Source organism: Pezoporus occidentalis, unplaced genomic scaffold (genome assembly GCF_034315485.1).
Source record: "Pezoporus occidentalis ecotype Australia unplaced genomic scaffold, CSIRO_AGI_Poc_V1 ctg98, whole genome shotgun sequence".
NCBI lineage: Eukaryota > Metazoa > Chordata > Aves > Psittaciformes > Psittacidae > Pezoporus > Pezoporus occidentalis.
The window spans coordinates 3,087,337-3,209,232 of NW_026916347.1; the positions used below are offsets into that span (position 1 = coordinate 3,087,337).

The 121,896-nt window shown below is 41.2% G+C and overlaps 4 protein-coding genes across 18 annotated transcripts; 1 reads left to right on the plus strand and 3 right to left on the minus strand.

Annotated features, from left to right (window-relative positions):
• Nucleotides 1-54,246: 54,246 nt before the first annotated feature.
• CH25H (cholesterol 25-hydroxylase) lies at nucleotides 54,247-57,488 on the minus strand. Its single transcript, XM_062606828.1, has one exon. It carries the CDS (start codon nucleotides 55,635-55,637, stop codon nucleotides 54,810-54,812), a length of 828 nt encoding a protein of 275 aa, XP_062462812.1. The 5' UTR covers nucleotides 55,638-57,488; the 3' UTR covers nucleotides 54,247-54,809.
• A 4,343-nt stretch (nucleotides 57,489-61,831) lies between these two features.
• LOC134157656 (putative lysosomal acid lipase/cholesteryl ester hydrolase) lies at nucleotides 61,832-75,770 on the minus strand. The gene is made up of 9 exons (XM_062606854.1): nucleotides 75,380-75,770; nucleotides 73,455-73,575; nucleotides 69,461-69,659; nucleotides 68,989-69,098; nucleotides 68,251-68,387; nucleotides 66,661-66,807; nucleotides 65,489-65,560; nucleotides 64,390-64,461; nucleotides 61,832-63,804 (listed from the first exon to the last, which is right to left on the minus strand). The coding sequence occupies exons 1-9, from the start codon at nucleotides 75,482-75,484 to the stop codon at nucleotides 63,571-63,573; spliced, it is 1,197 nt and encodes a 398-aa protein (XP_062462838.1). The 5' UTR covers nucleotides 75,485-75,770; the 3' UTR covers nucleotides 61,832-63,570.
• A 2,655-nt stretch (nucleotides 75,771-78,425) lies between these two features.
• Nucleotides 78,426-83,032, plus strand: LOC134157637 (interferon-induced protein with tetratricopeptide repeats 5-like). The gene is made up of 2 exons (XM_062606812.1): nucleotides 78,426-78,581; nucleotides 80,978-83,032. The coding sequence occupies exons 1-2, from the start codon at nucleotides 78,577-78,579 to the stop codon at nucleotides 82,413-82,415; spliced, it is 1,443 nt and encodes a 480-aa protein (XP_062462796.1). The 5' UTR covers nucleotides 78,426-78,576; the 3' UTR covers nucleotides 82,416-83,032.
• A 2,277-nt stretch (nucleotides 83,033-85,309) lies between these two features.
• On the minus strand, nucleotides 85,310-119,580 carry SLC16A12 (solute carrier family 16 member 12). 15 transcript variants are annotated; one of them, XM_062606800.1, is made up of 8 exons: nucleotides 119,253-119,391; nucleotides 105,599-105,750; nucleotides 97,741-97,961; nucleotides 95,562-95,665; nucleotides 94,223-94,366; nucleotides 91,221-91,812; nucleotides 89,786-90,045; nucleotides 85,310-88,695 (listed from the first exon to the last, which is right to left on the minus strand). In XM_062606800.1, exons 3-8 carry the CDS (start codon nucleotides 97,848-97,850, stop codon nucleotides 88,433-88,435), a joined length of 1,473 nt encoding a protein of 490 aa, XP_062462784.1. In that variant the 5' UTR covers nucleotides 97,851-97,961; nucleotides 105,599-105,750; nucleotides 119,253-119,391; the 3' UTR covers nucleotides 85,310-88,432. The 15 variants fall into 15 exon arrangements, with proteins under 15 accessions (XP_062462784.1, XP_062462785.1, XP_062462782.1 ...); XM_062606801.1 differs by lacking the exon at nucleotides 119,253-119,391 and adding an exon at nucleotides 117,287-117,440; XM_062606798.1 differs by lacking the exon at nucleotides 119,253-119,391 and adding an exon at nucleotides 112,216-112,333.
• Nucleotides 119,581-121,896: the final 2,316 nt, after the last annotated feature.

Below are 121,896 nucleotides of genomic sequence, written 5' to 3' on the forward strand. Positions count from 1 at the left end.
TCAGAAAGTCATTACAGTGATTCAGAAAGAGTTGCAACCACAAAAAAACATAAGAGTTATGTTGAAATTAAATCTTAAAGAGTGGGACTGTGAGAATGAAGACCTTGCGCCCACTGTAGGAGAGGATCAGGTTCGAGACCATCTTAAGAACTTGAACATACACAAGTCCATGCGACCGGATGAAATCCATCCGTGTATCCTGAAGAAGCTGGCAAATGAAGTTGCTAAGCCGCTGGCCATCATATTTGAGAAATCATGGCAATCAGGTGAAGTTCCCGATGACTGGAAAAAGGGAAATATAACCCCCATTTTCAAGAAGGGAAAAATCGATGACCCGGGGAATTACAGACCAGTCAGTCTCACCTCTGTGCCTGGCAAAATCTTGGAGCAGATTCTCCTGGAAGGCATGCTAAGGCACATGAAAAACAACAAGGTGCTTGGTCACAGCCAGCATGGCTTCACTAAGGGGAAATCCTGACTGACCAATTTGGTGACCTTCTGTGATGGGGCTACAGAACTGATGGACAGGGGTAGAGCAGTTGATGTCATCTACCTGGACTTGTGCAAAGCGTTCGACACTGTCCCACATGGCATCCTTGTCTCTAAATTGGAGGGACATCAATTTGATGGATGGACCACTCGGTGGATAAAGAATTGGCTGGATGGCCACACGCAAAGAGTTGTGGTCAATAGCTCAGGAATGGCATCCAGAGGGACCCTGACACACTTGTGAGGTGGGCTGAAGACAGGCTGAGAAAGTTGGGGCTGTTCAGCCTGGAGTAGAGAGGACTGCATGGAGACCTCATAGCAGCCTCCCAGTATCTGAAGGGAGCCTACAAGGATGCTGGAGTGGGACTCTTCATTAGGGACTGTAGTGATAGGACAAGGGGTAATGGGTTAAAACTTAAACAGGGGAAGTTTAGATTGGATATAAGGAAGAAATTCTTTCCTGTTAGGGTGGTGAGGCACTGGAATAGGTTGCTCAGGGAAGCTGTGAATGCTCCATCCCTGGCAGTGTTCAAGGCCAGGTTGAACAAGGCCTTGGGTGAGACGGTTTAGTGTGAGGTGTCCCTGGCCATGGCATGGGGGTTGGAACTAGATGATCTTGAGGTCCTTTCCAACCCTAACTATTCTATGATTCTAAATCCTTATACTTGCCTTGTGGAAGATACTAGTAGTAGACTTTCCCAGAAGAGGTAGAACAGCTGTTGTCTGGCTTTGATGTTAAGGCAAATTTGGGTAATGTCCACAAATGAATCTGGGGTGCTGGACTGCGGTAGGGTTATAGTGTGATGCCTCATTTCTTTGAGCATTTTTTTGTTTGGGTCTTTATAACTAAGTAACAGATTTTAGCATCACAAGGGCTTGTTCAAAAGTGCACTGGGTAAGTACCTGGATCATTGCTGTAACTCCAGCTATCATTAGCTTCTATTACTCTGCAATAAGGTAGACTTTTCGGAGTCCTAATCATGGCAGCAGTACACACACCAGTACTACACTTTAGTATGTCGCAGAGGCTCCACATGGAGTGCCAAGAGGATGAAGAGGAGTAGTTAGCCTGCCAGGAAGAGTTAGAGACAAGCAGGTCATCTGGATAGCAAAACAGGTCTGGGATCAGAGCCTGTCAGCTGTCAGATGTGGCAGAAAATCACAGATATTGCTGGAGGCTCCATGGGATGCTACCTAACCCATGGGAATATGGAAGCTGTATGAGGAGAGAAGCATAGGTAAGTAGGTAAATTATTTTAAAAAAAGAAAACTGTAAATTAAAAGAAGGGATGTTTCTCAAGTACAAAACAACATAGGTCTTATGGCTGCCTCTATGTTTATTTGACATTTTTTCTGCCCTGACATGGCCAATGTCAATTTCAGGCATTTACCTTGCCATTGCTGTAGGTAGTGCTGCTAAACACAGTTAAGTTCGGATATCTAGCTATAGTCAAAGAAGGTGCTTCGTTGTTTATAATAAGCTCTAAATCAAGCTTAAATTATTAGAAGAAAAGTCCCTTGGAAAATAATAGATTGAATTTTTTTCACATTTAGATGGCTGGTCTAACTAATTTATTTCAACAGAACTACTTTTAATTTCTACCAATGTCAGTTAGAGTGGAATTGTAATAAATCGATGTTGCCTTCTCACAGGACTCAAACTAGATCTTCCAGACAGCTGGTAGCACCTAATGGCTGCCTGCAGCATCATGCAATGGCTGCAGAAACTTTCAGTTCAACCCATGTATGGAAAGAATAAAAATAGAGAACTGAAATATACTCTGGTTTTGAGATGTGTAGGAAAAAAACCCAAACCAAGGGCTACAGTGTGTTACATCATGGTTAATCACGGAAGAGAACTTCCTATTACCTAAAATAGAAGGAGAACGGAAAAGGAAATACAATACATACATGTTTGATACTTACTGAGATGCTGACCCAAAATAATTTCAGGGCCTAAATTTAAATAGAAAAGTATATTTGGGGTTTGTTTCTATTAATTGGATAAATGTCTGTATTCTGTTTTCTCAGTTTTTAAGTTCAAAAAAAATTAATGAAACGGCATAGACCTTTAACTGTCTTTCAGAAAGCTGGGCTGTTTAAACAGCTGCAGGCATACCACTTCAAGTGGAAGATAAAACTTGCATGACAAACAATGTGACAGTGGCCCCACATAGGCTACAGCTGCAAAAATTTGGTTTTCCTTCACCACTGTTAAATGAAGATGTCAAAAATAAAAGTTAAACTGCATATATGCTCACACATCTTTCTCACTTTCCTTCACTTATCTATTCTTAAAGTTCAGGCTATCTCTTTTCTTAGGCTGTACTTAAATTTCTGTCTTGACCTCTAGCACCTGCAGTGTTGAGGATAGAAATACACCAGAACTTCTAAGCTATTTCTTTCCTGCTGCTACTTAAGGGTCATAAAGTCAGTGTACCCTAAATGCCACAATATCCTATGCTATAGGCTTGTGCATTTTCCCCAAGATACAGGTGTCTAGCTCTCAGTTTTTTCCTGGGGGAGCAGGACCAGTGGCCGTGTACATCACTGCACAGCATGGCAGTGCACAGCTGATTCCCTTAGCCCCCTCCAGTAAGCCATGTACACAGCTCTCCTTTGTCACACAACTGCATCAGCTGCACTTGGAATAGCACAGCTTATTTCTGCAAGAACAGCACACCTGGTGCTGTTGAAGAAAACTGGATTTGTTACATACACATAGACTGGATGTGCAATGCACACAGGGTAGACGTTATGCTCCTTGAAAGCAATGGAGCTGCTGTTCAGGCCTGAGGCAGCCAGCAAAGTGTTTGTGTGCTCAGGGAGGACACCAGCAAGGAACAAGCTACCAGTGCCAGAATAATTGGTGCAAGCTACTGCTAGCCACCTTCCTCAGGAGTAACCTGAGAACACACAGGATCTGAGCCAAAGAATTGTTCTGGCAACAGAAATAGCTTGAACCTGGCTACCTTGAACTCCTCAGCCCCTCCTATCCAATATATGCCCATCTTTCTCTGTCTTGGAAACCACCATGAGCAGTTCAGGATTGCAGAGAAGGAGACAGTTCCCAGCTTTGTTCCCACAACCTGCTAATATATACCTGGGGCAAACATGAAAAAGAATATTAGATGCTTTGCCTTGTCTTGAAAGCATCTGCTTCTGTCATGGTTTAAGCCCAGCCACGCAGCCTCTCTCAATTCCCCCCTTTATCCCCCCTGCTCCCGGAGGGATGGGGAGGAGAATCAAAAGAATGTAATTCCCATGGGTTGAGACAAGAAAGTCCAGTAACTAAGGTATAACACAAATCACTACTGCTACCACCAATAATAATAGTGATAAGGGAAATAACAAGGGAAGAGAATACAACCGCTCACCACTCACCGACTGATACCCCACCTGACCCAAGCAGTGATCTAGCTCTTCCCGGTAACTGCCCCCAGTTTATATAGTGGGCATGATGTGCTGTGGTATGGAATATCTCTTTGGTTAGTTTGGGTCAGGTATCCTGTCTCTGTTTACTCCCAGCTTCCCCTCCTTCCCTGGCAGAGCATGAGACTCAGAAAGTCTTTGGTCAGAGTAAACAGTACTGAGCAACAACTAAAAACATCGGTGTTATCAGTGCTGTTCCCAGGCCAAAAGTCAAAAACACAGCACTGCACCAGCTACTAAGAAGGAGAAAAATGACTGCTACTACTGAAACCAGGACAGCTTCTCACCTGGCAGTAGTGCATCCTTGCCAAGAATCCTGTTCTGCACAGAAACTTTCCACTGTTCCTGTGAGACTTCCCCTAGAAGAAGAAGGGGCATTTTTATCAGCCTTTCTTTGAGGTTCTTAATTTTCTTTCCTCTGTCACAGGTATATTCTAGCACAGTAACTGGTAGAAAATATACTTCTATCAAGCCCACATCTTTTCTATCCTGGTTAGCAGAAGGAATCAGAAGTCCTGACTTTCAGGACACATTGCCTCCAGCGCTTGGTTCCTCCCATACCATCCACCCTTACCGACATAAATAGCCCAGATTTCAAGAACCTTTGTGGAGCATTTCTAGATGGTTGCTTTTCCTCTGTGACAGCCTAGTGTGACTCTTTGCCCACTCCCCCAGGGAAAGGCAGTGACTCCCTGTGTCTGGCAAATTTGCTATGACATACAATGCATCTCCCAGAGAGCACTCCACAAAAAGAGCTTATTCCCAGCACTACTGGCCAGAGGGAATTTTCTGGAGAAGAAACAAAAGGCTGTTTCCACGGTGTCATAACTATCTTTTTTCCTGCCTTCTCAATAAAGCAGTCTTAAGAGGTCGGCACTAACTGGGAGCAACAAGGCTAACAACAGTGAGTTGAAATAGAAGACAGGATATGTCTGTGGAGCAGATGAAGATGGCATCAGCCGAGACAGGGACAAAGCAAGCATGCTGGAAACAGAGGTGGGGAGAAAATGAATTGAGTAAACAGCAAAAGGTGGTGACTGATTTTGTCACGTGTCTGCGGCAGTAGTGAACAGAGATGCCGTAAAAATGGATACACCACTGCAAAAAGGAGGATCAGCTACACCCCTTGACTGGGGCAATTCTAGAATATGTAGGCTGCTCTGCCATCCTGAAAAAAAAACCTCTGGGATGCGATGTGTTCTCGTTTTTTCAACAAGATGCAGTATTCACCCATGAAGCAGCAACATCAGGCATGTTTATCCTGCTTCCATCCTTATTTCATGACAATGGAAGATATGGATCTCAGACCAAGCTGCTCCACTGCTATCTGATCCAGCACACCTTCCTCTTCCTTAAAAATATGCAAGAAGGATCTCTCCCTCTGCCCCTTAAAAACTCCTTAAAAATCTGGTCACTATAACCAGAGCTAGGTAAATCACACAACTTCTCACTTCCCCTCCAGAGAAGGGTTTTATAGTCATCTCTGTGTTCCACAGCACTGGTGGTACAGGCTCTTCTGCCTCCAGATATTCCACTTGATGTGGCCAAAAAGGAAAGAGAAGTCAGTCATCACACATGGAATCAGTATGTGAAGGTCTTGTGTGCTGCCTCCTCCTCTGAACTTAGCATGACATTCTGGCCGCAGTTTCCAGGGTGTTTACATGGAAGTGGTTTGGTTTTGTCTGACTGCTTGCTTGTCCTTTGCTTGCTGTATTTGTCTATTTTCTCTGCTCTAAATTCCCATCCTAAGCAAAAGTTTTATTGCAGTGGTATGCAGATCTTTTTCTGATCACCATGCACACGCTGTACCCTTTTCCTCCCTAATCTGAGCTCTCTTAAAGCCAGGCACAAATATAAACATTAACGTACTGCAGTACAGTGTCATGTCAGCATTACAGGAAATCATTTCTTTTTCTTTTGGATTTGATTTTTTTAATTTATTTTATTTTATTTGGTTGAGGGGAGGGTGTTGGTTTTTTTTTTTTCAACTGACATTACGTAAGGCTCTTAAAAATCAGGGAACAGTTGCTTTGTTTCCTCCTACCACACAGCAGGCAAGACTTCTTCTTTAATATTCTTGCAGGGTGTCCCAGCTTCCTGCCCCTGGAGGCTGCGCACCCAGCAATGCTGCTAGAGGCCCTGACGCGGCAAGACCTGCACAAGGCTGCTCACCACAGAGGCACTGTGCACTGGCCTGGCACTGCTGCACCCTCCACTCAGCAAAGAGCTCCCAACAAAATCCCACACCACAGACTGTTTCCACCAAGTCCCTCTAGCTTTCCTTGCACTTCAGGTTGGAGTTGCCCTCTCACCAGAAACTGCAGTACCAAGACCACCTTAGGACCACAGGCATGCCTGAAAGTACAGCCTTTCCCCTCACTGACCCACAGGGTCTGTGGCTGCCAACAGGGCAGTGGACCTACATCTGTACATACAGAATGTGGAAGACCAAACTATGTGGACATCACTGAAAACAAAAATCCCAAACATACTTAGCAATTACAAAAATATATGCAAATTTTGCTCTCATCTGTAGTATGAGCTCACTGTGAAATCACTAAGACTTTCCCAGCAATCAAGAGTAGACATAAGTCCCAAAACAATTGTCAGAATTCAAAAGAATCAAAATCCCCAGCTGGTTAAATAGGAGAAGCTCTCCTGAATTCAATACATCCACACTGAAGCTCAACAAAACTTGCTGCCCACATTGCTTAAACCTGTAGGCTGGCACCTACCTAAATCATCAAAGTCTAAATATAAATTCTCTGTCCAGCTACTGTTGAAAACATTCTAGTTCTTAACACCACAATAAACAGATTGGTCCCAATAATCCCTACAAAAGCTGCAGTGAGCAATCACGGGGGCATGGATCTTCATGCTGTAGAGATGTTTTCTTATCTCAGAGACGCTCTTAAGAACAATTTTTGAGGATGCATTAGTGTGATGATTTTTCTTTGTTGATGTAGCCATTCATCTGATGTGCTAGTTTTTGCCCTCATATGAACCTAATATACAGTAAGCATAGTCCCGGGGGGGGGTCAAAAATAAATCAAACAACAAAAATCCCAAACATCACCCTTGCAGCAAAGTAAGTACCATCTGAAATTCTGTGTCTGCTTACTGTTAATAGGGAAACTATTAGAACATTTGGTCAAAGGTCAGGAAGCAGCAAAGGCTGCTTAGGAAGTTTGCCATAGCAAATTCATCGGTCCAAATGGAAATGTGACTGGAAAATATGTTTTGTATCCTAAATAAAATCACCTGACGAGGAAGTCTCGTCAGAAACAAAAGTATTCTGCACTCTGAAACAAACAGCCAGGCAAGTCTGATCTTGTATGCACTGAATTCAATGGGAATAATCCCAGTAGGTTGCCTGGAAGTAGAAATAGATCAAAAATATCCTGACTAATTATAATCAAAAATAAAACCTTTTTAGTGAAGAATCGTTGTTTTAACAGAATACCTTAAATTTTACTAATTTTCACAAAGCATTCACAGCCTGTGGAAGAGAAATTTTCATCTCCCCTATCTTGCGAAAAGGCAAAAAAAAAAAAAAAATCCCAGTTTTGTATTGTTGAGGATTGCTATACCATTTACTTCTTGGAGAACAGTCATGGGGTAGGGAAGTCCATTTGCGCAGCATTCAAGACAATTAAGTGCCCACGTTGTATTCTCAACCATAAATCAGCCACCTCCTACACAAATGCCAAATTCTACCGAACTACAGGTTAGGTCTCTTCCCATTCCCAGATGAACATGAATGGGGTTTACGCAGCCCACACCTCATTGAGCCTAAAGTTTTGTATTGCATACCTGAGGGGCACAGCCCAGACCTTTATCTTTAGACCTTCCTGAAGCTATTGTGCCACCAGGATCATGCAAGAGTATGCAAATGCTAGCACAGGTAACAGGATGCCCATAGTTCGCAGTCTTCTTAATTTTTAATCCTTCATACTTTTCTTTCCAAAATCTTGTCTCAGCAAGTTGCTCTGGGCATACTATTTAAATTAGAAAGAGATCCACAAGTATTTTCCATCAAAGATGCCCCTAATGTTGCCTAATTTAGCTGACAACAGCATCAATAATGTTACGTAAGGGTGATACAGCTGCCTATTTGCCAGCAGAAATACATTAAGTATTAGCTATTATTGTGACACTAAATGGTGAAACCTCTCAATTTCTATTCAGCCTTTCTGAAAAGAAAGTGCCTGGGGTCTTGGCAGGTGCAGTATATGCTATTCCTGGTCCTTGGAAATCTCCATGAATCTGCTGTGCATATAAATGCACATTTATAAGACAAGGAGCTCATATGGCAGAGAAGCAAACAGATACCAAGAAAAAGTACTCAAAAACATTTGTGGAATAGGAAATAATTTCTACACATCACAATGCCTTTTTAGTTACCACCATCAGAAAGCTTTTAACCATTTTATTTTCATTAATCTCACATACATACAATAAGGAACACAGAGGAATGGAACCAGTTGTGAAGAGAAGCCAGCAGAATGCCTATGGATTCAGAGTTTTCCCCAGGGCTAGGCTAGAGTTATGTAAAAGGATGATGTCTGGCTTCTTCCAGTCTACCCAAATTAAACCCAGCCAAATAGGCTTTTTAAGCTCAAAGGAAAACATCAAGAGATAAGAGAGACCAGACCTTCAGAATGACTGTGCTTATGCTGCACACAAAGGGATCAATCTTGCAGCTGCAGTCCCAAGGCAAGGTCTTCTGGGGATGAAGAAATTCTGTAGAATGACCTTTAGCTTCTTAATTCCTGGAAAGAAACAGAGGGGAAAGTCAGCAGACACCAATGTTGCCTCCTCTTTACAGCAACAAAGATTTAAGGATTTCTGCTCTCCTGAAGATGAGAATTCCTCAGTACTTGGGGGCCGCCCCAGAAGCAGGAAGGCAGAGTACCCTGTGTCACTTGCATGGCCAGGACAGCTGCTCCTGCAGCCCATAGCTGCAACCTACCCAAGAGGTTTATGGTAAGGACTACTTTGCCATAGCCTCAGATAGGCAGCTCACAAATGCCGGTGGAAGCTATTCAAACCTGGTTTTGCACTGACTGGACAATTTGACTGCATCACTTCCTCCACTGCACTCTGCCTCCCTTTCCTCCCATCACAGGGCAGTAAAACTGTCATGTTCAACACAAAGGTTTATATAATCACTCTGCTGGGGTATGTCTCTTTGTCTGTCTTTGATGCTGTTGCCTCCTTTTCCTAGGGGCTTTACACTCTGACCAATTTCAAGCAAATCTAACAATAGGATACCAGCCAAAGAAAAGACGTTCTCCAGGTTGCAGAGAACTAGATGAGGAGAAGGGATATTTTATAATGAAGAAAGGTTGTAGAGGGGATGCTATTTAGATTACACATTGGGAAATCTGGGCACAAGCCATGATTCTGCAAGACTGGCATACCATTAATTCTGCTCCTTGTGCAACACTTTGACAGTCATGCCTGCAGGAGCATTCAGTCCTTCAGTTACTTACCTAGGGAAAGTGGGTACGTCATCAGACAGGAAGTCAAAACCAGTTATTAAGTGCATGGTGTTTTCACGCCTGGAGAAACTCGCTGTCTTTAAGATTATTATGCTATCATCAGATTTGCTTGAAAGTGGCCAAAAGCTGGATAGGAACCTGCTGGAAAAGGGAATGAGTAGATAGCAGATTACTGTACTAGTGACTAACATCATTCTGCTTAGACAAAGCTTACTAAAATATAACAAAAGTGTTTGGCAGAAAGTAAAGCTACTTCTAAAAGTGTTTACTTATGAAGCAGCCTCCGTAAAAACAAAGCTTTCTCAGAACCTGAATATAATGGCAGTGCAAGTTTCTTACGCAAGCAGAAGATCGCTCGAGAGTTCTCTGTTTTAAAGATGACAACATTAGGGAAAAGTCATACATTGTATGATGAATCTTGGACAGTACTCCTCAGAAAACTTCTCTCTGTCAGGCTCCTGTCTTCTACAGTTTCTACTCTGCCATTCAGTAATTAATCAAACACATCATCAGCTCTTTTCTGCCTGTAAGGAAGTCTATGTGAAGAAGAAAGGATATTAAAATGATTTAGTAAAAATAGAGAAGCAATATAATTATCTACCACCACATCATGGTCATTCCATTGTCTGTAGGAAAATCCATATTATGGTTTTGTAACTCAAAAAGTAGTAGCAACAGTGCCTTAAAGTAGTCCTGCTCATTTACTCCTTACTCATTTACCCATTTAGTCAGCCATTTACCCCTAGCATACTACCCCCTGACACCATGTCAGACCATATCAATGAACAGATTTGACTTAAAAAACAAAAAAACCCTAAAGATGACCCTTTTTTTTTCTTTTCCCCACAGCTGTTTTGCCAGACCAGCTCAGCGTTTTGAGGCAGCTTGCAGGATAGCTGGGCAAACACTTGGACTGGTGCTCCTGAAAGAGCAGCAACGTGCCACAGGTGCCTGGGTTTGGAGACGGAGCAAGGAGGAAGAAATCCCTTACAGGTAAAGACAGGGCTTTGATGGGTCAGAATAACCTCAGTTCCACTGTAAGTCTAGGATGAAGGGCACTGTAAGCTTCTATTTGGCTATTAAACAACTTGTCCCTCACACTTATTTATGTTTCTCATTACTTTCTAGCTTTATGGAGTGCTCCTGCTCCTCCCTCCTAGCTTGCTCTGGCCTTAGCCTCTTTGCCTCTGTCTCTGGAGAGGTGCCACATCCTCCCATGACAACTCCCAGCCTGACCTCGCAACACTCTCTGGTCCCAGGTTTAATTTCTTCCCCACCCCTGGAGCAGGTCCCAGAGCCATATCTGTCACCATGCCTTCCCAGTCAGCAGCCTTCCTTCCTGCTGCACAAGCTCCTCCAGTTGCATGCTACTGGGTTCCACTGCCAGTTGGATTACCTTCTTTTGTTGGAAGAGATGCAGACACAACACAGATACAGGCCCAGCAATAGCTTACTGAGCAGCAGTTTTGACAAGGGTGCAGTAGGAAAGCAGGCATCCTCATTAACCCTCTGGGGACATTTTTCACTGTTCACATGTCCTGGACCCATCTGCTCTTGTCTTGGACAAGTCCTAACAATGGTGTGTGTCATATTAAGATAGCCTGCAAAAAGATACCTCTGGAACCACTGCTCTCCATTGCTTCTGACTCCCCTGCTCCTTAGATCTCATTCTATCAGTAGATCCTGCTCACACAAGAGGTCCAGGCCAAGGACCACAGTACTGCAGTGAAACCATGTGTGTTCCAGAAAAGCAGAATTCACTTTTCCCCAGATACACTCTGCAGAGGATCAGCACTACTCAGGACTGTTTACTAAGTGACAACCACCTCAAAAGATGGCCCAAGCAGAGAACTGGAGCACCTTGAGCAAATTAGTACAGCGAAGAACTGGTGAAGAGAAAATGACAGGTTTTCTCAGGTCAGAAGAAAATCTTCAGCCAAAGCTGGATGACCATGAGTGGCTAATCTACAGCCACAGAGCCCAGGCACAGAGAATTGACTGGAAGCCATCCTCTTAGACCAGGATGTGGATTGAATCATCCTGTGGTTGCAATGAATCAGAACCATATGACGAGTGCCCTGAGGCCTTGCAAGCATCAAATGGAAGGAGTATGTGTCAAGACAATGTTGAAGCCTGTCTGAGATGTAGCACAGTGATAATAAATCTCCTGGAGCAGTCACCTCTTCACCTCTCCAAAACTTGCACTTACCTCTGCCCCATGGGCCTGAACGCTCCAGCACAAACTCTGACACAACAGGATCCATGATCTGGTGGACCAACTGCAGCCTGCAAGATACACCTCTTGGCCTGAGCCCATCTGCTTTTGTCTTAGGAAAGTTGTGACAGTGGTGGGTGCTGTATTAAGCTATCCTGAAAAAAAATATCTCTGGAACCATTGTTCTCCATTGCTCTATCCGTGCAAGATTCTTTCTGTGATTTAATCCAGCACTGCTGCTCTGCAGTCTCTGTATATTGCATACAGCCTAACAGTGAAGTAATTCAACGGCCAGCAACATACCTCACTGTTCAGAGGCTGACAGAAGCTTAGCCAAGCCACAGTCCATGCTGCAAGGGTTGCTGCAGCATTCCTTGGTAGTTCTTGGTAGGAGGCTAAAGGGGAAAACTACTTTCACAATGACAAGATGCAAATAACGACTATCTCTGACATCGCTTAGAAAAGCTACTTCCAGAGACAATAACTGATCTGAGAAACAGAAGGCCGAACTTTCAAGAAAACTGGCCCCAAACCCCCACAAAGGAACAGACTATACACCAGGAAATCTATGATGCCACACACCCCTAACTCACGACAGCACAAAGGCATCAATTTAATATGATCTTACTACGCGAAAAGGAGTCAGATCCAACCGCAACCACACCTTAAACTGTCTTAAAATTTTTCAAGTGGCAGATCTGCCATGCACACACATTGTAAGTGCTCGTAGGAACATATCCTCATGGGTCTCTAGACTTCCACATGGTATGCAAATCCTCTCACATCTTTTTCCAGCTACCCTTTCTCAACTTTGGCAAGCCTATCTGTCATTCAGTGAATATTTTGCTTATCCCTCCAGGAACTAAGTTGCAGATCAGATCTTGGTTATTTTATGATAATTCCACCAGCATTATCAGGCAGAAATTCCAAAAGGGAATGCTGCCTGGGTTTGCCAGCAATGCTGCTGCCACAGGCATTAGAACAGTTGTCCACCTTCTACTGTGACACTTCCTCCCCTCACATGTACCTCTCAAAGCCACAGAACCTCACAACCAGGATATACCTGGTTGGTGTCCTCCTTTGGTCAAGTAGAAAGGTTTGCTCTACTTCAGCCAGTTTTGGAAAGGTATTTGTATTGTTTCAATTCTCTGATAGCACAACAAAACATATGGATGACTGCATCCAGGGTGTTTAATTAACTAATTGGTCAGTATATCTCCTAAAGTTGTTACTGGAGCATTACAAAGCATCTTCACCTGTCCTCTGCCATAGTCCCATTTTGCAATGCAGAGGATGGTGACTTGTGGTAGTTACCACAGAATGTATCTTTTATGTTTCTATCTAATTCTGGGGCAAAGAAAAGATCTAGGTAGGGAGCAGAGATAGTGAAAATGTATTCTGCTTATTATGCTTCACTTTCACATTCAAGCGCCAAGTCCACAGAGATATTTGTATAGACACCAAATTACTGTTTAGCTACCAGACATCTAAGAGGCTTCAGCGATGGTCTGTGTGCTTAAATTCCTCTGTGTGCCCCAGTTAAGCTTTCTGAGATAAACCAAACTTATTATTTTACAAAAAAAAAAATAAAAGAATAAAGCTACAAAATTATGTGCTGGGGAGAAGAAGAAGGAAAGGCAAGAGCAGAAAGGAGGTAAAATTTGTAACTATTCCTACTGAAGCAAAAAGAGATGACTTAGAATATGACACATGGATCTAAAAGAAATATTGGGATTGTTAAGTCAAGAACTTAAAAGTTCAGAAACTGTCAGTCTGACCCATCTGCATGTGGGCAATGGCTAGAGCTTTGCAATCCTTGCTGTTCAAGCATACACACCAGCACTGAACTGCCTGCTGCGGAGTTTCCACGATATCCCAGGCCACCAGTTATCCACAAGGCTAACAAGAGTGTTCCACTTATCCTTTGGGTAAGCCAGAGAATGCACTAGAGGCAGCAAGGTAGTTGTTGATAGCAAGATGCTAGTAGAGACAGCAAGCTGTGTTGTGACAGCTGCCATGTCCCAGCTGTTCCCCAAACGGATGAGGAAAGTCTCACTGTTGGATAAACCTTAAACACCTACTCACCTTAAACCAACACTGAACTCAGGTCAGCCTAAAGACAAAATGTAGATAAAAGAGCATTTGTTCATCACATTTTTTTTTTACAGGTTTTACAGGAATTACTGAGGGAATCAGAAAATTCTTATTCGGATATCCAGATGATCTGTTTTTTTTTTAATGGGATTAAAGTATATTGCCCTTGACTGAGACCAGATGTGACCAACCAGCTCAGGATGATCATTAGTTTTGGGTGACTGTTCCCCATGATCTTTAAAACATGCTGCACCACACTCTGTGTTTAATGGCATAAGCTCCACACCATACTTTTCACAGACCAATTGAAGATATCCAGGCTCTTTCTCCCAGGCACTGAGATGCGTTTCTGAGGCAGAGAAGGCTAGAAAGTGAAAAAGGCAGGCATGTTTTCTCTTTGTCTTACTCCTGTGTCTTTTCCCTCCCACCATCTAGTCTGGCTGTTGACTCCTGAGCATTCAAATCAAGTGCAGGGAACTGGCTTGCAGTCACTTGCCTGTATGAGTCAGAAAGGAGTGAGCATGCTCAGCCACAAGAGACCTTTAGAAAATGTTGATCTTCTATTTTAAAAAGCCAGTGCTGGGCTACTTGTTGGTGGCCTGAATGTTGGACATTTTCCATTAGCAAAACATCACAGTTGTTACAGATTCAAAGGTCACACTCTGCTGATAGCTGAGGCCCTGGTCCGATGCACATGGGCAAGAGATCACCTGAAAGGAGGTTTCATCAGAATAGTTTTAGCATTGGAAAAAAACTTCATTCTCCAAACTTAATGTAAACCTTTTGTTTGTCTATTATGGGACTTAATCCACTGTCTTTAGTCTCAGTTTTATCCTCTTAATCTTGAGGAACAATTGACATCACTAAAGTATTTGGAGTAGATCTTGCGCAATGACTTTCATGAGGGACTGGCTCAGGATTTTTACTTCTTAAGGTTTATGCCAAAAGCAAAGCTGCACATTTTGCAGCACTGCATCGTTTGGCAAAAGATCATGTATCCCATGTAAAGCTATGTGCAAAGTGGACAGATTGTGGATGTCATTTCTGATCAGGCTTTTCATGTGTTTAGTTAACAGTGTGTCATGCATGTTTGCACAGGTATGTGTATATTCTATGTATATATTCTTGCTGAAGTACAACTGCTTTTGGTGTGTGGTCTGCAGAGATGAACTACTGAAGTTTGGCCTCAGTGCAAGCTGTAAAAGCTTCGTGTCACACAGTAACTGTGACAGTAAACGGTCAACTACACAGTCCTTTTTAACATCAAAGTGTAGAAACTCTAATAATTTTCTCAAAAGCAATCTGAAGACATTTTCAGCTTTCAGCAGCAGAAACAGTTTACGGTATTTAAATAAGAGGAAGGTCAGACAGACTACACTTGACACTGCTGGGAAATGGCAGATGGTTTTGAGAAAAAACAAAAAAGGTCACTTAAAAAAAGCAGCCAAAAGATTCCCATTTCTTTACTACATTGGTAGTTAAAAGAGGTTTCAGAAACAGTCACAAAAGAGTACAGGGAATTTCCTGAGATGTTACAACTTCTTGTCCCTCTCTGTCCCTGCTCATAGCTAAAAGTAAATGCACATTATGTAACAGAAGGAAGACCATTATATATCATTACCCAGCAGTGCATTTCCAGTAATTGAGCAAGAGATTATAAAGACAAAGAAATAACACAAGAAACTGCAAAATCTAGCTAGTAGAGAAAGTAACTTATATTCACAAGAGACCATTGTTTCAACCTTTCCATGTTATATCAATTCTATTTGCCTAGATCACATTAGCACTCGAGTAACACAGTTGGGCTGTCTTGCAAAGCACTTCAGCTTTCCTTATCTGAAATGGAATTACTAACTTTCCTTCTTTACTAGTAATTCTATTAATAGTTTACACGTTTTCCTTTTACATAGAGGCATAGAATGAGTGGTTCACTAGGAACTGAGCTGAAAGTGCCCAGAGAATAAAAGGAGGGGTAAACACATGACACAGTAAGGAGTGGGATCTCAAGAACACACTAACAGTGGAGGTTAACAGTGAGCTGCTGACAGAAAGATACTCCATGCAACATACAACAGACCTGTGCCACTGGCCCCAGCCAGCCACGAGCTTCTGTTTTTTCCCGAGACTGTACAGAATTGAGCAAGAGGAGACCCTTGTTAACATATATCTGTTAACACTCCCTGTTCTAGGGCAGAATCACAAATCTGTATGGATGCTAACAGATGTCTGTGAACTGCTCTTTCTGATGGTGATAACTGAAAACCCTCCTGAGATTCATCTTTCAGCCTTTCGTGATCCCTCATGAATTTTTCTAATATATTATGTTTTCCCCATGTCTAAGCAAATCTTCCTTTACTGCAGTTAAAACTCACTATTTCTATCCTACTTGCAGTAGGTATAGAGAAAAAAAGACACTATCGCTTCTATCTTTAATTCAGCCCATTATGCATTTGAAGACCAGTACTGTGCCTGTTTTTTCCCTGTGCCTGTTTTTTTCTATCTTTCTTCAAAGATCATGTACCTTCAAAGATTCCATATTGCTGTTGCTCTTGGAATTGTCTCCAATCTGTCTATATGCTTCTAAAGACATACTGCTCCAACTAGACATAGTGCTGCAGCTAACATTTAAGTAATGTCAAAGTGGAAAATCTTGATGCATCCTAAACAGCTAAGCTCTTTGTTTGTATGATCCCAGGAATTATCATCTGCAGAGTAGCAGCACTGTTGATGCATTTTCACGCTTTCAACCACTCGGTCCTTTTTCTGCAACTTAACTACTTGTTCCCAACCAAAACCTGTGACTGACTGCTCGATTTGTTTTAAAATCACATCCTATTTTTGTCAAATCAGTCTTCAATTTGTCAAGATGATTTTGAATTCTACTGTCCTTCAATTTACTGAAAATATTGTTGGACACAAGACATGTCCATGAAGCACCTGATTGCTTATCTGAACAGCATCAAAAGCCTCAGTAAAATCACAAACATCTGAAACCTACTTCTTCGTCCACGCTCACAAGGCCAGTTATGCCAAGTCCTAGAAGGCAGACAGACTGATCAGCTTAGAAATAATTTCACAGTTTATTATGACTTAAATTTAATCTATGTTGATGAGTCTTACTGTTCAATTCTTCTTTCCTACTTCCCTTTTCACTGATGTGGAGAAAACACAAAAACAGGGTTTGGGCAGTAGATACAAGTGTGTATTCAGCTCATGAGAATTTTGCAGATAAAGTTGCTGAAGTTAGCCGTATACAAGGAGATGCCAGAAAAAAATATTTATAGAATTAAACATAACACTATGTTCAGTTTACTGTAGTAATGCAGGATCTACTGGAAGGTCAGAGACTTTACAAGTAGCAGTAAAGAGCTAGTGTTCAGAAGGAAACAGAAAGTGTCATCAGAAGTGCATAAAAATTGTTAGGGCAAAGTGAAGAAAATGTTTCTAAACTGTAGACTAGAGGTAAATTTAGCAAATGGAGGACATCCTATCCTTTCCAGGGAAAGAGAAAAGACTACTTTATCTGGTTTACATATTCCTGGCACAAAAAAATTAAATCTTATCTCCAAATTTGTTTTTAATTCAAATAGACTGAAAATTCTGAGTAGATACTCCAAAGAAGTGCAGGAGCAAGGCCTTGCTTAAACAAGAAACTTACTGGCTCATTATGCTTGTTCTGAAAAGTTATTCTTAATAGGCTGAATAATATTTCTTTCAACTGACTATGAAAGTGCTTCAGTCATTACAGTTAAGTATGCTGATGACAGGGTGTTTTTCTCCACATAGACAACCCTTCTGTAGCTTTCTACTATTATGACAATGGAATATTTCCATTTTCATCCATTAGATCTCATGGAACCATTGAAATTAACCCGTTAATGTGTGGGTACAATCAGTGAAGTTAGGACATCTAGAAGTCACCAGCTTCAATGTGAGATCAAGTTGCTCAGGGCCTTGTCTAGTCAAGTTCAGGAAATCTTTGGTTAATATTATTATTTCAGCATTTATCCATCACTAAAGCCTTTCCTGAGGAACGCTGCTGCAATTTGCCATGTCAGTTGGCTTTACCACACATTTTGCATGTGGTACAGCCTTGGCCCTCTCACACCAGATGAAGCCAAAGTCTATGACTGCAGCATCAGCACTCTCTTTATCATGCACTTATTACATTTTATTCAGATAGGCACTCCTACAAGAAGTGCTTCTGGCATATATGACATGAACTGTAATGGTTAAGTAGCAACCAATTAATCTGTAGTTTCTTTTCTTGTAATATCTTTGCGCTTGGAGAATCACCTATAAAAGCCTTCCAAACAGTATTAGACCACAGATTCCACACATATTTTTGGTACTATTTAGTGAAGAAAGAAACCTTTTGGGCACTAATGTAAAATGAGGAAGGTGGGATTTGGCATCAGCAAGATATTTAAAAATTATTACACAATGTTTCATAATGAGAAAGGAGAATTTGTCTGCCAAATAACCATGCTGCATGGAGCTATGCCAAGTGCTCTAGGGGAGCACGGGCAAGTTCACCCCACTGGTGAAATGGAAAGTATGAATGTACCTGAATGCTAACAAAAGTACATGTAGGAGTGCAAATCACTTAATGAGAGTCCACAGGCCTACTGTAGTTTAGGCCACCTCATGTCAGCTAATAGAAACAAGTCTTAACACAGGCAGGTCTTCCAGTCATGGAAGAGAGAAACATGGGTAGATACCTATTTTCATCAGAAAAATTTCCATTCAGCTGTTCAGCTTCAAGAAATGGGAATCCCTTTAAACTAAGAAGAATACTCTCCCATTCTTGCCTATGTGTTAGGGTATGCAAGGTTGGCACAAGGCTCAGAACTTTAAAACTGATTTAATTTATTTACATCATCTCTTCTGCATTGATCCCTGTGCAGGAGGGAGAATCTGACACATGAGGAAAGCCTTCAAGTAAGATAAAATAATAAAAAAGAAAAAAAATAAAAATTGCAGAACCAATTCCAACATTCAAAAATCATTATTTTAATTTAGATTACTTTGAGAAACAATCCTATTCTTAATATACTTCATCCCTGTTTGAGTCTTTTACCACTTTATATGTTTAAAAACAAACACCCTGAAAATAAAACGTGATGTGCCACAAAGTAAATAGTCTGATGGAAGTGTTTCCTGGGAGAAAAAGAAGAGTTACAGCCTGCTCCAGCTAGTCCAATCCCCACGTTCAGCCATGCTGATTTCTCTTTTTATATCCAAATAGTCAATATATTCTCACCACTGAACATCCCTATCATTACTGAAACCAAAAATGTATCTATTCAATGCAGTGAAGCACCCAGATAGGTTTACCAGGGCCCAGCTTCCTCTAAAGAATAAAATGATACAGGCAACCCTGCTTCCAGCCATCTGTCTGTATTTTCTCTCGCTCTTCCCAGAACCTACAGTTGAATGGATGCGCACTGGGACCCTTGAACTGAGTTTTCCCCCTTGTTCCCAGGGCATTGACAAAATATCCCTTCTTTCCACAATCATAGTATAATCCTTACCAGCGTTGCAACCATGTTACTCCTCAGTTTGTTTTTGCAGAGAGGCAGATCCTGCAGATGCTTTCAGCCTTAGGGTTCCCTCCATACCATAGGGCATAAGGAAGGACATGGGAAGATTGCTTTCCATTTAGAAAGGATTACCATTTATTAAAGCTCAGTGGGAGACTGGTACTGTCCTGGTGCCATATTTTCACTGCTATCATGTAGCAAAGTAATATTTCCTTTCTGAAACAGCAGCACTGCCACTTTCTGTAATGTCAAAGTGCTGTTTCAAGGTGGTAGATGGACACTCCACCCATGGAATTATATCATAATCCACTCCCAACTATTTTGCCAGACATTGGTTCACAGTGAATGCTGTGGGCAATCATGCAATCATACACAAATACAAGAACTACCAAAGCCTAGCTCAGAGTGACAGATATGCTCATGCTCTGTGACAGTTATGCTCATGTCCTGTGACCTGAGGCTAGCTTTAGGACAATTCAGTTTTCCCCAAAAGATTTTGTGTAACTACATCAGGTGGTCTGGTTTGGACCCCATTTTTCTCATCTACTATTAAAGCCATGTTATGTGACTGACATGAAAGAAGGGATTTCAGGATCATTCCTACAAATTTCCTATACACGCCCAAGCACTGCCTGTCATGGATACATATTTTGCAACATGAATAACGGGGCTTGGTGCAAACTACCTACAGGAGCAATATGGAAATGAAGCATCAGTCTCAAGATCACCTAAGGTTTTGGCTGCTCTGGGCCTGGCCAGATCAGGTAGAACACAGACATGGGCAGAAAGTCTCTGACCATTTGGACCTACCCAAACTGAATGAAGATGCCCGCAGGGATCACCTAAGGAATGGAGAAATCCTGTTCATCTGGGAAACTCTTCTGAAGAGAAGGGTGGAAGAGGAGTTAAAGCAAATCAAGGGAAGAAAATAATCTTAGTTTATTGGACAAACTTGTGAAGATTATGTGAATTTTAGCTGTAGATGTTGAAGGAATAGAAAAAGATCTAAAGGCTTAATGCTAGGCACAAAATCAGATGCCCAGGTAGTGAATACTTCAAATAAGGAAATGCTAAATAGCTAATGCTTCACATGAGGAAACATCTCATTAATAACCTTACGAGAATAAACACTTGCTCTCACTTCAAAAGATAACTCTCCTCTGTACATTCCAGTCACTCAGTTCCCACCAAAAAGGAAACCTTTAATAGTTTAACAAAGGCTTGAACACTGAAAGAGAACTTAATGACTCACCAAACATGTTGAGATCCCAAAGAGAAGGGCATGTCTCTAGAGGAAACATCTGGAGAGATCAAGAGCTTTTTACCTTGTTTGATTCTGGAAAACATAATCTTTGAAGCCTAGCTTCTTCTCATAAGTAGACAAAAGTATTCCTAGTAGAAGACTAATTTTCACAAGAAGAATTAACTTAGTTATATTTGGGGAAGAAAATAAATACACATATTGCAATATGTAAGTGATATGGAGAATCTGTCAGAGATAAACATATCCCAGGGAAGCGTCTTTATTTTTCTTCATCATGATAATTACTTAATCTTAAAAACAACGGGTGTTAGGTTTTGTGCAATGAGAGCTAAAACGAAATTAATCTAATTTTCTAACTCTCAAGACTTATTTGCCCAAAGGCTCTGTCTCAGCTTGGATTTGGTAACATTTAATAAGTGGTGGAAGAAACAGCAGAGAGCATGCTGAATCTTTGAAGACTACAAAAAAAGCAAATGCACACAAAGTTCTCTTCATAGCATTCACTTAAATGAAATTTAATTTGGCATTGACTTACAGCTGTCCCCAAATGTTGTTTATACTAGGCTGAGCACTCTGCAAGTATTTTCTGTGATTAGATCCCACTTATTTTGCTGTTTCTCACAAAAGAACCCTAATATTTTGGCTGTCCCTGCTGACATGGACCACCAGATGTCATCCACTGCTGTCAGAGTTGAACTGATTGGCACATCAGGAGAGCACACTCACTACCTTCTGGATCATATCAGTGAATAAAACACTGGAAAAAAAACTTAATTCTTACTCTCAGCTTGCTTGATAAATGGCACCATGGACTTTCAGCACACTGTAATGAACATCTGACAATTTTCAGATTTCCCTGCTATCTAATACAAATACAGACCAAATATTCTCTTCAAGTACCTCCTTGGTTCTCCCTTCTCACTCCTTACTTTATCCTGTAACTTGCTTTGAGAGGGAGTGTAATGACTCAAAAGCCCACTTCAAACTTGAAACTGATAATCTCTACTGTATACAGTGGATAGGCATGCATTCAGATGAGTAGGAGAAAGTTTGGAAATTAAGCAACTGCTCTAATAGGCTTATTAATATGGGTTATTGAACTGTATAATAATTTCTAAAAGAGCAACTTTGAAATGCATTGTTGGAGTTCATATGTGGCATTGGCTACAACTCGCCAAGTACTTGCTCTGCTTTGGGGAAAGCATCATAGAAACAGGAACTTACATGGTATTTAATAAGTTAAAACATTTAGTTACAACATAGGTCACTGTTTCACATAGAACTCACTCAAAAATATAATGTTCATTTACAGTCCATCTATTTTATAATTTAAATAAAGGCCTGCAATTTGTCAGTAAACATTGCCTTTATAGGAAAATACAATAAAGTTTATCTTTTCCCATATTTACATAACAGTCTGTCCACTGAGACTCGTCGTTATTGGCTTGCCTGAAGCCATTAATAGCATAGATCATCTCCTACTTAAAAGTCATGTATTACTCTTGAATACACTCATCATTCTTACAATGACACTATTACCAGGGAGCCGACATAAAGAAAATGAGCTCCCAAAATGGGTCTGCAAGAACCCTAGGAAAATTAATACAAGATTTTGTATCATCAAATAAAAGCAAGTAACATTGTAGTGACCTTTGTTAATCAGACAACATTATGGACCAGCACAACACTTTTCTGAGAAAAAGTAGCGTGCGACATCAATGATGCAAAGGGAAAGCAAATGGAAGAAAGAATGCTACTGAGATACTCTTGAGACCATAAGCCTGGATACAAAACTATAGGTCTTGTATATATGCTAAATGTCAGCAGCCCTGGAATGTCCCTAAGAAATAGAATAGGGAACTAGAACTCTGACAAAGCATGCTTTTTTGATCATATCTAGAATGTCACCTGGAAGTCAAATAAAGATATCAGCCTTGCCATCTGAAGCTAGGAGATTCTTCAATGGAATGCCATCAATAGCGAAAGCTTTGATGTTGCTAAAACAGCAAAGCTAGGACAAAATAAGGCATCCTAAAATGTTAAGAAGAAATATGTTCTATTAGTACTTACACTTTTAGTTTTCTTCACGACTTACTCTTGCCATTCCGATGGCTGCCAATGCAGTCTGCAGAGTCCTTATGCAATGAGTTAACTTGTTTAAGGGTAGAGGAGATTCTAGAGGAAGCAAATACACATGATTATTTTAAACATATGAATACAATGTCTTCAGGAAGTGATTGCTAATAAAATAGTGATAGCAATAGTAGTGACACATTCATCACTAGGAAATCACAAACCTAAGGAACAGCTTACTATATAGGATGATTTTCTAATAAACTGTACTCTGCACAGGTGATTATTTTGAAGGAAATTGCTACTCCACAAGCAAAAATGGTAAAAGCTTGCTGCCCTCACTACACCTTGCCTTTCCTTTCAAAGGAATATATTAACAAAACATTGTTCACCCTTCATTTCATAAAACTGCACAATTTGAATAGCCTTTTGAATAGCTCCCAAAGTAGTAAACTTTTATGGCAGTAGGGTGTTGAGAACATCTGTTACACTTCTTTCAAAGCCAAGAATAAAGACATTAAAAATGCAGGAACTGATCTGTATGACATAGTGCCAAACATAATCGTAGTGTAAGTCAATAGTATTGTCCTGTCTTTTATCCCCAGCTTGTGTGGGTTACTTTAAAACAGTCATGAAAAACAGAAAGATCTACCATGTCACTGAACCCATGCTTTTTCCCTCAGAAGCAGAAATAACTTTTACATTCAAACCCATCCATTTTCCACTGCATGCTTGGCACAAGCTGAAGGCAAGGGTGAGTTCCCAAAGCCATTTGGTCCATTACTGTTACACCTAAATGAAGAAAGAGTCAGCATATGAGCCCTAGCTGAGAGGCAACAGACACCACATCCACCAAGAGGCTAAGGTAAAACCGGCACCCAGCTACAGAAGTGCTTCTTCATTATCTTAGGAATAAGCAACACTGGGAAACTTAATCCATGCCTGGCTTGAACTAACATGCTTGCTCCTGCTTGGGAACAGAGAAGAGCACTTAAAGAGTCAGCTCTACTGGATGTTAATTGCTATAGTTTCCATTGCCCATGTCAGAAGAAGCTTAAAATACCCTAAATCAGTGCCTGTCCTCTCACATGTTGCTTCCAGTTAGCTTTCAGAATAGAAACATGTGGCCAAAGAAGATACCAAGAGATGGACCAGAGAGATTAATTGCTTAAATGATTTACAACTCAGCTCAGCAGCTCTGGCCTGATGGCTCTTCCTAATGTTTAGAAAACAAACAAAAACCCCAAACACCACCATCCCAGCACCCCCCAACAAAAGCCACCACTAACACCAAAAAATCCCAACACTTGGCTTACCTAATTATTCTCTGTAGAATAGTTGCTATGTATTCTACAGCTGAAAAACAAACTTCCATTAAAGTCAATGAGTATTTTACTATGTGACTGCAGCTGGAACAGAGCATTGCCCAAAGAGATTTTTGGAAGTGGCCTTATCTATTTTAAGGGCCATTTGTGTGGCATATCTAATGATCAATTAAATTTCATGAAGTCTCAGGAAATGCTTGAAATTTTTAACTCAGGTTAGCTGTGGTCTTTCTACAAGAGCAGGCAACCTAATTCCCTCATTTTGTCCTCAGAAAGACTTTGGAGGCTGAGTGTATTTTCTGAAGAAAGCCTCGAGTTCTCCTTCTGGGAAACTGAAACATTTCCAAGATATACACTTGCTGTTCAGAGATTGCTTGGAAGTAAAGCTTTCCATAAAAATCTAGTTTAGTTCAACAAACACTGTCTTCTGTGAAGGAAGTACTCACCTGTTACTAGTGGCACAAATTCTGACACAGTAGATTAAATAATTTCCAGCTCTGGAAATCAAGTCAACAGATCCCTATAGTTAGACGGCCACCTTCCTTGCCAGGACATGCTCGGGCAGAAGTTGTACAGACCTATGCTGACAGTATGAACAGATCAGGTTTCAGGTAGCACACAGTAAAGTCCCCATCTTCCTCTTCCAAAAGGTACATATTTAGTCTCTAATAGATTCAAAGAAACTTGTTCCTCTTCCGTTTTTTTTACTAGCCTCCTAAACAGTCAGAGAATACTTAGATGGATGTAGAGATTCAGAACTTTAAGAAGAGAGAAAAGTACTTAACATATAGCTTGTATCAGGCAGCCCAGCTGCCACATACAGATAAGTCTACACTCACTGTTTTGGGTGAACACAGTTCTGACAATACATTCTCAAAACACACCATCTTCACCTTCTCTGGAGTATCTTCCAGCTCTGCTGTTACTGCACTTGCCTGAACACACTTCCGTGTAACTCTGTCTCTGCTTAGGGAAGAGACCCATGTAATACAAAGGCACTATGTTAAATAAGGAATTGAAAGTATGTGTACAGAAAGAGATTTATATTCTGGGTTTCTCTGAGTTATAGCTGGTTTCAGGATGACCAGCAATGTACAAGACCAGCTTTATTAAAAACTTGTCAGTAGCCCAAGTCTAAAGCCTGAATCAAAGCTGAAGGTGACTATCCCATTTGCTCCAGAGCTAAAATGTTCCTTTTGCCTGCTTGCTTTCTTTTGTCCTAAACAAACAAAAGGTCATCAACGTTTTACTTGTGAATTTCATGGTGAGAAGACGATTCATTTTCATGTCATCCTGTGCCCTTCTCAGTATGGGAAGTGATCCAGGACTTGAATCCCAATTATTTTGATCCCCGACTGCTTGAGGTGTTTGTTCTTGTTAAAGACATTGAGTTCATTAGGCCACACAATCTGACCTGCTATGTATCACAGTCCATACATTTTACTCAGATTGGTGATGACCAAGAACATCAGTCCTCTAAAACAACTCTTAAAATAGGTGCATAGAACAGGAGAAATCAAGTGTGGTCACTGCTACTTGGAATGGAGGTGGCATTAGGCAATTTCAGGGGCTAGACAGGTTTATGGGTGCTTGGTGGCAGCAGGGGGATCTCAAGGCACAGGGGAAACCGCATGAGAGGAGAAAAAAGTGAGAGAGAGGAAAAACAGACAATGTCTTCATCCAAAATTGACTCTACTATTAACTCTTTATCTCATTCTCAGAGCCCCCTTCCAATGCCCTTTTCCTTTCTCAGCTACTTGTTTATTTCACCCCAAACACCAGTTCCCTGATCCCAGCCTTCCTTCCCCTTTTCCTCTTCTGGTGACTTTCTTTTCGCTACTGCTAGAAAATAAATTTGGAAGCCTCTGGCTTTCTCTGCATAGGGAAATTCAAATTAGCCTCACCCACTAAAAAGATTTTGCCTACTTCTGTCAGCCAGGAGTTTCCCAGCATATAAAGACCTGATTAATGTGAGGGTGTTCTTCTCAGTGAGGGTGACGGAACACTGGAACAGGCTGCCCAGGGAGGTTGTGGAGTCTCCTTCCCTGGAGGCATTCAAAACCCGCCTGGACGCATTCCTGTGTAACCTTATCTAGGTGTTCCTGCTCCGGCAGGGGGATTGGACTAGATGATCTTTCGAGGTCCCTTCCAATCTCTAGCATACTGTGATACTGTGAGATTTGAAATTCGAGTATCATTCATACCTATATTTTCAAAATAGATCTAAAAATACTAACAGAAGTTATTATTATGCTTCCACAGCAGAAACATTCCCTAATTTCCTATAATTACAGCTAAGCCTCATGCAGAAAGGGTATAATCAGAGTAATAAAACTGTTTGTTAGAGCATTCATTTGGTAAGACTAAAATTGCAGTTTTAAGCAAGTTGCTTGTGCTTTCTCAAAAACTCCAAGCATCAATTCTTTTAACATGGATATGGCATGAAAATAATTTTCATATAATAATATCAAGTCAGTTCTATATTAAAAATTAACATTTTCTGGAATGCAGAAAGAAGGGACGTTGCTGCTCAGCCTATTCCCTGTTAACATCAACAAAGACTCAACCTTACTTCAGGCAAAGCTCATACAAACTCTACAACAGAAAAAAAAAACATTGATAAAAGGAGGCTCCTCTTTAACCTGTGCAGAAATGCTTTAATTTATGCTTTACTGTGTGAACTGGAAAAAGATGAATTTTGCAAATTAATTTGTAACCTGATGCATGCCTTCTCATACATGATTAACCACTGCCCTTATTATTCAAAGACACAAATCACATATTTAAGAATGAATTTGAAATTAGAGAAAGATTCTGCCATATATCTAGCTAGGCTGGTTCTCATTTTCATTCAAATAATTTCATATTATTCCTGAAAATACTCAAAATTCCTGTAAAATTCCTTGGAGCCCCACTTCAACATCAGAAATGCTGTTTGTCCAATGTGGAAGTAAATACGTGTTTTAGATCTTCCTCTAATGATCTTGGCTGTGGAGATTACAATGATAAATCTCATCCTCACCTATAAATTGCACAAATTAGGGAACTACCTTTGTGATGGAAGAATTCAGCAGGACATGCTGAATGACAGCATGCCAGCTGACATGCATGCCAGCATACACTGACAACCTCTTGATTCCCTCCCACACAGGAATACACTCATCGGATTAGTCTGCCACCTACATAGCTCCTTCTACAAGTGAAAAAATATTCCTACTACCCCATGGATGCTCTTTATGTTGGTGAAATTGTGATGTCCAAGAAATGGCAAGGCCAATAGAGAGCAAACATTATAGTAAGAAAAAGCTAGAGCTTAAAATCTTCAGGAAAAAAAAAAAACACCAAAAATGCACATTGATAATCACAGAAGTGAGTTATGGACATCAAGAAAACTCAGTCCAGCTGTATAAGGTAAGGGAACTCTATACTCCATAGTTAACTAAGGCAGTGAGGTCGACCTTCATGTATGAAGCAAATTGGTCTGACCTGTGTTTAAACATCAGTCACAGTTCTATCACAAGTTATCCAGACCCTCCAGAAACTCCTGGAGATCTAGGGACATTGAGAGCTCAGAAGAAAATAGTCACATTAGGGGCATGCAATTAAAAAGGAATGACCAGCTATCAGCTCAACAAAATCCACAAGGTTAACAGATCCTCGAAAACCCTACCCTTATGCCTCATACAGCTATACCCACAGTCACTGAAATATGTCAGACAACACTGGCTCTCATCTCTGTCTCTGCAGACGCTACTATTTCTAACAGTTAATACCATCTTCCAGGTTCTGCTTTCTTGTAGCCTACTTCTAAGCCAAACCTAGCCCTTCTTCAGCAGGCCCTGAATTCAATATAATCTTTACTAGCCATAGAAGCTGTCTCTTGCTGCATTACCACAAACAATTCATGATGAAACAGCAAGCCCCTTTTCTAGACTTTGTTTTCTACAGCTAAAGGAGGTACCATATGGTGCTAAATCTCCCTTGAGTTTTGGGACTGGAATTAGCATTTAAGAAAGCCATGAGAGCCATTTGCTTTCAGAGATTCTATTTTTTCTTTTATTTTCACAGATTTTAAAGGGTCCATATAAACTTTGCTTTCCCAGCCCTACTTTCTCAAATATTGACCCTGAACTCAGCTTAATATACATACAGCAGATATTTCAGTGTGTCCAAGGTGCTTAGGACCTGGGTTTCTTCAAACATCTCTCTAATCACAACCCTAATTTACCCACCACTGTAACCAGAGATCAACCTCTTCAGTCATTACCAGACCTAAACAAAATACTTTCTATTTAGTAGATGATGGGGAAGTAAACATTCCCCACCATCTACAGCTGCCTCCAACACTAAACTAATACCAAACAACACATTCTCCCTGTGTGTAACCTAGGTATCACAGCTGGCCACTGAACACAGAGTAAACCATTCTTTCCCATTGGTACAAATTCAAAGCCTGCCTCTACAGGCAGTGCAGGTTTCCTCCTCATGTGAACAAAATAGGCTTGAGGGAGGAAAGCTATACCAGGATGAACTGGGAAGAATCTTCTAGGAACATATATATATAATGGCAGCAGATCCAACTTGCAAGCATGCACTTTGAGATAGAAGAGATGGGACAGGAAAGGGGATCGCTCACATGATGATGTCAGTGTTAACTTTAGGGGAATGATATAAGCTCAGTGTCCTGTTCATGGAAAATGGAGAAAGAAATGCTACTCAAAATTTGTATGACAATAATTTCACTTCCTCATTAAGGTTCACATTTCTGATTATGTTTTGCCATTATATTTGCTGAGCCAAGCTTTTGTACTGCACTTGAAAGAAAATGATTGAATGAAAGAACATGCATGCTAGGAAACACCCTGTCAAGTCATTAATGAAAAAGAAAATGCCAATATTATTGCTTAGAGTTTTTTCTTTTTTTAAGGGAGTTTGTACTGTTTTCTGTTTCTTTACCTATCATAGCTGGGACAGCAACAACAATTATATAAATCTCTCATGTTTTTCAGGAGTTGAGCTGTAAAACACCCATGTGATGTTTTCTGCTCTTATTAAATTTAGCTGCCAGTAAGCTAATTCTCAGTACGTTAACAACTACATTAAAATAAATCTAAATATTAATATTATAAAGTACAACACCAATCTTCACTACCACTATAACTATTCCTATTAATACAATTTCTGGTTTTATTATTAATCCTTATACTATATTATAGGTTAAATATTGTAAACAATATTGTAGAATTAAAAATAAATTAAATTAAAAAAATAAATCTGACTGAAACCCATCCTATGCCTGATCTAAAAATGTCACAAAGGTGCCTTTGCTTCTTATATTTTGGAACACGAACACTTTGACTTATCTATAGTTCCAGATCTAAAAATAAAGCCCTCAAATTGCATTTTTGTGACAACTGAAACCAATAACCAAAGACATGAACATTTTCAACCAAAGAAGATAATCAGAAACAATGCTTTCTGGAAGTCAACAAAATGCTGCTGAGAATCCCAAAGCTATTAAAAAGCAAGCAAAAGCTTGGGTTCTTGGATTTATTTTGATATCAAAGTTAACTGTTACTCTAAAGCAATGTTTATTTCTATGCTTGAAAGAAAAAAACCTTTTTTCATATAAAACCCACGTTACATATTTGAGTTTTGAACATGCTACAAGATTGAAAAAGCTATTACGTTATGTAATATATTTTATTAGGCAATTCAATATTGCTGAAAAAAAAAACAAACCCAACCAGATTTTAGGTGTGTTATTTTCCAAGAACATTGTCTGGTCTAGCAAAAGATAATACAACTTCCTACAAACTCTGTTATTCATTTTCATAGCAGTTAAATTAATCTGTAGTCTGCTTGGCTTCCTTCCCTTCATCCTTGCTAAATTTAGCTGTTCATGCCTCAATCCATCACCTTCATCCTTCCTGAAACCAGTAGTAGAAGCAAGTTTGGTTTTTAGTTCTCCTCTTTCATTTTGAAGTCTATTTTTTCATTCTGTTTGAAATGTCAGGATTGGGTCAGCCTAAGCTAAATTGTTCAAGAAGTTTCAAATATAATGTGAATCTCTCCCATAAAACTATGTATTCTTGCTTCTATATTCAGACATGGTTTAAAGCATGCAGTGATTTTTTTTTTCCTGAGGATACAATGAGTAATTTTGGAAAGTATTTGTGAACTGTGATGAGCTACCTCACAAGGTTGCTTTCACAGATTCCTCTGAAGAGGCTCATTCAGAGCAGGAGCCTTGCAGGTAATCTAAAGTATCTCCTTAGGAACCATGTCCCCTTGGCTGTAACAGGAGTACTGGAAAACTAACGCCTATGTGTAGAAACTAGTCTTTTCAACTAACCCCACAGCTGGATTCCTGTGAAAGTAACAGGTAAGAGTCTTTTTTTGCAGAAGTGTGTTTAAGATATCTGGGTTGCATACAAAACAACTGCTTTTGGGAAGTTCTAACTGTTGAACTCAGGTAAGTTGACCCACACAAATCTATGTACTTACATTCACAACTACAAATTTTAATTAGTATTCTAGGACATAAAGCCCTCTGGTTTTACATGCAAAAGAATGAGCCATCAAAGTTCCTCATCCAGTCTCTCCCTCTACTTACTTTGCTTGCTCCTGTCGTTCCCTTCTGAGAGCATCCCCTGATCTGTTTCATGCATAGTCATGTCACTTCCATTTCATCCTAATTATTTCTGGATATTTCTTCTAAAGACTCAACACGCCTTCAATTCTCCAGTATCAAAAATATCCAAGCATGTTGCTGGCTTCCTTCTGCCTTTCACCATCAAATTCTTGAGCATATTCTGTGCAACCACAGCCTGGAAGCAGCTTCTTCCCTTGCCATCCTACTTCAAACCTGGCACTTAAAAGAAGCTCCTCTGAGCTATAAGCAACCTGAGAACCAGTATTTAATCCTTTCCCCTCTTGATTGCCAGGTGTTTTCCAAACCATTGTATATAAATATACAATCCTTCCCACTTCTCCATTTATACCTTATCACTGGTAAATTGTAAGATTTACAACTCAGCTTCCATCTCTAGTCTGACAGTTTACAGATCTACCACTGAACACTAAGTACTTTTGTCCCAACAAAACCTTTCTTCCACGTATCAAGTATCTTCTTATAGATGTTGAGATGACATCTAAAGCTCAGCAGAATCTAAAAAGTTCTCATAATTCCCTTCCAAATATCAGCCATCCTTCTTCTCAGGGACAACGGATAAGATGCATTCCATCACTAAAATATTCATGATGCTATTTCTAACATTGGCTTGTTCTTAAGTCCTCATATAGAGGCTATGCCTAAGTCTTGCCAAGTAATTTTCAACACCACCAACCACCAAGACATCCTTCCTTAATCTTTTTTATTAGATTAACAATTTTTATTAGAGTCTTCATTGGCACAGGATGTTTACAGAATAAAAGCATATAAAGCTTTTCTAGCTTTATCTAGCTAGAAGAACACATACAGAGCTTGCTGACAGCAAATGCCTTTGTTGACTTAAAAGTTGACCCTCACAATGTTAAATCACCTTCCCTTGAAAGAAGTAGCATTTGATATGGGAAGTGGGCTCTGGCATTTTCAGTTTTTGGATTGCCAACGGCCCCCCATTCATGGTCCCTCACCCCTCTGTTGCCATCAGTGAGGGGAAGAGCAGCTGGGAAGGGCCTGAGCCCTCTCCCATCACAACCAACACAGGTGACCTGATGAAAACCCATTCAGCCTATGGTAGTTCCTACAAAAGGAAGGGGATGTTGCTTGGAAGAAGCAGGCATAGGGTGAGCTGGAGCAAAGTGGGACAAGTGAGGAACAAAGGAGAGTTGGACAGTTTTGACTTCTAATCTCTAGGGATAACTTCCTTTATGCAATGCTCTACTTGACTCCTCTCATCAATGGTCCACTGCATGCCAGTGGCCTAAGACCAGAAAGGCATCAGGAGATGCCAAGTACTGGTAATTTCTCCAAAATATACCCCTGTCTTCCATAATGGAGCCTTTATTTTCAGACAAGTGTGTGGCAATTTTGGACAATGCAAGACAAAAAGGAAACTTTCAGTAAACACATCAGGACTAAAATACATGTAAGTCAAGATTAAATCTCAGTCCTTTGCTGGTGATTCATTCAAACCCATTTCCAAATAACTGCACTGATCTTGAGATCTCAGGAGCTACCAGGGGCCTTCCAAGACCTGTCCACGTTAACTCTGTACATAGAGACACAGAGCTAAGGCCACTCTGGCTGCTTGTCTGAGATTGCAAAGTTCACTCCCACATGTTAAAATCACTACAGATCCACCACAGCACTGTCGTCATAGCAAAGGCAATTCTTACCTCCCCTCCCACACCCTACTAACACTATACTAACCTATTAAACAATAAATCCCAAACTTACTAACACTAAAAAAAATAACACCAAAATAAAGGGGGAAAATTGAGCTCATTTCATACACTATATTTACCAAGATGCTCTGATGCCAAAGCACAAACACAAACCACTCAGGGCTGTGCTTGTCACAGAGGAGTACCAAGTTGTGAAATTCTGCTTATGGAATTGCTGAATCGCTGGCTTATACTGTATTTTCTATCTGCATGGGTAGGCCAGAATAATTTTTTGACACAAACTTATAATTGGGAAATTTTTGTTAAAAAAACCCTCCTACACCTTGTGCACTGAAAACTGTAGCAGGAAACGTAACATAAAAGCAGCACAGTCAGTAAGTATTCTAGTCAGGGTAAAACCGAAAGAGAAGGGCTTAGATGCAGTTTTATGTGCTGTACCTGCCAAAGTTCCCACATCAGGTTGCATGGGTTTAGGTTCATATTTTCCTTTAAAAGGTATTTTGTCCTTTCACTGTAAATGGAGCTACACTGTCAGCAGAGGAAGCTAACCAGACGGAGTACTTTATAGTCAAGCTCACCATGAAGTCAAACTGAAAGAAAAAAGACACTGGTAATTTGGCTCTGTAATTTCTCCCATTCAGCTTTTAACAAAAACAGGTAATGCAAAACTTTGCTGTTCCTTGTGGTTGCTGAGCAGATAAAGGTTGGAGTTTCTACCTGGGAATTTGCCAATCTCTATAGCAAAGGGCTTTACCTGGTTTGCATGAATTCTTCAGATATCAGTGTTAAACATAACTAAATACGTCTAAACATGTACTGTGATTTCTTTTTTAATACTTTAACATTAGGCTTTACCATTGTGAGCTGCTTCTCATTTTTATTTTTAATTTTCTAGCTTTTCATTCCTGTGTATTTTTCTGAATGGGAACTGAACCCTCTCAAAATTCTGATTCAATAAAAATTCAACTTTTGTTATGTGTTTTGCACTTAATGTCATCTTGTCATCATTAAGCAAAAAAAAAATTATACATTCTGGGTCTAATTCTGATCAGTAAAATATTTCCAACTGTGAAATCAGGTTCAGTCTCAGAAAGTTAAATGAAACTGGATCCACCAGCTGTAGGAACGGGATCCATCCCTCCCTACTTACCAGCCACTCAGGGCAGGCAAGGGGAATCGCCCAAGGGACTACCTAAAGTGTGCTCATATCATTGCCCTGATGAGCACAGGAAAGGAGGAAATACGTTGCCTTATTTAATTCCCTCATGTCGTTATCTTTCCTTGTATTGTGACTGGACTAACGCACATGTCATCCAGAGATGGGAGCCACCTCCTGTGGCTGCTGAATTCAGGGCCATGAGGAATTAATTGTCTGCCTCATCTGTGTGCCAGATGAGGGGAGAAAAAAGTGTTTTAACTCACCTGTGGCTAAGTAAATGTTTTCGGCTTCATCCCACTACAACTTGTGTGCTGCTAGCTCATGAGCTGATCCACCCATGACACCAGCACATGCTTCACTTGCCAGATTTCTCATAGGGCATAGAAAGGATTTTCTCATATGGGAGAATTTGCAGACTGCAGTATAAACATCCCAGCAGCTCAGGCCTCTGGTTACACTTCCATCTGTTACAACTTTAGAAGTTTCTAATGCATCTGGCAAACAAACAAACAAACTTACAAATCCATTAGGAAAGTGAAGAACACTTGGAAGGCTACGAGACCTACTTCTATGCTTTCACCAAACTAAACTTTCTTAAAATATAAAACTTATGTTCTAAAACACTGAGGAAAAAAAAAAGTTACCTCTAAATGAAAACCAGGGATTGAGGCATTCCCCTCTGCTTAGGTGGTGGAGATGATGCTGGGTATTCCAACATGTGAGGTGCAGACAGTCTGCTTAATGCAAGAGAATTCCCTCCAAGCTTCCTGTACAACAGACAGTTTCCTGTAACAGTACGTTTATCTGTGAGAAGTATTATCTACTCAGAGTGTGTCTTGCTAAGGAGAAATTGAGCCCCACTAGGAAAATAGTGAGAGGGTCATTGCATCATTCAGCACTGATTCGTCTAAGTTTTGACTGGTATCTATCTGATAAGCTACAAATAACTAAGGTACTTTTTAACACTAATCACTTTCACTCTTATTTGTCCAGATCAAACAAAATGTGATAAAACAAATCCATAAAAAAACCCACCTTCTTTAGGCTTGCCAGTGATACCTCAGCACTGAAAACTAACACCATATCTCCTTTTTCAGAATTGTGGGGGTATGCAAAAGTACATTTATTTTTGGGCTAGTCCATTACTGGGGAACAGATGCTTCAGTGTGGTTCAGAACACTCTCTCTCTCTGACTTACGACTTGCATTGCTTTCTCTAAACTCTCATCTCACACTCCATGATCTCCACTTCTCTCTCTCCCCTGCTTTTTACTTCTTCCCCAGTAAAAAACATGAAACAATTGTAACAAAATTAGCCCGTACAACCCACCTATATACTAAGTCCTTGTCATTTTCTATGTTCCTATGAGTCAATGTTTTAACCACAGTCTATTTTCAGCAGATCTGACCTTTTGGATACCTTCCTTCCATCCCTCACTCCTTTTCCTTTAGCACACCTTGATAGCCAGTCCCTATCTTCTACCTCTAAGTGTTGTCATCTGACTTCAATTTTACCAGACAACTTAGATAGGTAGCAGAAGTTTGTTGACAAGCTGCAATCTCATGTACATAAAACTGGAGAGGGAGTAATGTATAATGGAAATGAGTTAAAAGGCAAGCTCCTAATAAAACCCCTTAAGAATGTGCCATGCTAGAGTGGCAATGAACTGCAATGCAGACCGTGGGCAAGACTAAGAGCTATAAAAACCTCCTGTAAAATAAGAGCTGCAATTCAACTGTTTACTTTTATCCAGACATGCATAACTTTTAATCTAAATCAATCCTCTATTTTTCCCGAGTACTTTTCAGAGCTAGCAAACACTTCCCCAGCTAACCCCATGTAAATACTCCAACTCATCAGTCATACAACACTACATGTCACAGAAAGTGTTTACACCCACACTACAAACTAACAGCTTCAGTAAAACTAGCTAGAACAAGTATATTAACTAATGGACTTCTGTTTTTGACAATAAAGAGAAGAAGCCTTCACTAAGTAGCTCACCAAATGGCTGATTTAGGCTCAAAACTAATGAAGGGGCCACTGTGAAAAGAAAAATGAAGTTCAGATGTCTGTTCCCAAAAAGGCAAAAAGAATATTACTATATTTCATCCTCAACAAAGTTTTTAATGCCTCTTATTCTCCTGTCTCCTCACTTGAAGCTATGCTTTTTGTCTACCCAAAACCAAGAGGTTCAGCCCACAACTAAATCACTGCAGTTTTTCCCAAGAAATTTCCTACCCCAGCCAGCCAAAAATCCTGGGTTTGGATTTTTGGGTGGAACGATCTCCCCACTCTTTGTATCCAGAAGGCATCTCTTGCTAAAACTCACACTTGTAAGGAACTCCCATTAAACAAAAGCAAATGCATTTTGCTATGCTTTTCCAAGGATACACAGTCCCTTTTGCCATGGTACACAGATGAGAGTGGTTATCAAAATTACCTCCCTGTCTCCTTCCAACTGCTCAGATCTTCAAGTTATCCCATGCTTTACACTCCATGAATACACTGTATTGCAGGGAGTGTGAGAAGAGGAAGGGAGGATGTTGTACATACCATATGTTTACACAGTTCCAGTCACAACAGAGGTCTTCATCCATAAGCAGAGTTCCTAGACACTGTGATAATAAACAAAGAGTAACAGCATGCCTGGAAGAGACAGGCATGTCAATCCAGGCTGTGAGCACTGAATCCCTCTCCAGCACAGCGCAGATTTCACATACAATTGGTAGCTGCTCTCATCTCAGCTCAGTTTCCCTAAAGAGGCTACTCCTAGTGTCCCCAGCACTCAGACCTTCTCCCGTCCATGGCATGGGAGCAGCCAAACTGGTGACAAAGCTCCCTGGGCAGCCAGGTACTTGGAGCAGACCCTTGCACTGGCACATCCCGGCTGCTGGCAGGGCCCCTTCCCAGCTGAGCCACTGTCAGAAGCTCCAGAGCTCACAGTGAAGAAGGGAAAGCATGTCAGCAATCCCGCAAGGTGACTCAAAGTGATTCACAGCTCCCCACTAAGCACTTTCCTATTGAAATGACTGTGCTCCCTGACCTACACATGCTCTGCTGACAGGCTGCAAACAAGTTCACATGGTCAGCAACCCTGCAGCAGATGCTGAGGGAAGGCAACCAGCAGAACCACCTTCAGCTACATCATAGAATCATAGAATAGTTAGGGTTGGAAAAGACCTTAAGGTCATCTAGTTCCAACCCCCCTGCCATAGGCAGGGACACCTCAAACTAAACCATCTCACCCCAGGCTCTGTCCAACCTGGCCTTGAACACTGCCAGGGATGGAGCATTCACAACTTCCCTGGGCAACCCATTCCAGTGCCTCACCACCCTTACAGGAAAGAATTTCCTTCTTATATCCAGCCTAAACTTCCCCTGTTTAAGTTTTAACCCATTACCCCTTGTCCTGTCACTACATAAGAGTCTCTCCCCAGCATCCCTATAGGTCCCCTTCAGATACTGGAAGGCTGCTATGAGGTCTCCATGCAGCCTTCTCTACTCCAGGCTGAACAGCCCCAACTTTCTCAGCCTATCCTCATACAGGAGGTGCTCCAGTCCCCTGATCATCCTTGTGGCCCTCCTCTGGACTTGTTCCAACAGTTCCATGTCCTATTTATGTTGAGGACACCAGAACTGCACACAATACTGATGTTGAACAAGACCGGTCCCAACACCGATCCCTGAGGGACACCACTCGTTACTGGTCTCCAGCTGGACATTGGGCCATTGACCACAACTCTTTGTGTGTGGCCATCCAGCCACCGAGTGGCCCATCCATCAAATTGACATCTCTCCAATTTAGAGACAAGGATGTCGTGTGGGACAGTGTCGAATGCTTTGCACAAGTCCAGGTAGATGACATCAACTGCTCTACCCCGTCCATCAATTCTGTAGCCCCATCACAGAAGGCCACCAAATTGGTCAGGCAGGATTTCCCCTTAGTGAAGCCATGCTGGCTGTCACCAAGCACCTTGTTGTTTTTCATGTGCCTTAGCATGCCTTCCAGGAGAATCTGCTCCAAGATTTTGCCAGACACAGAGGTGAGACTGACTGGTCTGTAATTCCCTGGGTCATCCATTTTCCCCTTCTTCAAAATGGGGGTTATATTTCCCTTTTTCCAGTTGTGGGGAACTTCACCTGACTGCCATGATTTCTCAAATAAGATGGCCAGTGGCTTAGCAACTTCATTTGCCGGCTCCTTCAGGACCCGTGGATGGATCTCATCAGGACCCATGGACTTGTGCATGTTCAGGTTCTTAAGACGGTCTCGGACCCAATCCTCTCCTACAGTGGGCCTAGGGTTTTCATTCTCACAGTCCCTGCGTCTGTCTTCCAAGACTTGGGTGGTGTGGTCAGAGCCTTTGCCAGTGAAGACCGAGGCAAAGAAGTCATTCAGAACCTCAGCCTTCTCCAAATGCAGGGTTGCCGGTTCTCCTGATAGCTTCTGGAGAGGGCCCATGTTGTCCCTGGTCTGTCTTCTATTTGCAATGTACCTATAGAATCCCTTCCTGTTATCTTTCAGATCACTTAAAAAGAAGAAAAGTGGTTCCACAGCATCACTTCACAGCAGGAGCAGAGAGAAGAGTGTCAGGACTCCCCTCAGGGAGCATCACTGGCCAGTTTCATAAGTCCATGGACAACATTGTCAAGGTTAAAAAAAAATAAAATTAATCCTTCAGTAATGTAGAAGTCTCTGCACTTGAGAGGGGTTCCTGCTGGTGTTCATTGCTCCTCTTCCAACTGTGCAGGCTGAGTACTGGTAAGGGTGAGAAACACTGAGGGTGCACAGAAGAGAACCAGAGAAAACTCAGGAGGCACTGATCTCCCACAGGGAATGGCAATGCCTGGCACAGACCAGCACCAAGGTGGCTGGTTCATGCCCATCTGGCAACAGAGGAAACCATCTATTTGTGGAGGCTGGCAGGGGCTTCTGGAGATCACCTAGGCCAACTTCTCACAGCAGGGATAGCTTCAAACAGCACCCATACTCCTCAGTTTGCTCTTGTCTCTGTCCTGGCCTTGGAGAGCTCATGGGTTTCAAGGCCTGAGTTGAAGTCAAATGCAGATGGTGGTAGTAACAGAAATAGAAGGTGGCTTAAACCAGGCTGAACATACCATGTGAATGCACATAGTGCCCTAATTAAAAGGACTAGGGATACTTCCACCATATACACATATTTGTTCCTTCACCCTCCTGTTCTCTCTGCATTGCTGCCCAGATGCAGTTCACTATCTGCTGGAAAGCCAAGCAGTCTCCTCATCTGTGTGCAAAATAAAAGGAAAAAGAGCCAAGAGTCACTTTCACAATGAAGATATTGTGTCACAGACTTCCTTATTACCCGTGCTGCTCGTGAGGGAGCTGGGGGTGGGGAGGACATCAAAACCCTTGGTATGGGAAGCATTTGAGTTGACATTCAAGTACAAACAGCTTTGCTCTATTAGACTTTATGCCACCAGAAGTGATTACATCAGTTGAAATTTGAATGCACTCTGACCTGGATTTTCAGGAGCTCGTAGAGTAGATGGTTGTCTCAATCCAGCTTCACAGATGTATTGATTCACATAGGGTTTGCTGTTCTATTTGTTGAAAAATAAAATAAATCAATGCATAGAGACAGTGGGTTGATGGATTTTGAGTAAGGACACAAATGACGGGGTCAGAGAATGGGAGCAGTAGGATTTTTTTTCCCCAGAAAAATCTGGGAATTTTCTATCATGTATTACTTTTGGGGTATCAGCAGGAATGTTGTAAGCAGATTGATCTGAGAAAGTCAGTTAATTTCCTGATCCTACTACTATGTTTGCTGTTAATCTGTCAACTGATACTTGGACAATGAGTTGTCTCATTACCAGCAATATGTCATTTTTCCTTGTCAGCATTTCTAAAGTAGCTTGGAAAATAGAGCATACTGGGAACCTTAGAGGAATCTTCTGCTGCTTTTTTTGGGAAGTTACCTCACAGCCCTAGGCCTTGTGCTAATTACCATAAAAGATCTGCTGTTGTCTTACAGTGATTTATGTAATAATATATTAGTAAGGAGCCACAAAGAGCCATATTTTTCTCATCACATGAAGATTGCAACCTATCAAAAGTTTTCTCCAAGACATATTAAGTCAGTTTTATGGTGGCAAGGAACTCTAACAATTTTAGCAGGGCGGACAAGTGAGATGAGGGTGCTGATCAATTTTCCTTGACAGTTGTTAGTATTGTTTTTAAAGTTTTTAGTATATGAGGAATGTTTCTAGTTAAACTGAGTTGATTTGGAACACATCTCTAATGTCCAAGTGACAAAATGATTCCGTGATCACTCAAAAGTTAGTCACTGTTGCAGTCTACTTTCATTTTCCTTCTTGTGAGTGCCCATGTCATAACAAGCTACCTTAGGCAATTTAGCAGTGATTGTTACCAACCGTTACAAGCCTCCTCCTAAGCCTCGCTGGTGATTCAGCCGTTCACCTTAAGCTGTCTTCCTTCTCCATAAATCACCTCCTTCAGACCTGCTATTCCAACCTTCTTTCTTTTTGCACCATGCTTAGTTCCACTCCCTGCTCATGATTTCCTTTGGCTCCACATTCCCCTTGGCACAGCTGCTTTCTCAATCAAAATAATCCATCAAGATTTTGTCTCCCTCCTCCCTAAGGGAAATGGTAGCATCTAAAGCTACTAAATCTTGCTCCACAGAACCTTGCTTTTAAAAAAACTCATTTTTATTTTGTGAGGGTTTTGTTTATGAAGGAAATAAAAGACAACGATACCAGGACACACTGCCCTCCTTCAGTCTCACTTTCAAAATGTCTCCAAAAGTTGCAGAGCATCATTAGGGATCTCAGCTGTGATTCTGACCACGGTTTTTTTTTGCAGAAAAAGTGTCCAAGGCTGCTGAACTCTATGTGACTTCTAAGCTCTTTGAAACACAGGCCACCCTCCCCTTCAGCCCATTTCTAATAGGCTGAGGCTCTGAGAGTTTCTTTGCTCAGTCTCACCCTCATTCGTGCGATACACAGAGATAACACTGGCATTCAGAAAAGAACAGATTTCAACAAAAGAGCTTTGTAGGCCAAACTCACGCAAGCTCTAGTGATCTCTTCAGTAAAGAACTAATGATTAGTTTCAATTCTGAATTATATGTGATATTTTCTATGTGACCTAGCACCTACGGTTATGACTCCTGTCAAGTTAGAAGACATGTAATCAGAACAGATTAAACAAGCAGGAATGAAATTGCTTTTTATGTGGCAAAATAATTCATGGTTACAAGAAAACCACAGCAATTAGTGTAAAAAAAAAACAAAACAAACTCAGAGTGTATGTAAAATAAACACACAGGGATGATTCAGCTGCAAAATGCAGAATGACCAACTGCCTTTAAGAGTGGTGGGGTGGAGGCTTTTGCTGTCACCATTAGAAAACAGAAGCAGCATTTACAGGCTTTGCTTCCAGATAACCCCCAAGTCTCCCAAAAAGTCTCAAGTAAAATGAGACCCCAGTGGTAGGAATACCATTATTTTCAGCATCTGTGTACATTTAATGTACCAACTGTGCACAGCACCTTCAAAACAGACCACATTTCTCATTCCCTTTTGACTTCAAATCATCCATTCAAATAAATTAGAGGATTAAAATACCTAATGCACCATAATACACATGGTCAGTATCCAACTAGGAAGAGCTTTTCATTAATGAAGTTATTAGATTAAATATACATAATAACATGCAGAAAAAGATGCCTTGTGTGCATTCCTGGTTGCTATACAATACCAAAAAGATAAGCCCAAGTAAAGCAATGTAAAGAAAGGAAAAATCACTGGCTTTTGATGTCAGTGTTGAAACATGAGAACATATCCTCCCAAGAGGATGTCATGGATTGAATTTGTACATAGCAGCTAACGCATTGTTTTTCATAATAAAACTAAACTTTGTTTGCAGAAAAGATGCATATTTGGATGATTAAAATCAACTAGGAAATTGATTATTTTTATTAGAGCTAAAAATCCATCTTTTAAAGTAACACATTGTTATGATTCATTTCCATACTTCAAAATTAAAAGCATTTAGTTTTGTTTCCAAATCAAGCTAATAAGTTTGGATTAATAGAAAACTTTAAAATATCAAGAAATAGATAATGTGACTTTCCTTCTAAAAATGGGAAGAAAAACACCTCATTTGGTTTGATTCCAAATGATTGCTTTTCCAAATGAAGCAGTTAAAGTCACAGAAAGCTCCAGTTTTTCTCTGATGCGCGCAGCTGTTTCTAGACACCTCTGCACATCTGTGTACCCCTTCCCGTGTGGCCCTGGAGGAGGGAGACCAAGGCTTTGCCCCTGCAGGGGCAGCTGGGGACACCAGAGCACTGTGCCCTGTCCCAGCCTTGAACCTGTCCCACTTGCAAGCTCCTCTTGCGCTTTCAAGCTGTCTCCTGCAAAGCCGTCATGAGTTACAGCTACATTATGCTGTGAGTTCTGGGAGGGCTCAGGAGCTTTTTGTTAGAAACAGCAGATGCTAAGTAAAGAATAAGAGTTTGAGGGTAGAGGAGTGAGAGTCTGTGGAACTGGAACTGGTCATGAGGGGCAATGTGGAGATGGTTACAGGAAAACTGTATGGCATGGAGTAAGGTGAAATGAAGAGATGAAGGAAAAAACAAACCTTTTTAGCTAGTACTTCTGAAATGAAGTGCCAGAGCACTTCTAACTGTTGATCTCTCACTTTTCATTCCCCTAAAAGGAGGCTCAGTAGTAAAGTTGACCAAGATCCAGAAAGCTTTTGGAGGCAAATCTAGCACTGAAGAGTAATATGGCATCACAAAAAAAGGTGGGGGGCAGGAGGGAAAACACCCAGAGAAAGAGGGGATGAAAGAGAACTATAAGTAGAAAAATACCACTATTCAACAGAGAAATTCTCCTTGCTGCAGAGATAGTTAAAATTAGCCAATGTTTAGACCAATTTCCACATATTTTGTTCTACTACCTTCACAATGCTGCTTGAGGTCTAACCCAGGATTTCAAGTGGACAGGAAACTCCCCCTTTACCACATGAAAATTCCACTCACTCTGTCCTAAAGAAGCGTTATTCCCCTTTTGTGTTACAAAGTTGAGAAACCCCCAAAAAACATTTCATATCCTTATACTTTTGAGTAAGCTTTTTTCCCACCCATCCAAAATCAGATATTAATTTCGGTTCAAAGCACTGCTGAAGTCTGCATCAGCACTTCCTTTTTATTTGGAAGGGAGGTTTAATTCCCATCTTGACATGCTGCAGGTTAAAACCGAGCTTCCACCTGGGAGAAAGGATTAAGGCCCACTCAGGGTTTGGGTTTTTTTTTTTCATTCCTTCTATTCCAGGTGCAAATCAGCTTACATCAGCTGGGATGACACCACTCAGACCAATGCAGTACCTGCAGGTGAGGGTGAATGCTCTCAGAGTATTGCTCAAAGTCTTAACCAATCTCCAAAAGAGGAAGCAGTTCTGGAATCAGTAACACAATGTTTTAGCCAGCTGTCACTTGCTCAAGCTGACAGCAACATGCTAAAGAGAAACTAAAATAAGGAAAAGAAAAAAACAAAAGCTGGAGTGTTTCCATTTAGTAAAGTTTGAAGTTAAAGTTTTTCAGGGAATGCCAGGTAAACTATCACTAATCTCTACAGTCATCTTATTCCTTGGTGCGGTTTCAGAAGCAGAGCATCCCTCAGCATGCTGTTTCTCCTCTTCTCATTATTATTATTTTTCTTTCTTATTCTTCTTTTTTTTTCCCCTTTAATTTTATTTTTTTCCTCTCCCATTTTCTTCTATCAACTCCATATTTGTTATTAAGCCTCCAAGGTTGAGCTTCTTTTTGGCAGAATATTCTTACTGTGAATACATCAGCCTTTCTGAAGACCAACAGAAAATATGTGAAATAATTCAAGGGTACTATATCTATAATATATTACACTATTTAAGTTAGCTAATTCAAATAGGTTAGCATGCAGTAAGAGTCAAAATAAGAAACATAGCAGTACAGTTTTATCAACTGCCAGTCCTCTTGTTGCAATGAAAGCTAAATATAAGAAGATATTATCCCACCATAAAATACTGCTGGTACTATAACAAAGACTTCCAGAAATAAGTACAAATAGGTGTTTAGTGTGTGCAGAATGTCATATGAATTCCTCCTAGAACTCACTCCGTGCTTCCCACTATGTTTTTCCATGTCGTCAGTCTGCCACCATTCCCTTCCCTACAGCACCTCTTGCAAAGACTGCTCTCCCTTTTGGCAAGTAGGGGTCACAGCTCTGGAGTTCACATTCTTGTGAATAACTGTGACAGTGCTGAGTTCATTGTCAGGTCTATTCTGCAGATCTGACAAAGTGATTACAAATAGACCTGGTCCAAACAGAACTGATCTGCTTGGATCACAAGTTGGCTCCCTATTTTGTCACATTTATATTCACCCTTTTTTTACCATGGAAAAGAAAGAGGGCCATACTTCAAATCAAAGAAACAGCTTGCAAGCTGTGAATCCTTGTTTCCTGTGAATTATTGTCTTTATGAGTTACACACTACAACCACAAAAACCACAGAACTTCTGCCAGGTCCTCCCTGACGCAGCAGTATCTCCAGCTACCTCCAGGTTTTCTGTACTGTCCCACAAAATCCTCCGTCCTCTTCAATGTTCCCAAAGGTCATCTCCCCTCCCACACACACTGCAACATCACACATGTGTCTCATTTGGTTTTTAGCTAAAGAACAGACAGCACAGGCTCCAATCAGTGCAGAGCTGCGCATTTGTGCTGGGGCCAGCAGACGGCTTTCACACACTGCAAACCAGGGTCGGTTCCTCCCTGCCCCTCTGTAAATGCATAAATAAACTGGTGTAAATATATTTCACGTCTTCCCAGCCAGTGACTGGTTTTCATAAAATGTGAGAACATGTACTATCTTGGGACCCCTCCTGCTCTGTCTGATTCTGATGAGTTGTGTAGCAAGTCCACAAATTACTGGAAAAGCCTGATGGATGCTGGGGTTGCATAACTGTCATTTCTGGCTGAAACAGGGCGAAAAATGATACTATCGCCACCACGCAAGTTACAGCTGTCTTGGAATCATGGACTGATAGATCAGTTAGGGTTGGAAAGGACTTTAAGGTCATCTAGTTCCAGCCCTCCTGCCACAGGCAGGGACACCTTCCACTAGACGAGGTTGCTCAAAGCCCTGTCTAAACTGGCCTTGAATACTTCCATGAACAGGGCACCCAGAACTTACCTGGACAACCTGTTCCAGTGCCTCACTACCCTCACAGTGAAGAATTTCTTCCTAATGTCCAACCTACATCTAGCCTCTGTTAGTTTAAAGCCATTCCTGCTTGTGCTGTTACTGAGGTATTTAATGCTGTCTTTGCCTCAGTCTTTAATAGTCACACCAGCCATCCTCAAGGTACTCAGTCCCCTGAAATGGAAGGCAGAGATGAGGAGCTGATTGAAGGCCCCATAATTCAGGAAGAAATGGTTAGAGACCTCATGCTCCACTTAGACATACACAAGTCTATGGGGCCAGATGTGTAATACCCGAGTGCTGAAGAAGCTGGCAGAAGAGCTTGCTAAGCTACAGGTCCCAGAGGACTGGAGATCAGAAAGGGGAGATAGGAAGACCCAGAAACTACAGGTATGTCACCCTGCACCTTGCTTTGGATCCTGTGTTATTTTTAACATGCTACAGTCTGGACTTTTTTACACCAAAAGGCAGAAGTACTGCAAGTATACAGCTGTAATGGCTTAATTATTAGAGAAACCTTACAACACTGGATTTTACACCTTTACACATGTACTGTAACAAGCAAAACAAGCTTCTAAATCCCTCTCCTTGGCACAACCAGCTAGAAGCTTAGAGGGCACTACATCTACATTAAATAATTAAAATTTGTAACAAATTTGTAACAGCACTAGGAAAGAGATAAAGCCCCATTACTTGTTTTGTTTGGATTACTTGATTTGCTTTGTAGATAACACATACCCTTCAGCTTTTTGGGTATCTGAAAAGACCAATTACTGCCAAGTCAAATTTAGATGCCTGTATTAAGAATGTTTTGATTAAATTCTTCTAACAAAGAAGTGAATACAGCTTTACCAGAATACATGTTATAGATTTCTTCACTTTTCATTCACAACTTCACTGTAGCCACCAGGAAGCTGTAGGTACCAAGAAAGCTGTTTGGCATAGGAGGGTGAAGCAAATACAATAGAACTTTTCTGCTAAAATGCCTGTGAGGTAAAGAGTGAATATTCTGACTGCTATTGTATTTTTTGAGTTAAAAAGCTCCTACAGTTTTAAGTTGAGTTCTTATTTATTACTCCTGAAACTAATGGGAAAAATACGTCAGGTCACAGCAGATAAAGAACATGCATATTGGTATATTTTATTCTTCAATTTGGTTTTCTTCAGCTGTAATGATTAGAAATATAATTCATCCTCAGGGAATGCTTAGGTCTCAGAAGAAGTTTTGGCAGCAAGAAGCAGATGCTGGAAGTATTGGTAAATGCAGAAGGTCCATACTATACCTCGAGCTGCCTGGGAGATAGCTTTTTCCTCTGTGTTTGCAAAGTTCCTGGCACCTACAGTTTGTAGGATTTCAAAACCATATTATACATAATAGTATTTGAAACAGTGAGGATCTATCAGTACAGCTAATTTCTAGAAATAATACTGGTGCTAGCACAAAAGCACTGATTTATCCCATTACTCTCTGATTAAGAGAGTTGAGAAAAGAGCAGGGAAGCAGTAAGCTGAAGTTCAATAGACAAAGGAAGTAGAACAGAGAATCAGCTTGTTATGCTGATATGGCTGAGTGCATGTGCCTTTCCACATATAATGTGCTCTGCTTTTTTGTTATCTGTCCTGAGCCTTCAGAGAAAAACAGTGCTTTTCTGCTAGCTGTGCCAAGTGCGGAGGCAAGTGGAATTCCTTCTATTAAAAAATGGTTCAATTACTCAGGATACAAATCTAATCATAAAAAGAGGGGGAAAAAAAATCTAAAACCGCCATATAGCGTATTGGCTAAAGTATGTGTCCTGGGTTCAGCAGTAGCAGTCTTTTTTCTCCTTCTTGGTAGCTGGTGCAGTGCTGTGTTTTGACTTTCGGCTCGGGAACAGAGCTGATAACACTGATGTTTTGGTTTGGCCAAGGACTTTGTGAGCCTCATGCTCTGCCAGGGAGGAGGGGAAGCCGGGAGGGAGCAGAGACAGGACACCTGACCCAAACTGACCAAAGAGGTATTCCATACCACAGCACGTCATGCCCAGGAGGTAACTGGGAGTTAGCCGGAAGGGCTGGGACTGCAGGGTTGGAGGAGGTATGGGTTGGTGCTTGGTCAGGCTGGGGGGGCGAGTTATCGGTCGGCTGGTGGTGAGGTGTTGTATTCTCTTCCCTTGTTATTTCCTTTATCATTATTATTGGTGGCAGCAGCAGTGATCTGTGTTATACCTTAGTTACTAAACTGTTCTTATCTCAACCTGTGGGAGTTGCATTCTTTTCGATTCTCTTCTCCGTCCCTCTGAGAGTAGGGGGAGGGAAAGAAGGGGAGGGAGTGAGTGAACGAGCTGTCTGACTGGGTTTAAACCACGACAGCATGGAATTAATTTCCAGCAAGAAAAGGAAGCAGAACAGCAAAATTAGGGCCTAAGTTTAAGAGTGGTAGGAGGGGGGGGTTGGTTATGAGCACAGCATTAGGATTTGTTAGAAAGCAGATAAAAGAGAAAACTATCAGTCATGTTACTTGCAAAAGAGGATTGCTACACAGACTAATTTTCCACCAGCCAGTTCCAAGCTAGTGATTTTGCTTCAGCTTTCTGGCTTAGGAAACACACATGCTACACTATACAAAATGGAGATGTCATAAACTGGAAAAGCAATTCCCCACAGGCGAGTTGCAAGAAGCATCAGACAGTACTGAATCCAAGATGAGCCATAGCTGTGGGAACAGAGGAAAGATACTAGGTGGAAACAATTAACCCCACAGAATGAGTAATTAAATATTCTTTTGCTTTCCTCATCACATGAGTAGCAAAGATATTAAACCATTACTCACTTTCTTGAGACTCCAAATTTGGGTTGGGCCAATCACATTGGAATTGTCGCTGATGAAAAACACTGATGCCCTGGAACACTGCATCCTGCAGCTCTACATCAGCATAGCCCTGCTGACCCCACAGGCATAGCCTCACCATGTACAAGTCCTTTCCCTTCATACATCATCAGTCTACTCAGCTTCCGCATCAGAACCTTTTGCAGCCAGGGAAGAAATCACTCGTGGGAGTATTTGAGCCGTCACCCTCAAACACACTTACTATGCAGCAGAAAAGTCCAGTGTGAGTTAAGGTCACTTCATTGAGCACAGTGACCCAAACCAGAGCCTCCCCAGCCTAGGATTCAGGGGAAGAAAGCCGCCTCTCCTGCTCCTTTGAGCTGGGATGAACCAGTGTCAAGTGAGCTCTAGAGAGGCAGGTTACAGGAGACTCCCCCAGAGGAAGAAAGACCTAGAAAGAAAACACCTGAAGTGCAAGCCAACCCACATGGACCTGAGTAGGAGAGGAAAAAGGACAGAGGCAAGCATTTGCCTTCTCAGACAGTTTTCCAGGACAGGTTGTAAGGGATAAGCCTTCATTTGCAGCAGGACGTGTATGAAATGTATTAGCTCTCACCCGATGCAGGCACAAGGGAGTGATCATCTGACTGCTTAAGTGAAAAAACACTGTAAACCTGGCAAAGCAGCTGGCAGTACTCGGCCAGTTTTCTTAGGGGAGGAGGGGAGGCTGTCAGCAGCTGCTCAAGGGAAGTCTTTTGGGCTTACCAGGAGAAGAGAATACCAGCAGAGAAGACCGCCAGATAAGAGGGAAGGCAGCTGGTAGGCATTTGCTCTTTCTATAAGCTCAGCTGACTGGACCACCTCTGAGCTTGCAGGTTTTATAAGCTGCAGGCATCAGAGGAGCATGCTCACACAGTATTAAATTGTTCCAGCTCTTGGCATCCATGTACTTCCTATATTCATTTTTCTGAATGCCTTGATATATTCTGTTGTGTCAGCTATTTAGACTAGCTCCAGAAGTTTTGTAGATACACCACTTAAAGGCTTTTTAATTACTCAAGCATGTTGTTTTCTGGGGGTGTAATCTTCCACAGATTCTGTGAATGTCAAAGAGGTGTGTAAACACAATTTTTAGCATTGCTTTTTCATATCCATTTGTTAAAGAGGGTACATCATTCTTGTCTTAAAATCAGATTATCTGTAGTCCAACCTAGATTTTGGGCAGTTTAATCCCCTGACTTGTTCACTGATTAGTCCTGAGGACAAATAAAAGTACCTGCCGTCTAAAGTCTCCCTGGAAGCATAGGTAACATAGGCTTCCACATCCCTCAAAATCCCATATCTGTAGTACTGAAGTCTCTCTCCATAGAGTGAAACCTAAGAAGTCATGTTTCTGCCTGCCTGGCCTACTAACCATCCAGCTTGGTTTGTTAGCTTTGTGGTTTCCCACAACCTGTTATCTCAAAACTGGGCATGAAAAAGGCACTCCAGTCCATGTGCTTGTAGATTTTTTTTTTTTAACTTAATCTAATGCCTGATGACACAAAAGTATGTTTGCATTTATGCTTTATGACCAAAGGCAAGTTCCCTCTTGCAGGTCACTGTGTTTTGCTGCTGTGGGAATTTCCAGAAAGAACTAGATAACAGAAAGTAAAAGCTGTGTGTGTGTGGATGTGCAGTCTGTACCAGTCCAGCAGTGAGAATCTGAGGGCCGAAAGCATCTGTGTCACGGTGGGAAGCATGTAGTAGAGCAGAAACCCACCTGATGGGTACCTGACAGGTAGTGCACTGCACCGGGGGACAGTGATGGAAGTGTGACACATTGCTTTCTTTTTTGTTTCTCCTTTCTCTCCTCCCCCTGTCCCCACCTACATCTTACATGATCACAACAGTCATTACAGTTTGGGGAAGATGGTGATTAGTAAGCTTTTCAAATCTTGTTTTTGAAAAGAAAGATTTAAAAACTCATAATTTTCTGCAATTAAAGGCCCCTCTGCATTAGTTTGGTTCCCTTTAAAGTCTGGAATTCTTGCGTTGGTTGGTTTTGGGGTGTGGGGGTTTTTTCTATTTCCTAAGCAACTTCAAATTTTCATAAATTAGAAACACATTTAAGTTTCAGAAAACAATTATTTGGCAGTTGTTTTTATGAGAAAAACATACTGCAAACACAACTCCAAACTGTGCCACAAAGAGCTTTCAGGTTGGATTGTACAGAGCAATGCAGGACCAGCCTAAATATTTGAGCAAACTGGTACATCAGCCAGCCCCAGCACACAAAGCCAGCGTCTTAGATACATGTGAATTACATGTAAATGTGACAGCAGGATCACGCTGAGTGTGCTCGCAGCCCAGAAAGCCAACCGTATCCTGGGCTGCATCAAAAGGAGCGCGACCAGCAGGTCGAAGGAGGTGATCCTGCCCCTCTACTCTGCTCTTCTGAGACCTCACCTGGAGTATTGTGTGCAGTTCTGCTGTCCTCAACATAAAAAGGACATGGAACTGTTGGAACAAGTCCAGAGAAGGGCCACGAGGATGATCAGGGGACTGGAGCACCTCCTGTATGAAGACAGGCTGAGGAAGTTGGGGCTGTTCAGCCTGGAGAAGAGAAGGCTGCGTGGAGACCTCATAGCAGCCTTCCAGTATCTGAAGGGGGGCTATAGGGATGCTGGGGAGGGACTCTTCATTAGGGACTGTAGTGACAGGACAAGGGGTAATGGGTTAAAACTTAAACAGGGGAAGTTTAGATTGGATATAAGGAGGAAATTCTTTCCTGTTAGGGTGGTGAGGCACTGGAATGGGTTGCCCAGGGAGGTTGTGAATGCTCCATCCCTGGCAGTGTTCAAGGCCAGGTTGGACAGAGCCTTGGATGACAAGGTTCAGTGTGAGGTGTCCCTGCCCATGGCAGGGGTTTTGGAACTACATGATTTTAAGGTCCTTTCCAGCCCTAACTATTCTATGATTTTATGATTCTATGATTATTCTCTTAAACAAGGTAATCTGGGAATAGAACCATGGGGGTTTTGTATTTTGAGAAAGTCCAAGATGATTTGGTTTTTTTCAGATGCAGAACTACAACTACTTCTAAAGGGCTGCATGGGGGTAGGCAGATAATGGTGGAAGTTTAATACTTGTGCATGAAAGCAAGAGTAAGTAATACTGCTGAAATGACTGCGGAGTCCACTAAGATAAAGCCACATCAAAGAGTTATTAATTCCTTCCAATGGAGTGACATTGGATGACTATTAAGTGTTCTGTCATTAGAAATTGCTTCAAGACTAATTCAGAGATAGCATAGTCTGACAGCCCAAAGAGATACCAGCTCTCCATTTACTCCAGACAAAACACTAGATTAACTGAGTCACTAAATCCATTAATAACATATTTTTCAAATCATAAAAAAATCATAGCTGTAGACTATAACTGCGTTGTTTTTCCTCTGCAAAGTGCCTGTATTTGATCAACATGAATAAGAACAAATCCTTTTACAGAAGTGAATATTGACTCAGCATGGCTCTAAACTTTGTATGTTCTCTCCAAAGCACCTGAGAAACACACTTCCCAGCAGCTCTGAGAACACACCCACTAAGCAAAAACGTGTCCCTTTGCAGTGTTTTTTGCTGTTACCTCAAAATTGACAAACTGGGTATCATTTGAAACAACCTAAATTTCGAGAGAAGCGTATTGCTAAATTGCCAGTGAGAATTTGGGAACACATGCGATTTGTAAGATCAAAGAGTTCAATCTTTAACCATGTGCCTAAGACCCAAAACACAGTTATAAACAGAAATGCATAAAATCTGGCTTCTTTGACCTTTATTAAATTAGGATTTTTGAAGATATAAGGTGGACAATAGCAGCAGCAAAAGATCTCATTTTACAGCTTAGAATCATAGAATGGTTAAGGTTGGAAAGGACCTTAAGATCATCAAGTTCCAACCCCCCTGCCATGGGCAGGGACACCTCACACTAGACTGTATCACCTCAGGCTCTGTCCAACTTGGCCTTGAACACTGCCAGAGATGGAGCATTCACAACTTCTCTGGTAAACGTCCTGTTCCAGCACCTCACCACCCTCACAGTAAAGAACTTCTTCCTTATATCTAACCTGAACTTCCACTCAAACGTCCTCAATTTACTCTCAAATTACAACAGATTATGTGTCAGCAGTTTAGATAAGAAATCCGTGTGGCACATCATGTCACATTGTAATGAGGAAGGAAGCTAGGAGAATTTTGGAACAGAAGAGAGAAAGCTGCTTTTGGTTTGCTTGCAAAAGAGTATCATGATGTTCCATTTGTCTGGTAAGGACTTGTGGTAAAGACTATGCAGAAATGCAAATATAGGAAGTGACATCTGTATAATCCTGTTTTAAAATCTCAGCACCATCAATACACTGTGCTCTCACGCTCAGTGGTACAGTTTATGCTGAACTTTCAATGAAAACAGGAAAAAAAACAACTATTATTTGCTTATCCTCAGTATATGCTTTTGTCTATATTTTGCTTTTCATTGAATTGTAAAAGCCTGAAGTTACATATTTGTTTGGGTCTTCTGCTCATAAGCTTTTCTCATACATACACCTGAAGTTCTATTATAGTACACTGTTTCAGAAAGTGCTTCAAAGTACACACAATATGCTAATGGCTTCAATCACTCACAGTTTAGAGCCTAAATTCCCTTCGAAGCATTGGAGAAATAGGGACAGGCTATGCTAGGATTATGTCATGATGACAAAGTACAGTTCCATTTCTAGCAGGGAATTGAAATAAGCCATTCAAGACATTTACGCATTGAATTTTCATTTGAAAACTTTTTCACTTTTAAGTATTCCAAGCTCAAGCCATAATGAGCCTTTAAACTGAGATTCCAGATCTGATTGGCAAGATGTTCAGTAAAGATATAATCTTGGGGAAATTCCATATTTAGGGAAATGTATTCTTGGTGTGTGTCCAAAGTCATACAAATGTTGAGGATGTAAGGGAGACAGGAGTAGGCAGAATCATCACGCAGTACATTGCCTCCTTTCGTTGTTGCTTTGATCATCCTCACCACTGTTATGCTATTCTCTCAATGCCAAATGAGACAGTCTCACTTGACTTGACAAGTGGAATCATATTTTTGCCTGCAGCTGCCTAGGACTCTTTCTCCAGTAGTAAAGTATTTGTTATATCAACTCTTCAGTTTCATGCAAAAAAGCAGAATAATCCCCATGGGTTTAGCTACAACCTTTCTTGTGGGATTTGCTCATAGGCTTCCTATAGCAACATATCCAAGTACCAGTTAGCCTTAATCTTGCTTACTTAGAGAGCCAATAGTACATGAAACAGACAGTTATAGGGTACAGTTGCAATATATAGTTATATCATAACATGTAACTTGTTGAAACCACAGCGCACCACTGTCAAATGCTCAGTATTTGCCAAGCTGAATTAAGTGGCATTTCTAGAACTGAAAGGGTAACTTTGGGATACCTCAAAATGGCTAAACAGCTCAAATAAATCAGAGACTGTATTTTGCCTCCTGCATTTGGCAGAAAAGAATACTTTCTTCTTTTTGTCACACACCCCAGAATATTTAGGATTATAATAATCAGAAAGATCAGGAACTCTCAGCTGAATACATGTACGGCAAAAATTCCAGTTTTGTATTCTTCTAAGCCTCAGATTTTGCTCTCAGGATGTGTCATGTTCTTACCAGCAAAAAAAAAAAGAGTTGCTCTTCTATGGTATCAGAGAGCAGAGGGAGTAGGAGCTAACTATTAAGATAGCAGCATTTTGTACAGTTTATGAAGAAGTTTATGAAAATTATTTCCTGTTATGAAAAAGACGTACTGTCCAAAATTGCTGTTCCCTTTATAAGTTCCCTTTGTAAGCACATTGTTGGAAATACTAAGGATTTTCTCTTCTCCTGGACAAACAGCCTCTGTAAGGTCACACAACCCTCTAGACACAACAAAATGACAAAGAAGACATTTCTGGATGATGATGCAAAAGTGTTCCTTACATATTCTTTACAATATTTGCACTTTCTCTTTTCCCATCACTGTCCTGAGAATTTTATTAATAATTATAGATAGGTGATTATAAACATTAAAATGCCATATGGTGGACATGAGAAGTCCATATGGATCTCTGCTGACTGAGACATGGAAGACCTGCTTATCTCTTCATGCTTGTTTTTTACAGTGTGACTTCTGTGAGACTGCATGGTAATGTTCTAACATAAGTGTTCATCTAGCAACAGGTAGCTGTTTTATTCTATGGGTTAGGATGCAAAAAGGTTTAATTCCACTCCTCTGAAATCTGCTTGAAAGCATCATTTATATTGCAGAAACCAGTTTATATTCCTTGCCAGGTTTTTGCATGCAAGTAACAATTTACTGATGTGATTGTGAAGGACCAATGCTCCCTTTTATTAAGGAGCTGCTTAATGTACTGCTCTCACATCATAAATTTTATGAAAATTATTCAAGCTTCTCACAAATGTAATAATAAAATTTCACCATGGCTTTTTCAACTGCATTCTTCAATATTCTGGTTCTACAAAACTGAAAACTATTTAAAAAATAACACGTGATTCTGGGGAAAAAGTAAATGGTTTGCTTTTGAAATAACATGACAATATTTTAGCAAGAACAGTCTGAAACTCTGAAACTCAAATAAATGGTACCTATGCACAAAGAATCATACCTGTTACTAACATGAGTAGAGGAATGAGTAAAACGAAGCAGAATACATTCTTAAAAGAATTACCATATTTATTTTTTATTAAAAACAGACAGTACACCAAGGTTTAAAATATAAATATCAAAATTATTGCACAGTTGACTAACTAGCTTTGTTTGGCTGCAATATCTTACAACATCATTGTTCAATGATGTGCTCTGGCAGGTTAATCTGCACAAAGTCCACAATGTGCACCTTTTCTGTTTACATCATAAATAATCCTACAATAGTAAGATAATTGTACTGGTGTATGTATAAAACATCATACAGTAATACAATACATGCTTTATGAAAGCTGGAAAGAAGGAAAGAAGAGAGAGTATCTCTTAATACTTCCGTTACACCTTTGACTCAAACAAATTTAAGCAACAGATATTTACCCTCCCATTTGCAGGCATTTAACATAGGCAGTTCCAAGTATACATACAAATACACATATATTAAGAGGATTTGTAATAAATAACTATTGCTTTTATAGGCAGCTTCAAATATACAATCTTCCGTATGTCTTCAAAAACTTAACGTCCTAGTTTAGTCCATAAAAAAATGAGAGTTCATCCACAGGTAAATATCCTTAATTAGAATGTGACTCTGTGAATGTCCCAAAGAGTTTGTCCCAGTGGGTGAAGTAAGGAGCATAGTTTGATTTGAATTTCAGATGATGGAGATCATGATGTGGTGCTCCTCCATACAAACCAAAAGGCACAAGCCGGTGAGTTGACCATGGAAGGTCGTATCCTGAATGGTCCTCCACTGACAACCAAATATTTACAAGAAAGAAAATAATTTCTGTCAAAGGATGGCATCCAAGGAGTACTGGGTTGATAGCAGCAAAAAATCCTAGTGAAAGCAATTCCCATACACTGGAATATTGTGTAGTAAGAGCAAATGTTGATACGTGCTTGTGATGCACCTTGTGGAAGGTCTTGTAGAGCCAAGGCACCTTGTGATGAATCAAATGCCACAGAAAGTACTCAAAATCAAACAGAAGCAGGCAAACTACTACTTCCAGCAGGACCTCAGGCAGCTCTGGAGCTGTCACCGGCAGATTCATTGGTTTCCAGTACCAGTGGAGAAAAGTCACCGGGAAGATAAAAACAACATGGTGATACACACTTTGAATAATGCACGGCACCATCATTCCAAGAGTCGGATAGTTCTGCGGCTGGATTTTGTATTTTCTCAAGTTTGGTAGTCTAGTGCTTAAAAAGTCCAGTGCAATATATGGAAGACAGAAAGCCATGTATGCTGTAAAAGAAAACAGCACTGGGAAAAAAGGAGACTTGATCAATGGCTTCTTTGCTGTGACAAAGTCCCAAAGAGGCTGAAGGCACAACCTGTCGTGCCCTCTATCCATCACGTAGCTGAGCAGCAGCACTCCGTCTGGCAGGCTGCAGTTCATGCTGATGGCAGTCTGAGAAGTCTGCGAATCCTGCAAGCCTTTATGTAGCCTGCCCAAGGAAAACTCCGCCCATTAGAAATCCTCCTTAGCAATACGTAGCTTTAAAGGGGAAGTCCCCTTTCCTGTTATGCAGAAGAGGTATAATACATTACAATCTCAGAACAGAATTAGCTGGCTAGGGTAGTCACTGGAGCTCTACAAGAGACTTGCACAATGGGAAAAATAAGCAGAAATGCAGAATTCTAACACTGGCATTCAAAGAAAGAGGGTAGGAACATTTTCTGCTCCACTTAGTGCACACATGTGAAAACTGCTGTCTCTTAGTAATTTTAAATTGTGTCATCCTTTGTCTTTTAATTTTATAGGTCAGGAAATACAATCTATAATTGATTTTTTTTTTACATGACTGTTTTTAAAGATGTAAATGTACCTAAATCATCCAGGATGTTTTTGGATGATTGTGCAAACACAGATTTTCTTAATGATCCCTTGGGTTATACAACAGGCTAAGGCAAAACCTTAAGGAGACCTATACTATGCTTCCAGTCTGAATGTGGTAGCTGTGATCTATCCCCATCTACTTTTGAGGTCACATTCTCCTTTATGTTCCTGTATCTACCTGACATGGCAAAATCCACCTGACTTGATTAGATACAAAATTGAGCCAGTGACTTTGAAAAGAAAATACATCCTCCAGTTGCTGGGAGGAATAGAAAGTAAAATCTCTTTATGCTTCCAAACAGATACAAGAACAGATGAAAAGTATTATTGCATTATTACAATGTTCACTCCACATTTCACCAGCTCGTTGAGCAGTATGGTATGGAAATCGTTCTTTACCCAAGTATCAAACCAACTTATGCAATTAAAAGTTCCACTGTTTAAACCTAAGTCCTTTAATGGATCTTCCTTTGACTGTAGGCAAGCACACAGCAGAAGCCAGCAGGCTTGTCCCCCAACATTTCTAATTTGCCAAAAGTATTTTAGGGGTAAATGATGGAAGTTTTGATTTAACCACTAAGACATCACTCTTTTGTGCTTTAAAAAAAGGCAAACAAAGCTTTGAACATTTAGGGAAACGAAGCTTGCCATCAGCTTCCTATGAACTCACCTCTTTTGTAGGTATGGCATTTATTCTAATACTGGAAATGAGCTCAACTTCCTGAATGACTTTATTAGCTTGTTCAGATGATTTTAGTTCTTCACTATTCAGAAATTAAATCTGATGGGAATGCAAGACAGAATTTCCTTGCTTCTCAATAATTAAGAATAATTAGTTAGCAGTGACCTTTCCTGAACTGCGCATGGATTTCTCCTAATACTTAAATGTGCTTTCAGTTTCCACCGTTTTCTTATAGAGATTCTACTCTTAAGGAAGTGCAGATTTTGTTCTCTCCTTAGACATGAAGGAGTTTACTTAAACAGCAACATTATTTGTGCTATTATTTAGGCAATCAGAAGTTCTTTGTTGGAGACAGGTATGGTGCAGCCTTCAAAGACTCTACTCATTGCATATACATTTTAGAAATGGATTCAGATTCTCTGCTGTTGTGAGACTGTTCTTTTGAACTCAATTAATTCAAAGTGTTGAATGCAGTGAAACTAAAACCCAGTGAGAAACACTCATCTAATAGCTGAGGCTCTATATACAAGAGCTTCATTTCTGTTTTCTGATTGTATTTTATTCCAACATCTATTTCACAATAAGGACATGAAAAATGCATCTGTAGCTCAATCACTGTCTGGTTCTGAAAATATCCTTGTGAGATGCTTTCTGTTGATTTATGTAGTTATAATCAGAAATTAAGCCTCTCAGATGGCACACGAGATTCTCTGTCCAGGGGACTGGAGCACCTCCCATATGAAGACAGGCTGAGAAAGTTGGGGCTGTTCAGCCTGGAGAAGAGAAGGCTGCGTGGAGACCTCATAGCAGCCTTCCAGTATCTGAAGGGGGCCTATAGGGATGTTGGGGAGGGACTCTTCATTAGGGACTGTAGTGACAGGACAAGGGGTAATGGGTTAAAACTTAAACAGGGGAAGTTTAGATTGGATATAAGGAGGAAATTCTTTCCTGTAAGGGTGGTGAGGCACTGGAATGGGTTGCCCAGGGAAGCTGTGAATGCTCCATCCCTTGCGGTGCTCAAGGCCAGGTTGGACAGAGCCTTGGATGACAAGGTTCAGTGTGAGGTGTCCCTTCCCATGGCAGGGGGGCTGGAACTAGATGATCTTAAGGTCCTTTCCAACCCTAACTATTCTATGTTCTGTTCTATGATTCTCTATTTTATTAGAATTATGCAGGGACTAAATTTATTCTATAATGTATTCCAAATCTGCCTAAAGGGACATTGACAGAAATTGCTCAGCTGCCTTGAAGACACTCTTCTGACTAATCCCTAATAGCCATGTGAAGTCCCAAGAAGTTTTAGAACCAGTGCCGCCTATAAGCTAAAATCTAAAGAATAGGCATTTTGCCTGCAGATTAGGTCATAGAAAAATATTCTTAAATCCCTTAAGGAAAAATAACAGAATTCTGCAGTTTTATTACCAGTCTACCCTGCAACATGAAGCCCAAGCAAGGCACAGAATGTGTAGAACTTGTCCCGTTCTGCTGGCGCTCCGTGGGACAGCTCAGAAAAATGAATCCTTGTGCATCAGAAGGCAAAACTTCACTCTCCAGTAACATAGTTCATGCTGTTTGGCTTAGCCACCAAAAAGCACTGCTCACATATTTCCACTCCACTAACTCATGTTTCTTTGTCAGCGTAAGGTACAACATGAAGACAAAGTGAACACTAATCCTTTTTGTATTTAATTCAGCAACACAACTCTGGCTTTTTTTTCTTTTCACCCGACTTAAGATGCTGCCAAACCTCCCCGTATGTTACAAGACTCTAAATGGGTCTCAAAAAAATCAAGACTCCTGCTACAGAGTTTAGGTTGAAGGGCACATAGTTTGGAATGAGGCCCCGCAAAGGGTCTGAAATAGATTCCACATGAGCACAAGACGCAAGCACCTACCCCAGGCTCCTCTGTTAGGTACAAGCAGCAAGGTAAACATCAAAACACTAAGTGGGTAGGAAAATGAGGAAGAGGCAGCAAGAGGGAAAACTAGGATCAACGTACTGAAAGTATGTCACAGAAACTGATGTCACAGCAGGAGAGGCAAAACGTCTTTATCCCTCCTCCTCTTCTCCCTCTCTGTATGAGGGGACTATTGTCGTACCAAAGATAGGGCAACATCCCAGTGCATGCCGAGCCTTCTACAAGAAAGAGGGTGCTGGGGAAGCGGGTTGGGAACTTGGTGAAGGCAGTAGCAGGGAAGCAGGACAGTCACGAGCACAGGCAGGCAGCGGCAGCTCCTTCTCTCGCATCAAAAGGGATTGCGGTCCTCGCACCCTAACTCACCTCTGTCCGGGAGCCTGAGCGGGAGGGACGCGCCGGACCGGGCTGACTCGCGATGCCCCAGGGCTCCGCGCGGTTCGGGGCCGGAGCCCCCCGCGCACCCCGCCGAGCCGCGACGCAGCTCCGCTGCGCGGGCAACAGCGCCCCCTTGCGCAGGAGCCGCGCACAGCCCGCCCGCTCCCCAGCGGAGGCTGCCGGAGTGAATGCGGGTTTGCGCTTAACTTTACAGGGACCAGGAAATACATCCCGGGCTTCGTTACCACTCTCAGGGATAACACCTTTCTGCGGCAGGACAGCCAGGTAGGCACAGATTTGTTACAGGTGGGGAAGGAAAGAGGGACTTTGCATATTTACATCATTCCAACCTACAGTCCCCTTAGGTTTCAAATCTAGAATCTCAATCCACAGCATGGACACGAGCCTCTGTTCCTCGCATCCCCTGAGCCCTTGGGTATGCTGAGTACTTGAGGATGAAGAAGACACACATTCCTCCTCAGTTTTGATGAAAACACAAAGTACTTTTCCTAACAGAACTAACACATTTTCTGAATCAAAATATTTCCATACCAACACCCCACCTCCCCATTCAAGCTCTACTGAAAACCTCCCCAGCCAGCACAGAAAGAAAGCTTAATTATGGGTCTTTTAAATTCATTCCTAACAATGGCTGTGGACGGAAAGCTGCCAGCAAAGTAAATAGTTAATTCTCAAGCTTTACATTATCAGGATCAGCTCTACAAACAATAACCATCAGGAAAAGATTCTAAAAGTCTTTCATTCAGAATTCATAACTCCATAGTGAAAAACTGATTCACATCCTCGACAACTGCACATGTGCATCATTTCTGGAAGAGTCAGAATGCAATACAGACATTTTTCAGACCAGTATCCTTAGAAAATAAGACTTAGGCAATCATGTTCCAGGTCTATCCAATTGGCACTGTCTATCCAGCCTTGGTAATCTTTTATTTAATTGATGATTTCAATGATTTTGTTCATAGAAAGTTATTTGAAAATAGGCTACTGCAGAAGAGAGGCCATTACTAGAATGCTCGTGATGGGCAATGCTGTAGCATGACTTTGTGTTTTGTAAGATCTCAAAGAAAGGGACAAGATATTGGAAGTGCTTTAGCGTAGGACAATCTTCCACTGAGACCCATGTTTTGTTATATACCAGAAAACCCATCCAGCCATCTCTCATACCTTACAGATTAAAGCTATTTGTAATTTTCCGTATTATTCACGTTTCCTTTTTTTTTTTTTAATGGCACATTCACCATAAAGAGTAATTTATGGAAAACTGGTTTATTTTGTTCCCAAGCTGGCAACACTTTTTCTCTTACAGGGCTCAAGGGAGGAGGAGCTCTTTTGTCATCTCTTCCTATTCTGAGGCACTTCGAGGCTGTTTTGGTTGATGTGTAAACTTTCGTCAGTGTTACCACTATCTACAGAATTACTGAATAGCATAAAGATGCTTTGCATCGAGCTAGTACATCATTCAGTACGTAGCACCAACAGACACACATGCATTCTACCACCCTTAGGCCTTCTGCACAAAATGAATGGTGTGAATATATTTGCAGATGATGACCACAAAAAAAAAAAGAAGTTTTCCAAGTTCCAAGCTCAAGTGGACAAAACAATGTTATGTGTGTGTAATCCTTGTATGCCCGGTTGTGTTGTACATCTCTAAGCCAAAGCCCTGGATCATGCACTCACTTCAGACATAGGCCTGTGAGCCTGGCAATCCATCAGCTGAACAGGGACTACTGTCTTTTGGCTTTCTGGCATAGTTTGATCACATCACTAAATGCTGAGACCAAGTCAGCAGAAGGGGTCTGATGCCCTCTGTTATGCCAGTGCACTTTTTATTATTCAAAGCTGACATTCAGCCAACATTCAACATCATATATATACACCCTTAACACAAAGATGTCTACAGACCACACACTAAGCATGTAAAATCTGCTTTGAAAGATGCACCATCCATTGCTGCTCATTCTTATTACACCGAGATTCTCTCCTCCAAAAAGATGTTTGGGGTGTCTTATTTTGCACACTTCTTTTCACTGACACCTCTCCAAGTTTGTGTCACACAGTGCTTGTAATTTTAGCAAGCCAGGGAGAGCACAACAGCTGACCATTCCCATAGCCACCCCTGCTCCAGCAAAACTCCACAATGGCTTTTGTGAAAAGTTTTTCCACTATTCTGGCTATATTTCCAGGCACACAAGGAGCTCACCTGCATGCAAAGCTGACAACACATAGAATTTAACACACCTGCTTTTTTGACTGCACATCTGCTGTACACAGACTTTACAGCCTGAACACATTTATGATTGAAGATGACAAAAGTCCAAAGCTGGGTCAAGCGTACCATGGCAGAGATTAGCTCCCTGCTTTACTATGTGGTTAAATGCTATTTATGAAATTACCAGTCTGTTAAGCAACCCAGTTACCCAAAGTTTAAGAATGGGATACAAGATGCTTTCCACCATGTCAGTGGTTTGAAAGGTTAGAAAGTGTCTCTGCATTGTGAGTAGTTATTTACAATTGGTACCTTACTTAAATGTCTTGGAGAAGTCCCCCCAAAACAACATTAAAGTCCTTTTAGGCTTAGTAAAAGCCTCTTTCAGGACCCAAGTAAAATGCAAGCTTACTTGGCGATTTTATTTATTTTAATGTACTTGTTCTATGGCTGAATAGTTGTGAAAAACAGACAGCTTTCTGGATTCTGTCCCAAAGATTCACATGCATTCATGAAACAAGAAGTGAAACACAACACATCGCTCTGAACTCCAAGCAGCAATCTTGTTTATTGAAATATTTCAAGCTTAACAAACATGATGCACACAGCTCTTGCTGTATCACATTCCCTCACAACCACTAAGTCAGCCACTTTAGATTCCAACAGAAACTTCCTTTCAGCACAGCAAGGTGGAGCAAATACGGCTGCTACAAATATAAAGCAAACTTGGAGGCCCTGATAGGAATCACAACTGAAATAGGATGAATCACTTTTTCCTTAAACAAAGCCTGAGGATTCCCTGAGTCTGAATTAGGAACTACAAAAAAAAAAAAAAAAAAAAAAAAAACACACAAACAACCTAATTTTTGGTTTATGCATAGTTTTGCTCTTTTTTTTTATTAAAAAAAAAAGAAAGTTTGCCTCAGTTTAAAATGCACTATTTTCTATGCCATGTTGAAAAGGGGTTTTATCTTGTTGGGATTACTGAGAGAAATCTGTGTTGAATCCAAGCATGGCACAGAGATGATCTGGACTGAGGCAACTGACTCTGGAGGTTGTTTGCATATCTGCATTTGGTATGGAACTTTTGTGTAATTCAGAGGAGCCGAAGTCTTCTGCATAATCAATGAAAAGAGCAAGGCACCTATACCACAGAGAATCACAGCTCCAAAGTCAGACCCTTAAAGCAGATGCGATTCCTTTCCCCCATTAAAGGGGGGCTTAGTCACCCTTTGAGGTGGAAAGTGAAACAAATGGAGACTGCCATTAATACTGCCAGGCTTCACCAGGATGTTGTGTGGTTCCTGAACACAACAGTGGCAAGCACCACAAGCTAAGAAGTAAACATACCTTTAAAGCAGCAGATAAGTAAAGGGAAAAGTCCATGCAAATTAAGTCACTCAAGCTATAAAATTAATGCTTTGGCTCTTCCCTCATCAGTAGTATACTGAGGAGCTTGTTTTTTAGTGGTCAGTGCAAAGAAAACAAAACACAAGTATCATTGTCCTTGAAAGCCATAACCTACTGACAAAGCTATCTGAAAGTGGTACTACTTTCAACTACTTCTCTTTACTTGCCCTTGCAGATTCCTGCAATGATCCTTATCCATAGCTGGTATGTGAAACATGAAAGGCATCAGCATTAAATCAAGAAAAAATGCAGCAATTAATCACTACCAAAACAGTAGATTTCAACTGACAGTGATGATCTTCTCTGGTTTCATGGCAGTTCTTCTGGGCAATATTGAAAATCATCTAATGTAGCTAGGTTGTATGTGATGGCTCAAATAATGAAGTCATTAAGTGCTTTTTAATGGACCAGCAGCAAATGGGTCACTGCAGTACAAGGAGTATTTCTGACAGGTATTCAGAAATGGCAATGTACTGAGAAACGGCAGTGTCTTTTATGGACAGTAAAGTATTTATTGCTTTAACTGTCAAGCACCTGAGGTGCTGGATGAACTAACTTGTCTTTCAGACATGTCACTAAATTTATATGCACATGACATACTCCTTTTCTGCAAAGCCACACTGCTGTTTTTCGAGTACCATGCTGGTGTGTGCAAAATCAGCAGGGTACACTGAGGATTTATGCAGGAGAGAGAAATAACATTGAGAAAAAACTAACCAAATATGAATCTAATTCAGTGGTCATTGCTGGCATTTTAAAAATGCATCATAAATAAACAATGTAGCATTACTGACAGAAAAGCATATGTTCCAAAAAGATGAATTTCTGGTGAGCTTTGAGTGGTGAGCTATGACTCTGAAATACCATGTTAGTTTAGACATACTTCCTAATCATGTTAATTATTTCATTATACATGCGGTAAGGTGCATCAAGGCCCCAGATGAAATCCAAATGTTCCCATTCTGGAATATTTTTGTGGTAAACCAAGTTTGTGATTTGAGTGAGCAGCATAGCAACATCCTTTGGGTCTGCCAGCCAGTCATGCCCACCAGTCCACACCGCAGTTGGTACAGTCATCTCTTTTATTTTGTAGAAAGGGGGAGTAGACTGAGTGAAGGAAAGCAAAACCAAAAGCATTAGACAGAAAAACTCTCCAGTGTGATACTACATTGCAGTGTAACATACTAGCAAATTCAAGAATGTCTCAGATTCTCATTTTCTCCTCCTCTCTTGGGCAGCTAGAGATGGAGTTCAGACTCAACAGAAAACATAATTCTCAAGAGTCCTGCCATATTATAGCACACATAGCAGTAAACATGTGCTTGAGGAGCTTACAAGACAGTAGGGTAGCAGAAGTCTCAGATGCATCCCACTCAAGTTATTTCTGAACCCTAATCAAATACTAAAAGTGACTGCTACTCTGCAAGTATCATACTGCAATATTACTTATCACTAATTTGACAAGGGGTAAAATATCTTCAGTATTGCACATAGCAATTTGAAAACTACATGGAGATTAAACAGGCTGGAGACAAGCAATACGTGTGTGTGAGTGTGTGTATGTTAATAGGCAAGTCTCCAGTCTGGTTACTGGGTGGCTCTTTAGCGTGCAGCATAAACACAGCACCCAGAGAAGTGCCCTAGGAGTTTTTTTTGTGACACTAAAGAATCATATCCATAAAAGATGCCTACCTGGTTGTAGTGAGCTGTATTTGCAGCCTTGCTTCCCCAGTCATAAGCTTTGAGTTCCCCAGTCTTCACAGCCTAGAAATAAATAAATATTCACACATACAAAGAAAAACTGCAACACTTCTATCTCAGGAATAAAAAAAAGTGTAGGTAATCTGGAGAACTGGCAGAGAAAACTGACACAAGAAACAGTGAAATGCCAAATATTAACAAGTGTCACTGCTTTGCCCAGCATCACAAGAGTGGGAAACACTGACATTCACCACCATTAGACTTTGTCCTTTAAGATTCCACACTCTTTCATAGCACCAGTAGGAAAGATTAAGGAAAACACTTCAGTGTATCCAAAGTCAGGATGTGGCAGCTCCATGACTACTTTTGAAATATTTACCTTGCTGTCTGAAGGTACATGAACACAGCATGAAGCTTTCTTAGAAATCTACTCTGCATGATTTATCATCTATTATTTTTCAGAAACAGAAGTCTAAATAACAGGAATTTGTGGGGAGGAAAAGGTCTTCACAAATTTTTTTCTGAGCCAACACTTGAAGAGCTACAACATCACAAGCAGCCCTGACCACAGCTTCCATGGCAAATGCCTTCTCTTTCTTGTCAGCCCGCAGAGCAAGCTTCAGGCACAATAATGTCAGAGTCATGAAATGGTGCAACAAGGTGAAATTCAAAATATACTAATAAAATATAAAATGAAGCCAAAGAGAACAGAACAGAATGCCTGATGCTTTTCGCTGGCTAAAAATATAACTTTTAATCAAACCAGGGTTTGCTGAAAGGGGAGCAAACACTTGTTACAGCATCCCTCTGAATTTAGCTTCTCCATTGTATTGTTTGTTGGCCTGATGTACTTATAGTTGGCCTGAGGTACTTATAGTTACCATATCTCCAAAGAAATAAACAAAAGGGGTGAGCCACCTTAAGTCAGTATCATCAGTGAACAGCTGCCACTCTGAAAATTGGTAGTTCCAAAATTTCACTCAACCTATGCTGCATATATATTTTGGCATTTTATTCAGTTTAAATATCAGATACATCAATATCCTATAAGCAAGACAGCCATGGACATTTTAGATTCTGGAAACTCTACCTGGCTCCAGTGGATCATGTTTTGTACAGATGTCCCTGCAGGACAGTGTGCTGAATACACATCCACTCGACTCTGCAACAAGATAATTAACATGGTTTACTCCTCATAGTGCAGCAGTTCTACCCATTATTGAACAATACAAAATTTTCCACTCCTCTTAAAATTGCTATAAACAAAAGTTAACTGGAACCATACCTATGGATGAGGTAAAAAGTTCAAATGTCTGGGGAATAATTACAATTAACTAAAGAACTTTAAATCTCATAATGATACCCCTTAAACATCTTTCATATATTATTTTAAAAATGCTAGTGTTGTAAGAATTGGGAGCACATTAACTAATATTTAGATGGACCTCCAGAGAAACCTTCTGTTGCTCTACAGCTAAACTAGTAGCTGTCAGTCCAAAGTGATTCAGAACCTCTTACACTTTGAGTTTAGAAGTACAAATACCCAGGGGAAGCTTAATTCCTGGAAGAAAAAAAAAAATACTATCCACCATTAAAACCATGAAAACTGCATGTGCTGGGTAAGAAAACATCCAAAAAATGCACTTTCACCTTGATATAAAAAACCAAACAGAGAATCACCTCTGGGTAAACTGATATCACCTTCTACTGATTTCAGGGAGTTAGAAACGCTTTAAGAAGCATTGTGAAGAAAGGTGGTCTCATACTGATTTCTGTTAACTGGCTTTTAGACAATAAAACAAGTCCTATGAACAAGCCTTCTGGAACTCGGACCACAGATGAAGCCATCATCAGGGTCAGAAATTGGTCCCAGAGAAAATAATCGCACATGTCCACCAAAAGAACAGAAAACTTCAACGGTTCTCTGAAAATAGTTGAAAACTAGATCTTTCTTCCTCACTTCATTGCAAAAGCAATTAAATACTTGCACCATCATATTAAATCATTTCTTTTACCCACTTTGCCAGCAGATCGAAAATAATGTATTTTAGCTTTCCAGTAACATTTTAAAAGGTAAATTCTATCCATCATAACTGCACAACTAATCTATACCAAGAAAAGATACTAATCCAAACTCAGTATGATGAAGGCAGCATTAGGGGTTTTCTAATCACATGTAAAGGACAATCAGTACAGCAATACACAGTTAATACTATGTTAAAGTTCGCAAGAACTTAGCTATTAAAAGCCACTAGAACATACCATATTCAAGTTTCTCTCATTAAAACCACACAGAAGAAAGAACAGGTTGCCGCAAAGGTCATCAAGTATTCTGTGAGTGCAAACATGGGTAGCAAGCCACTTCAGCAAAAAATTCTGAGGGAGGAATTGCTTCTTTCCAAACATGTCCTACAAAACAACATAGGACAAATATGTAATTGCATAGAATGAGTTGGGTTTAGTTTTCATACCACGACATTCTTGAGGTAATTATTTCCATTTGCTCTGGTGACAGGTGTGTCATGAAAATTATTTATCCCCTTATCAACCTTGTTTACAGTCCAATCCAGAAGGTCACGGTTAGTGCTTCTGCTCCAAATCATACAGTCCATTAAATCCCACAAAAAGCACCTGGGAACTAGGACAATCTTTCCAGAATTCCAAACCTGACCTCAAATCCAAATCAATTTTAAATTCAGTATTTTACAGAATACTGTACACTGTCTTGTCATCAGAATCAAAGTATGTTAAGCTGTGTCTACTAATGTTAATGGCTTTGTAGCTGTAATTTCCTCTCTTCAAATCATGTAAGAAAAACAAGTCACATGAGTTGTGGTGGCTACTTCCTCTTGATGGGCATTTTTAAAACATCCAAGGATTTAAAAATGGCCCACTGAGAACTTCCTTAGAAGTGACACAGCTCTTTAAAGATAAAACTGACCCATGGGTTTCTCACTGTCACATACTTCTGCACTCTAGCCTTTTTGCAAGTCACCCTGAGAATCAAGTTCCTCAGCACAACATGAACATCTGCAGAAGGCACTGATCAGCTACTGCTCTCATTAGACAAAGTTCATTACACAAGGAACAGGAGATTACAGCTGTTAGTATTGCTTTTAAGTTAACTGCCTTTGGAGCAGGGAACTAATAATGTAAAGAGACATGTACTTAAATCTGTACAGCATTAAATCTGTACAAGGAATATTAGAGATGGGTGTATCTCCTACAACAAACAGCTCTGTGTGGGAATCTCCATGGGTGGTGGAAAGAAAAGCGATGGTTAAAAATGACACAGTGGTGTGTTCACAATGTCTGACTTCAGGCACTCACTGCAACCTGCTAGTCTGCCTACATACCCTTTGAGGCTTATGGGGAAAGCTAAACTCCTCCAGAGCATGACTCACAACATCTAAATAAAGTTGCTGCTCTTAATCATCCTCTGAAGGATCCTCTTCCAATACTAAATGGTTAATTGTGAAACAAATCTGTTAAAGTTCATGACAATTCAGAAGTATTCTGTATTTAAAGCTATCATGTGACTCTTCTAAAACACACTGACTAATTAATCGTGTGATTTCTGTAGCTGAAATTCTAGAAACATGGAAAAACATAGTTTATTCCACATATTAGCTTGTAAAATATTACTTTAAATGGATGCAAATTGTCTCATTATGCAGTATAAAACCAGAAAAGTCACTGTTTACTTCCACAGCATTATTATGGAGAAACTGGGCAGTATTCTTGTCAAATATGTTACTCTCTAATCACAGCTATTAAGCCTTTGCTATGCTGTTTTCAATTAGAAAGGGAGGCACCCCGTTTGGCTTAAAACATTTATGCTAAAATACAAACCTTGAGTAGCAGGTCAGGAAACACTCCTAATTTTGCCAGAGGGCTAGTGGCAAACTTGACTGTAGCTACTGGTGCCAAGGCAAAGAACATTTTGATTTTCTTAGCCAGCTGTGGCAAAGTTGAAAAAGCAATGAAAGCTGTAAATAACAAGAGAATAATTAACAAACCTCAATGGCGCAAGTTAGAAGGGAATTTTACATGGCAATGATTCTATAAAAATCTAAGAGCAAGTGCACAAAAGTACTTTTAGATTAATGGTTTGATTGTTTTATGTAGGATAAGTTTAGATACTGCAAAAATGAGGCAAATAAGAAGGATTGTTTTCTTCTGAAAAGCAAATTCATGCTAACTCACCCAACATTCTTCTAGCGCTTTCTCTCTGCAGGTCTAAAAGCACCTGAACCAGGTCTTATGTACAGCAAAATATTCTGTAAATAGGATTCTTTATTCTACACATCTGATGACTCTCATTTTATTATCCACAGTTCATCAATTTATTTTAATAGAAATTGTACTGGTAGCTACCTGTGACTTCAATTTATCTTTTCAGCAGCTTCCCACTTTAAGTAAACACAGAAAAAGTCTTTCATTTTAATGTTGACAACTATTCCAGGAAGCACCTAAAACCCAGAAGCAGTAGATTACAAATGCCCTATTTTTTCATCATTAAACCACATATGTGGAACTTGATATAACTTCAAACACAATATATTCTAACAAATGCATCTCTTCACATACCCATTGTGGTGCCCTGTGAATGACCAACGTAAAACACTTGTTCCTGGCCAGTTTTCTTCAAAATAAAGTCCACTGAGGCTGGAATGTCATACTTAGCCATTTCATCAAAGCTACAAAGCAAAGATAAAAAGTCAGTTGTGTAAGTACAGTTATCAGTGTGGAACAGCTGCACAAAGCTTTACTGCACTGCAGATCAGTTGCCTGGACATAAAGAAAAGCTTCCTTTGGATGAAGCAGAACTGCATCTACACACCAAGCACAGGTAAAAGCAAATTCTACTGACCAGGCTGTCTCAGGATGCTATACTGACCAAGAAACTCCCCTTTACTGCCCCTGCATATGTAACAGCATATGTGATCAGAAAAAAAATACCCTGCACATTCACGATGTGATTGAACTAAGATGATGGCCAAAGAGGAAAAGAAGCCTGCTCACAAACAGCATACGCAGTAACCTAGCAAGACAAGGATACCTGAAAACCCAGAATTCTTCTTGCTTCACTGTGAAGTGTGTGTGTTTTCTGGACCAGGTGTTCCCTCTGCTGTTTCCGAGCCATACATCATAGCCAGAATCTGCCAGCATAAAGCCAAGGCTGTTGTAATCCAAGTTTGTGATCCAATTGCTGGCATCTGCAAGCAAACCATGCTGCAGAAACACGGCAGGCCTTGGACCTGAAAAATAATGCATTTATCATAGCTTCCTGTTCACTTGTAACTGAATGCCTAAGAATAATTTAAGTGAGTTATTGAAAGCCTACTTTAGATTTGGACTTTGAATATTTAATCTACTTGACTTAGTCTACTAACAATTCATATATTATTCATAGTGCCATGAATCATGTGCTTTCACAAAAAGCTACTTTTTATCATTAAGAATTTTAAACTAGCAACCTGTTAGTTTTCTAACTATAGCAAAAGAGTCCTTGAAGTTCAAAACAGACAGCAGATATGCAACAAGCAAACATGAGAAAAGTGGGAGCTACAGGAAAAATACAAGTACCCTTTACAACTGTTTCAAGACCACAAATACTCAAAGTGGCCCAAACAGACACCACTAAACTATTTATGACTCTTGCCTTGCCCCTAAACCTGGAGAAGGCATTCCCATATATGTACTACTGAGATCTTTGTTTTCCAGTCAAGACAATGCCAAACTAGCTGCTGGGCTGTGGAAATCTCTGCAGCTGGTACTGATACTACCTCTATGCAACTCATTTCCATTACCAAAGCTCTGGCAGAACCTGAAGAGCAGTATAGTAGCCTACAGGGGAATCAATATTTCAAAGGACTTTCTCTCCTTGACTTAAATAGTTAAAAAAAACCACAATCAACACCCAGGTAGAATTAACGAAACCTGACTTCCCCATCATGAAAAGGGAAATGACATCCTCATGTGGAATACATATTAAAAAAATAAATTAATAACAAAAAGATGATACCTGCTTCTACATAAATAAGCTAAGCTAACACATAATCCCTTAGAAAGCGTCTTACCTTCAGAAAATACAAAGACCTCTTTGGGTCTTGCAGTAGCACAGGTATTTTGGGCATTTTTTCTGCTTTAATAACTGAAATCTGATATCACAGTAACTTTAGTTCAGTGCCAGAGATTACTCAAGAATTACCTCCTCCAATAACACATCATTCTACTACAATACTAAATCACGCAGTACTTCCTCCATTGATAATACAGGCTTGGATCTTTTAGCAGAAGCAGCCAAATCACAACCATTCAGTAACCTATACTCTCCATTCTGGGTCATGTACATAAATGTTTGCTGCGAGTTACAAAATCCAAATAAGCAATATTCCTCCCTCCTAGGAACCTGTATACCTTTAATCACAAACCTATTCAGTGCCTGCTTTTTCCATTTTCTTAAAAAAACATGTGGCACACTGTCCCTGCAACCAGAGCAAATCTCCATCAGTGCCAAAGTGGCACTGGAGACAGCAGAGTTCAACACAACTGTTTGCTGCAGTAATACTTCATTGCCTTATGAACAGTGTGCAAGATTTTCAAGCCTAACATTAAATTTGTTTTCAGTTAATGTTCCCTTTTAGCTGTGATACCTTCTTCCCTTTTATTAAACTCAGATCAATGAACTTCCCACTTTTTGAAGAACTGGCTTTCCTCAGGCTGCTATTTGCATGTTTCATAATGTAGGAAGGGGAAAACTGCTTAACTTCTTTAATGCTTCAATTCTGTTCTCTATTAGCCTCCAGTTTCTGCCAGTTCTTTTTTCACTTTACCAAGCAGTCACCAGATTTGCACATGAATTACACAATCATACAACAAACTGACTTGCACAATAATAATTTTGTGTATCACCTTTAATCCTAAAACTCCCAGAGGGGAAATAAGAAAGGTAGGTCCTTAAACTACCCTTTCGATGGTAGAACATTTTGTTCTCTTCACTACACCCCCAAGAAGTTGAAGACAGATTTATCTCCATGCCCTTCTTACGCATGTTATGCGGGGAAAACTAAAGCAAAACATCATGTGATGCATAATTCCAAGGGATCCCATTCACATTATGCAGGTATTGCAAAAGAAGAATTATGGCATATATACGCTGAGTCAGCAGTAACACACTATTGGTATCTTTCTGAGAAAAGATACCAAGTCTATAAAAACTTAAGATCAACATGAACTTTGAAATCTTCATTCTTCTAGGAGATCATACTTCCCCAAATGTGCTCAATAATCCTTGTTTTCAAAATCAAAGCACTTTGCAAAACATGAACTTGGGGTCGAGGGTGTGGCAAGGGGAATGTGGAGAATTCCCACAGGTCAGGAAAACTTCTGTTTGCTTATGTCATTGAAGGATTTGACAAGATCAACAGGTACAAAGGCAGCCTGTCTTTTACCTCTGGGCTTCCCTGCAATTCTTAAGTCAAAGACACCTGCCAGGTTTGAGCGGTCTCATCCATGCACTGATCTTCATAAAACCACCTTGTGAGAAACAGTGCACAGTGCAAACATCCTAACTCATACAAAAACAACAGATAAGGTCAGGGAGACTGTTGCTTGGCCACTGGCAGATGAGAGCAGTTTTCCACAAGTCTTGTTCACACATAAGCCTACAGGGCAATCACTGATTTCTTTTGAGCTCCATGTTTTTACCTCTCATCCTAGCTTTTTTCAGTCGAAAGGGTCCTGAAGCAGTCCTCAGGATACACAATTTCTATTCAAACAGGCTATTGCTGTTGTATGCATGCAATTGTCTAAAGGATCATTTATAAGGGGTGATGACAAGACTTGATACCAAATTCAGCCACTGCTGCTCAAATACACTGTTAGTTCCACAGATATTGTATGAGGATAGCAAGCCAAAGGCTATATGTCTCTCCTCTTCTACCTTAGTCTCACTTTGAAAGCATTCCATCATTCAGCCCTCACAAAACCCTTTGCCTTTCTTAAGTTTTGGCTTACATTCCCCCTATCCTTTTTATCCCCTACCTCCTCACTTCTACACCCTGTGCATTCCTTCCATGCACCTTCCAGCTTTCACAGTCGTACAGCTTTTAACAGTGCTCTGGCAGCACATGCCAATGCTCCTCCTAGTCTCCCATCAAATCACATCCATGAAACAATTCGGTCTGGGCCAACTCTTGTCAACTACCTGTTATTTATCTCAGTTTGCAATATATTTTCACATGTATTGTACTCAAGATGCTCTGAAAGGATTTTATCTCATCCCTGCTCATTGCAGGGGGGTTGGACTAGATGACATTTGCAGGTCCCTTCCAACCCAAAATATTATGATTCTATGATTCTGGTATTGTTTAAATAAGCTTAAGTAGACATGTAAAATATGACACCCCAGTAGTACATACTACTGGATGTACCTTATTGCAAAGGCAGTTTCAGTTTCATTTCATTAGCGAATGAATTCTTATGCAGAAATCAGACAGTAATTATTTTGTGAACATTCCAGTGGGAACTCCTGCAGTTCACTTATATTTAACCAAAACAGGCACTGCCCCTACTTCTGAAAATGGTCAGGCATTTTTAACAAACTTATTTCCTATAAAGAAGCATTTTTTAAAATGGGGTTTGAAATAACACAACAATTTTACAATCAATCTCTTTCCAAGACACTTTATGCCTTCAAAAACACAACAAATCTCAACCTTTACTTTCCACTTCCTAGAAAATTCAGGCTGCTCAAACCCTAAAAAAACAAACAAAAAAGATAAATATAAAACAACAATGAAAGGCTTGCATTAATGTCACATAAAGGCAATGCCAGGAAAATACAACTTTCTCACTCCTTCTCCCTTCCTTTACTCTAGTCACTCTACATATGCCTACTATTTGGCTGCAAGTCTCACCAGTAAAACATGCTAATTGTATACGTCATATGGTCTTTAAACCTTTTCTGAATTATTGCAGGAGAAAAGTTTTATAAATCAAAGAGAGCTTTTTTATGACTCTCCACTTTTCCAAGCAGAAATAAATCTTACCTTTACTCCTTTCATAGTCTTTTCTTCCATAAGGAATTCTGTTAATGGAAAGGATATATCCATCTTCTGTTGTCACTTCGTACTCCTCACTAGGGTATCCTCTGAAAGTAATAATTTGACTCTGAAGAAAAAAAAGAAACCACTTGGGAGTCAAATAAGAAAGAAAAGAAACCACTTTGGAGTCAAAGTCCTCCTCAGTTCATTAACATGTACAAAGTACTCTGGGTTACTTCTGAAGATGGGATGTGAAATTAGTCTGTGGTAGGAATCTGCCCACCTATTCAATGCAGACAGGTTTTCTTAGGACTGTGCCAGTATGCAATCAGGAACTACCCAGAGCACAAACTTTACCAGGGAATTTAGGGAGACTCCCTAACCTGTCCCTGTCTACTGTCAGGTTAGTTACTCACCTGCTGCTTACACTGAGAAAGGCTATTGAAGTGTTGGAAAGGAGATAAGAGAACAAAACACCACAAAGCAGATCTGGCAGACAAAAATCAAAACTGTCTGCTCTCAAGGAACGCAGAAACTTCCAGTAACAAGTGAGGAGAGCAGAAAGCCACTGGCACCACACTGGCATACGGAAGAGAAGGAGAGAAGAGTACTCTCTCCTGAAGGGAAAGGCTTCTTCAAAACCATTCTGGATTTACATCTGAACTTTATATTGAATTCTCTGTTATACACAGGACACAGTCATGTTTAGGCAATGTGCTGAAATGAGCCACAAACAGCTTTTTTTTAAAACAGCAGCTTTAAAATATTACGGTCACGCTTTTCACATGTGCCAGCTGCTGACATTGTCACTTCAGCTTGTAGTTTCATGTGCCATTTCTAACTCACCTTTCTCCTCAAACCTTATTCCTGTTACAGAGATTTTACTTTGCTGACAAGCCAAACAAGACAATAGAAAAAATAAAAATCCACACTTCTTTAACACTATGATTTCATTAATAGGTTTATCCCCTATCTCTTATGTCTTGGGCTTTATGTTATTTTCATTCAATGCAATTCCATTAGGACAAAGAACTTGCTACTTAATAGGTTTTATGACACCAACTGTGCCTTGAGAAAACTTAAGGAATGCCAGACATTTCTGTAGTTCTACTCTTAGGCTGCTGAGCAAGGAGAGAAGGAGCATTTAAATAAACATGCTATTTCTTTCAAATATATCTTTAATCACCCACAACATTAACATTCCAAAATCATTTTAAGGCTGTATTTCATTCAAATGCTACTAGCCTTAGACTAAATGACCATTTTCAGACCTCAAAATGGTATTTAGATGATATTGACAACTCAAGCACTTCTTTCCTTACAGACCTCAAGCATTTACAGCCTGAAGTACCTTCTTGCACATGTGAAGATACGGCACAGTTTAGATGGGGCAGAGGAAAGAGCAACTAATACCAATTACAAACAGCAAATTTTTTTCTGGAGTTGACTGGTGCAGCGAAAGAAGAATAAAGTTAAGAGAGTAAATGCTAAATGGGAATGAAGACAGTTGTGGGTAGGAACACTGGAACACTGTGCTAGTAGCTCAAGTATGCTTCGTAAGCATGGACTTCTGTAGCAGTTAAGAGTGTCCTGACAGGTCTGGATCAGAAAATGTGTGACAAATATCTGTACCGGCAGCAAGGGACCACGAAGGATCTGGAAGGAGGAGAAGCGAAAAACGACATCTAGCAGAGGGCCGAAGCAGCAGCCAGCTGACCGCTGGCCTGTGGCTGCAGTCCCCGGGGTCTCACTGCGGCTGCGACGGGGGAAGAGACTGGGTGTGCGGCCCCGAAGCCGCGGAAGGTCCTCAGACCGCCCGGACGCCCCTCTGCTCCCGACCCCTCGCCTCGCCCTGTTACACCCGCGTCCGCACCCACGGAACAGCGCTGGGCACGCGTCGGGCACGCTTTCCTCACGGGCGCGCCACTCACAATGTTCATGTTCGTTTCGGGGTCCACGTTCCTCCTCCCTCTGGCGAACGCGCCCGAGCCGGCGATGCTCTGCAACAGAAGAACAGCGACCACCAGTCCCCGCATTCTGGCTCTGCGGTAAAGCGAGAGGCCCCGGCTCGCCGTAACAGCGAAGCACAACTCGACGTTGCTGCAGCAGCGAGCGGGCCCCGCAAAGCCTTATGTGCAGTCTCCGCCGGGCCCAGTGGCCGGCACGAGACGGCGTCACAGGGGCGGGGGCTACTGCCCGGCTGACAGGGCGAGAACAGGGGCGGTCGCGCTCCTGTCAGCGGCGGGGCGGCAGCAGCGAGCCCGCGGCTGAAGAGGCGCGGCCGGGCTGGGCGCCCGGGTGTGTCCTGCGCCGCTTCGCGCCTCCCCTCAGGGTGACTGCTGCCCCGCAGAGACCTGCTGCTGCACCGGGACCGACCTGCCTGCCCCCGCTCCCGCCCCGGCGCGGTTAGCGCGGCTCGGTGAGGCGGCAGGAGGGCGCTAGGCCGGCGGCGCAGCTCAGGCCATACAGCGCGGCCTATCGGCGGCGTCAGGGCAGGGCCCTCCCTGCAGCGCCCGAGGGGCGGAAACCCGGCCGTGGGCAGCTGCTGCTGCTCCGTGCCGGCGGGCCGAGGGTACGCGGCCTTGAGCTGCCGGAGCCGGTGTGTTTCAGCGTTCCTCAAGTAATCCCTGTGTGGGCGTCCCCGGCGCCGCGGGCTCCATTGTCAGAAGTTTGTCAGGCCTGAGAACGGCGCCCGCGGTTTTTGCTTCCCAGCCCTCCCCTTCGTGTGCGAAGTCTCCGGAATCTTCACAGTGCCGCCCTGCCTCGATCGCGCCGCAGAGCCTGCGGCGGTCTCATGGGCGAAAACAGCGGCAGGAAGGAAGAGGTGTAGCCTCGTCTCCCACGGCCTCTCTCAGCAGCGGGAGCATCCCCGGGAACGCCTCCACCGTGTCGGGAAGAGCCGGTCCTTTGTCAGGACTATAAAGCGTTGTCAGCAATCACTGTTGTCCTTCCGCAAATAGATTATCTGTCATCTATCTATCATCTTTGAGCAGAGTCAAAATACATCAAATCTAATACAGATGGGCTTAAATTACATGCAGGCGCACAGTTCCAGCAGGATTATTATCACAGCTGCTTGCAAACCTGCTTTACCTTCATGCACTGGGGCAACTAATTGGCATGGCATTGCATACTGTAATCTCCCAGAGAAGCGTGTCTGTGGTCAGGGGATGTGTGACCAGGCTTGCAAAAACTTGGACCAAATTCAATCCTGTAATATAAATATTCATGTTACTAGGTGCAGGTCCCGAGTAATATCCTCAGAATAATACAGAAACCTGACACAAAATACACAGTGGTAAAGCAAGAACGTGTCAAGAACAGAAATTTTCTGTTTATTTAGAAAGCATTAAGATTTTAAATGAAGCTTTCATAACATCCCCTTGTTTTGATATATGGATACAGGAGTTGATACAAGCGACATGACACTATGCAACCGTTTGCATTCCTGGATTCCATTTCTTTGGGACGTGGTTTTAAAGAACTTGGGTAGCAAAAATATTGCTCCGTGATTCACTTGGGTTTTCTGTCAAATTAATTACAAGGTACCCTTCCCCCCTAGGCAAAACTCAAGTTATAAAATGCCACAACTGCTGCTGTCCAACATAGTAATTACATGCTAAATTAGGCTAAATTGAAACCAGCATAAAATAGGATATTTGAGGTGAACCTGTCATTTATTACGGTATAGTTCATTTACATTACTTTAATAATGAAATCTGAATTTCAGACAATTGCTTTGCTGGGCTAGTAATAATGCAGTTAAAGGACTTATACACAGAAAATGACACAATAATAGTAATATTGTGGTTAAAATTGTTATGCACATATGCACACACGTAAACTCCTTTAGTTTCTATTCCTTCCTCTAAAGATTGCTCCTCTGGGCATTCAGATCAGCTTCAGGCTGCTGAGGGAGCAACACCAACAGTCATCAACCACTGCCATCCTTTCTTGGCAGGAACATGATGCCAAGGTGGTGGTTTCTTCTTCCTCTCCCCAGCATCACCTTTGGGTCATTTTTGGGGGGGGGGGGGGGTCATATGTTTGCTAATGTGCTTTTACACCTTTCTTCTTCTTCACTTGTCTGCAGCTTCAGATTCCATCCAAATTTACCATACATAGTGCCTTTTACACGTATTAGATATTATTTCTTTGATCTCTTTGTTACCCCTAAAATCAACTTTATCAAGCCAATTCTGCCTATATTATTTTTTTTTTAGCTAAGTGTTCAGTGAGTTGTTTATATCCATAGGTGCTCCAGTACCCATGTACATGTTAACATGTAGCCCTGTAACTACCACTGCTGTTGCTAGCAACTGGCCATAAGCTTTGCACTGAGTTTGCATGGCCTCAGGACCAAGGCTTGCCAGGTCTGCTCTGTATGAACTTGTCCTGACCGTTGCAGCTTTGTTTTGCTTGGCACAGCTGTGATAGAACTTTCTTGAATTGATTGTTTCTTATTTGTTTTAGTTTTATCTCTGCACAGTACAACTGCAGTTTTGTGTAGAGAGCAGCAACAAACAGTTCTCTAGGTGGGATCAGATATTTAGTACTCTCAGACAGTGACATAACACAGAGAAATACAGGCCTGGTACAACAGCAGATACCCTGCAATGTGGAGACATAGGATGGAGGGCAGGCAGGGGCAGTAAGACATTACGTGACTGTTATGTGGATGACAATACCAATAAAAAGAAAGCCTAGATCATGGTGCAGAACTGTGCAAAACTGCATCAGCAGAGGCAGGAGGGAGAAATGACCCTTCCCTAGCTTATGCATGATAACCAGGTCAGCCTATACTAGCCTGAAATATTCTCCTTATCATAGATGCCTCTGCATTTGAGCAAAGTAAAAGCTGGAAGCTGTTAGGAGCTGTTACCACATTCTCCACAACGCAGAGTAATGCATGGCATGGAGCCAGGCTAAAAAAAGCAGCATAGTGAGAAGTTTCTATTCCCCAGCAAGTGGCTCTTCTGCTTCGGCAGATTCAGACAGAAGCTGAAGTTTCGCTTTCTCATGGATCACGTGGGGGCTGGAGCATATAAAAGGAAAGGCATAACAACAGCAAGTAGCACACCACTGGCTTTGCAGCTGCCTTAAGACAAGTGAGCAGAGAAGGATAACCATGAGGTAAGCCACCAACCCAGTCTCTAAAAGATGCTTTTATGCTATGCCATGGAAAAATAAAGCTTATTATTTACATAAATGTAAGTAGTGAGGGACTTTTTTGGGGATCCAAGCAGCAGAAAGTATTTTACAGAGTATTTACTGGAAGATTAAAAATAAAATAAGGATGCTACTGAATATTGTATTGAGTATCGTTATTGCTTCTCTGACAAGGAACAGTGTCTATGAGCAGAACTTGCAGTCTGAAAATCTGTGTGCATGCAGTTCAGGGATGAAATCCAGGCACCAATGCATTTGAGAATTTACTTTGAACTCTATTACTATGAGGACCAGCAAACAGGGCAGTGCAGGTCCTGGGCTGCAACTTTGAGCATTAGAGCGGAGGTGACATTTTCTGAAGACTGACACACATGCACAAGAGAGGCACACACACCCCCAAATAGGCAAAGCCAAGGTGTTTATGACAGCTTTGGAAACTACATTTACCAGTGACACATTGAACTAAGCTAAACTGTATTTAATCTGTATCACAAATCTGTTTCTGTGACATTCATGAATATTCATTTTCCACCACACAGCTGCTCATGCAGTCCCCCCACTCCCAGAGGGTTGGGGAGGAGAATCAAAAGAATGTAAACCCCATGGGTTGAGATAAGAACAGTCTAGTAAATAAAGTATAATACAAAACTACTATTAATAATAATAACAATGATAAGGGAAATAACAAGGTGAGAGAATATAAAACTGAAAAGGGAAGGGGGGAAAAGAACACAATAAGCACAAGTGATGTAGCCTGACCCAAGCAGCAGTCTGGGTCTTCCAGGTGACTCCTCCCAGTTTGTATACCGGGCATGACATGCTATGGTATTAAATACCCCTTTGGCTAGTTTGGGTCAGGTGTCTTGTCTCTGCTTCCTCCCGGCTTCTTGTGCCCCTCCTCACTGGCAGAGCATGAGAGACTGAAAAGTCCTTGATGAGGCTAAGCATTATTTAGCAACAACTAAAACATTGGTGTGTTATCAGCATTGTTCTCAGGCTAAAGTTGAAAACACAGCCCTGCACCAGCTACTAAGAAGAAAAGTAACTGTTAGAGCTGAACCCAGGTCAGGAGAGTTGGCTGGCAGGTGCCAGTCACTGCTCAAGGATGGGCTGGGCATCGGTCAGTGGGCGGTGAGCAGTTTCGTTGAGCATCACAATGCAATACACACCCTTGTGTTTCTTAGGTTTAATTCCTCTCTCTCTTTATTTCCTATTATTATTATGAGAATATTTTACTTTATTTCAATTATTAAACACTTCTTATCTAAACCCACAGGTTTTTACTTTGTTTTTTTTTTTTCCTCTGATTCTCCTCCCCATGCTGTCAGGGTAGGGTGGGGAGAGAGTGACTGGTTGTGCAGTATCTAGTCATTAGCTGGGCTTAAACCACAACACCTAGTCAGGGACACAAGCCCCCACCCAGCCTTCCCCGGGGACCCTCAGCTCCATGGGGTAGGGGAACACCAAGCACTAGGGGTCCACTAGAGCACCTAGCGAAATGTGACACATTACAGGATGCAGGGAAAAGTATTTGGGGATTGCACTTGTTGTGGGACCAAGGGCAGAGAAACAAGAGATCTGAGCGGTCTGTTACAAAATCACAAAGAGGGACCAGTTGTATATAAACAGGGTCTGGTCATCATGCCTGCATGTGTGTCTAGAGGTGAGCACCTGCATGGAAAGAGGATCCCTGACCAGCTACTGGATAGCCAAAGCCATTTTCTGGAGATCTATAGGGTGAGTGAGTGTGTGGTCTGTACCAGCAAGTAGAATGGGCTGGCACCCTTGAGGGCCTGTACATTCAGATGCCAGGAACTGGGGAGACTGGTGAGATCTGGGAGTGAGCTACTGGATACATCAGTATAATCCTACATAAAAATGGTGCTATGATCTAAAAAACAAGGATTTACAAAGGCAAGAAATTAAAAATTAAATTTATAATCCAAACCATAAAAAATACAGGCACATGGGAAAGGAAATACATCACTTTTGCTATGTTTTGAGGGAAGTTTTTTATTTGAGTATAATTTCTGGGTAGGCCTCAGAAGTTGTTACCAGCATGGGAAATATATTCCTGTGGGCCAGAAGTGTGCCAGCTTTACTGTGGATACTAGCTCTCCTCTGATATCCAGACCACCAGCTCTGTTGCTATGTGAGAGGTGCCCTCATACACTGCAAGGAGAGTTACTAAAATAACTATTCAGATCTTTAGACCTCCAGCTTCCCACACCTTTTGCTTGTTTGAAGTATTGTCAACTAGTGGCACCAGCTGTGGTATGGCCTACATTACGTCTGGTTTAAAGCCAAGAGCAGCAAAAGCCAAATGGGGTATAAGTAAGTTTTTCTTTGATTTCTTCTAGTACCATTACCAAGAATTCCTTGAAGAGCTCCTTGATGCAGCTCCAGTGTCATTTTACATGGACTTTGCTGAAAGAAGATATGGATCTAGATAACCTAGAGGAAACAATAGGTGATCAGATCAAGTTTTTTGCAAATTCCAACATAAAAAATTATAATCTACTGTCCTACATATGCCATCTAAAGAATTCGAACGAGGAAGCCCTGAAATATCTCCAACAAGCTGAAGAAGAAGTTAAGAAAAACTACCCAGATGAAATTGCCAGGAGAAGCCTTGTTACCTGGGGGAACTATGCCTGGATCTATTACTACATGGGAAGATTCAAAGATGCTCAAACTTATGTAAGCAAAGTGGAAAACAGCTGCAAAAAGCTTTCAAGTACTGCTCCAGGGAAGATTCAGCTTCCAGATATCTATGCTGAGCAAGGGTGGGCATTTTTAAAGTTTGGGAGAAAATACTACGAGAGAGCAAAGGATTGTTTTGAAAATGCTCTGAAGAATGAACCCAATAACCCAGAATTTAATGCTGGCTATGCAATAGTAATGTATCGTTTGGAAGATTTTTCTCAGAGAGAATGTGAACATGTAAGCCCTTCGATTGAGGCCCTGAAGCGTGCAGTAGAACTGAATCCAAAGAATACTTTTATTATGGCCTTACTTGCATTAAAACTTCAGGACTTGAAGCAAGTTGATGAAGGGGAGAGGTACATTGAAGCAGCAATGCAGAAAACACCTGATTTTCCTTATGTCCTGCGATATGCTGCTAAATTTTATAGAAGGAAAAGAGAAGTGGACAAGGCACTGGAAATTTTGAAGAAGGCCCTAGTGGTGACACCAAAATCAGCCTTTTTGCATCACCAACTAGGAGTCTGCTACAAAGAAAAGCTGTTTCAACTGAAAAAGACTACAAGATATCCACCTCAAGAGCAAGTGGAGGAACTCATCCGACTTTCCATTTTTCATTTTAAAGCAGCGACTGACCAAAACACAAAATGTTTTGTTGCCTATATTGGCCTAGCAAACATGTACGCACAAGGAAAGAGGTATGAAGAAGCAAAAGAGACATTTCAGAAAGCGTTTCAGATAAATATTCTATCCTATGCTGATAAACAAGAATTCTATTACCATTATGGCAATTTTCAGCGTTTTCACATGAAATCGGATTCTGAAGCCATTAGGAATTACACAGAAGGGCTGAAAATTGAAAAAGCTTCCTATGGAAGACAAAGTTGCATAAATGCCCTGAAGCAATTGTTGGAAAAGAGAATTCAGGAAGGTTTGGGAAATGCAACAGATTTTGGTACACTTGGATTCATTCACAATCTAAACCATGAGAAACATAAAGCAATTGAGTGCTATAAGAAAGCCATTGCATTGTATCCCAACAATGAAGAATATGTGAGTGCATTATGTGAGCTACAACTTTCCATCAGAAGCTAAAGCTCCACAAATCCTTCATAAAAAACAAACAAACAAACAAACAAAAAAAACAAAACACTGAATACCAAACCCAAGGACATTTCAACAGACTCTCAAAACCTTTTTTAAGGTTGAAGTTATAAGCGGATGAAACATCTGGTAGCATCACTTTCTAGTGATAATGTAGAAACTGCAGATGATGATTATTCATTTGTTTGTTTATTCACCAAGAGAGCATGCTTGGAAAGACGAAATAATAGCTAGGCTGTCTTAGTCTTCAGTGCTAAAACACAACCTTTCTACCAGTGTAAGGGATATCTGTAGAACATAGAGCTTCAAAGATGGAAATCAGATCTTACCTTCAACTGAGAAAAAGATGAGGAGAAAAAAGTGTTATAGTATTTCATCTGTCCGCTTGAAAGGCATGCTTATACACAAGTGGAATTTCTGATGCTTTTTCAAATATTTAAAGGATATCCTTTTTAGTGTTAATTGGAAGAAACATTTGTTGAAGACTTCTTTAGTTTACTAACTTGTATGTTGTTTATCTATGAAAAATAGCCACTATTTGACTAGTTTACTGCCAAGCTTACAAAACATGTATTATTGTTCTGAACTATTAAAGAGCATTGCATGTATCAGCTGTTGCTTCTGGTATCTCTCTGCTGACCAGTCCTCATGTTAGTAGATAAAAGAAAGGGAAATGGCCATTTGAAAAAAATAACAAGGATGAAGTTTTGGCAGGATATGAAAGGGTCAGGACACAGCCCCATTTACTTTCCCAAACTCTCAGCAAAGCTGATTTCAGAGGTGTTGCACCAAAGAATTAAGCTGTGCGCAAAACAGCATCCATCTAGTTTACTCTAAACCACACTCTCTGGAACTGCTACAGCAAACATCTGGAGAGGAAGGTAAGGCAGTCTTTGAAACGCCAAAGAGATGGTTACCTGCAGTCATGCTGGTGAAACAAGCCAGGGACAGAAAACAGACACAAGAAATGCACTGAACTGGACATGGAGGGCAGAGTGCAGCTAGAACGAAAGGTTGGATGAGCACTGAAGAGCATTGCAGTAGAACACAAAAGGCATATGTGAAAAGGGGTGAGCGCCCACAGAGTCTATATGAGTGGAATAAGGGGCTGAAAGGACAGGGAGAATGGGTGGAGGAGGCGATTGTCTTCAGATACCCAACTAAAATTCAGTATTCTTTGTAACAGGGCAGACTAATTCCACAGTATTGTACCTTGGTATGGTAGGTCATAGTGCTCAGAGAAAATTAACACTGTGCTTCCAAAACACTTCTGAGCCCTAGCCGGTAGCATAGAATGAAGCAGAATGGTTCATTCAGAGACAGAGCCAATGAGGAGGGATGCGCACTTTTATTTCCAGCCATCCTGGAGCATTCCTGTCCCTGCAACACCAGTCCCATGTACAGTCAGGATGACAGGCCTGAAGGAGTGTGAAATATGATGTCAAATCATGAAACACCAGGAAGCCTCTCCCCTCTCAGCTCAAAGAATCTTTCATAACGCAAGCTAAAGTGATCAGGAACTTAACAGTGTACATAATTCAACCACACCTTCTTCCTAAGAAAGGGAGAAAAAACATCCCAGTTTCCCAGCTGCCTGCCAGCTTCTCTCTTACAAACAAGGGTGGCCCTACCTAGGGAAAGAGCAGGGGTGGAGGAGGGAAGGAAGGACTGTGAGCAGGACTGACACACCACTCCTGAAAGCTGGCAGGAACAACAGTAGGGGTGCTGACAGGAGCCAGGAACTACCTGTGGTGGCGTTCTCAGAGTTTTTAGGGCAAAAGAGTGTAAGGTAGGTGATCTCACTGCCTTTCTCAGTCTTGAGGCTTCTAGCCTCAGCATCGTTGCCATCCAAACCCTCCTGAGGGCATGGACAGCAGCAGGCAAGAATTTGAGGAAGAAATGGTGGTGCAGGTTCCCAAAGCCATGGTGGCAAATCCATGCTCCCCTCCACATCCCACTACCAGGGCCTCTTCCTGTCTCTCTCCTGGAAAATGAACCTTGAAGAAATAAGAAAGAGTACATTGAGAAAAATGTGCACCTGGCTGTTTATGAAGAGTCAGAGTGGCTCAGTCTTCTCCACAGCAAAGAAATTGATTGTGGGGTGTAGTAATGCAAGGAATCTATTTATTGTGCCTGACCTGCTTCAGGCTTCGGAGGATTGTGCTCGACCACGGTACTGCCCGTGGATACGCTGGTCAAACACTGCTTTCTAGTTCTTGCCTAGTGTCTTGTAAATGAGGAGAAATATTATTTCCCACAGGGTGGTGCTGCTGCATTGTCTGGTGAAACACAGGGAAAGGCTGAGATTCAGCTTCAGCAAGTGGGCAAAACAAAACACCCATTTTGCAGTGTCCAAGTCCAGTGGGCAACACCCAGAACCACACAGAAGCTGAACATCTCTCAGTTCACACCCAAGTATGAATACATGACTGGAGCCTATGCTAGCGGTGGAGGGAAAACAAGACTGAAGATAACCTGTCAGGAATTATTCACTTACGATTCAAAGGCACTTTCTAAATTATATTGAAAATGCTACTGGAATACAGCAGAATAGTCACTTAGAAGATCTTATTTATTGAGGGAATTCCAACTAAGGACTTCCTTATGATGACCATGAAGTCCTGTTACAGCTTAACTTACACAAGCTCTTCCTTTTCACAATGAAATTTGTAACACTTCAGAAAGCAAACGAGGAACTGTTGTGGCAATATAAAATATATTCCCCATATAGAAGCACAGACAACTTTTGTTTTTCAGAAGATAAAGTATCATCCAAGCTGGCAGAAAGGTTCCAGGCTCAAAGTTTTGGGTTTTCTTTTCTTTTTTTTTTCCCCTGAAAACAGGGCTATTTTATTTCAACAGAAGGGACTTGATTTTTCCAATGCTGTTTTCACACAAGGTACAATTTATTAAATGTTCCAAAGTGGATTTGATAAAAGTTGCCATTAGAACATAAGCAAATTCAAAGGAATGATGATTTCCACATTTCAAACCTCATGGAATGGAAACAGATGGGATAATTTCAGCAATTGTAAGCAGTTTCACTTATGCAGAATTCCCATTCATTGTACAGAATAGAGTGTTATTCCAGGCAGGATTCATCTGAGGTAGGATCATTCTGTTTCTGTCTCAGGCATATGTTACCCCAGCCAAGTCTGACCATGGTTTCCCTGGAAGGCAGACAGGGTCAGTTGTGCAGTGCTCCATCCAAGCTCGTAGCCGTCAGTGTTCAGTAGGGCTGGTGAGCACATGCAGTGTTAGCCTGGCAAATTGTTCACAGCTAGCCCAGGTATCTCTGCTTACTGCTGCACAGTGCCATGCCAGGAAATATCTCCATGGAGGACAGCCTGACAGTTTGCATCGCGTGGACCAGGGGGTAGAAGTTTGGCATGAGGCTTCTCAAACCTTGACTATATTCCTAATTCTTCCACTCGCAGTTTATGCTTCCTTCCTTCTGCTTCTTACTGGGGAGATTCATATCTGATATTTCACAGTGTGTTTTATGCACATTCTGGTAGGTAAGTTTTTAGCCATTGGCTGAAGTCAAAGCAGATACAGTGTTAGAAAACACTTAAATAATTCTACCATTTTCTACAAAAGGTCTGTGCATAAAACCAGTTGAACATTTTCTGCTGAATTAGATATTTAAAACAAGAAATACTGCTGCAAACACATAAATGAAAAAAAGACTGTGAAAAGAATAACTTGAAATAAAAAAAAATTACTTTAAAAATGTAATACCGTATTACACAGTGTTGTTTAATAGGATAAAAATGCATATACTATTATTACAACAGGCTTTTACAATATGCATTTCTGGTGTGAACAACTGCTGACGTGTTGCAATGTGGTAAACAAAGTAATTAAATTTTTGTGAAGTAAATGACAATGGTAATTTACAACTTGTGGAAAATTGCTTATTTTCTGTGTAGACCACACTCTTCCCTACATTTTTATATTAAAACTTTGCATTAAGATCTAAACCAACATCTTCATCACTTCTAAATAATAAACCCACTTTGTCTTTTTCCAAATGTGCGTAGTTTTCCTAACTCATTAAGAAACACTCATGGATAATTTTTCTCCTTTTTTTATGAACATATGTTAAAACCAAGCTTAGGGCTCAGGCAGAGCTGAAAAAGATTATGTCATTAGTTTTGAGCAGTCTTTGAACTCCCATCCATCTCTTATTCTGTGGTCTGTGCATGTAGATCATGCTACGGGCTCCAACCACACTTCTGAAGCAGGGCAGCAGGAAATACCTCATTTAAGCACAGACAGCTGAAGACAGACAATTTTAGTATGTTATATTTGAGATATGCATGAATAATAAAACTACTTGCCACACATACTATTCATATATATATAAATATATTATACTCCTACGGCTATACTCTTGATCTAGATCAAATTGGTGAACATTAGTCTATGTAATTTTCCCTTATGTGGCACAAAGTAGAACAGGACATGACAAGCAACCATTGAATACACTACAGACAATTACAAAACTACTAGTTCAGTACTGGTGAAAATTATTTGGACTCTGATCAATTTGCTAATCAACAGAATACAGTTGTATACAGCATCAAAGCACAGAAATGATTCACATTGCAGAATGTGAAGTTCCTCCATTGCTGTCAACATTTTCACTCTGGAAACATAGAAACATCCCATTACATATGACATCGTCAGTAATTTACCCCGTGAACTACATTCAGTCTGTAGCAGCCAGCTATAGTATATTCCCCACACAAGTAGAAGAAAACCTGTGCAGATCACAGCTGTGGTGTTCTGGTCATTTAGGACAAGTGCCCTGATCAGCTCTTCAGATGGCACAAACAAGTAATTTGCTCTAACTGAGGCTACAGCTTCTGGGCCTGAAAAGAGGCAGACTTGCCACTGCAGTATGCAGAAACAACTTTGCTAACATCCTTTTTAGTAATGGTCTCTGGAGTGGGCAGTCTCACAGTCATCTGCTTGCACAGACTCATCAACAGCTGCTGATTTCATAGGAGGAAGATGCTCTGTGTTTGGAAAAACAATAGAGACTAGAGGAAACTCTGCTCTAGTCTCCTGAGCTGCCTTTGGGCTTCTTCCACTCATGCAGATAAAGCAGGTTTGTCTATCATCAAACCCAGTCCCCTGGCACAAATTTACTGCTCTTCAGACAGCAGACTGGCCACGGCACCTCTTTCACTCTCCCAGAAAAGGATCAACCGGAGGATCCTACCTGGAATGTCAATGTGTAGAAATTCAAGCTTTAAAGATATCCAGGAAAAAAAACCAAACAAACCAGCAACCACCTCAAAATTTTGCTGTAGGGGGCTTGGGAAAGTCTGTCTAAAACTGTTTCTGACATGAAATTGCAATGTATGTACAAAATTGAGGCACACCATAAAAAGTAAAGCTGCTCCAGGGACACTTTCAACATAAATCACAGATTCCTGCCAGATCTAAACAAAAAACAACAAAAAAAGCTAAACAAACAAAAAAACCAAGCCACCCCAAACTAAAACAAATGGCTTTGGCATTTGACACAGTTATTTGCAAAGAGTTTAATGCAGAATGATACATGAGGAAGGTTTTTGGTGGTGTGCGTGAGTAGTCCATTGAAACATAATAGACCAGAACACCAAAAAGTTTATTTCATTAATACTATTTTTTAAATACTTCAAATTTTATTGTTCAGTTTTCGTGACCGATTATAGGGGTTTTTTATTATAGCCAGTTCTCATCTTCTAGATTAGATTACCTGTGGAGTCGCCATACTGCATTTCAAACAAATCTGTGAACATTTGTATCTACAAACTCTATTTTCAGTCTAGCTTTCTTCTATTACTGCATTTACTTGTATTACTAATGCTGTATGTAGACTTTAGCCAACTAAAACATGCCAGAAAAATCTAATTAAGAGATGCCTTATTTCACAGGAGTAGTATCTTCAGCAGTGTAACACTATAGAGCCACCTCTATCTCAGTCATGGCTCTGCAGAATCTTGATGCACTTGTCATCTGTTGCTGTAGCTGTTTATATCCACAGCCAAAAATCGAACATCTTTTTGGTCTAATTCTGCTGTGACAGAATAAGCTATTGCTCCATTAGTCCAGATGTGCTGTTTCGTGCCCATGTCATTGGTGAGTGACAGCAAATGAGTTCTTTTGATTTTCTTCGCTAGATTTGCAAAGCACAATAACGTCGAACTAAATATCATAGAAAATCCACACAAGAGGAAGGATGCAGTATAACTGCCAGTTGTGTCTACAAGCCAACCTGTAGGAAAAAAAGTCATGGGTTTTTAAAGGTCCACCAGAATTCTGATAATTTACAAATCCTGTGATCAACAGGGGTTTTATAAGCTTCTGGAGTTATCACATGTACATACAATCAAACAATACAGGTTTACATCACCACCACTATACTTTTACTTCCTAGGGCAGGGAGGGATTTGTCCTCAGCAGACAGGTAAGATTTTTATGGACTTTTGTTTGGAGGCCCAATCCATGAAAAAAGGCCCAGAAGTCATCGCCACAACAGTAAACAGACATCTTTCAACTGGATGGATTTAGGTGGCAGTCTAAAGTCATGCTTAGAGAGACTTGGGATTAAATATTGTGTGCATGACATTCTCATACAGAAACATCTAATGACACATGCTCAAGGCTCAAGTATCACTTAAAATAATACCACTTTCCAATGATTTCTGCTATGGCTAATTAAATTAAAAGATTCAAAAGTAGTGATTAACCAGGAATTGATATGAACAGCAGACAAAATCCAGAAGACATATATGTACATGGCTGTTTGAAAAAGATCTCTGACCTTCCACAATATTTAAAACTCTCTGCTCTCATCCTTCCTTCACTGTGATGGAACTGACGGGGCAAATGATGGTTAGATATTACAGTGATGAGCTTGTGACCAAAGAGTACTGAAGTTGACTCACCTACCTGTTCAAAACAGCTAGGAGATGAAAAGATCAAGTCCTCTGCACCAAAAAACCCACCTCGGAATGAAATTGCTTATATTTTCAAAATCATGTAATTTCACAGTGAAATTTTGCCCCTTCTACTTGCACAATTTCTGAACTATGTGAAGTGGTGATGTAACAGCTCTTAGAAGTCTGATTCCATACTGTTCTGCTTCTTAAATTTCAACTCACTCTATATGTAGAAATCATCCCATCAAGACAGGGCTCAAGATGATCTAAAAATCTTATGAAGGCCTAGGCGTATTATTTCTCTGCCCAGGGGCTACCTCCACATTTAGCGTGCATTTGCTGTCCTTCCTCTCCTTTTATGTCACACTGACAGGCAAATCTGTAGTAGCACTAAGATTATAGGAAAGTCATTTGTGCACTGACCTGCAACAGGCGGGCTCACTAGATATGGTATGGCATGCAGAAAATACACGACACCCAGTGCTGATGATAAAGAAGAAGTTCCTACTACATCTGCTGTTATGACAGGGATCAGTGTTACATAGGCTCCATCAAAGTAACCAAAGGTAAATGAGAAAGGCACAAGCAAGGGGAAATTTTGGAGAACTGGTAGGAAAAGGCAACAGAGGCCATCCATTCCCACAGCAAAGAGGTAGCAAAAGTGACGATGCTTCTTCAGACACCTGCAAATTTCAAAACAGAAAAGAAAAGGATTATCACTGGGCACAGCATCTGTTTGTATGCCTTGGCATGCAGCACTTCAGTCTCTCTCTCTTATATAGCTCGAAGTTAAGTCCATTTTCTTGCAGTCTTCAAGATAAAAAGTTCAGCACCAACGAGCCCAGGGAGGGAAAGCTGCACACCTACAGCTGCAGAAACATCTGGTAAGCTGCAGCCCATGCTGTCTGCAGTGGGTTTTGGGCTGCTCTTAGTGAGGGGAACCACCCTGCCACCAGAATTTCACAGCCTCTGAAGTTTCAGTGTTCAAAGTAGTATTCCATTGGGCTTTACATCCCAGCTCAGCAAGGTGCTCCCAGTATTATGTAAAAGTATTACAGTGTAGGTCTCTTAGATGTCATCCTTTGCATCAGCCCTTCAACACTGGTGTTAGTGTAAGCTAAGTGAGATGACAATTCCTTTCTCCCTGCCACACAAAACCAATAATTTATTTTCCCACAAACTGAATAACTGAAAAGAATGTGTCCTTTAGAATAAAAATCCTTCTTAATTTAGCCAGTCTCTACTGATGTTACAGATGCTGCACACAGACATCTGGAGTGAGCTGAGTTAACAAAGCATGGTGAGTTCTTACATACTGGAAAATGTATAACAATTTTAGGTCGGTTCTTCTGAGTATCTGCCCAACAGTGGTGGGCCAGACCTTTGACCCTTTCCCATTACTTTTGTGTCTCTCCAGCAGCACACAAGAGTTGTAAAGGCAGAGGAAGCAGAGTGAGAGGAAGTAGAGTACAGAGGATCATGCTCATCACACCTCAGAGGCAAGAGCTACATTTCCACTATCAAATGCAAAAGAATTAAACTCAGAAGACACAGAAACATTAAAGGCATTTTTAACAAAAACATTAGTAGGCATTTTTGACAGCTAGACTATGTGCTGGGGGTTTGGGTTGTGGGGTTTGGGGGGGTTGTGGTTTGGTTTTTTCCTTGCTTTTTGTTTGTTTTTTTGGGGGGAGAGGTATTTTTCTCTTTTATTTATTTATTTATTGTTGTAGGTTAGGGTTTTTTTCAAGTTACACATTACAGAAAAAATCCATGTTAACTTTTATACCTGTTATACCTCACTTGCACCAGCCTCCCACCAGCTAAAGCTTACACTTGCTTAGCCAAAAGGCATTACCTTCTGTCTGTTAGCCATCCAAAGGTGATATTCCCAATGATGTCTATGACACCAAGTATGGACATGAGGAAGGCAGCCTGGTGGTGACTCACTCCAACGCTCAAAGCATAAGGCACTAGGTAGACAAAAAGAGGGCTACAGCCATATGCCATAAATAAAACCGACACTGCCAGCATCATGAAGCCTGGCATCAGCAAAAAGTTATATTCCTTCCATGAACAGTAGCATAAACATTCATGAGACCACACTTTGATTAAGGGTGAACAAATGGATGTTCGCTTTAAGTCTCGTTTCTGTGCTTTGGGAACATAATCCTGTTCAAGAAACTCAGGAGCAGTTTTACGGTCTTCCTTAAGAGCAATGGGCCGCATCAAGGCACCACAGACACAGAGGTTTAAAACAAAACCTCCCAGGATGAGTAAAGCTCCACGCCAGGAAAACTGCTCAATTAAGAGCTGGACCACAGGAGCCAGGATGAAGGTACCGATTCCACTTCCTGACATGGCTATTCCATATGCCAGCGCTTTTCTTTTGTTGAAATATTTGCCCACCATTGCAATGGCTGGAGAATAACAGAGTGCAAACCCAAGACCTAGAAGAGAAAGCACAGTGCAGATAGCTTAATACAAAGCATGACATATGGAACACATTAACTTAAACCACGCAAACTACTTTCATTAGCACAAAAAAAACAGGAAGCTTTTTCTGATCCTCTACTTCACAGCCCAGTCACAGCGTGAAGAGAAACCAGGATGACTCCTTTCTTCCATGTCAGTCACTGATTTGACAAACTTAATGGATCATTGTTAATCCACTATAACAAGACTCAGAAAGAAGTGATGGGATTCACTTAATAACAAGAACAGGGACGATCAATAAACATCAGAGAGATGGTGTGTCAGCCTCTTCTGGATGCAAGATGAGGCATTGCCCTGGGATCTGCACAGATGCTGGCACTGGATATAGTGTTGTGATGAGGTACCACTTTGTTTTTCAGCCTGTTGCAACCCTGAACATTAATTTTCAGGTCTCTGAAACCCAGTACCAAGGTCTGTCTCTGTTACTAATGTTCTACAGTAAACCTTTTTTAGTCAGCTAAACAAACTCCATGCAGCAGCTGCTTGGAGTCCTGGCCATTTTGTCCTGCCTACAAATAAAGGGAGGGGAGGAAAGCCTCAGAAAATAAAGCCACGTCCAATTTAGTAAACAAATGAGATCCCTCTCTGGGACTGCAAAAAAGATTGTGGTCTTTGCTCCAGAACCAGAGAGCAGATTTTAATCATCAAATGCTTGCCTTATCATTAAAACGTGTATTTCTGAATGAGCTGCAGAAATGAGTTCCTGACTAGGCTTTTGACGCACGTCCCACACTAAGGGTAAAACAGTCCCCACTTCTTTTGGCAGAACTGGCCAATACAGGAGATAATCACCCAGTGCTGTAACCAGCTTGCCACGTCCTCCTCAAAGGCCACACTGTACAGGGCGGACACTAAGCCTGCCCAGACAGGATAAGTGGATTAGAAGGACTATGGGCAATGGGCGCCAGCTCTGCCACCCCCTCAAGAGGCAAGGGAAGGAGCAGGGCAGAGAGCTGGGATTGGACCTGTGTGGGCAGCGGAGGCAGAGGAGCAGCCCTGAGCTGGACATCATTACTCAAGAACTGTAAAAATCACACTCTATTTGGTGTACACGCTGCTTATTTTTTTGTGAGCTGGTGGGGGAAATATGCCAGAAAAAGTCAATAATAATAAATGTCCTGTGAAAAGTGGTGATGCAGAGCTTGGGGCAGGAAACATTTTTGTGCCTCTCAGAAGAAACTCTGCTACTTATTGACACTCCGTATCTCACCTCTGCTTCACTCTTCAGTTTCAAGTCCTGAAGCTTATATGGATTTAGACAGTCACCAGTTATGGTCCCATCCCATCTCTGGGCTGGGGCACCACCTCCAGCCTTTACCAAGAGTTCACCTCTCCATTAATTAACCCCACAGACTGGTAGTTCACTGCTTGTAGAATTGGCTCTTTACAACTTCATGTACAAAGTGCAACCGCTTTTCCACTTCAGTATTCACCATGGTTCTCACGAAGGAAGCCTTGATGGCATTAGCGTGGTATGTGGCACAGTCCCTCGAGTTACAAGGAACCTTTTTATTTGTTATGAACACATTTGTCAAAGATTAACGCTGTAATACAGGAGTGACATGCACTACCATAACGGCTTTTATTTTTTTAAAACAAATAAGCTGTGGCAGCATGTGAACTGCAGTAATTCCACCAACTCATTACTAAACAGCAGGAGACCATGTACAAGGGCTTATATCACTGTGGCTACCAGGTCAGTATTAATGAGGAAGGAATGCCAGTGTGAACATTGGCACCTCTCAAGTTCGTCTGTGTGCAACAAACACAGGGAGACAAGGCAAAGATATTTGTTATCACCATACCTGAACACAATTGGAAGAGCTGCTACAGCAACACTACCAGCCAGCACTTTGTTTGCTTTTCAACTGGAATATAATGTAGACAAAAATAAAGTGCACAGCTGAGGAAGCAAGTATTCACCCAGTGCACCTTTGCCTGATTACTCTTATGTTTAGATTATTTTTTTTAACATGCAAATATTTTTGGACAATGTGGGATTCCTACTACAATAAATTCCTCCCAGATGACAGGGGAAAAAAGAAAGGAAAACTTTTTGTGTATCACCTACAATAGCAGTCCTTCCTGGCCTCCTATGATTTCAGCACTTCACCCATAGTCCTCTCTAACAAAAGAGTTGCTTTTTTAGGGTGCTGCATTTGGGCTGTGTGAGACCCACTGAGTGCTGAAACCCTTGCAGGTTCTCTTTTTACAATGAAGGGAACAACTCTGAGTACTTCCATTCAACAGTGTGGTAGCAAATGACATGGAGAAGAGATCACCCTTCTTGAAAGGAAGGACCATTATTTTTAACATTCCTGTGCTGTTTTCCTGGCAAGAACAAAGGGGCTGAATGCCTCCTACCTGTAAGTACTCCTAATGATAAGTAGAGATGTTCCAGGCTGGTGGCAAATGAACTCAAAATTAGTCCAGTAGATGCAAGCAGCCCTCCTAACATGATGCCAACTTGGCAGGATACATGATTACTGATCAAACTCCCAAGCGGGGCTTCAAAGGAACAAATACAGATGGTAGTTAACAGCAGGTCCTCACCCACAGTTCATTACAGTGGTCATCACCAAAAAAGGAAGCAGTAGGCAGGCAGCAGAAAACAATGATCACATACACAGAGTCGTCTCCCAGCATCCCCCTATCACAATGCTGTGAGCACCAAAATCTTCTAAAAATCATCTTTCTGAAAGTCAGGATAAAACTGAAATTTACAGTAACTTTCTCAGCAGCCATTTGTGTACACCAAAGTCATTATGGGACACAATTAATTCACAGTTCTGGTGGCTGAGAGGCCACAGCAACAGCTCACGTTCTTCCATTACTCCATGCTTACAACACTGAGACCATCCCCTACCTGGAATTTGCACTTCAGCCCTCATTAAATTCAGGTGTCCTTCCTTGCTCCTCTCTGGCCTTGTGGGCTCTGCATCAGACCCAAACAGGAGAGGTCTCACACATTTTGGACCACCTCCAAGGCTTCTACCCCTCTTTTGCACTTCTTCAACGTTGATGGCTCCCAGATCACCATGCCCCTACCATGGGGTATCATCCCTCTCTCCTACCTCTAATGCCAGGGCGAGGTTACCCTTATTTCTCTTTTTTAACTCAAGATATAACCTGGCTGACACAGAAGAGTTGCTATGTCTCATTCCAGCTGTGTCCTTGTGCCTTTGTAGCATTTCTCATGGATTAACCCTCTTACACAGGATGAGAAATTGGGTATAACTACTGCATTGATACGTCATTTTTAGTAACACTGAATTTTCTTTTAAGGGAAAAGACTGCTTGTAAATATACAAGTTAGGAAGACTGTGACTTGATCTGAAGGCAAGACCTATATCCTGTACTAAGTCTCAAGTATGGTTCCAATCAGAAGGTAAGAGAAACAACTGCTCAGTTAGTAGATCTCGAACATGACTTGTCCCGCTAGACCTCGACAAAAGTACATTTCTGGAAACTTAGATCATTTGGCAAAACAAAGTTCTACTTCTTTTCTGTAGCATTTTTCTGCAGTATGAAGACACTCCCTTCCTGCAAAGCTATGCTGGAGGAAGCAGCTTGAATATACCATACCCCAGAGAGCCCACAGTATCTATGTTTCCCAGCTGACTCCACCAACTTGTGAACATGCTAAAACCAGATGGAGCTGAAGAAAAAGCAACCATACTAGTCTTAAAAGTGTAATACACACCACAGAGCATCGTAGCACAGTCTACAATGGAGTGGATCCAAGCTGTTCTGGCATAGTCTTGCCCAAAGTATGTCTGGAACTCCACAAAAAAAATGGAGATGCACCTGGGAAAGAAAACATGAACTTTTTGAACATAGGATATTTGCCTCACAGAAAACAGCAGTCTTGCTCTTCAGGTGTAAAGAGTACCCACTAGAAGGTCCTCGCTAGCTCCCAGGAAAATCAAAACTATGATTTGCCTAAATCCCAAAGAAATGGAGACATTTTTAAACAGTTTCTAAGGGATATTGGGAACGAAGGGCTACAATGAAGGGCTACCTTAATGCATAAGGGGCAACATATGAATTGATGTGTGCAAGCTGAATAATTCCAACAGTACTCTGTGTAAGGCACCTAGGCGAGGGTGATTCAGCTTGAGAAGAATCCTTACTTTGCACTGGCAACAAATTGCTATCCAACTATTATCCCAATCCAGTGAGATTAGACAATAAAGCCAAATTACAACCTAATTCAGACAGATTACTCCAGACAAATTCTGAACATTATAATACCACGTTTCTCACTGTGGTATCTGACTTTAGATTTTTTAAGACTCATTTTTTTAACTAACGTGAAATTGAAGTTGTAATTATCACCAGCAGTTTATAGCCCACATCATGATGGTGTTTCCCTTGCACACAAATTCCCTTGCACACCAGCTCCCCAGTGTTTTGCTGACCTGGTTGCTTGCTAATAGTGGCATTCATATCTGCACCAACTGGCTGGGCAGGGCCAGCATAGTAGGCCTATAGAGCTGACATCCCTATAGCTATGTGTTCGTGGAAGCACAAGTGCAAAGTAAAAGCAGCTTCTCATGAACAGAGAATCAAAACACAGCAGGAGCACACGGACCTTCCAACAGTTTATTAAAATGCTTCCAGGAGAGACTACTTTGCTCTGCTTAATGAGTCTTACTTTCTACCTGTCTCTGCAGGGGAACAGATTAAAAAGCTGTACAGTTTTAGTCTGGTTTCTGGGTCAGCAAGAGATCCCTTTTCCCCCGGCAATGAATGGCCACTCTCTTCAGCCTTTTTCTTTCACATTCTTCATTCTTGTAGATATTATAAATGTGTGCCAGCCATTAGATGACGTCTTGGATGTAAAACATTTCACACATGAAAAAGGAATTAAATCCACTAGGAAATCTCTAGTGTTATTATGGAATTAATACTTTTGCATACATAAACTAACACTGTGTGAACGTTTCCATTCCCCTTTTGTGCCGTTGACTCCAAGACCCTAGACTTTAGATCCCTAAACATGGCAGCTTTATTTTAAAAGAAATGTAAAATGTAGGCATAAAACACTGTATTTACATTATACTGACTGCCCAACAAGACACTGTCTCAGTGTTTCTCACTTACCAGGGTGCTTCTGTCTCTGCTTAATATAGCTTAAATATCCATGTTCACACACACCAGGCTCCTCTGTCTCCAGCTGACATCAAAGTCACTGCGGAAGCTATCTCACCCCAAATGTATATATTATGTTTGTGCAGGGCAGCAGTCTATTCTTTTTCTTTCTACTTTTGAGAAGTATTTTTGAGAAAATGTTTTCTGCATATTTCAGATACCAGAGGGGTACAGAAAGGGGCCCCCTCTCTAGGGCATGGACCTTCTCAGGCAGGGCAGTAACTGAAATGCTTTCAGTAGGAGAAGTGGGTATTTACAGGCTTCCCAAACTCAGGAGCCAAGGAAATCCACTGAGACTACTAAAAATGAGCATGGCTTTGGGGTCAGAGGGACGCAGCGGACCCAAAGAGACCCTACATGATTTCTCCCTCCCTGAACAAATCACCAGAGCCTGAAATAATGCTGCGTGCCCCAGGCTTTGATTCTGTAAGAAATCAAGGAGATGGTGCTGAGAGATAGAGCAGCTGTCAGAGGAGATGAGACTAAAACCAGAAGGCTTATTATCTCTCAGCCTCCCCCACAACCTTGGGGATTTCAGGAAGCCTTTAAAAATGTAGCAAGAGAGAGGTTTGTACCCAGCCAGAATAACATTAACCCCTGCAGCTGTGGGACATCAGGGGAGATCCCAAATCCTCCTAAACAAAAAATAAATTTAAAAAAAAAAGAAAAAAGGAAAAAAAAATGTAATGCTAGAAACAGATCAGAAAGACAAGAAGCAGCCCCTTTACCTCGTCACAGCCCTGGTACAGATAGTGACAAGGAAGCAGCCAGCAACGATCATCCATCCCCAGCCTCCATCGGGGGGGCCGGCGTGCTGGGCTGACCGCGGCGAGGCCATGGCACAGGATGGGGTGATTCCTCCCTCCGCCCTGCCTTAGTGGCAGGGACTGATTCGGGCTGGCACGCCAAGCACAGGCCCTGGCTGCCTGGCACATGGGTTGCTGGCCATCTGATGAGAGAAAACAGAGAGTGCATCAGGGTAACCTGCGCAGCTGGGCTAGGACATACTGCTTTAGCTTTAGTGCATAAAGGTGAGGGCTTTCTTTCAAACGCAGCTTACAGAATTTTTTGGAAGCAAAAGTGCCATTAGAATTTGGTCCTCTGTCTGATATCATTTGTTTCAGGGTGATTTGCCCAGCAGTTACATCCTAGTGAATGGCAAAGACAACCTTTCGTAACCTCACAACAAAATGTGTGCTTGTCAAAGCTTTTGAGACGTGATTTAAGGTGACCAGGGTTGAAATAATGTCCTTGAAAAATATCAGTGAAGAAAAATATCCACAAAAAATGGCAAAATTATATTATACTGCTATCCAGTTACAGAAGCTAAAAAAAAAGCTACCATTAACTATCTGTTCCAGGTCTTTATGTATTCCTCAAGTATCATTTATTTTTGCCTCTGTGCTAGTCAACACATTTTACTTTAGGCCAAAAATGCTGTATACCGTTTGGAAATAAAATTTACTGTTCTATTTTCTCTCTTCATTTAATAGGCTTTGCTAAGATTTATATGTAAGTAAATATTTGTATAGAACTCTCTAATAAATTAGAGCCTAAAGCAATGCCCATGACAAGCATTAGAACATGTACTAATACTGTCTTTATTATTCTTTTTCCCTCCTTGTCATAAACATCTGTTTCATTGTAAGTTAGATTCCATCATAAAGCCTTCCAAAGTCTGTGTTATTCTCTGTGTTCATAAGGATCTTCGCTGCAGCATGAAGTGTTATTCCAGTATAACCTGCACTAATGAACTAGAAGAGAGCTCAGGTATGATAAAAAGATAATCTCTAATGACCTGCTTTCGTTGTCACTTCTGTGGCTCTTTGGAGAGATACACAGTGCTCTGCTCTGCCTGATAATGTAAATGCTTCACTCTCTGTATAAAGAATAGGTCACATCTTAAATAGGACAGCTGATACAGCTCCGGTTTATATTAGATAGCAATGGTCAAAGCAGCTCATACAGATCAAACATGAATTCACAGCTGGGGTTACAAGAGGTTTTGTAAGCAGTCACCAAACCTGGTGCAGCAGCTCCTAAGTGAGTTTAAAGGGTCCCAGCTGGATGCAGTCGTTACAAGTCCATTCCTATAGCTGATTAGAAAAACCACACAAAGCAAATGAGGTCCAAATGAGTTTACAATTTCAAACCTCATATTTGAAGTACTCCATTGCTAGAATGCACATACATAAAAGATCATTGAAAGCTCTAGAATGGAGACCAGGACAGTTTGCCTTTTCTGCCACAACCTTCTAATACACAGCAGAAAATGCCGCTGCAGCTGAGAGAGCTTTCTGAGCAGTCTCTCTAGGTACTCACATGACCCCGAGGACATCCCTGGCCTCTTCACAAGCCCTGTGATGTTTTGCTTGAAGCGTAAAGTCCATTTTTTGACCTTACCCATTTGCTTCAGGACAAATACACAGCAGTCCCAGTGTGTACCCAAACCCTCTTTGTTTCCCTTCTGTGGTCTGAAACAAACTCCCTGACACAAACACAGACAAACTGAGGTAAAAAAGGAACAACAGCCTGGCTAATGTAGCAAATGTGTAGGCAAGTATAACAAAATCTGTGAGGGACGCTGAAGATGTTTGCGTTCAAGTTAGTTAGAAGGTGCCAGGCATGTGATACAGAAGACGCATCCATGAACTTGCCATTTGACACGCACATTCTGTATTTGCATTCCAGCATGTGCTGCTAATTTGTGAGCAGACCATACATCTCATGTATGGATTCCACCCAGGCAACAAACAATTTTGTGGGGTTTATGTTACATTTTGAGTCAGCTGACATGAACTAATGACTTAGTTTCTATTTTTAACTAATAGGATCAATTATATCTCCCTTTCTGCATAGCTTCAAGCAGCAACTGTCTTATTAGATACATGCAAATATTGGATCAACAAGTTATCTGATGGCTAAGGCAACGATCACGTGATTCTTATTGTTGGATCAGTGAATGCCCAGATTATCAAGCAATACAATTTGATGCAAACCACCACCACATCCCTGTCTACTTAGATGGGAAATAAAATTCAATACTTTTTTGGGTGTCTGCATTTGACCTAGCTACAAAAAAGCTGATATCCAGTCTAACATGAAGCCAGAGAGGCTCAAATAGCTCAAATATCCTGATTTGGCAATCAAGTCTCACATTATATTACCCTGCCAAATTCACTTGAACAAGTAAAGCGAGTACCAGTGCTTTGCATCATGTGGCCACCACACTTTGCATCTAACACTAAGGACCTCAGAACTGTATTTGTATTGTATAATTGTATAATTTATATTGTGTCATTTATATTATATAATTGTAAACTTGTATTATTGCAAGTTTAATATGTTATATTCAAATGCCTGAATGACTGAATAGCCCATAAGAATCCAGCACAGCCACATGAATTAACAGGACACTGAAAAAGTACAGATTACTTTGCTGAAGGTTTCCTAGCAATCACAAGTAAAGCAGTTAGTTAGGTGGAGTTTGCATAAGCAGATGATATATAAGAGAGTATCCTGAACAATTCAGACATATATCTGCAGCACATTTGTGTAGTCTTGGCAAGGCAGGGTTTCTTATTTTAGATTTGAGCAGTACCTTTTTCTGCCTCTTCTGGAGAGATGAAGAATTCATTTTAAATTCTGATTATTAAGGGTGGAGGAGGAAGTTCCAAGAATGCCAGAAGGGATAACAATAACCCTTCCATAAGCAGAAATGTACACAAAATTTTTCAGAGGAGTCAACAACATCCACATACAGAGCCCTATCTAATTTTAATGCACAAACAGCAATAGCTGGGCGCCATGACCTCAGCTTAGATCTCTGGCCCTGCTTCCCAGGCAAGCTTCAGATTGGCCCTGAGACCCTAGTTCACATTTAACTGTACATTAACGCACTTGGGAAATATTTGATGACATACCAGGCTAAGCAAACATAGATTAGGTATTTGGTTACATGATTACTTGCTGTTATTTTTTCAGAACCCTGCCTGCCAACATACACATGAACAGGAAATGTTTAATGAGGTTACAAGCAACCAAAACCAACCATATTATAAGAAATGTCCAACCAACACAGAAATAGGCCATCCAGGCTCCCCTTAGCAGGACCAGTGCAAACCTCATCTTGACTTCACACTCACTTCAAGGAGCACTGTGCTTGTCATAGTCACTGAAGTGATAGGCAAGTTAAATAGTTGCCTTTCTTGTTGCTGCACATATCTAATAAACACTTATTACATCAATCTGGCAATTTTATTCTGAGGTTAGAAAACTCGATTTACTTAAACCCTGGTGCTGTTTTCTAATTAAGCATATAATGGACAGCACAGATTGCAGACTCTGCAAATGAAGTCAAAGAGACAGAAAGCACATACTTTGAGCAACTGTGACCTCCCCTTCCCAACCCTACCTTGGCTTACTCTCATGCTGTATCTTTTTCTTAACCTTTCTGGTGCAGGATAAGACTAACTGCATATCTGTTCCACCTTTAGCAGTGTATGGTCTGATGCCCACTGGCAGCATTAGTTGTTATTATAACACACCTCAGATGTGCACGTAAGTTCCTGCTGCTTGAGATGACTAAAGAAAAGCAGGGCTAAAAGAAAAGCTCATAAAAGAGCTCTTGCACTTTGCAACCTTTGCTAGATAAGTTTTACTCAAGCATTAAGTAAATGTGCTTTGCCCCGAGTTTAAAGAAGATGTAAGTGGGGTGAAGGTGGCAACAAATTCTGCTGATCCCCAAGAAAGCTTTAGTTACCCAGTGTGCCCTGACAGCTCACTAAAGAGTGACTCTGTTCCCCAAGTTAATACATTGGGTTTAATCTAGTAGGATAAATAACCTGTCAGTTAGGTTATCTAAAGAAAAAACAGCATCTCCCTTACTCAGTCTGCTCAGCCAGCAGAAAGGAGTGGCTGAGGTTACTAAAAAGGCACTACTATAACCTTGCACCTCATCACAAGGTCCTTTTTGCTGGGGAAAGGAGCACAGAAATCCATGGCAGCCTAGCAACTGGTCAGCACAGCGACAAGAGCCACTGACCTTTTAGAACATGGCATGCAGCCAGCAAAGCACTCGCTGCCCCCTCCACCTGCCCCTCCTTCTACCGTAAAGATTTTCTTCTTTAAACAAATTGATTTAATAATGATATCACAACAGTGTGAAGATGTAAAACTTTTGTGTGATGAAGGACAGAGGAACAGCAGGTACAGTCCTGCTGGCCTGCCTGGAAGGTTGCTTTTGTCCTCCCTTGTTCAGCTTCTCCATTTACAGCACTGACGTACCTGGGCAGCTCGAGATATGCCACCTCACCTGCCAAACAGCTTGGATGCACCATTTGTAGAAGGATATGGCTTCGGATAGAAGGCGAGACATTTGAACAGGTTTCCCAGAGAAGTTGTGGATGCCCCGTTCCTGACAGTGTTAAAGGCCAGGTTGAACAGGGCTCTGAGGAACCTGGTCTAGTGGAAGGTGTCCCTGCCCATGGCAAGGAGATCGGAACTGAATGATCTTTAAGGTCCCTTCCAATCCAAACCACCCTATGATTTCATGATAGAACCACCGGCACAAGGTCACGTTTTTTCCACAGCTGCCTCATGGCAGAAGCACTCATCCCCCAGACCATACTGTGAGTTTCACCCTGCTGCTTTCTGCTTCTTTGCACTATTCTGGCTACACAAAATTAAAATGCCTTTGCAATTTCTATCAGAACTGAGAGGAAGTATTTTGTGCAGTTTATCCCAAAGAAGCTGGCCTAAATATGTATACCAGCATAAATAAGCACAGAATCCAATACTTACTTTTACTTGTTTAATAATACAGAGATGCACATGAGAAAAGAATGACGAGCCTTGCCAAGAATTTTCTTTCAGTGCAAGATACAAACATAAACATAAACCGTACATACCATTTGCTACCTTCACAGAGGTGCTGGGTTGGGCGAGGCCTGAGAAATCTGTGACAGTCTCTGTGTCCAAAATGTCAGAACACACTCCCAAGGACAGGTTCATCCGCATCAGTGAATTTAAACTCTATTTTTCTTGTGAACAACAACACACACAGCTTTCCCAGTCACTTTGAGAACAACTCTGTATACGAATTTTACAAAGAACAAGACTAAAGCAGTTTAAGCTTTGCTGAAGAAAATTTGTTACTGCTTAGAGTGAAAGGTAATGGAATTGCATATATTTAGTACATTTACCCTATGCACCTAACTCTAGTGCAGTTTTAATATTTTCCCGTATTTACCCAATTCACATAGCTCTAAGGATGGTTCTTTCTTACTTTTCTTGTTCTTAAGATTGTACCAAGCGTATCTGTAGGCATTTGCTACAGTCATGTTAACCTCCTGCTTGTGTTCCCTTTTCCGTGACTGCTGCACCTTCAATAAAGAGAAAACCAGCCATGAATAAAGAACACAAAGAACGAGTACCAGAGGATAGAAGAGAAAGAGAGAAAGAAAAAATATGAAGTATTGTATGTCCTATGTGATAGTGGATGTGTGTAAGATTAAATATTTTACAGGTTTTGAAAGAGTTAATTTCTTTTGCATGTCTTGAAGGATCAAGGATAACCACATCTGACCACAGATCGCTGTCCTCCCTGGAGTCTTAACTAGCCCCTTAACTCATTCCCTACAGGCCATCAAATACAGTAGAGCATACGTAAATGGGGCACAGTACTTGATATGAGCACAGAAGATGCTGAAAGCTGCAGAAGCTTCTATCAACTGGATTATTAGGAAATGGCACTTTTTCAGCCTCCTTTTGCTTCTCCCTGCTCCCACCACACCAATTGCCATCTAGGTACTGCAGTGAGCAGTCTGGCAAGACAGCTAAACTCCAAGTTGTTCTTAAATACGCAGAAACTAGACTCTCTAATTCTGTACAGCTCTTGTGATTCAAAGGCCATTTCTAATTTATTTCCTTCAATGCAGAGCTGTCTCATTCTGCAGACTGGGTTAGCTGTTTAACTGAAAAAGAACAGCTTGGTTTGATTTCAGCAGAAGTATCAAGAATTGTATCATAATGACTTTGACTTGCTTAAAAACAACCCAAGAGATCCTTTCCAATATTTTGTTCCCAAATAAAAACAACTCCACTGAGCATCTTAAAGCTGCTACTCTATATTCTTAGCTCTCTTCTCTGCTTAAAGATGTCTCTGTCTAGCCTCTAGATAAAACCAAAGCTTTTCTAAAAAGACTGGCAGATGGGTCCACACAAATTTCCCTTGTGCAAGCCAATAATCTTGAGGATTATGTGTACCTATATAAGAAGGGTACATTCAGCTTCTCAAACTTCTACAAATTCAGTAGCTCTCCAGCCCTGTTACAAATGGTTAGCAACAAGAACCACTTACCTGGAAGTCCATTTAGGAAACTGTACCAGAACCAAAGTAAAAAAAATTAAAAATCCCAAACAAACAACCCCCTCCTTGGCTTTTAATTGCTGTCACAGCACTAACACAGGAATCACGTTACAACAGATTGTAATAACTTTTTCCATTTCTTAATCTATAGTATACCTGCATAAATCTGGATGGCTTACTCAGCAAATCGTTAACCTCTTTTACACTTTTAAGGAGGGGCTTACCCTATGATACCAAATAAGAGAAACATTAATGACCAATTTGTATTCATGCAGTATTCTGGGGCTTCTAATCAGAGGATGGATGTCACAGTGCTAGGCATCATATAAATATCTAATAAAACTTGCCTGCCAGCCAAAACATATCAAGATAGAGAAGACGAATCATATAAGAACCCATCTTATTGATTCTCATCACTATGCTGAGCAGAAAATGTTCATGTGCTTCAGTTTATGTGTATGAGGGAAGGAGATGGCTGCTGAAGAGGATGGACTGAACAGAGCATAGATGGGGGAACAGGAGAAGCGGCATGGAAACCAAGGGATGTTAAACAGCTAGCAGAGAAGAGGGCTGCCAGAGAGGGGCATAGGTGAGTGGGTGGTGCAAAAGAGGGGCAGGAGTTGAGGAAACTCCTTTTAACTCAAGAGAGAAAATATTCAGAGAAGAAACATGAAAAAGATGGTTAAAAGTAAAGGCTGTGGAACAGCACAACATCCATTAGTCACTCCTCTATCAAGAAGCACGTTACTGGGAAAGGAAGAGCAGCACTCTTATGGCCTCCCACAATGATCACTTTGCAACGCTGGCTCCTTAATTTGTCAAATTTGCCAGAAACTGCTAAAGCAAATGGCATGGACAGAGCCCTAGTAGAAATAGTTACTATCTGCTGAGTCGGTACCACTCAGATAAGAAGTGTAATGTGAACTTCCTTTTTCTCTGGAAACCACTCTATGGGTCTACCAGAAGACTAATGGTCTGGCAGAAGGAGTCTACAAGATACAACGGAAACTCTTTGACCCTTTAACATAGTTTCTGGCTAGGTTAGTCCTTGAATAATCCAGGTTAATTATAGCAGGTAAAACAATACAAAGGAATAGTTTTGTAGGAAAACCCCTTTGCACAGAAAGTTTGACTTCAGCCTACCTAAGGCCGCCTGGAAACATGCATTTTTGATCCACATTGTGAAAGGTTTTTTAACTAGCAAGCACAGTGCTCACCATTTCACCTTTCACTGTGATGAAAACAACAGAGGGCTCAACTGCTTTCCTTGAGTCCACAGCTATTACCGAAATCTGAGCTGAGCCCATCAGCATGCACAGCTTCAGCAAGGTTATGGTCCAGTATGTTCCATCAAACATGTATTTTCTCCCTGAAAGAAAAACACTAAGTATTACCTAACTGACAGCCAATAGCTGTGCTGCTGTGAGTGGGACATGGTACCATCTCTGTCTCCATTTTAATAAGGGTCTTCTGCCTTCTTGCAAGTAAGTGAGAATAGCCAAAAACTGTTACAAAAAGTATCAGGAAACCTTTTGACGAGGAAAGGATCTGCCTCTGCTGTCCAATAGCTGCAGTCATACACAAGATTTCTAAAACAATGCTTGGGAATTGCTGCTGTTGAGAGGTTGCTGATGACATATCAGTGTGTACTGAGAGCATGAGATAGTTTCACAACTGCCTGATGCTTATTGTTTTTCTAATATCTCTATGTTTTTAAGTATTTCTACATTTTTCCTAATATTTCTAATATTTCTTTCTAATAAGTGTTTTTACACATGATGGCATAACTGTACACATAGTTATTTTTATCACGCTGTAAGCAACAGTTGTGGAAGGGTTTTTTTTGTTTGTTTACAGAGATACCTGTATGCTTAATAAATGACATTTATCTCTTACTTTTGAAATATATGACAAATCAGTAATGATGACTAAACAATTTGGCAAGCAATTCTCATTTATAGCTAAACGTAAGTATGTGATAGTCCAATCATTTTCTGATCATCAGGCACTTATTAATATCACATTATATCCTTACAGAAATGCTAACATACAACCATAATTGTCTGGAAATGCTGAAAGAGATTTTATTCAAAGTGCTCTTCAGCCAACACTACATCTGGTATATTAATTTTCCATCTTCAGGAAAATCTTGCCCTGAGAAAGAATACCACTGCAAAACTACTGTGGAACATGTGGGAACAGGACATTTTTTCTCAGACCACTATGCAGTCAGCCTGTGGAAATCACTGTTCTTCCCTTCTTTTACAGATTCTGCACCCCAGATTCTTCTTTGGTGATAAGGATCCAAAAATCAACCTCTCATAGGTTGGCTGTAGATGACGTGGCAAAGGAGTTACCAAGAAGATGCTTTCCTGATCCCTCCAGAGAAAATCAGGATGTTATCAGGCACCCCCAGAGGTCTCAGGCACCAACAGTGCAGCTGTACCTAGATAAAATTCAGGGTCTGAATACTATGGAGACACATCTTCCTGCAAACACCTGGAAGTACCACCCAAAAGCTGTGGTTGCTGCCAGCTTTTATACCCTGTCTCTGAGAAGAAATCAATGTAGATGGACACCACTTCCAGCACACATCCCTGGTGTGGGTCACAGCCTGGGGAAGTGCTGACAACTGTTCTGTGGTGTCCTGGGAGAGCTGCCACCCACCCCTCTGCCACCCCAATCCCTGGCAGAGGGGAAGCCAAGCAAGCAGGAGGCAGGACCATGGGAAACTATAGTATGCCCTCACCTAGAAGTCTCAGTGATGTACTTACAGAAAATGTACTTGCACTTTGAACTCTTTCACAGTTGTCATCTTTTCAGCCCTTCCATTTATGGAAGGGCCTTATTCATGTTATGCAAACCTAATTTGTTTTATAATGTCCTTTAGGTTCCTGGTTGAGTTTTAGTAAAATAAGGAACTGCATTTAAACAAAGATATTTTTTTCCCCTGTTTTTGAACTGTTCAGAGCCTCAATAGCAAAGCACTAAATAGCATTGTCAGGTTTTTAACAATTCACATGGAAAAATATTTTTCACTAATAATTTTCAAGATGTGAATCTTAGACAAGGAAAAGAAATTACTCTTTTAGAAATAAATCATCTTACAGAACAAGCTATCCAGAAGATTGTCTCTATTTATCAGATGTTCTAGGGCTGCTGTTACTGTCAATTCATCATCTTCACCTTCAATATGCAAGATTTGTTTGCAAAAACTAATAAGGCATGAAAAGGCAAGGCAGGTTATTTCCTTTTGTTCACACAAGCTTATGTTCTGAAACAAACCTATTAGGACACTTAATGCCAAACGTGCTCTTCTAATGGACAATTTGCACCGTATAATAGCAAATTGTCACCATGAGCATTATTTTTCTTGGGAGGTTTTTGGCTGAAAGCTTGAACTCTAAAATTTAGATAGCCCTGCCATAATATCAAAGCCACTATTCATTTTTCTTTTAATAATGATACGATATAATCATTGTATATACAATGGTACACTAATATAATCTCCAGCAGGAATGGAAGTCTCTAAATGCTGAAAAGACAACAGTTTAAGACAAAAAAATCCATCTGCTGTTTGCTGAAACAGGCTTCCAACAGCAAGTACTAATGAATGTCGCTTTAGAGGGCTAGGTATTTCTGAGGAGTCATTACTCAGATCACATTTAATCCATTAAAAAAAAGCATAATATAATATACTGTATATATTTTATATGTATTATAAATAAATAATATAGTTGTAGCCACATACCAGTGAATACATGGAAGTGAGTACAGGAAGGCTTATATGTGTATCACTGCACACAAACTTCAGAAAATGACAGGGAAGCTACTAAGCTTCCCTGGAAAGAAACACCAAATACTAAAATGAAAGACAAGGAAATAGATGGAGGCCAAGAGGAAAGCCTCTTAGCATGCCGTAAAAAAAAAATGGCAATGGATCTCTGACCAGGAAAAACATATTTGACAGCATGCATATTGTGAAAGCATGCATCTACTCACAAGTAACAGTTTATCTTAGTGAAATCACACACTGAACGTTAACCAAACAACACGTCTTGGGCAGATCAGCACATTCTTCATGCTCAGCCTTCCATTCAGCCTCACCAAGCCATCCATATTCCAACTAGATCCTTGCTTAACAGCTTAGTTTAGCTTTAAGGGAATCTTTAAAGCTTTGAGAAAAGTGCCTCAAGTTCCCTCTACTGAGTGAACACTGGTGCAGCTGCTTGATTACATCATTTGTAGGAGTGATCAGCAGGAACTTTCCATGCTACTTAAGGGTGTACTTCTGCTAATTAGTATTGCAGCCCAGAAACACAGTTTCTCAATTTTTTTTTTTTTGTTAAAGAACATTTGTCTCTACAGAGAGAAATGGTGAGCGAAACACACACAAAAAAAATCTATCTGTCCTATTAAGTGTTGTTTTACTTTTGATCTCCAGATTTCTGGCTATTTTGATTCTTTAAAAGTTAATTTTCCATTTTCTCTGATGTTCCCATACAGCTCCTCAGCTTGTATCCTTTTGGCTCCATAGACACAGAACTGTCAGCAAACCGAATACTAAAGCGTTCAAACATGCCTATATTCACATTTAAGGAATAAAGGTGTAGCTGGAGAGAATGCTTAAAAAACTGCTGACCACAAGCAGCATGGAATTAACTTAACTCATAAAAAGCACAAGACCAAGGACTCTGCAGCAAAGGACCCAAGAGTGCCTCTGGCAGGAAAACTAAGGAGGACAGAAATTCCACAGGAGAGAGCTCGAGTTACATTAGGAGTATTAAGACAGTACATAGAAAAACAGGAAACCACTTTACCCAGATTCTATGTTTGTCTTTTCTCTTCAACAGCTACACTGAAAAGGCAGGTAGATAGACAGAGGAAAAGAGCTCATATGGAGCATCAAGAAAAAATGTTAGGGAGTCATCTCATTAAATGGTAGACAGCAATGATAAGAGAGCCCATAGAAAAGCGACATTTTAAAGGACTTGAAAAGAGAAAAAAGAGAGAAAGAGACTGATGCTATCTAAGAAAAACAACCCAGAAACCTATGTCATAAAAGACTTTATAAAACTGCTCCATCTCTTCTTCCTATTAAACCCAGTCTCAACTACAGCAGCTGAGAGCAGGAGAGCATTTACAACCATGGAACCAGCCCAGTCTGCCAAATCTCCTGTAAAACATCCAAACCCTTCTATCGGCAAAGTCTCAAATGGAAACACTTCAGAAGCAATCCGTGCAGGCTCTGCTGCTTCATGTGATCCTACAGACCAACTGCAGGCCATTTATCACAGCATCTTGGACCACTGCATTAGAAAGTTTGTAACAACAAACACTGAAACAAATTCAGGAAAAGACTCTCTAAGTAAATACAGCTTTCAACTGGATACCATGCTTCCACAGGAGTTATGAGAAAGTTAAAAAAACAAAAAGTAGTCCTGGCTCCTCTATCTCAGCTTCCTTATTGCTGTTACTGGTTAAGTAGGCAACATGAAGAAATGCATTTGCCACCTGTTCAGGTTAGACAGTCATACAAGTATCATTTGGTCAAAGACTCACCACGTCAACTTGGGAAACAGAACAAGAGACTTTAAAGGAGGACTCAACAGTCACCCTTTTATCCTGTTATTCCAGCCCACTGTTCCTTAACTAGATCCCATTATCAATAATCCTTTTAGTGAGATCAGTTTCACTTTAAACAGCTTATTTCATGGATGACAAAAGAAGCTAAAACAACTTGAGAAGGACCAGACAACAAAAAATATGCTTAAACCCAATGTTTATATCTTGATGCACTGAGGATGATATTCCTTAAAATCTTCTCTAGGTTAAATGAAGTTTTTTTCTGTGAAAAAGAACAGAACCTAGTTGTTTGTTTTTTTTTTCAAGAACATCTTCTATTTACGATGGAATTCACTCTCTCTAAGGAATAAACTATCTCTGTTATGACTGTAGTATTTAAATTTCATCTGCTGAATCACCTGAAAGAGCAACCTGGAGTATCCTAAAGAGCAGTTGCTACAGCGAACTGCTAGTTCACCCACAAGCTCATCAAGACCCTAGTAACAAAAGGATAATCTTTTTTTTACAATCTTACTGATCTCACAACAAAGCTGATAAAGGAAAATTAAGGTCAAATAAAAGTCATACCTATTTCTCATCCAAGAGGTCTCTCACTGAGCTAAGCTTCCATTTCTGGTTAAGTAACACCTGTGGATGTTGGCTGCCTTAAAAACACCTGAAAGATGTTGCCAGCAATGTCTGCCTATGAAGCTTCCTGTATACAGCTCTGTTCGATGCTCTAATCCTGCACTGTTTTTCCTCTTGAGCAGGCATTTCACATCAGGGCAGGTTGCATTTGATGCACTTGAAATTATTACAGACTTCCAAATCCACCTGAAAGGAAAAAAAAAAAAAAATCCCAACTCTCAACCAGTCCTCAAGCACAGATGATTTCCTTTTCCTCCTCCACAGCCCCCCTAAGACACACTCCACTTGTTTCATGCATTATCCTGCCTGTCACAACCTTCACACCCTCTGAGGTTTTTTCCATTTTTCCCACACTCAGTTGTTTAGTGCTTCTGTGCCAACTGCATAGTCCTTCCCTGACAGGAGGCACTGATACACTGAGAACACCATTTACATGCCTGCTATATTCTCTAGGAGCAATAAAACTAGCTCTTAATTTTCATGGCTTTGCCCAAGGAGCAGCTTCATGTATTGGGTTTCACAACTGTCTCCCAAGATTTAATTTCTCATTTGGATAAAAGTGAAAGAGTGAAGTTGTCTGATAAAGGAGTCCTGCAAAATACCTCGCCAATATGCCACAGGTACCTGTACAAGAGCTTTTACTTGAAGTAATTTGTTATCCCGTACTTCCTAGCAAACAAGCAGAGCTTGGAAACTCTTGACAAATGCCATTTTACCATCAGCCATGTGTGGGCTGTTTCTACGTAGCATGCACCATAAGCAAAAGGCAGAATTATGTCATGTGGGTTGTAAATCCACAGAGATTACTCTCCACTCCATGAACTTCATTAAGAATAAACTACCTGTGTGGGATAATTTACTCTTTCCAACTTGCTACTCCATCAAGCTAAATTAAATGGACATTGATAAAATGAATTCTGTCCACAAACGAGGAGATGAAACACTGGTTCACGCTGTCTTGCTCTACTGCCCTACATACTCTGCATCTGGATCCCTAAGCAAACCAAAATGGTAACTGTTCAAAGGTTGGGTACCAATGAGCTAAAAAACAGGGTGTAGAAATAACAGTGTTTGCTTCTGTAGGAAGCCAGCTCTGGCTGGGATGCACAGAGATGTCTCTGCTACAAAGCTTTTCTTTTTTTTTTTTCCCCAATTTGAATTGCAGTCACATGTCATTCTGCAAAAATGAAAATTAAATTTGACCAATTTAATTGTTCTTCAATTACATCCTGTTTTGACCGCTGATATTTTCACATATTTAGGGTGGAAGTCAGGTCCCTCAATACATAATGACGAAAATTGCTTATTTTTACTCAGAGTTTGAGGACCCTTTGTGATCAGCTGTGCTGCTGCATTCAGCACGTTCTTCATCCAATGCAAATTTCTCTGTTGTCATCAAGTTCTATTTTATAGCAGCTGCATTTCCCAAATTAAATATTTGGACCACTTTAATACAAAATATCAGCTGCACAGAGCAAGAGTCTGAATTGTTTGAGATAAGGAAACAGAAAATATTAAACAGAAAATGTTAATTCTATACTTAATAATGAAAAGCCTTTATACAAAAAGCCCCAGATGCTACTGGAGCACAGCACTAGCATCACTCAAGTGGAGAAACTACCTGGTCTTTGTAGTAACTCAGTCCCTTCACAAGAAGAAGTGCTACTTCTCTCAGCTGGTTCTTCTTGCTCTGCCTGGTTTCCATTCCCATATTCTCTGTATCCACACAAAGACTCTTTTCAGCCCCTTCAAAAAACACACTTTTGCTGGCTACTGCTAGTATCATGCTATAGCTGTCCCAAGGACCATCCAGATGAATTAAATAAACTCTGTGACAGAAGTTTAGCAAAAGAGAGAAAAAGGGACTCAACAGGCAGAGAGCACTTTATGAAGCAGCTTCCCAAATGCCTATTGCTTTTAGCCAAAACAAGTAGTATTGGCTTGTTAGATTAAGCAGGTTAGACAGATAGTATAATTTTCAAGCTTTTATGGAAGGAAGTGTAGTCTAAGGGGATATTGGCATGAAAGCAGCATGGCCAACAGATACAGCCAGTAGGGAGAGAACTCTCTAGGAACATACTGCAGCACAGGACATGATCACAGTGAAAAAAAGTGGGCAGCAGTTCATTATACAAACTGATACAAGCTCATCTGGAAGGCTGCAGTGCTTAAAAAAAAGAGTTTGAACTACCGGAAATGAGGGGAGTTTTCTATAAAAACATGAAATGCTGCTTCTAATGAGAAGTGTAGCAACATCTGCACATTCAAACAGGAATATTACATCAAATCGATTCCTTAAGTGCCAACTCAGAACGCTAGATTATAAACTCAAAAGTTAGCCCATAGGATGAAAAAGGCAGCCCCTGTGCTCTCACTAAGTTCAGTGCTGCAATCCATTTTAAAATCTCCTATGGGTATTTATTGAGCAGCGACGCTGAGCAGTGCCTCAAAGCTGAGTGTGGTGCCCCTGGCCCAGGAAATTTCAACCTCAACAACTGAGAGACCAGGTGCAGTATTTCAGTGACAAAGGTGAAGCTGGCACATGCTTGTGGAACCATCTCTGATTTTGACCCTTCTTATTTCAGCTCTTCTTTTCCCTGTTCTTTTAGTGGCTTTTACAGGAAATAAAGGTGATGAACTTGAAGGGCTGATTATAGGCACAATCAAAGGAGAGGAACAAATGCAAAGCCAAGAAATTACCAACCAAATACCCTGGTACCTTGGGGAAAGGATATGAGTAATGCATAAGATTTCATGTGAGATCACATAGTCCATTGCAGTACCAGCAAATGAAGACAGAGCAGGGAAGGACGACAAAGAAGCAGTGCACAGTCCTGTACTACTGGCTTCTCAACTCACACTAACCAGCTCCAAACACCCTGTAGAAAGAGCTTGATGTTGTCAAACATGACAACTTGATGAGGTGACTTCTAAAATGAACAGGAGGAGGAGGTATTTGCTTAGGTCAATGGACTAAATTAACAAGTTTTGTATGGTCTTCAAGGAGCTCTCAAAGCCAACAAAGTATTAGATGTGTGAATTGCAATGAACACTCTAAGACATGACTTACTAAGTTCTGTAACAGTGCCAAAACCACTGTGGCCAGCAGGAAAGCCATTTGAATCAGGAGAGACACTTTAAGAAACTCAACAGCACCACAGACTGAGAAACCCCTGGAGAGGCAGGGGAAAGATTCCACTTCCACATTCGCATTTCACATCTGAGAAATGTGAGTCATCACATCCACACTGGGATAGATCCAGAAATGCAGGAAGGAAGGAAGGGAGCTTTGAATTTTAAGAAAAAGTGAAAGCCAGGAGACTGTGTCCATCCTGAACAAAGGGAGGGAAAGTGGCCAGCACTGTCCCGCTGAGGACTGAGGATGAGGAGTTAAATTCCCAACTTCAAAATTCCTTTTAGGTCCTATTCAGAAAAAGGGATGCAGGAGTCTGGTGGTTGTTAGCTAAAACATCTTGGGTTTTGTACTCAAAACTTGCCTCTAGGATCTTGTGCAATGGCTGGGAAACACCTTTTATTTTTTAAATATCTGAAGACAGTGTTTTCTTCTTCTATTTGTCTCCTGTCTGGAACTTTATGACCAAGAACTGAAGTTTCTATTACCATCTTTTCATTTGCACTCTTACCTAATGCTTAAAAAGAATTCAAGAAGAGCTTCTAAACATGAGGTACACTGTTACCCCAGAAGAAATTGACTATAAATGGCGTGAGCACTGGAAAACCAAGACAGCTGAGGAATCCCAGAGGTCTGGTCACATCTTTTGGAAAGCTATGGATATCATTTTGATGGTATCACCAAGTGTCAAGACCAGAAGACACATTTCTCTCGACAGGCACAGGCCAGCTCTCATCTAGAAGAAGGAAAATTTACAATTCCCAGTCCCTCCTAGATTGCACAAGAAATAAAAGGGTGACAAATTACTTCTCCATAAATAACCTACCAGTCAGTTAAAATAACAATAATGTACACTGTAACTAAATACCCACATATGGCCTAGGGTTGCACATTACCATTATTTCTGGACACTGTTATGACAACTCTCTGGCAGCAACTAATGTACTTACCATTCAAAAAGCATTCAAGGACAATATTCCCCAGAAAGTGAACCGATTCTTGTGACAAGCAGAACAGTTAAAGAAAATAATATTTTATAGAAAAAGGAGCCCAGTTTCTCTCAGATGTATTAGTTTTAAATTAATTTTAACTCTATTCAATTAAATAGTATTACCCAACTTACACTTTCCATCAACTTGCAAACCTGTTTCCTGGTGCATTCAAGTATGGAGCTACATCCACAACATAGACCAGAAATATAACACATCTATAAAAGACATTTGCTTCATTCTTCTCTGTTATTTACTTAACACCCTGAAACAAGATCCCCACCAAAGCCCAGAAGATCATCTTACAATAAAACACCAGAAAAGGAGAGAAAAAAAGAGACCAGCAGTCCTTCAGTGGAAAAAGGTAACATTGTCTAAAAGCAAATACTAGAGACCACTTCATTTACTGCCTTCTTGCTTCATTATCCCATCAAATGAAAGAAGCAGAAACCAATAAATGACACATAAAACAAACAACAACAAAAAGTGCTGCATCATTTAAGCCTCACAGAGAAACAGCAGTAAGATCCTGTTTTGTGGATAACCTGCAATTGTCCAACACTGAACTGCAACTGAGAGACCAACCATTCAGTGACTTTTGTATCATACGCAAAGTAACTGACAGAGTTTTACTAACAAAGACTAAACACATCCCAACTCACTAATGAGATACATTGCCTCATTCCTTCAAGCCAGTTCCATAATAATAATAATTATTATAACCTCCAAGCTGGTTCCACTGCCACAGGCTCTGGGGAAGAAGGCTGCCACAAATTGCTGGCTAATCTTACCACTGAATAAGTTATCTTGCTGCCAAAGTGATAATCTTCTGCCTCAGGGGCCTGCACAGCTTAAAATGCTTCTGAGACAGAAGTGATGGATTTTTGCCTTTACAGTGAAAGGAAAGATACTGTACATGCATCCTGGCTATACCCTGATCTGTACTACCATGGTGTCTATGCCCTCATTTGAGCAGGACGGCACTCAGCATCAATGTACCAAAACCAGATAATGCTTCTTCCAAAAGCAGAAGGATGAGAGACCTTAGCTCCAAAGATTTTGTACTCAGAAGGTCATAGCTTGCCCTGTGTGTCATTATCTCCAGCATCATACAACCCTAAGAGAGACAATGAGACAATCCAGAAAAAGGTAGTCTCCATCTGGGTATTTTCATTCAGAGCAGTTGAATTCATATATAGTCCTACTGGCAACAGCTCTTCCACTTACCACATCATAACAAGTACAAGAGCTAAGAGAGAAGAAAACAAAACTATCTTTGCAATCCAGTAGGCTGAAAAGAAAACACCTTCATTTTTAGTGAAGAAAAATTGAGTGATTAGCCTGGACGTCTTGTTTAGGCTTAAAGAATTGCACCTTTCCTAATTTCTCCATACGACAGGTGAGGAGTCAACCTCCTGCAGGGAAGTTGAAGTTTGCAGTTTTACTGCTCGCAGACCACATTGATATATGTCAATTAATACAGGCAACAATACAGCTCATGAAAGATGTACTTGGCTCTCATAAGGCTGCTGGCAAGAAGTCCTTTTCCTGTTTGAAAGGATAGATAAAATGAGTTTTCTTCTATATAATCTGCTTGACACTCTTAAGAAGATAATCCAAACTGCAGTTGTAGTGACCCACCACAGGACAAACAATAAAGGTAATATTGTTCTTAAATCTAATACAGTTTATTTTTCTTCTAACCTAAAAGTCTGGGATTTTTCTCTGTTGAATAAAGACTGTAATGGCAAGTAATTACTCCTTCAAGTTCTATGAACAAGAAAGGGTACCATCATTCTCTAAATATGCAGACATACTACACATGAATTTGTGTTCTGTAAGTGTTTTCTTGCTGGCTACAAAAGGATCATGACAGAGAAACAAGGTGTCTGAAGTAAGAATGAGAACAAGTCCTAAAGCAATGCACAAAAGCATCAGTGCTTTCCAGACTGAAAGAAGTGGTAGAGATTATAGAAAGTAAACACTCCACTGATTTTTCAGTTCCACTGTACCAATTAAAATGGTGCGACATGCCTGATCACTTCTGCCATTCAGAATTTAACAGTAGGTCTACATTACATTCAAAAGGATATGTAACATTATGTGTACATGTAAAAGCATAAATTGCATGCAGGTTCTCCAGGATTAGAAGCACCCTCTTAGAAGTGGTTTAATCTTCCCTTTTAGAACTTTAGGCATACACCTATGCAGCTGAATATAATCTGATTAATAAAACTCATGTGCTTACAGTGTCGAAACCTACTTCCCAGAAAAATGGTCTTTTGAATTGCCCACACTGCAAGACAGAATAGTCCAGGAAATGCATCCTGAAGTTACACAAACACATAGTTATATATCATGAAAGTAAAATCAGAATTACAACAGAAAGACATAATCAGATCGCTGTGTACGCAGCTAACTGCACGTGCACACAATTGCATTAAGGTATCTGAGCAGTCAGCTACGTTTTTAAAGTGACGGCCATAACCACATGTCATCTACTGCTGACCACAGTTAGATAAGCAATTACTTCTTTCAGCAGCAGCGATGCCAGCAGAAACAGCCCTTACCTCCTGCTCCCTGCTACACATTCCCTCCTCCCAGGCCACCTTCTCAACCCTAACACAGCAGCCACAGGTCAGGTAGATCAGAGTTAAAAGTAATCGATAACCAAAGAAGAAAAGGCACTTTTGAAACCGTGGCAGCTCCTCGATGCAGTCCACCACCAGCCCCACAAATGGTTGTACTAGTACAGCACAGAGGGTGGCAGGGGGCTGCTTACGCAAGCACGGTTCTCTAAGGAAACACATGCCAAATTTCTCCCTGAGGAAGCAATTGTGTTTGCACCAAAACATCTGAAAAATCTTCCCCCCTGTGTCCAGTCCGTAGGATTTTGGCCTGGGAATACAGATCCGGAAGGGATCCCTGGGGGTCTCCTAGGCACTGTCCTTGCTGTCACGGGCAAGAACCAACCCAGCGAATCCAATCAGATCTACTGCAGCGAGCCACTTGCTAGGTAAACAAAATACAGCTTGAAGCTGGCGTGAATGTGCAAGCTGGGGGAAAAGAAGGTTCCTGAGGTTCCCCCTTTTACACTTCAATTAAGTCAATTCTGATAAAGCTTTGTAAATCAAGTTGCACACTGTGCTAGGTTGTCCTTCACTGTCACTTTCCAGCTTGAGTTTAAGGCAAAAGTTAATGACTGAATTTCAAAGGCATTAGCCTGGAAAGCCCTGAGGGTAGCCCAGAGAAACCTTCTATTAAAGTTCAGCTTCTGTTACATTGTTGCAAACTATAAAAAAAGTAAAAATTAAACACAGTGTAACTGAAAAAAAACAAGAAACACATAATGAGTTACATATATACAAGAAAATAAATGCGAAAAGACAGTAACTGCTAATGCTTTGAGGTAACAGCTCTAACTGAGGCATAACAGAACCACTCTGAGCAAAATGCAATCCTGTTTCACTTCATTAAGTTTCATGTTATCCTCCAATTTCCCAGTGCTAACAGAAACGTTTCCTCTTTGCCACTGCAGGAGAGGACTTGCAACAACAGAGGGACTCGGCTACCCCAACCAGCCTGTTAACCTAATGAAATCAATCCAGTCAAAAGGCCACCACACAAACCCAAATTCATCCCAAATACCTATTTAACGACTTATCCCTAGACATATTAAGCAGAACAAGTCAATAAAAGAGTGGCAAGTTATCAGAATGTTTTAAATAAGGGTATTACTTATTGTACCTTTTGGCATATTTTTTTCCACTGAACAGTTTCTTGACCTTGCTTAGCCTGTCTGTGAACACAGAATTTCCTGTAAGACATATGCCTACAACATCACCTGGCTTAAGTATATCATTGCACATCAGGTTAAAATCCTGCAATGGGTCCTGGAAATGAATTGTTAAATTCAGATCAATCACCGCAATTCGCCACTTTCACAGCCAGCTCTGTCTGCAGAGCGCCACGGACCAGCTCTCCCAGCCCATCACTAAGCAGTCGGCACCTCAGTCTTCCGTGCAATTTTGGGGGCCACTTCCACATGTGAATGAGCCTAGGTGACAGCCAGGAGGGCCTGTACGCACATGGAGGTGGCACACACAGCAAAGCCTTGCTCTGCACCTCCAACAGCCGCCGGGCTCTGAACAGGTAATATTTCTCCTTATACAACAGAGAAAAACGTAATCAAGTTTTCTTCATACTATCTAGGAACTTGAAATGCTGTTTATTCTTTCACTGACTAGCGTTCTACCTAACCAACATCTTACACATCTGTGTGCACATATATACCGTTTCTTAATATAATGATGGGGGTTACGTTTATTTTTCATTTATTTATTAACGTTTCTGCTCCACGGTTTGTTCTTATGCCCCGTGGTGCCTCAGGGCACCAACGCTACCCAACCGAACCCCCTCCGGGTCGCTGCGCACCGCCGCCGGAGAGCACCGCGCTGCCCGTCCCGCTCCGCGCCCCGGCCCCCAGCGATGCCCCCCCAGCCCCATCGCTCCCCCCGAGCCCCGCGCAGCCCCTACCTGCAGGCGGCGGCCCCCGGCCCTCCCGGAGCCCCGGCGGCGGCGGAACGCGAGGAGCGCGGCCCCCCGGGGAGGTGTCTGCCGGGGGCGCGGGGCGGGGGCCGAGGCAGAGCCCGCCCCGAGCAGGACTTCACCCGGCGGAGCCCCCAGCTCCCGGCGGGGAGGCGGCTCGGGTTCTTCGCCTCCCGGCCCCCCTTCGCCGCCCTCATCCTGCTCCCGCTGCCTCCCCGGCGGGCTCACCATGGCTTCGGCTCCGGCAGGTTGTCAGCAGAGGGACCAGGTATCTTCACCAACACGAAAAGGGCGTCCTAACAGTGGCACAGGTACTTTCATCACATTGAGAGGGTTCCCCCCACCCCGCCCCCATCAAGGCAAAGCCTGTACTGGGAATTTCTGGATCAGTGCTCTCAGGCGTTTCAGAAGGTATTTTTAAACTGTTCCCAACTCAGGAAACACTGAGGAGTGGGAGTAACACCAAAACTTGTGCACACGGCTGGCCCTCTGTCACACACACCAGCCCTGCGTGCCCTACACACCATTAGAAGTCATGCTGCCATCGCTTGCTAGTCTAAATTTTCAACCTCAATTCAAAACCCCGGAGCAGGGGAAGGACTCACACAGATTTCAGCGGGCTTTGGACCCTAGACTTTTGGAACAAGTTTCAAATTCCAGCAGCCTTTTGTTTATCCAAAGAAGATAAACTAAGTGGCCTGCTGAATAGTGCATGGGTTTTCAGACAAGATCTGGAAAACAGCAGGTCTTTGCTCAGAAGGGACATTAAACATCCTGTGACACTTTCCATGAGAACAAATGAAACAAATCAGATCTTTTCTTACCCTTTCCAAACACTGTCGCCAGGCAAGGGCTGCTTGGTTCCTGTCTTTCACCCAGGACCTTGCTGCCTTTCAGTGCTGTTGTAAAGAGCAAGTGCAAAGCTCCCAGGAGTACAAAAGCAGCGGGTGGCAGGGAGGTGTTTGTGACACTGCTCTCCCAAGCTAAGTTCAAACCCCCTCAATATAAAAAAAATAGACACAATTTGGATAAGCATGGCAGCTCCAGGGTGGCTTATTGATTGGAAAAGACTCTCCTGACCAGGTGACAGCTACTGTACACAACAGTGGCATGAGGCAGCTGTAAGAGACTGGCCTGAAGTGTTTTACCTTATTTTTGCATGCTCTGGGATGAAGCTGCACACTGGGGAGCCCACATCACCTGCATACATCTTCCCCAGAGCAAGCACTCCCCTGCCTGCAGTGGCAGCTCACAGCAGCTGTAAAGGGGGTAGGTTTTCCCCACCAACTGCATGGGTAACAAAAACTTTTCATGAATGAGAAAAAAAATGTAGCTCTTATTTCTATTGAACCATAGATCTGTTTGGTTTGGAAGAGACCTTAAAAATAATCTAGTTGCACCCTCCCTGCCATAGGCAGGGACACCTTCCACTAGACCAGGCTGCTTAAATCCCATCCAACCTGGCCTTGAAGACTGTCAGGGATGGGGCAGCCACAGCTTCTCTGGGCAACCTGTGCTAGCGCCTCGCCACTCTCATTGCTAAGAATTTCTTCCTCATACTTTCTTGATGAGTTTTTGACTTTTTCCTCTTTTTACAGTTCTGTTACAATTTGGAAAGATTTCTAACCTTAGCTGGATTAAACTGTGCTTCATGTTGAAAGATTTTCCTTGCAAAAATACACTGCTAACACAATTGCAAGAGAGTTTATTTGTACTGTGTAGTGCTTCAAGGGTAATAGACAGCTCTGAATAAGATGGCCTGTGCATTAAGCTACCACTTAAGAGACTGGAGATCTCAGCATTGCAACAAACTTCCTCTGCAAATCTGGTTGGCGGCATCTCTATGACAACTCCCATCAGCAGTGGGAATCACAATGGTTATCTATGCAGGCTGCTGACATTTTGGTGCCAGGTAATGCTTTCTTCTCTGTGGTGTGGAAAGGATATTGTCAGAGCACCACAGAACCACATTGTGCATTGTACATACCAGCAATACACAGAGAGGCAGTAACATTGCTCATATGCTGTTGATCTAGCCACTGGCACCACAATGGCTTTAAAATACTTTCGTGCTATTTGATTTTTATATAAATTCATTTTAAGCACTGAAGCATCACAAAGTAGGTGTCACCAAAACAATATGCATGACTTCATTTGGCTCTCTAGACCAATGTTGTAACTGTAATAGAAATACAAGGGTTTGGTTTACATTCATGACAGGTTTCCTCTTGTTACTGCTAAAACAGATTTTCTCATGCAAGTTTCAACTGCTAATACCAGATAAATGGTCGCTGCACTGCTCCATCTAGCAGTTTGACAAGCAACATACTATTACTTACCTGTAATGATCTAATGACCTTAATCATAGAATAGTTAGGGTTGGAAAGAACATTAAGATCATCTAGTTCCAACCCCCTGCCATGGGCAGGGACACCTCACACTAAACCATTTCACCCAAGGCTCTGTCCAACCTGGCCTTGAACACTGCCAGGGACGGAGCATTCACAACCTCCCTGGGCAACCCATTCCAGTGCCTCACCACCCTTACAGTAAAGAATTCCTTCCAGGGCTGCAGGACTAAGCATGCTGCTCCTCTAGAACTGCTATAACCAAGATATGAAATGAATACATT

Excerpts from the sequence above, each read along its gene's own strand:
- CH25H (XM_062606828.1), bottom strand. The coding sequence starts at position 55,637 with ATGAACTGCAGCCTGCCAGACGGAGTGCTGCTGCTCAGCTACGTGATG.
- LOC134157656 (XM_062606854.1), bottom strand. The coding sequence starts at position 75,484 with ATGCGGGGACTGGTGGTCGCTGTTCTTCTGTTGCAGAGCATCGCCGGC. Across the intron at positions 69,099-69,460 it reads GAAGAATTCTGGGTTTTCAG|CTTTGATGAAATGGCTAAGT; the intron begins GTATCCTTGTCT and ends TTTGCTTTGTAG. Across the intron at positions 66,808-68,250 it reads TTCCTGACCTGCTACTCAAG|GACATGTTTGGAAAGAAGCA; the intron begins GTTTGTATTTTA and ends GTTGTTTTGTAG.
- SLC16A12 (XM_062606796.1), bottom strand. The coding sequence starts at position 119,461 with ATGAGGGCGGCGAAGGGGGGCCGGGAGGCGAAGAACCCGAGCCGCCTC. Across the intron at positions 91,813-94,222 it reads ATCATTAGGAGTACTTACAG|GTCTTGGGTTTGCACTCTGT; the intron begins GTAGGAGGCATT and ends TTTCTCTTCTAG. Across the intron at positions 90,046-91,220 it reads GGATGGCTAACAGACAGAAG|GTGTCTGAAGAAGCATCGTC; the intron begins GTAATGCCTTTT and ends TGAAATTTGCAG.